The 144,179-nt window shown below is 45.9% G+C and overlaps 2 protein-coding genes across 2 annotated transcripts; one reads left to right on the forward strand and one right to left on the reverse strand.

Annotated features, from left to right (window-relative positions):
* Positions 1–12,348: 12,348 nt before the first annotated feature.
* On the forward strand, positions 12,349–13,278 carry LOC122926189 (olfactory receptor 6N1-like). The gene has a single exon (XM_044277570.1). The coding sequence runs from the start codon at positions 12,349–12,351 to the stop codon at positions 13,276–13,278; it is 930 nt and encodes a 309-aa protein (XP_044133505.1).
* A 32,646-nt stretch (positions 13,279–45,924) lies between these two features.
* On the reverse strand, positions 45,925–109,287 carry ZBTB40 (zinc finger and BTB domain containing 40). The gene is given in 19 exon segments (XM_044281945.1): positions 45,925–48,026; positions 48,029–48,230; positions 49,739–49,965; positions 55,646–55,732; positions 56,889–57,051; positions 57,136–57,350; positions 59,541–59,705; positions 60,951–61,157; positions 64,122–64,565; positions 70,258–70,426; positions 74,094–74,227; positions 74,881–75,079; positions 75,413–75,549; positions 76,481–76,673; positions 76,758–76,900; positions 97,290–97,497; positions 97,812–97,945; positions 103,124–104,141; positions 109,172–109,287. Coding segments are annotated over 18 exon segments (4,056 nt in total). The 5' UTR covers positions 104,088–104,141; positions 109,172–109,287; the 3' UTR covers positions 45,925–47,961.
* Positions 109,288–144,179: the final 34,892 nt, after the last annotated feature.

The raw sequence follows: 144,179 nt of genomic DNA on the forward strand, positions 1-144,179 counted from the left end.
TTTTACTCCAAATTATATAACCTCCACAACTCCCCAGAGACATTTCAACCTAACCCAGACACTGTCTCTAGATTCCTCAACGAAATCTCTCTCCCCTCCTTGACACCCAATCAAAGGTCAGCGATAATTGAAAAAATATCTGAACCTGAAGTTGTCAAAGCCATCAATGCATTAAAGCTCAATAAATCACCAGGTCCGGATGGACTATCAAATGAATATTATAAAACGTTCTCCAAAATATTATCTCCTTATCTTGTACGCTCCTTCAATTTAATAGCTTCCCTTGAAACAGTCCCGAGAGATATGCTATCATTATAACGATACCAAAAACCAGGTAAAAACAGCAGACACTCCAGCCAACTTTCGCCCCATATCCCTACTTAATTCGGACATCAAAATTTATGCAAAAATATTAGCTGATAGACTCTCTAAATTACTCCCCTCCCTTATCAACAGTGACCAAATTAGCTTTGTTTCCAATAGGCAATCATCAGACGGAACTAGAAAATTCATAGATTTAATTGATGTAGCCTGGGAGTCTCGTACGCCTTCTCTGCTCCTCTCCCTGGATGTGGAGAAAGCGTTTGATAGAATACATTGGGGTTACGTGCGGGAGACATTAATAAAATTCGGCTTCAACGTTTTTTTTTTTAAAGTGCTGTAATGGCTTTATATTCAAACCCCAGTGCATCAGTATACAAATCTAATTTCCTGTCTAGGCCGTTTGCTATTAAAAATGGCACTAGACAGGGATGTCCTATGTCCCCGCTTATTTTTGCCCTGACTATGGAACCCTTTGCCGAACATATAAGAACCTCTCCTGATATTAAAGGTCTGAGGGCAGGTGGACAAGAGCATCAGATAGGACTTTTTGCCGATGATGTTCTAATTATCACCTCTAATCCGTCTTCTTCCCTACCTTCTATAAACAATATTATTCATAAATTCGGACAAGCTTCATACTACAAAGTAAATGCTAATAAATCACAAATGTTGGGCTTGGGCTTATCACACCATGCAAAAACAGAGATTTCTATCTCTCAAGAATTTACATGGGCACAAGGTTCTCTTAAGTATCTAGGAATACAACTTACCTTTTCCACTAGTAATCTATTTAAACATAACTACCTACCGTTACTAGATAAAATTAAAACAAGCCTAGACAACCTCCGTCTTCATTCTCTATCTTGGATGGGGAAAGTAGCAGCCATTAAAATGATGATCCTACCCAAAATCCTATACATATTCCGAAATGTGCCGATTTTAGTCCCAGAATACTTCCTAAAAAAATTACAATCATTAATCCTCCATTATTCCTGGGGCAAACGTAAACCCAGGGTTAAATCATCTATATTATACAAACCCCTTGATCAAGGAGGTCTCAACTTCCCCTCGATTTCACATTACTATAAAGCAAACATCTTATCCCAACTCAGGTCATTGATAAAGCCTGATGAGTCTAAAAAATGGGTAATAATTAAAACCAGTTTTCTCAACTCAACGAACATATATCTACATTTATTGACACAAAGTATTTTTGGAACACCACTTAAGACACCATTGCTATCCATATCAACTATTTCCAAAATATGGAAACAAATAACGAGGGTTGAAAGACGTCTACCCATATCAATGATGGAGGTCCCCCTCAGAATTTGTGAACTTGCTATCCGTGATCTTTCGTTGAAAGGATGGGAACAAGCAGGTTTAACAAACATTTCACAATTTTGGCAAAGAGGAGTATTGGTAGATTTCGCCCATTTACATGGGTCGTATAGCATTTCCAACAAAGAATTTTACAAATTCCTGCAACTAAGACATCTATTGATCTCCCCTTATGTTTTTACTCATGCACCCACAGACAAGAGATTGCACACCTGGTTATTTTCAACAAACGCAGCAGACACAGGGATTACTTTTGGGTACCAACTCCTAAAATGTCAGAATGTAGACCCTTTGTCAAAACTGCTAGATTCATGGAAAGCAGATCTAAATATAATTATATCTACTATCGACTGGAAAGAAGCTTTCTCTATTATCTCAAAATATACCAGATGTACTGATCATTTGGAAGGAGCTAGGAAAATTCTTTATCGATGGTATAGAACCCCTGCTTCTCTTAACGCAATATTCCCTAACTTCTCACCGCTATGTTGGAGATGTCACAAGGATACAGGCACTTACCTTCATATGTGGTGGGAATGCTCGCAAGTAAAAAAGTTACGGATTAAGGTCTTTGCTCTAATCTCGGATATTGTGGGCGTTCAGATATCTCCATCTCCAGAACTAGCCCTGCTATCCATAGGTCTGAATTCACTGCCTAAAAATACAAGATGCGTAGTCATTCATTCCATTATTGCTACTAGGAATAAAATTGCTGCATGTTGGAGATCAGACTCCATCCCTAATATTAATAGAATCTCCAGAATGATAGATAATAATTGTGTATATGAGGGGATCTGGGCTTCCTCTAAAAGTAAAAAGTCTCACTTTAAGGAAGTTTGGAAGTTGTGGCTGAATAGTCAATCGTGCCAGACTGATAGAAATTCATTTATTAGAACTTAGAAGATACACATGTATAAGTATCCGAGTAATAATATATTGCTACTGATAGGATTAATCTTCATTTAAGCTCAGTTTTGTTTTTCTTTTTGGTAACCTAACATCCTATCACTAAAATCTTCCTTTATTTTATTACTCTTAATGTGCAACTACATTATTATTTAAACTGTACTTTTATTTATCTCTCCTTTATCATAATTTGTTATTATAATCTACATTTGTCATATATCACTATATGTATGCTTTTATACATTGACTACTATACTTGAATTTTGAATAAAAATTATTGTTCACAAAAAAAACAAGTAACTCCTCTACCAAACTTTATGGACTGCATGTATTATTTTTAGGAATTTAGGGACTGACTACATTGTGATTGAATTTACTATCTGATTGTTTATATAATCTGTTATTATATCTCCTTGCATTGTCTATAGCAATTTTCTTTATGTTGTACCTACAACTACATTGTACCTGATATGTAGTACCAGATATTGAGTGCCCACTATACACTTTGTCTCTTGCGATTTTCCAATTGTGGTTAGGGTGAACCACACATTAGTGAGAGCACCTGTCTGTGGTGACAAGAATGGTGAGCCACTATTTACACACCTTTTTCCACGATACTACATGTGTCTGTGAATACAGCAATATAGTGTGTGAATGAATAGGATGTGCACCTCAGGTTCACATGCTAGTTAGGACATTACTGCTGAAATACTGACAGGACATCAGTAAGTTTTAACTTAGTAGTGCTCCCATTTATTTCACTCAGGAATCTTAGTAGACTTAATACAAGTTAAGTTTTATTATCTGGGATAAGAGAGGTCATTAGCCCTAACAGGCTTGAATTGTTTGTTTATAGTAAACCCTTCCCAGATAGGGTCTTGTTATTGTTTAGTTGATACTGTGTGGAGGGCACATTAGGGGGCATTATACTGTTGTAAAAAATTCCTTACTGGTGTCAGTTGTCAGTAGTAACTTAGAGTATAGCTTCATTTACACGTCAGTGTTTCCATCAGTGATTGTGATCCAAAACCAGGATTTGAGCCTCCACAGACATAAGGTATAAGGGAAAGATCTGCTCCTGTTCTGTGTTTAGAGTCACACCTGATGGAAACCACTAACTAAAGCAGGATGTTCATGGTAGAAATGTGTGCGCAGTAGAAACACTGCCCCCTGCGGGTCGATAGTATAATTTAGAAACTGAGAACCTTGCAGTGCTTACTCAGGGAAGCCATTGAAGGGGACGTCAAAACTTGTCCTGGGATAGAGAAGATAAGATAAGATAAGATAAGATGCCTTTATTGTCACTGTACAATACAATGTAATACAATGTACAATACAATGAAATGTTGTTTGGAGCAATCCTAGATGCCATGGACAGAGGAACAAGAACTGACATTTAAACTAAAGCATTACACAAAAAAAAAAAAAAAACATTGCACTAGAAGGCATTACTATTCACAGTTCACAGCATATATATAGCAAGAGCAAAGTAGGAAGTGCTTATGAGTATATATATACACACTGATTCAGACACCACTGCAGACAAGAGATCATCATGGGCTCATGAATGCAGCAGTCACTTTCAGTCTGTGGTAGTTTCTATCCTAGGAAGGGGCAATAATCTCCAAGCATTTAGGAGACTGATTGCTTTGGGGTAAAAGCTGTTCTTCAGCCTAGTGGTGCGGGCATGTAGGGCTCTAAGACACCTACCAGAGGGTAGGGGAGTGAAAAGGCTGTGGCCGGGGTGAGTTGGATTCCCGCAGATAATTTTTGCCATGTTGCTGCAGCGAGCAGTGAAGATGTCATCCAGTGATGGTAACTGAGTACCAGTGATTCTGCCAGCCTTTCTGATGATGCGCTTGAGGGTCTTCTTGTCCTCAGAAGAGCAGCCGGAGTACCACACTGTGATGCAGTATGTGATAACAGATTCTATGGTGAATGTGATTGCACCACAAGTAACCAGTGAAGGACCATTGCCGAGAAACTTATTGTTAAATTCCACAGGATAGTGAGCTGAAGCCTGGATTTGAACCGGCGGGCCCACGTGAAACAATCCACCGACGCGGCAAACGAATATCCTGGAAGACAAAGGGAAAGTATCCCATTAAAGTCCACAGGACGGCAGAGGTCTTCAGAAACTGGTAAGACTGTTCTGACAGTAGAGTGATCACTAACTTCACTAGTCACCTCTAGTGGGACGCCGCTAGGTTCAGTGACAGCGGGACGCCGCTGTGTTCTAAATATTGTTGCTTTAGATGCACCTGCGGTTTTGGCACTGACCTACCGTACAGGTTATAATATTCCACGATTGAAACAACGGAGATTGTTTGTTGAACTTTGCGCATTACTCTGATTATCGGAATGGATATATACCCATGAAATAACTTGTGACTATTTGCGGCTGTCAGCCGCCTTGACACATTTGGTCACATTTGATTTTCTTTGCTGCAACAAGTTGATCATTATTGGAGACACTAGATTTACACTGCTATATAGAACTTTGGTCTCAGACTAATGCTGCTATATTTATTGTATTTTACTGATTGATGTTTTAAGCCTATCGTATTTATCCACAGGAGGTCAGTTGATTTATTCAGTATATTATATCCTGCATATTGTGTACCACCGACCCTTGTGGTATATACCGTATCTTGGTTTTTCCTACAGCTTATTATATATCATTTTATTGGAGCACTGATTAAGTGTATTATCTTTCTAGTTATCTGCCTATAGCCTTGTATGTTAACTAATAAATGTAGTGACCAAATTTCCTCAGGTGTGCCCAGTCTTTATATATATATATTTTGTCTTTCCTGAGTAGTGGGGTGATACTACTTGACTATGAGCACCCTGTTTGGTGACTAGTAACCCTGTGCGTCCTACTACCTTATATTTTCAATAGATTCTATGGTGCACCTGTAAAAAATGACTAGCAGCTATTTTGGGAGTTGTGCTTTCTTCAGACTCCTCATCTGTGGGTGCAGATATAGTGTGTGTCCTAGCCACTGATGTTACAGCGATGTAAACCAGGCTGATTGCGGTAACAATAAAGATGTACTTATGGAGAATGAGGTGGTGCATGTTGTGATGGGTGCCCTAACATATGAGCCTGTAGGACAGGCATGCTCAACCTGCGGCCCTCCAGCTGTTACAAAACTACAACTCCCATCATTCCCTGACAGCCTACAGCTATCATCCTACAGAAGGGCATTGTGGGAGTTGTAGTTTTACAACAGCTGGAGGGCCGCAGGTTGAGCATGCCTGCTGTAGGGGATGACCCTCAGGTATCAGAGATCAGGGGGAGTCGTGCAGAGTGTAAACAGCCAAGTGAGGATAGAGGCTCAGCACTATCAGCAGGGAAAGAGTTAATTTTTGAATTATTATTTTTTTTGTTGCAATTGCTGAAGTGGCATTTCCACGATCCAAGTGTGGTGATGAGCTGTGTGATAATGATGGAGAGAAAACATATGACAGACCTTCCAGAGAGAAAGGTCAACAACCTCATGTACAGGGGATGCTCATAGAAGGTAACATGCCTGGAACTGGGGAAGAGCCCTATTGTTCTGATCTGCACAGTAGCCTGCAGGTTATAGCATGCCCCCAGGATGAGGATGAATTGAGGGTAATGTGCCGGGAGCATGTAAAAGAGAAAGATGAGACAAATATAGAGACGGTAGTGACACACGTGCAGTGGTCTGTCCTGGGCATGGTCCGGCCAGCTGATGTCATGGAGACATCTGAGGAAATTGATGTGCCAATGAGACACTGTTAAGTGGTCCGGGTACAGGTCCTGAAAAACTAATTTTCAACCATTCTGTATGTAATGGTCCAATCAAGATAACAAATCCCAGTGGGATGACAGAAGACTCTGTACAGAACTTTGTTACATCATCAACATGGATGGGTATTTGTGTTGGTGTTGAAACAAATTCTCAGTGTGACTTGTAACGTGTGTATAACAGGAAAAATCTATTTACATGTATGAGGGGTAAGCAAATGGAAGAGCTGTTTAAAGGGATTCTGTCACCTGTCATAACACAAATTCAGATTTTAAACCAGTCATGCTCCACAGATTACCTTGAATCGGCTTTGTGGTTCTATACTGTAATCCGTCCAGTAGTTTTGCTGAAAAACGACTTTTATAATTATGCTAATTAATCCTGAAGGTGCCCAGAGGGGCGTTATGTTCCACTTTGTGTGCCCAGTAATGCCCCCCTGCAGTGCCCAAAACGCCTTCCTCCTTGCTGATCTGTGCGTGCGGTGAACTGCCTCTCCCCCACTGCCTGATGTTTTTGTGGATTACAATAAAGCTGCAATATTTGACCACACTGGTGAGTGCCGCTATTTTTTCATCTTTCTATATTACCTTCAGCTTGAGTCTTGCTTTCATAGCTGAGCACCGCCGCCTGTGTGTGTCCTCTACAGCCGTATCCAGCATTGGATTCTGACACGCTTGCACGCCGAGCCGCCGTGAGTGGTGCCGCCCCTATCTCGTTTTTGCTACAGCCTTCCTCCTCAATCCCTAACCGCCCACAGCGTCTCATCCCTCTCCTCCCCCTCCCTGACGGCCGAGCGAAGTCTTGCGCAGACTCAGTACCCACTGAGGGCTGCGCCAGTGCAATCTGCAGGAGACTAAGGGAAGAGCGAGCATCGGATGTCACTGGGCTTGGCGCATGCCCAGTGACAACGATGAAGCTCCTGCCCTCAGTCTCCAGCAAATCGCACTGGCGCAGCCCTCAGTGGGTACTGCGTCTGCGCGAGACTTCGCTCGGCCGTCAGGGAGGGGAAGGAGAGGGATGAGACGCTGTGGGCGGTTAGGGATATAGGAGGAAGGCGTTTTGGGCACTGCAGAGGGGCATTACTGGGCACACAAAGTGGAACATAACGCCCCTCTGGGCACCTTCAGGATTAATTAGCATAATTATAAAAGTCGTTTTTCAGCAAAACTACTGGACGGATTACAGTATAGAACCGCAAAGCCGATTCAAGGTAATCTGTGGAGCATGACTGGTTTAAAATCTGAATTTGTGTTATGACAGGTGACAGAATCCCTTTAATGAAGAAACAAGGGAGAAGTAAGTCCATGTCTGAACAGGAGTGTTATACACATACAGAGGGTGATATACATGGTATTGTAACACCCCAGAGTTGTGTTACTACATGCCTCTACCCTGCTACTATCTTCTAAGAGCTTTTACATTGTCATCTGATGTAATTCACATTATGTCTTCACAAATGTGCATGTAAAACATAGAAACATAGAATGTGTCGGCAGATAAGAACCATTTGGCCCATCTAGTCTGCCCAATATACTGAATACTATGGATAGCCCCTGGCCCTATCTTATATGAAGGATGGCCTTAAGCCTATCCCATGCATGCTTAAACTCCTCCACTGTATTTGCAGCTACCACTTCTGCAGGAAGGCTATTCCATGCATCCACTACTCTCTCAGTAAAGTAATACTTCCTGATATTACTTTTAAACCTTTGCCCCTCTAATTTAAAACTATGTCCTCTTGTAGCAGTTTTTCTTCTTTTAAATATTCTCTCCTCTTTTACCTTGTTGATTCCCTTTATAAGTTTCTATCATATCCCCTCTGTCTCGTCTTTCTTCCAAGCTATACATGTTAAAGAGGACCTTTCACTAGTATACAAACTAAAAACTAACTCCATCAGTGGGCAGAGCAGCGCCCAGGGGTCCCCCTGCACTTACTAGTATGCCTGGGCGCCACTCCGTTCACCCGGTATAGGCTCCGGTGTCTCAGCTCCGTCTGTTGTACTGGACTGATTTTTTGTAGGAGGCGTGTCCCTTGCTGCAGTGCTGGCCAATCGCAGCGCACAGCTCATAGACTGGCTATGAGCTGTGCGCTGCGATTGGCCAGTGCTGCAGCAAGGGACACGCCTCCTACAAAAAATCAGTCCAGTACAACAGACGGAGCTGAGACACCGGAGCCTATACCGGGCGAACGGAGCGGCGCCCAGGCATACTAGTAAGTGCAGGGGGACCCCTGGGCGCCGCTCTGCCCACAGATAGAGTTAGTTTTTAGTTTGTATACTAGTGAAAGGTCCTCTTTAAGGTCCTTTAATCTTTCCTGGTAAGTTTTATCCTGCAATCCATGTACTAGTTTAGTAGCTCTTCTCTGAACTCTCTCCAAAGTATCAATATCCTTCTGGAGATATGGTCTCCAGTACTGAGCACAATACTCCAAATTAGGTCTCACTAGTGCTCTGTAGAGCGGCACGAGCACCTCCCTCTTTCTACTGGTAATGCCTCTCCCTATACACCCAAGCATTCTGCTAGCATTTCCTGCTGCTCTATGACATTGTCTGCCTACCTTTAAGTCTTCTGAAATAATGACCCCTAAATCCCTTTCCTCAGATACTGAGGTTAGGACTGTATCACTGATTTTATATTCTGCTCTTGGGTTTTTACGTCCTAGGTGCATTATCTTGCACTTATCAACATTAAATTTTAGTTGCCAGATTCTTGACCATTCCTCTAGTTTTCCTAAATCCTTTTCCATTTGGTGTATCCCTCCAGGAACATCAACCCTGTTACAAATCTTTGTGTCATCAGCAAAAAGACACACCTTACCATCGAGGCCTTCTGCAATTTCAATGATAAAGATATTAAACAATATGGGTCCCAGAACAGATCCCGGAGGTACCCCACTGGTAACAAGACCATGGTCTGAATATACTCCATTGACTACAACCCTCTGTTGTCTGTCCCTCAGCCACTGCCTAATCCATTCATCAATATGGTAGTCCAAGCACAAAGACTGTAATTTATTGATGGGACAGTATCAAAAGCCTTACTAAAGTCAAGATAAGCGATGTCTACTGCACGTCCGCCATCTATTATTTTAGTCACCCAATCAAAAAAATCAATAAGATTAGTTTGATATGATCCCCCTGAAGTAAACCCATGCTGTTTTTCATCTTTCAATCCATGGGATTTTAGATGTTCCACAATCCTCTCAAGTATGGTTTCCATTAATTTCCCCACTATTGATGTCAGGCTTACTGGCCTATAGTTGCCCGATTCCTCCCTACTACCTTTCTTGTGAATGGGCACAACATTTGCTAATTTCCAATCTTCTGGGATGACTCCTGTTGCCAGTGATTAGTTAAATAAATATATTAATGGTTTTGCTAGTTCGCCGCTGAGCTCTTTTAATAGCTTTGGCTGTATTCCCATCAGGCCCCATGTTAAACAGAATTATTCTTGTAATTTTCCAGGTTGACCAGCAGGTGGCAGCAATGCATTGGTAAGGAACTAGTTCTAGTTTAGTATATCTAGGCTGGAATGGATTATTCCAGCTTAGCGCTCCCTCTGTTGAGGTGTGGACTGTTCCCACATCCTGCAGCATGGGTGGAGAAGGAAGTTCACTGTTGGGGAAGGCTGTGTGATAGCCTTCAGGGGTCCCCCTGCATAGGGAAGAAAGCAAGGATATTGTCTCGGCTGAGACATTGATCACCTCCCCAGTCTGAGAATCTTCAGCCTCAGCTGGATGCAGAAAGCAGAGACTCTCCAGAGTTCCAGGAAGAAAGCATTCCCTGAGAAACCATCTGAGTGTAAGTGGAGAGACCTAGGAGAAGCCATATCCTCCTCAGCTAGTCTGTCCCCACAAAGCAGAGATATAGAGAAGTGCAGAAGATTAATCCCTGCCACAGTTACAGAGCTACCAAGCAGACGTCCTATCCTGCAAGCTCCCCAAGTTTAGAGCAGAGGCATTTATTCCTGCCAATGATTGCCAAAACCTGCTGGGACCCAAGACCAAAGCTGTATAGTGCTCGGATACAAGTTACCTTCAGTAAAGAAACATTTGAACTTTACCTAAAGGTCTGGACATAATTTCTGCTGCAAAATTCCTCTATTACTCCTACTATCGCTACACTCAAATTTATTGCAAGTGAGCCAGGAGTCCAGCCGTACCCAGGTAGAAGACACCATTGACGCAATTATCACCACCCTAGAGAGAGATTATAGGCCATTACACCACTCTGGCATTCCTAATCTGGGACGTGAGTTACAACACCTTGGAAGGGCCCTGTGATAGTACCCTGCGCATGCTGCAATTGGCATCACAAACATATATAGAACTTTAAATACCCGTATCCTGACCCACTGCATAAGTGGCGTCAGTGTACCCCGTTCCTGGTCACTGCAGTATGCCTATTGCAGAAGTGACCCCTAGACGTTTTTTTATGTAGAAGCTTTGACCTTGGAGGGGGTTATGTAATGTGAAAAGTCCTACAGCCTTTATCAAGGAGAAGGATATTGGGGTCAGTAGAATGGTGTATTTCACCCAGAAAAAGCTGGACGAGAGCAAGAAAATCTGGGAAAATAGGTTCTTTCCTCTCTGCACATCAGCTAGGTTGCTAGTGAGGCATAATTAGCAGCCAGCTGAGGAACTCAATTACATTTGGGCTGAACCCTTTCAGCAGGGTTCCCAGTCTGGGGAAGAAGCTGGCAGTGCCAAGGCCTGTGAGTGCCAGGACCCTGCGATCACATGTGTGGTATGCACTGTAAACAATGTTTTGGGTGGTAGACCCAAGTCCTGCTAGTGAGGAAAACTACTGTATAGTTAGTGGCCAGACGGCCGAGAATTTTGTTTGTTATCCTGTGTTTGAAAGTACACTGACTGCTGCAAAAGTGATAATAAAGCTGGTTGTAGCCAGTTTGCACCTAAATTTATGACGTTAGAGTGGCTTCTTGAAGTGTGCCAACCATCTAAGCTGAGAAGATGGCAATCCCAGAATGCTAAGTGACCTGGAGTTGTTACAAGACTTATTATACTGTGTGGGGGCACATAAAGGGTATTATACTGTGTGAAGGGAACATAAGGGGACATTATAGTGTGTATAAGGCACATAAGATGGCATAATATTGTGTGGTGGCACATAAGAGGGCACTATACTATGTGGTCACACATAAGGGGACATTATACTGCGTGGAGGACACATAAGGTTCATTTTATTGTGTTGCGGCACATAAGGTGGCGTTCTACTGTATTGGTGCACATAAGAGGGCACTATACTATATGGGGACACATAAGGGGGCATCATACTGTGTGGTGGCACATAAGAGGGCACTATACTATGTGGGGGGAAAAATGGGGCATTATACTGTGTGGAGGACACATAAGGCGGAATTATACTGTGTTGGGGCACATAAGGTGGCATTATACTGTGTGGGGGCACATAAGGGGGAATTATACTGTGGGAGGGCATTATACTGTGTTGGGACACATAAGAGGGCATCGCTAATGCCATCACTTGTCTCCATACTGAATTATTGTTTGCCGGCAGCAAATCGTGATTACACGGCACGGCCACATCTTCTTTTTACCATGTAAACTTGGTCAGTATTTTTAGCTGGTAAGGTTGGCAACCCTTAGTACAATCGCAGGTATCAGCTGGAGACTCCCCTGCACAACGGAAACAGGGCGGTTCCGTTATGCAGCCCATAGACTTCTATTATGACGGAATGAATAACGGAATGCCTCTAAAGGCATTCTGCTATGCATTCCGTCATGAAATTGCGTCATGGTCCGTGGTAACGGAATCCATAATGGAATTCAGTAAATACCACAACACAAAGCAAAAACGAATTTCTAAATTTGAAATTCGCTCATCTCTAATAATGAGTAAACCGCATGTATTCAATATACTGTATAAAGTTTTTTCAATTGGTGTTACCATCAGTTTACTGTAAATTCATTGAACCACCTCATATATTTCTAATTTACAGGGAATTTGCACAGTATAGAATGTACAAAAATGCCAGCCAAATTCAAGAAATAATTTTATCTGGATTTCAAGACCAACAACATCTCCAAAGCTTATCCTTCATGGTGTTACTTCTCATCTACTTATTTATAGTTTTTGGTAATATGCTGATATTACTCTTGATCTTACTGGAGCCCAGTCTCCAATTACCTATGTACTTCTTCATAGGGACTTTATCCTGTATAGAAATCTGTTATACAGCCGTTACTATCCCTAAAATGTTGGCCCATCTTTTGGCCCAGAAGAAAAGGACATCTTTCACTGATTGCCTCTTACAAGCTTATTTCCTGCATGTGCTGGGAGTTGCTGAATGTTACGTGCTCACACTAATGGCCTATGACCGCTATCTGGCCATCTGCAAGCCATTACGATACTCTACCATTATGACCTTTGGCTTCTTTATAAAATTAGTTATTGTATGTCTTCTGTGGTCATTATATTCTCCAGTTGTGGAGACAATTTTAATCTCACATCTTACTTTCTGTGGTCCAAATCAAATAGAGAATGTTTTCTGTGATTTTCCTCCTATCATTGATTTAGCATGTTCAGACACCAGATTACTTAAAATGGTGGAGTCTGCCCTCAGCTCTTTGATCATGCTAAATTTTTTGTGTGTTCTCCTTTCTTATGTGAAGATTGTATTCAATATCCTGAAGATTAAGTCTAAGGGTGGTCGCCAGAAGGCCTTCTCTACATGTGGAGCTCATCTTACTTTTGTTGTGTTATTTTTTGGCAGCATTGGTTTCATGTATATACGTATAGCTAAGTCCTATTCCCCAGCCTACAACCGGTCTGTAGGTGTCACCTTTGCTATCATTGTACCTTTAGCTAACCCTGTCATATATGGCTTGAGAAACCAGGAAATAAAAAAAGCTTTTAAAAAACTTTTGATTTGCTTGAAATACAGTTGAGGTCTAAGTTTGACCAGAATAAAAATCCTACCTGGTAATTCACCCAGTGTTGCATTTAATATGTGTATAAACTTTTTGCTATTATCACAAGGTCTCCTGTGATGGTTTCCAAGAGGAAACATTTGGGCAATATTATGGTCCTGGTTAGTGATGGATGAACATCTGCTGGGACAGTTCGCGAACGGGATTGCGCGAACCGCAAGTTCGCGGCGGGTCCCATTCATTTTAATTGCAGGCGGACCTGAAAAACCTTCAGCCCATATTTGCAGCCAAGAAATAATTACTAGAGGTGCACAAATAGTCCCACAACATGGACAGTGACATACCAGATGTATTATTCGAATTTGCGATCACCATGTCCATAATTTTTTTTAATGCGAAATATCGGCAATGTAATTTTCACGTATGCGTATGCGCAAATGCACTATAAAGTACCCAAATGCATTATAAAGAAAGTATATTGGTATATAACACCCCGCTTCAATCAGTTTTTTGGGGGGCGACTGGTATATCACACCAGTAGAAATTATTTGTTCCAATAACACTTGTCCCTCTATATACCTGCAGTATCGCAGCAGAACCGCACACAACTGCCGCACAATGCAAATGCACTATAATATACTTACATAGAAAGTATATTATAACATTGTACAAGGAAGGCAATCCATTAGAATATACATAAAGAAAAAACGTAACCTTTAATAATGTTACTATGAAGGTCCATTCACACGTCGGTAAGTGTTTTGCGGATCCGCAAAACACGGACACCGGCAATGCGCATTCCGCAATTTGCGGACCGCACATCGCCGACACTATAATAGAAAATGCCTAATCTTGTCTGCAATTGTGGATGCGGACAGCACATTCCGGCCCCATTGAAAATGAATGGGTCTGCAACCGTTCCGAAAAAATGCAGAACGGATGCGGACCCATTTTGCGGACATGTGAATGGAAAAGATATCCCTCAAAATGAAAATAAATAAAATTATTAAAGTTAAGCAAAAAGCATAGATGTGGTAGGCAGTAACAAGTGCTCGGCGGCTCTAAATCAGGTGTTCGGAGGTACCAAATCAGAAAGCATATGTCCTACCACAATCCAGGGGGTTCCAGTGCACATCGATGAATCCTGGAGGGAAAGCAAAACACATCTATCCCTGGGCTAGATGATGATGTGGTATTGAAGGACAGGGTGGGCAAAGAACTGTCCCTGATATTGCCCTACAGGGGGGTGCTATTCTGGCCCTGATAGCCTAACTACAGACCACCCGCCCTGATAAGAGCTACCCCATCCGTAACCTTACCCTATATAAAAATGGCCCTAGTAAGCCCCTAGCCCCCTGACTTCCAGGTGATCACTATATAGATCTATGTGTTTTTGATTCATTATAAAAGTACTGTATATTATAAGTATATCGCACCCCTCTGTGTATCACACATATTGATAGCACACCTATACCAGTCCTTAAAAGGACTTTTGTGGCCCTATTAGCTAGCGTTTGGTGTCCCTAACAGCCTGTCCCTGCTCCACACAGCAACCTCTCCCTACACTGGCAAAACACTGAATGTAAAATGGCGGCCAGATCGGGTTTATTTATAAGGTAGGGGGTATGTCCATGTGCTGAAACGTCTCAATTGGCTGTCCTGTACCACCTGATGGATGTGTCATGGGTCAAAGGTCTTGACAATGTAAAAGAATATGGCGGGAAACGACCGCCGGGCGAACCGCAAGGCCATCTCTAGTCCTGGTACAACTGCAATTTTATTAAGTGTCACAAATCATGCAGGTTTTATTAGAGGAGGCAATAACCCCTTAAAGAAACCACCAGCAAATAAGTGCCCATGAGCTGTTATGCAGTTTTTCTCTAAACCCAGATGATTTGTCCTGTCTTTGGTTTCTGACACTGGAAGTAGTTGTCATCCATCCATAGTCAATTAAAAGAAGCCTTGGAGAGACTTTACACTGAGTTATAGACTCCAATGTAGTTTTTTTTTTCATAAAGGAAAACAAGGAATGGAAAGTAAAAGTAAATGAGAACACAATACTTATGGTCTAATTTCTAAGTGTTAACTATAGGCAAAAACTATCAAACTAAACGAATGATACACAAACAGCTGTACTGTTCATGTCTTTAACTGAAAGCAAACACCCACAGGGCAAGAAGAAAAAGTAAGTGAACCATTGAATTTAATAACCTGAAAATCTCCCAATCACCTCTACTAAATGTCTCTTACAGCTGTAAATAAGATTTTCACAGTGCTAAGGAGGAATTTTGGACCATTCCTCCATCTAATTGTGTTTCTGTTTGTCAGTTTTTCTGGGGTGTGTGTGTGTGTGTGTGTGTGTGTGTAAGGTTAGTGTTTCCGATGTTAATGAAGAGATGAGGAAGTTAATGGAGGAGGTGGAAATTTTTATTTCCACCAAAATAATTCACAAAAGATTTTTAATAACCAAATATTTCAAAAGAGATTTTAGCGCATATAAGTGCAGCGCTTAACGCTGAATACAAGATATTTTCTGAAGTGAATGGGACGTAGAGGAGGAAGTAGGTCCGCGCTGGAAGAGCGAGAAGTGGACCTCATGCGGTTTCTGTGCTGCAGAAAAGTGCCCGTAGTGTCCAGTAAGCAATATCGTAGATAGATGCGGGCTGGTGTGAATTATTTAGCATTTTTGTGCAGGGTTAGTGCATAGTGTATTCACCTGTATTGGTGTGTCGCTCTTATGGACGTCGTAATGTTAGTGTGCAGTATGTGAAACGTAAATCCTAAATTTTAACACAACGTAATTCAGTCCATACCGCAAAAAGGACTTTCCCACATATAACTGCAGCACGGAACGCTGAATATATCTTGATTTTTGTACAGAAATACGCCACTAAAGGCTTTACCTCATATAACTGCAACAGTGAAAGCTGAATATATTTTTATTTTTCTACTGATATACGTCAATAAATGTTTTTTAAAATATAAGTGCATCAGCGAATGGCGAATGTGTATTTCTTTATCTACTGCTATACGCCAGTAAAGGCTTTACCAGATATAACTGCAACAGTGAACTGAGAATATATTTTTCTTGTAGTACTGAAATACGCCCCTATACGCTTTCACCAGAAATAACTGCAGAAGTGATCTGAGAATATATAGTGGATATAAAAAGTCTCACACACCCCCCTGTTAAAATGATACAAAGATAATTTTCCACCTTTAATGTGACCTATAAACTGTACCACTCAATTGAAAAACAAACTGAAATCTTTAAAGGTAGAGGAAAGAAATAATATTAAAATAAAATAATATGGTTGCATAAGTGTGCACACCCTTAAACTAATACTTTGTTGAAGCACCTTTTGATTTTATTACAGCACTCAGTCTTTTTGGGTATGAGTCTATCAGCATGGCACATTTTGACTTGGCAAGATTTGCCCACTCTTCTTTGCAAAAACACTCCAAATCTGTCAGATTGACGAGAGCATCTCCTGTGCATAGCCCTCTTCAGATCACCCCACAGATTTTCAATAAGATTGAGGTCTGGGCTCTGGCTGGGCATTACAAAACTTTAATCTTCTTCTGGTCAAGCCATTCCTTTGTTGATTTGGATGTATGCTTTGGGTCGTTGTCATGCTGAAAGATGAAGTTCCTCTTCATGTTCAGCTTTCTAGCAGAAGCCTGAAGGTTTTTTGCCAATATTGACTGGTATTTGAAACTGTTCATAATTCCCTCTAGCTTAACTCAGGTTCCAGCTGAAGAAAAACAACCCCTTGGCATGATGCTGCCACCACCATGCTTCACTGTGGGTATGGTGTTCTTTTCGGGATGAGCAGTGTTGTTTTTACGCCAAACATAGCTTTTGGAATTATGGCCAAAAAGTTCAACCTTGGTTTCATCAGACCAAAACACCTTTTCCCACATGCTTTTGGGAGACTTCAGATGTGTTTTTGAAAAATGTAGCTTGGCTTGAATGTTTTTTTTCGTAAGAAAAGGCTTTCGTCTTGCCACTCTACCCCATAGCCCAGACATATGAAGAATACGGGAGATTGTTGTCACATGTACCACACAGCCAGTACTTGCCAGATATTCCTGCAGCTCCTTTAATGTTGCTGTAGGCCTCTTGGTAGCCTCCAAGACCAGTTTTCTTCTTGTCTTTTCATCAATTTTGGAGGGACGTTGTCACAACCAGACAGCTGAGAAGCTCTGACAGAAGCCTTTCAGAACCTCCTCCTTGAGTTTTCTTTATTGTGCTGTTCAGTTCCTCATCTCGTTAACCTCTCTCAGCTGTCATGTAGTTGGACTGATTGCTTCCCTTTAAATTCCTCCCCATAATGCATTACTGGGCGGCTTATACTACTTCCTGGAGTGTGTGTGCATGCTTATCCTGTTTTCCAGTCTGCTACAAAGTTAAGTGCTGAACATTTATCTGTTATTTTCTGTTTGCTGGATCCCAGGTGACCCTGACTCCCTCCGTGTCTGGTGTAGGGAGCCGGTGGTCGTGTCCCCTCACTATTGTAGGGTGTTCAGGGGTTATATAGTCGAGGTACGTGGATATGCAACCATCCACCCCTGGGATCTTTGCATAGGCTGAGCAGCCAGGGAAAGTCTCAGGTCTTGTGCAGGGGTGTCCCTTTTGGTTCCTTAGCTTTGGATCCAGTGAGTCATATATGCATGTTGCTTTGTCTTGTTTCCTGTACACCGTCCGTGACAGACGTCCAGTACTTGTTAATGTCACTGTTGTGCCATATTTCTCTCCTTGATGATGACTGTCTTCACTGTGTTCCATGGTATATCTAATGCCTTGGAAATTCTTTTGTACCCTTCTCCTGACTGATACCTTTTAGCAATGAGATCCCTCTGATGCTCTGGAAGCTCTCTATGGACCATGGCTTTTGCTGTGGGATGCGACTATGAAAATTTCAGGAAAGACCAACTAGAGCAGCTGAACTTTATCTGGGGTTAATCAGAGGCACTTTAAATGATGGCAGGTGTATGCTGACTCCTATTTAACATGATTTTAAATGTAATTGCTTAATTCTGAACACAGCTACATCCAATAGCATTTGTCACTCTGTGTAGATGCTGTAATGCAGCAGAATCGCAAACTACTGCTGCACTACCCAAATGCACTATATAGAAAGTATATTACTGGTATATCACACCCCTGCCTCAATCAGTTTTTTTGGAGGGCAACTGGTAAATCACACCTATCACAATTATTTGTTTCAATAGCGTAGGTCCCTCTGTGTGGCTGCAGTATCGCAGCAGAACCGCACACAACTGCTGCACAATACAATGGCACTATAATATACTTTCCATGCTAGAAAGTATATTATAAGTAGATTACACCCCTCGGTAAGTCACACCTATCAATAGCACACCTATACCAGTCCTTAAAAGGACTTTTTTGGCCCTATTAACTAGCGTTTAGTGTCCCTAAAAGTCTGCCCTGCTCCACACAGCAACCTCTACCTACACTGGCAAAAGACTAAATGTAAAATGGCAGCCGGTTCAGGTTTATTTATAAGGTAGGGGGTATGTCCATGTGCTGAAACGTCTCAATTGGCTGTCCTGTACCACCTGATGGATGTGTCATGGGTCAAAGTTCTTCACAATGTAAAAGAATATGGCGGGCGCGAATGTCAGGCGAACCGCAATGCCATCTCTAGTTGTAAACTTTATTTTTAAGGTTACATAACTACTGTATTTAAGGCCTATTTCGCAGGACAAGTCGTATATACTTTTAGGAATCAGTTTTGGTTAATGATAGATTTTAATTTATATAAAAATTTTAGTATGGGGGCATTCAAAAGCATTTCTGCTTTGTCTTTTTCATTTTTTATGCTGTTCACTGTTAAAATAGAGGATATTATTACTGTATATTGTAATAGTAAAGACAAATGAGTTATATAATAAGTATATATTTTTGTCACTTTAAATAAAATTGATTTATATTTATTTTTTAAATGTTTTTATATTAGTTTACATTGCAGCATGCATTTTTAATTATTTATACTTTTGAAACTTTTTAGTCCTTTTGACTATTTTTTTATGTACTGTCCTATGTCTATACAGTATGTAAGCACATTACTGCATCTAAAATGCTCAGGCTTTGGTTAGGGCACAATTAGAGGTTGTCTTACTCCAGCAAATGGCATTTATTATGTAGAATATAATTTAGAAATATGTCGCACACGAGAGACGAGGAATCACTTAGAGGTGCTCCTACTGACAGATAACACCCAATCTGACAGAGAGTAAAATGTATAAAAATAAAATATAGTGGGGCACTCTCTGTAGTACTGCAACCAGTAGAATTTAATAATAATACATAAAATAAATAGATAAAATCCAAGTGGTAGCTTATACAATATTATGATGACTACAATAATAATATACACTCACCTAAAGAATTATTAGGAACACCATACCAATAAAGTGTTGGACCCCCTTTTGCCTTCAGAACTGCCTTAATTCTACGTGGCATTGATTCAACAAGGTGCTGATAGCATTCTTTAGAAATGTTGGCCCATATTGATAGGATAGCATCTTCCAGTTGATGGAGATTTGAGGGATGCACATCCAGGGCATGATGCTCCCGTTCCACCACATCCCAAAGATGCCCTATTGGGTTGAGATCTGGTGACTGTGGGGGCCATTTTAGTACAGTGAACTCATTGTCATGTTCAAGAAACCAATTTGAAATGATTCGAGCTTTGTGACATGGTGCAGTATCCTGCTGGAAGTAGCCATCAGAGGATGGGTACATGGTGGTCATGAAGGGATGGACATGGTCAGAAACAATGCTCAGGTAGCCCGTGGCATTTAAACGATGGCCAATTGGCACTAAGGGGCCTGAAGTGTGCCCAGAAAACATCCCCCACACCATTACACCACCACCACCAGCCTGCACAGTGGTAACAAGGCATGATGAATGCATGTTCTCATTCTGTTTACGCCAAATTCGGACTCTACCATTTGAATGTCTCAACAGAAATCGAGACTCATCAGACCAGGCAACATTTTTCCAGTCTTCAACAGTCCAATTTTGGTGAGCTCGTGCAAATTGTAGCCTCTTTTTCCTATTTGTAGTGGAGATGAGTGGTACCCGGTGGGGTCTTCTGCTGTTGTAGCCCACCTTTCTTTCCCATTCTGACATTCAGTTTGGAGTTCAGGAGATTGTCTTGACCAGGACCACAACCCTACATGCATTGAGGCAACTGCCATGTGATTGGTTGACTAGATAATCGCATTAATGAGAAATAGAACAGGTGTTCCTAATAATTCTTTAGGTGAGTGTATTTTGGTTATTGTAAATCTCATACATAGTCCATCAAAAGAATCCAAAGAAAACTAGGTGGGATGATGGTCAACCAAACCTGCAGTGATCTAAATGTTCACAATAAAAATCGTATCAGATCCGATAGATAATCGCCAATTGTCCTGTAAAATCCGAATCCCTATACCAGGCAGTCTCCAATCTTAAGCGCAATCAAGCGCTGACACTGAACAGAGCAGCGTCCCGCTCACTTGTATACAACAGCGGCGTCCCGTTGTATCTCCCAAGTAATTCGATCGCTTATTTAGATAAACTGTGACAGTCTTACCGGGAGGACTTGCGTGGATTCTTTTCACCCTCGAAATGGTATACCTATAATTGTAGGTTCCGGTCTCAAGGGCTACCAGTCGTCAGGAAATCTTGCGCCAACGCTGCTTGTACACGTGGCCCCACAATGGATGAGGATTTCCTATATATGGCAAGTGTTACATGCACGACTTGATGTTTCCTTGAATAATGGATTCCACTCCTCCTCAGGTGATCGATCTGTGCTTTATCTTGATTCCATTGTTAGGGGACAGAACCAAACACGTTTCGGGGTTTAACAAATGATGAAGGGGTTACCCATAAATCACTGGATTTATAGTAGAGCTGTCGCTTCTCCTGAAATGTCTGTTGTAGTAAATAATTATATTCCACAAAAAGTCTACGTGTAACCTCTTCCTAAATGACAACTGGGTGTTACCATTCCCCTTGTTAAGCTCTACTGTGAGGAGGTTTTGTATGGTAGGTACATGCACCATGAGAAAGTCACATCTGATAGGATGTGAAATAATGCTGCGACCGAACAATATGGGGATTTTTTTTAAAGGTATATAATGTAGAATAATTTTACCCACCCTCGACAGAGGTGCAGGGGAATTCGGACCCACATATGTGATAATGATGACCTATGTTAAAGTTGCTTTAATTAAAGCATTTAAGATACACTCTGGTGCTCCAAATCAAGGTACCCTCAAGGGGTTAATATCCACGTGTAGAGACACACGCTGACACAAAGCTGGTCAAGGCAATCTCTCTTTTTATTACAATGAGTAAAGCAGTTTTACATCTTCAGAGGGGAGCGTCCCCCTCTGAGGCTCATGCCTTCTTATTTCATTGGCTAAGAAGGAAAAAGAGATAAGAAGAAAGGAGATAACACTTGGAGTCTGCGCAGTTGGTATGTGAACTAATGTAAACACCTGTGGGTGAGTGCCATCTTATAATGGTATCTTACTAAAATCAATACTACATACGTCATATGTGACACTTCATAGAGGTGCTTTTCTATAGGCAGTGACTATGTGTATGTATCTAGCTAAATAATAACATGAAAGAAAGGTATTCACACATCTCTATCACCTATCCATTAGTGCAGTGATTCTCATACTTTTTCTACTCATTAGCCAAACAATGGTAAACCGTGAACAACTACAGCTTTTACACAAAGTATTTGCTTTTTTTTTTTACGTGTAAGGAGAATAATACATTTCCTCCTATATGAAGGCACTAACTGCGGACTAATTTACATTTGAAATTTATGCCATACTTTAGAAATTAAGAGGTGATTCCTTAAGTTGGTTCCTTATCTTGGATGGCAGAAGAAAGGCCAAGAATTAGAGGAGCCGCAACTGAAAAGAAGGGCACCATGTGAGCATTCTGCTCATTCCTCAGTTCATCTGTATTTTCTTGAACCAGGTTAATTTAAAGCAGGCATGCTCAACCTGCGGCCCTCCAGCTTTTGCAAAACTACAACTCTCATCATTCCCTGACAGCCTACAACTATCATCCTACAGAAGGGCATTGTGGGAGTTGTAGTTTTACAACAGCTGGAGTGGCGTAGGTTAAGCATCCCTGCTTTAAAGCATACTACTAGTTACAGTTGTTTTCAAAATAATAGCAGTCAGACATCACTAACCTGATCAATCACTATTTTTGGTAGAAATGATATTTCTACATGGCAAATAATTTATTAGCAGGTGTAGTAGAGTAATAAAAATCCAACAGACCCAACAGTCATGACATGCATGCTGCTGATTCTGTGTAATTGAATCACTAATTGAAAGGGGCATGTTCAAAATAATAGCAGTGTGGAGTTCAATGAGTGAGGTCATTCATTCTTTGAAAAACAGGTGGCAATTATTGCCCTTATTTAAGGAAGGCAGCAAATGTTGTACATGCTGGTTACAGTGCATTTCTCTCTGAAGTTCTGAGGAAAATGGGTAGTTCCAGACATTGTTCAGAATAACAGCGTACCTTGATTAAAAAGTTGATTGGAGAGGGGAAAACATATAAAGAAGTGCAGAAAATGATAGTCTGCTCAGCTAAAATGATCGCAAATGCTTTAAAATGGCAACCAAAACCTGAAAGATGTGGAAGAAAGCGAAAAAATACCATTCTAATGGATAGAAGAATCGCCAAAATGGCAAGAACTCAGACAACAATCAGCTCCAGGAAGATCAAAGAAGGTCTAAAGCTACCTGTGAGTACTGTTACAATTAGAAGACGCCTATGTGAAGCCAAGCTATCTGCAAGAAGCCCCCGCAAAGTCCCACTGTTGAAAAAAGGCATGTGCTGAAGAGGTTACAATTTGCCAAAGAGCACATTGACGGCCTAAAGAGACATTTTGTGGACTGATGAAAGTAAGATTGTTCTTTTTTAGGTCTAGTGGCTGGAAACAGTTTGTCAGACGACCCCCAAACACTGAATTCAAGCCACAGTGCACTGTGAAGACAGTGAAGCATGGTGGCGCAAGCATCATGATATGGGGATGTTTCTCATACTACGGTATTGGGCCTATTTACCGCATACCAGGGATCATGGATCAGTTTGAATACATCAGAATACTTGAAGAGGTCATGCTGCCTTATGCTGAAGAGGAAATGCCCTTGAAATGGGTGTTCCAACAAGACAACGACCCCAAACACACCAGTAAACGTGCAACATCTTGGATCCAGACCAACAAGATTGACGTTATGGAGTGGCCAGCCCCGGATCTTAATCCAATAGAAAACTTGTGGGGTGACATAAAAAATGCAGTTTGAGGCAAAACCAAGAAATAGAGAAGAACTGTGGACTGTAGTCCAATCATCCTGGGCTGGAATACCTGTTCACAGGGGTCAGAAGTCGGTTGACTCCATGCAACACAGGTGTACAGCAGTTCTCAGAAACAGCAGTTATACAACTAAATATTAGTTAAGTGATTCAAAGGAAAGCAAAATCCTCAAAAAATTTTCAGTTTATATAGTGAATGTTTGAGTTTGTAAAAGAAGAATACAAACACTGCAATTATTTTTTTAACAATATTCACTTTTTTAACAACACAAATTTTATATATTTTTCTTCATGTTCTGATTTGGAATAGAATGTGTAGTGTTCCCAATGCATTTGTGTGTATGGAAATAAAAGCTATTAGAAGGATTTTGAGCTTTATTCACTTTTTTAAACACACTGCCATTATTTTGAACACAAAACTGTATATGAATGCTGTGTATAGGAAACTAGATATACCTTGAAACATCTCTCGCAAACCTACTGTTTGAGAACTCCATCCTAAATCTTATAGCCCCCCCCCCCCCCCCCCCCCCCTTCCCTTGCCTGTTCAGAAACTTCTTTCCAATCCTCAAGAAACCAGTTCATAGTAACAGTACAGGGATCAGCTATCTCTGGCACGCCGGTTGTTTTAGAACTATGACTCCTAGCATGCCACTCTTAGAACTTCCACAGAAGTTAATGGGGTATACCGGAAGTAGTTTTACAACAGCTGGAGTGCTGGAGGTGGTTGCTCCTGGAAGTAATGGTATGCAGATGCAGTTTCTGTCTCTCTCTTTGGGTGACTGTAGACTTTGAGAAGGGAGGAAGAGGAGACATTTGATCAATTCAAAATGCTTTGATTGGACCTGCAGATAGAATGTGTATGCAGCTGAAAACTACACCAAGGTAAGAGCAGATGAGGAAGCGCAAAGAGTGGCACTTTTTCCTGAATTTCAGACTTCTAGATCATACTGATCACAGCCAACACCCTGCCATTTTTCACCTTAAGGACCAGGCCATTTTTTGCAAATCAGACATGTGTCGCTTTGACTTATCCATACCATTCTGCGATTGTTTTCTCATCACATATTGCACTTCATGACAGTGGTAAATGAGTCAAAATATTTCATTTTTATTTATAAAAAAATAAATAAAAATTTACAAAAAAAATAAAAAAAATTGAAAAATTCTTAATTTTCAAAATTTCAATTTCTCTGCTTTTAAAACAGATAGTGTTACCTCCTAAAATAGTTATTACTTCACATTTTCCTTATGTTTACTTCATGTTTGGATTATTTTGCAAATGACATTTTCTTTTTTGGGATGTTACAAGGCTTAGAAGTTTAGAAGCAAATCTTGAAATGTTTCAGAAGATTTCCAAAACCAACTTTTTAAAAAGGACCAGTTCAGGTCTGAAGTCACTTTGTGAGGCTTACATAATAGAAACCATCCATAAATGGCCCCATTTTAGAAACAACACCCCTTAACCGCCTCCGGACCACCTAACGCAGATGTGCGGTCCGGAGGCGGCAGCGCTGCGCACAACGACGCATATACGCGTCATCTCGCGAGACGCGAGATGACGCGCTATGCTGCCCGCACATGCGCAGTTCGGGCCGGCATTTCGAAGAAGACCATTTCGTCATCAGCTTGCCAGCCAATGATCGCGGCTGGCAAGCTGATGATTTTCAAAAAAACCAATCACAGCGCCAGATAACAGATCATATTTGTAAATATGATCTGTTATATGGCTGCCTGCTCCTCTGCTGGTTCTTTTCGTCGGTTGGATCCAGCAGAGGAGCAGGCTTCACAGTGAGTACACCAAACACTACACTTTAGCCCCAGATCACCCCCTGAACCCCAATTAACCCTTTGATCACCCCTTTGTCAATCACTAGTGAAAGGAAAAAAGTGATCAGTGTAAACTGTCACTTTATTTTTTCACTGCTATTGACCGTTAGGTTTTAGGTATAGTTTAGGTCCCTTGGTTAGGTAGTTAGCGATCAGTTAGCGCCCAGCCAACCGCACCGCAGTCCGTTATTAGCGTATCGCTAATACCGCACCGCAGTCCGTTATTAGCGTATCGCTAATCAGCATTTGTACTTTTATAGTATCTGGAAGTGATCAAAACTGATCACGGTCAGATCTATAATAGTATTAGTGTCACTTTAGTTCGCCCTCCACCCAAAACGCAGTGTTTGCCCGATCAGGCCTGATCGGTCGCCCACACCCGCCTCACCACAGTGACAAAAAAAAATTTTTTTTTGATCACTGCACAATCACTTTACACGCACTGCGGCGATAAAAAAATCAGTTTTGATATTTTTTTATCAACCGCAGCGGCCTCTGGTACTTCGCTAGCCTCCCCTTTGTAAGACAGGCTTGCATTTTTTTTCTTGGGTAGTCTCAGGGAATACCCCTAAATTTAGTTGCCCAAAATGTCAAACAGGGGGTATTCCTCTGAAGAGGCCTACAGGCTTCTGACCCAGTCGGATGAGGAGTGGGAACCCTCATCTGATGAATCCAGCGGGTCAGAATACGAACCTGTAGAAAGCAGTGGCTCTCTGACCCAAAGTTCGGACGAGGAGGCTGAGGTCCCTGATACCACCAGGCGTACCCGGCCCCGTGTCGCTAGACCACAGGTTGCGCAGGATCCGCTTCAAGAGCAGCAGAGTGGGGCTGGTGCTGTCGGATTACGTGGTGAGGCATACACCAGCAGCCCAGCCCTCCCTGGACCTAGTACCAGCACTGCCGTACAACCTGGTGAAGTAGCGAGCACCAGAAGGGCAGTTGAAGCTGGTACGGTGGCACGTGCAGTAGTGACCCCGTCGCAGCCACCGCAAAGACGTGCCCGTAGAGCAGGGGAGGACTGGCAGCCTTAGTCCTGGGGGGCAAATCTAGTCAAGTGGCCCATTTTTAGCCCCGCCCATCATTAAAAGCCCCTCCTACATATAATAGGCCACGCCCAACACACACTGTACAGCTGACATTTTATAGTTGCGGCCTGTCTCTACACATCATACGGAGAGGGGAGGCCGTCCTGGCTGCACTGCCTGCTTATATAACAAGCTACAGCCAGGAAGCTCCTCCGCTCTCCTCCCTCCCCAGATCCTGCTCAAGGCCTGTGGTTCCCCCCACCATCTGCCACCCGCCCGTGGCCTGCTGCCCCCTTTAGTCATCCTCACCCAGTTCTGAATCCTCCTTCTGCAAATGGCAGGAGGAGGAGCCGGAGCATCTTCTCTCCTACATAGCGCCACATACCTCTTACATTTAGTGATGTCACCTTTGTTGTAGACGTTCTCTTTCCTCATCTTCTCCATTCAGACCAGACCGCCATGATGATTTTTCTGCCATCTCCCTTCACTGCAGAGATTGAGAAACAGACATTAGTTTCCTGCCACCCCCAATACTATACTGCAGAAACAGTCCCCCTGGAAATACTACTACCACACAGATGGTGCCCCCTTAAACAATTATTGGCACACAGCGCTCTAAAAAAATAACTGCGCCCAGACACTAATAGTATAAAGATAATGTCCCCCAAAAATAATTGTGCTAAGCGGATACTATGCCAGGGTGCCCCCAAAGTAACAATGCTCCCCAAAATCCCACCAATAGAAATAATTCTCTGCCAGAGCACACTTAGTAGTAATAATGCCCCTATAGTGCCCTAGTAATCATGTTCTTCATAGCCCCTAGTAGTAGTAAAGCTCCCCATAATACCCCCTAGTAGTACTAATTTTCCCTATAATATGACAGTACATGAAATACCCCCGCTTAGTGCCCGCAGTTGAGCTAATGTCCCCATAATGTATGCCAGTATAAAATACCCCTATATAGTGCCCCAGTAAATGCCCTCATACTGCTCCTCTCCCCCTTCCCCATAGTGTCCCCATAATATGCCAGTAAAAAAATGCCCCTTAGTGCCCCCAGCAGATGCCCCTATAGTGCTCCTCCCCCCCACAATGTACCAGTAAAAAAATGCCCCTTCTTAGTGCCACCATATGCCCCAATAGTGCTCCACTCCCCCATAGTGCCTTCCATAATGTGCCAGTAAAAAATGCCCCCTTAGTGCCACCAAATGCCATAGTGCCCCCCATAATGTTCCAATACAAAAAGCCCCTTTAGAGCCCCCACTTCCCCATAGTGCCCCCAAATAATGCCCCTATAGTAGCACCAGATGCCCCATAGTGCTGCTCTCCCCTATAGTGCCCCCCAGAATGTGCCAATAATTAAAAAAAAAAGCCCCTTTAGAGCCCCCAGTTACCCCCATAGTGCTCCTCTCCCCCATGGTGCCCCCCATAATGTGCCAGTAAGAAATGCCCCCATAGTGCCAGCTCCTCCAATAGTGCCAGCTCCCCCAATAGTGCCAGCCCTCCCCCCATAGTGCCAGCTCCCCTTATAGTGCCCCCCCATAGTGCCAGCTCCCCCTATAATCCCCCCCCCATAGTGCCAGCTCCCCCTATAGTCCCCCCCATAGTGCCAGCTCCCCCTATAGTCCCCCCCATAGTGCCAGCTCCCCCTATAGTACCCCCCAGAGTGCCAGCTCCCCCTATAGTACCCCCCCAGAGTGCCAGCTCCCCCTATAGGCCCCCCCATAGTGCCAGCTCCCCCTATAGTGCCCCCCATAGTGCCAGCTCCCCCTATAGTGCGCCCCATAGTGCCAGCTCCCCTTATAGTGCCCCCCATAGTGCCAGCTCCCCCTATAGTGCCCCCCATAGTGCCAGCTCCCCCTATAGTGCGCTCCATAGTGCCAGCTCCCCCTATAGTGCCCCCCATAGTGCCAGCTCCCCCTATAATGCCCCCCATAGTGCCAGCTCCCCTTAGTGCCCCCCATAGTGCCAGCTCCCCCTATAGTGCCAGATCTCCCCCATAGTGCACCCCATAGTGCCAGATCTCCCCCCCCCCCCATAGTGCCAGATCTCCCCCCCCCCCATAGTGCCAGATCTCCCCCCCCCCATAGTGCCAGATCTCCCCCCCCCCATAGTGACAGATCCCCCCCCCCCCATAGTGCCAGATCTCCGCAAAGAATAAAAAAAGAATAAAAAATACTTACCTCCATCAGCAGCGTGTGCTGCCGGCTCAGGCGTCGCGATGATAATGACGTCATCGCGCTTCCTGAGCCGGCCTCTGATAGGCTGCAGGCATTAGTGCCTGCGGACTATCAGAAGAACAGGGGAGGGACACGCCTCTCCCTCCCCTGCCCCACAGCACGGCCGCGCCGCCTGTGGTGATCGGCGGTGCGGCCCAGCGGCCGTTTATTTAGGGCGGCCTGGGGGGCAATTGCCTCCCTGCCCCCCGGCCCAGTCCGCACCCTGCCGTAGAGCCCCTAGAATCCCAGAGGTGCTGGCAAACCCTGATTGGCAGTCCCCAACTTCAGCCGCACCTGTAGTTTTCCCTTTCACTGCCCAGTCTGGAGTTCGGGTTGAGACAGCTCAGATCGGTTCGGCCCTGGGATTTTTTGAGCTGTTCTTGACTGCGGAGCTTTTAGACATAGTTGTGGCCGAAACAAACAGGTATGCCACACAATTTATCACCGCTAACCCGGGAAGCTTTTATGCCCAGCCTTTCCGGTGGAAACCAGTCCAAGTTTCCGAAATTAAAACTTTTCTGGGCCTCCTCCTCAACATGGGCCTGACAAAAAAGCATGCATTGCGGTCATATTGGTCCACGAACCCGATTCATCACATGCCCATGTTCTCTGCTGCTATGTCCAGGGCACGTTTTGAGGCCATCCTGCGTTTCCTGCACTTTAGTGACAACACCGCCTCCTGTCCCAGGGGCCACCCTGCTTTTGACCGGCTCCACAAAATTCGGCCCCTCATAGACCATTTCAACCAGAAATTTGCAGATTTGTATACCCCAGAGCAAAACATCTGCGTAGACGAGTCCCTGATACATTTTACCGGGCACCTTGGCTTCAAACAATACATCCCAAGCAAGCGCGCCCGGTATGGGGTCAAATTGTATAAGCTCTGTGAAAGGGCCACAGGCTATACCCACAAATTTCAGATCTATGAGGGAAAAGATCAGACCCTGGAGCCGGTCGGTTGCCCTGACTACCTGGGGAGCAGTGGGAAGACAGTTTGGGACTTGGTGTCACCCTTATTCGGCAAGGGGTACCATCTTTATGTGGACAATTTTTACACAAGTGTGGCCCTCTTTAGGCATTTGTTTCTAGAACGGATTGGCGCCTGTGGTACCGCGCGAACTAGTCGCGCGGGCTTCCCCCAACGGCTCGTTACCACCCGTCTTGCAAGGGGGCAGAGGGCCGCACTGTGTAACGAAGAACTGCTCGCGGTGAAATGGAGAGACAAGCGTGACGTTTACATGCTCTCCTCCATTCACGCAGACACGACAATACAAATTGAGCGAGCAACCCGTGTCATTGAAAAGCCCCTCTCAGTCCACGACTATAACCTTCACATGGGAGGGGTGGACTTCAATGACCAGATGTTGTCTCCGTATTTAGTTTCCCGCAGAACCATACGCTGGTATAAGAAGGTGTCTGTATATTTAATTCAATTGGCTCTGTACAATAGTTTTGTTCTCTACAGTAAGGCTGGTAGAACTGGATCCTTCCTCAAATTTCAGGAAGAGATCATCGAGAACCTCCTGTACCCAGGAGGTTCCGTGGCCCCATCCACCAGTGTAGTTAGCCGTCTACACGAGCGACATTTCCCCAATGTCGTTCCTGGTACCTCAACCCAACTGTCACCCCGAAAAAGATGTCGTGTCTGTAGCAGGAGTGGAATAAGGCGTGACACCCGCTATTTCTGTCCTGACTGTCCTGACCACCCTGCCCTATGCTTTGGAGAGTGTTTCCGGAAGTACCACACACAGGTACACTATTAGCATAGGGATCATCTCACCAGGACAGGCACACAGGGCTATTAGGGCCCATTCACTCACTGCTGCTGCAAACGTCTCCTTTCACATGGGACAAAGTGCATAACGCACTTCGCCATATCTTTGGGCGATTTGCGCTTTGCACATTGACCCATGGGGGAAGGAGAGGTTTGTTCTATAAAGGTAAAAAAAAAAAAAAAAAAAAAAAAAAAACACCAGTAAGCAAAAAGGTTAATGTTCAGTTAAAAAAGTTAAAGTTTACATGTTCTGTTCCAAAGTTAATAAAATTATTGCGTTGTGGCCTGGTTTTTTCTTTTCTGTTTTTTTTACCTTCCAGGTGGACCAACCGATCGACCAGCTGCAGCACCGATGTGCATTCTGACAGAAGCATTGCGCTGCTGTCAGATTACACGCAAGTCGTGTATGCGGCGCTGCAAGACGGGATTTTCTCCTCTGCAGTAACAGATATGTTTGCCGAGGCATACGAGCTGAGGAGGAGGCGGCGTTCCTATGCTTTGGCAAACACTTTGTGTATATATATATATATATATATATATATATATATATATATATATATATATATATATATATATATATATATATATATATAAAAATCCCGGCAATGATTTATTCATCCACATCGATTGATGTGAATGGAGAAATCTGGTTTGCCAGGGCATACGAGCTAAGGCTACTTTCACACTAGCGCTTGATCGGATCCGTTCTGAACGGATCCGATCATATTAATGCAGACGGAGGCTCCGTTCAGTACGGATCCGTCTGCATTAATAACTAAGTGCGCAAGATGCCTGAGTGGATCCGTCCAGACTTTCAATGTAAAGTCAATGGGGGACGGATCCGCTTGAAGATTGAGCCATATGGTGACCTCTTCAAGCGGATCCGTTCCCATTGACTTACATTGTAAGTCTGGACGGATCCGCACGCCTCCGCACGGCCAGGCGGACAGCTGAACGCTGCAAGCAGCGTTCAGCTGTCCGCCTGTCCGTGCGGAGGCGAGCGGAGCGGAGGCTGAACGCCGCCAGACTGATGCAGTCTGAGCGGATCCGCTCCATTCAGACTGCATTCCTAAATTCTAGGAACTCGCAGTGCCCCTCACGGAATACCTTGGGGTGTCTTCTTTCCAAAATGGGGTCACTTGTGGCGTAGTTATACTTCCCTGGCAATTTAGGGGCCCAAATGTGTGAGAAGTACCTTGCAATCAAAATGTGTAAAAAATGGCCTGCAAAATCCGAAAGGTGCACTTTGGAATATGTGCCCCTTTGCCCACCTTGGCAGCAAAAAAGTGTGACACATCTGGTATCGCCGTACTCAGGAGAAGTTGGGGAATGTGTTTTGGGGTGTCATTTTACATATACCCATGCTGGGTGAGAGAAATATCTTGGTCAAATGCCAACTTTGTATAAAAAAAAAAATGGGAAAAGTTGTCTTTTGCCAAGATATTTCTCTCACCCAGCATGGGTATATGTAAAATGACACCCCAAAACACATTCCCCAACTTCTCCTGAGTACGGCGATACCAGATGTGTGACACTTTTTTGCTGCCAAGGTGGGCAAAGGGGCACATATTCCAAAGTGCACCTTTCGGATTTCACCGGTCATTTTTTACACATTTTGATTGCAAAGTTCTTCTCACACATTTGGGCCCCTAAATTGCCAGGGCAGTATAACTACCCCACAAGTGACCCCATTTTGGAAAGAAGACACCCCAAGGTATTCTGTGAGGGGCATGGTGAGTTCCTAGAATTTTTTAATCGCAAGTTAGTGGAATATGAGACTTTGTAAGAAAAAATAAAAATAAAAAAAATCATCATCATTTTCCGCTAACTTGTGACAAAAAATAAAAAGTTCTATGAACTCACTATGCCCATCAGCGAATACCTTAGGGTGTCTACTTTCCGAAATGGGGTCATTTGTGGGGTTTTTCTACTGTTTGGGCATTGTAGAACCTCAGGAATCATGACAGGTGCTCAGAAAATCAGAGCCGTTTCAAAAAGCGGAAATTTTTGTACCATAGTTTGTAAACGCTATAACTTTTACCCAAACCATTTTTTTTTTTTGCCCAAACATTTTTTTTTTTATCAAAGACATGTAGAACAATAAATTTGGCGAAAAATTTATATATGGATGTCGTTTTTTTCACAAAATTTTACAGCTGAAAGTGAAAAATGTCATTTTTTTTGCAAAAAAATCGTTACATTTTGATTAATAACAAAAAAAGTAAAACTGTCAGCAGCAATAAAATACCACCAAATGAAAGCTCCATTAGTGAGAAGAAAAGGAGGTAAAATTCATTTGGGTGGTAAGTTGCATGACCGAGCGATAAACGGTGAAAGGAGTGTAGTGCCGAAGTGTAAAAAGTGCTCTGGTCATGAAGGGGGTTTCAGCTAGCGGGGCTGAAGTGGTTAAGGTATTTAAGACAAAATGTAGATGAAATTTCAGAATTTCACTTTTTTGGCAGATTTTCCATTTCAATAAAAAAAAAATTCCAGTAACAAAGCAAGGGTTAACAGCCAAACAAAACTTTATATTTATTGCCCTGATTCTGTAGTTTACAGAGACACCCCATATGTGGTCGTAAACTGCTGTAGGGGCACACAGCAGAGCGCAGAAGGAAAGGAACCCCATATGGTTTTTGGAAGGTAGATTGCACTGGGATCATTTTAAGTTGCCATGTCACATGTGAAGACCCCCTAATGCACCCCTAGAGTAGAAACTCCAAACAAATGACCCCATTTTGGAAACTGCGGGATAAGGTGGCAGTTTGTTGGTACTATTTTAGGGTACATATGATTTTTGGTTGCTCTATATTTTACTTTTTGTGAGGCAAGGTAACAAAAAATATAGTATTTTTCGCCCTATAAGACGCACCGGCCCATAAGACGCACCTAGGTTTTTGGGGAGGAAAATAAGAAAAAAATTTTTTTTAACCAAAAGGTGTACTTTTGGTGGGTTTGGAACTAATGGTGGTCTGTGGGTGGCACTATTACTGGGGATCTGTGAAGGACACTTATGGGGGGATCTGTGGATGGCAGACACTGTTATGGGGGGGGGGATCTGTGGATGACGGACACTGTTATGGGGGGATCTGTGGATGACGGACACTTATGGGGGGGGATCTGTGGATGACGGACACTTATGGGGGGGATCTGTGGATGACGGACACTTATGGGGGGGATCTGTGGATGACGGACACTTATGGGGGGGATCTGTGGATGACGGACACTTATGGGGGGGATCTGTGGATGACTGACACTGTTATGGGGGGATCTGTGGATGACTGACACTGTTATGGGGGGATCTGTGGATGACTGACACTGTTATGGGGGGATCTGTGGATGACGGACACTGTTATGGGGGGGGATCTGTGGATGACGGACACTGTTATGGGGGGGGATCTGTGGATGACGGACACTTATGGGGGGGGATCTGTGGATGACGGACACTGTTATGGGGGGGATCTGTGGATGACGGACACTTATGGGGGGGATCTGTGGATGACGGACACTTATGGGGGGGATCTGTGGATGACTGACACTGTTATGGGGGGATCTGTGGATGACTGACACTGTTATGGGGGGATCTGTGGATGACTGACACTGTTATGGGGGGGATCTGTGGATGACGGACACTGTTATGGGGGGGATCTGTGGATGACGGACACTGTTATGGGGGGGGATCTGTGGATGACGGACACTGTTATGGGGGGGGATCTGTGGATGACGGACACTGTTATGGGGGGGGATCTGTGGATGACGGACACTGTTATGGGGGGGGATCTGTGGATGACGGACACTGTTATGGGGGGGATCTGTGGATGACGGACACTGTTATGGGGGGGATCTGTGGATGACGGACACTGTTATGGGGGGGATCTGTGGATGACGGACACTGTTATGGGGGGGGATCTGTGGATGACGGACACTGTTATGGGGGGGATCTGTGGATGACGGACACTGTTATGGGGGGGGATCTGTGGATGACTGACACACTGTTACAGGGGGGGATCTGTGGATGGCACTGTTATGGGGGGGGGGGGGATCTGTGGATGGCACTGTTACAGGGGGGATCTGTGGGTGGCACTGTTATATACGTGCCATCCACAGACCCCCCACCCCATAACAGTGCCATCCACAGCCCCACAGCCCATAACAGTGGCATCCACAGCCCCCCAGCCCATAACAGTGGCATCCACAGACCCCCCCCCCCCCCCCCCTTAACTGTGCCATCCACGGATCAGCTCGCCCGCCCACCCCCGCCCCCCCCACCTTCAGTATACTAATATTAAATGTCTTATTCAATTAAAATGTATTAGATATGCCCCCTCACTCCTAAATTCCTAATAGTACCTTACATCCTATTCCTAGGTTCTGTAATGCAGGCCGGGCGGCCGGCGCGTCACTCACTGACGTCACTTGCCTGCGCCGCCTGTTTCATTCATAAAGTAGGCGGCGCAGGCACGTGACATCAAGGAGTTACGCTGCCGCCCGCCCTGCATTACAGAACCTAGGAATAGGATGTAAGGTACGATTAGCAATTTAGGAGTGAGGGGGCATATCTAATACATTTTAATTGAATAAGACATTTAATATTAGTATACCGGAGCGGCGGGGCTATAGTACATTGATTGCACCGCCCCGCCGCTATTCCCGGCCCCCAGCTCCTCCTCCCAGTCCCTCCCCCGGCCCCCGCTCACTCTACATCGCATCCAGCGATGTTAAATTGTCAGCATTCGCCCCATAAGACGCAGGGGCATTTCCCCCTGATTTTTTTGGGGGGAAAAGTGCGTCTTATTGGGCGAAAAATACGGTAGCTGTTTTGGCACAGTTTATTTTTTGTCATTTACAATGTTCATCTGACAGGTTAGATCATGTGGTATTTTTACAGAGCAGGTTGTTACGGACACAATAGCAAATATTGACTTTTTTGGGTTGTTTGTTTCAGTTTTACATAATAAAGCATTTAAAAAAAAAATATTTTGGGGGCGACTGTCTTATGTAGGGGCTCCTTTTTTTTCCAGTAAGAGATGATGGTTTGATTGGTATGATTATGTGGTATGACTTTTTGATCGCTTGGTATTTTCTAATGTAGGGTGAAAAAAAAAAAAAAAATGTCAGTTAAAAAAAAATTGCATAATGGCTGTGCTTCTTTGTACAATCATAACTGTGAAGGAACAGGTATTTTATTGAGCTTCCCTGGTCTTTTTCAGCCATACTCTCCTGTTTCAGCTGCACAGCTAGATGCATTTCACTCAGAAGCAGGGGCATATCTCTTTTGTGAAGTCTGCCAGCACAGAACATACACTACTCTCCAAAAATTAGGGATATTTGGCTTTCATGGCAAATTTACGAAAAATTTAAAAAGTTCACGCTACAGTGATATATAATCAAAAGTAGGGCATTTAAGTAGCATAATGCAATGGTGATTTCCTAATCTCAAACTATTTATTGAAACAAAATCCAAGAACATTAGTGGGTATACCCCACAAAAAATTTCAATGTCTCAAAAAACTTGTCATGTGGCCTTGAGCATCAATTACAGCTCAACAATGACATCTCATGCTGTTCACAAGTCAGCTTATTGTTTGCTGAGGCATGACATCCCACTGTTCTTGAAGGACGGCCCTCAGGTCATTGAGGTTGTGTGGAACAGAGTTAAGAGCCTCTACACTGCAACTCAGCTGATCCCATAGGTTTTCAATGGGATTCAGGTCTGGAGAAAGTACAAGCCACTCCATTTGAGGTACCCCACTCTCCAGCAGCCGTTCCCTAATGATGCAAACTCTATGAGCTGGTCGTCCATGAAGATGAAATTAGGCTTGTGTCGTTTATGCAAAGGCACAATGACTGGATTAATTATGTTATTCAAATAGTATGGGCTTGTCACTGTGTAGAGCTGTTTTGTAGTGACTAGACATACCTGACCACACTAACACCACCACCAAAGGCTCGTCTGGTGACAACAGTGGCCGATGCATAGAGCTCTCCTTGACGTCTCCAACATCGTTGGCGGCCATCATTACCAATCAGCGCAAAACGGCTTTCAACAGTGAACAGCGCTGACGGCCACTAGTCCCTCGTCCAGTGTAGCTGCTCCCTGACCATGCAAGACGATGGTGTCTGTCGTCAGGTACCCTTGCAACACATCTAGCACGCAGACCACACTGATGTAAATGGTTTCGAATGGTCTGCCGTGACACTTGCGTGCCTCTCACCTTTCTTAAATGTGATGTTGTGTGGCATTCATCATCGGGTTCCGCAGGTTATTGTTCACAACAAAGCGGTCATCAGTGTGGAATGTGGCCAAAGGACGGCTACTTCTATGCCTTTTTTTCTGCAACTCTTCCAGTCTCTCTATTGCAGCCTGCTGATGACACTGTGACACTCTAAGCTCAGTGGCCACTTCAGTCTGCGAACATCCTGCTTGAAGCTGTTGATCAATTGTTAGGTGTCGTCTTGGTGATGATGCCATGATGTCAAAACGTGAACAGCATGATGAGGAGGACTGTTTAAATACCAATTCTAATTAAACCAGGAAATGTATTGGGTGATACATGGATCGAACACTTGTAAATTTTGCTGTTAAGCTCCTTGTTAGAGAATAGCAAGTTGTGCAAAGAGTACTGAAACACTGAACAATTGGACATGTGCGTTCAAACGTTTAGAGAAGGTCACATTAAGTTCACCTCTAAAGGTTAGAGTGCACTTTTGGTTCATCCAGAAATATCCCAAACTTTTTGTGAGTAGCATATAAAGGAGAGGGAAATTACACACCTATAATCATCAAAAGCTGTGTAGAAACCGTTCTTTTATCAGGTCCACTATCTCATCTTGCTTTGACTCACCCGCATTTCCTGTGAGCTGTATTTTGAGTCTGTTAGACTACTTTCACATTAGCGTTTTTTGCAGATCAGTCATAGATCTGCAAAAATGCTTCCTTCACAATACAACTGCATGCATCCGTCATGAACGGATCCGGTTGTATTATATCTTCTATAGCCATGACTGATCCAGCTTGAACACCATTGAAAGTCAATGGGGACATATCAGTTTTCTATTGCGTCAGAGAAAACTGATCCGTCCCCATTGACTTGCATTGTGTGCCAGGATAGATCCTTCTTTCTTTGCACCACATGGCGGACAGAAAAACGCTGCAAGCAGCATTTTGGTGTCTGCCTCCAGAACGGAATGGTGACTGAACGGAGGCAAACGGATGCATTCTGAGCGGATCCTTTTCCATTCAGAATGCATTAGGGCAAAACTGATCTCTTTTGAGAGCCCATTACAGATCCCAGAAACGGAAAGTCAAAACGCTAGTGTGAAAGTAGCCTTAGGCTAGTTTCACACTAGCGGCAAGGAACTGTTGCCGCGGGTGAGCAGCCTGTCGGATCTGTGCTGCTACTAGTGCATGCATGCCCCCAAAACTCTGTCCCACCCCCATTATAGTCAATGGGGCCAGAGCGGTAGTCCGGGGGCACGCCTGCACTAGCGGCAACATGGATCCAACAGGCTGCTCACCGGCACAGCCTGCTGGGGGGTTCTTTGCCGCTAGTGTGAAAGTAGCCTAAGGCTGAGCAACACTTCAGTTATTTGATAAGTTATTTTCATCAGTCATTGTGAGCCAAAACCTGCAGTGAAGTCTACACAGAGATAAGGTATAATAGAAATATTTGCAACAGTTCTTTGTTTTTGACCAGCACTTGGTTTTGGCTCACAGTAACTGATGAAAATAACTGATTAAATAACTGATGTGTGAACATAGCCTAATAAGGATCTTGCCTGACAACAGGCAGTCAACTGCAAATAAGAGGGAAATGAGACCACTAAAGGCCACGACATTGCAGCCTTTTTTCAAGTGGATGCAGGCAGTTTTTTTTTAAATGAAGTGATTGAGAAATGTATTATTTACACCATTCTGTATAAAATTAAATTCTGTGAAAGTACAGTGACTCGTTAAATTAAAAAGTTTATTTATAAAGCTTATTAGGTATAGTTCAATTTTTGATATTCTAATAATATAAACAGCACACAATGTCATTAACCTCTAAACTGGAAAATACATGTGATTGATTTATTAGATTTAAACAGACGTCCCTTTTCTTAAAGAAACAAGCAACTTAAATATCTTTACTCAGCCAGTGACGTGAACTATACACAATGGCGTGAACTTAATATGGATATATTTTCTGGATGACTGATGCCATTATTGAGCTCAATGTAAAATCTGCTTCTGAACATTAAAAAGACCTGAATCTGTAGCTAGAATTTTTTTTTTTTGCAGTGTTCTTCCACAGGAAGAAACAATGGAGATTTATATCTATAGAAAAGTTAACAATTCATCCATAATAAATACTAGATTCTGCTACATTACCTGCATTTCCTACAGCTTCCCACCTTTAGTAAAAAGCTGCTAGGTACAGCCGAGGGCGTATGTACATGCATAGAAAGCCATTAGCCCCCAAGAGTTTATAGGATTTCTTTTTCATGGTGCTTTTTGAGCTACTTCATTTTATTAGTAAATTAAGTCGAATGGGTTTTACCAGGTAGAAATCAAATGTGGCCGCACATTGTTCAAGTCTACGGGAGCTACTGAAAAGGCAGAATAAGCGTCGGGGAACCTCCGGCCTTCCAACTGCCTCCTATGCATAGGTCATAAATGTCTAAGGTGGGAAATCATCTTGTAAGAATTTTAAACTAAATCAAATAAAGCAAAAATATGACTTGGGCCATGTCTGGTTTGTCATGTCTGTTTAGCATGTCCTTGGAAAAGCTCAATGTACACACTAATCCTGTCCATAGGGTTACTTTAGCTATATGGCAGGAACAGTATACATCAGTATATTATAAGACGTAACCACTATGGAACAGTAGATGGGTGATGGGGTGCACTGGACAGCATCCTTTCAACATACATGTGCAAATGGGTTACTATGGACAGACTAAGGGCTCATGCACACAACTGTATATATTATACGGTCCGCAAAATATACAGAAGATGCATTCTGTATTTTGCGGAACGGGACAGCTGGCCCCCAATAGAACAGCCCGATCCTTGTCCGTAATACGGACAATAATAGGACATGTTCAGTTTTTTGGCAGAACGGACATACAGAAACGGAATACACATGGAGTAACTTCTGTTATATTTTTTTTTTTTACAGACCCACTGAAATAAATGGTTCTGCATACGGTTTGCAAAAAAAAAAAAAGGAACGTACACAGAATGAAAATACGTGTGTGTGCATGAGCCCTAAGCAAGCTGTAGCTAGTGACTACTGTCTCTATATCAGGGGTGCACAACCTTTTCTGGTTGGGGGGACACGTTGTCAGACTGAAGGAATCCTAAGGGCCGAAAATAAAAGTTAAAGGGCTATCACCAACTGAAATACTGTATTTATGGCGTATTGTACACACAGTACATACTATAAATGTCAGGTTGCACCTCCTGAAAAATGCATGCGAGCAGCCACAAGACTTAGCTGCACAGAATGATATCAAGGGCCGCAGGTTGTGCACCCCTGGTCTACATGTCTTCATACACTGATATTGTAGGTTGTGGCTTTAACCTACAGGTGAAACTCGAAAAAATTGGATTTTTTGTACTCACCGTAAAATCCTTTTCTCGTAGTAGGCATTGGGGGACACAGCACCATGGGGTATATGTCCAACTACCACTAGGAGGCACTAGACACAAAAAGTGTTGGCTCCTCCCAGGTGGGCTATACCCTCTCCACAGGCACGAGGCTATTCAGTTTGTACCAAAAGCAGTAGGAGAGAGAAGAAAAGCAAGGAACCAACAACTCCCGTACCGGGAAAGATCAAGAGACCAGCCCGGAGAAGCGGAAGAAAAAACATAGGGAGGGATCTGTGTCCCCCAATGCCTACTACGAGAAAAGGATTTTACGGTGAGTACAAAAAATCCAATTTTCTCGTGCATGGCATTGGGGGACACAGCACCATGGGACGTCCCAAAGCAGTCCCTGAGGGAGGGAAAAGAAGAGACGCGCCACCGGTTGGGCATACAGGTGCAGGAGAACCATGTGACCCAACGGGAAAAAACACGAGATGGGCAAGAGGTTCCATAACAAGGAAGAAACCTCAGAAGAAGCAGGGAAGACTGCCAGCACCCCAGGACAAATGACTGGAAGAAAATCCCAAATGCAAGAAGGTGGCAAAAGGAAACAGAGCGCAGCCAAGGGCTGGAGAAAAAATTAGGACAGCACCGCGTGGTGAAACTACCCAACGCTCTACATTGTTCCAGACCCAAAAAAACCTGTGGCCATCCCCTGAAAGGCCAGGGGAGAAAAGAAACAGGGAAGCACTGAAAACCAAACGAGTGGGGGAGCCATAGCAAGGCTCACATGTGAAGGGAGGGGACTCCCCTCACCGCAAGGCCAGGAAAGAAGCTAAGCGCCCCATGTAAAGGTGAAAACCCAAGGCTGCTAGAGGAAACCGCCAACCCTGGAGAAGGAGGGGGTTGTAGGTAAAAAACCAGGAAAAGAACGATAGCTCCTGCGTCCCCAAAAACAGGAGACGAGGCGCAAGCCTCCGAAAACAAGATATCACCGTGAAGCGTAAGACCAGAGGAAACACTGGGCATGTGAAGTAGCATGGAAAAAAGAAGCCAGATACAGGCCAGGCAACCTCGGCAGGACACACTGGACTGAGAGACATGGGAGTAGAAGGAGAGCACTCCAAAAAACCTAAAGAGGAAAGGTCCTACAACAGGAGGAGGTCCCTCCCGAAGGAGACCATACGGTGGAACTGCAAACCGCAGCACTAAACCACTCAATACCAGGTACTTGACGTGGGAGGCTGGAAAAAGAGACACAAATCCCAAGAGGACCTCAAATGAACAGGGACAGGGACTCCAGAAAGGAGTACCCAGTATGGGCTCACAAGGAACCAGAAGCTGAACCACCAGAAGACAACGCAAGCCAGAATATCCAGGAAAGGCGAAAAGAAACCACCATAGGGGAAGGGGCATAGGCCATGGACAACTAGCCGTACCAAGAATATTGACCAGCAAACCTTAAACATTGTCCCAGAGAGGGCAAGTACAGCAGCTCGGGATGTACCACAAAACGACAGACATCCATATGCATAAGGAATGCAGAAGTCGCCATGAAAAAACCGGGGTAGCCTACATAGAAATGTAGAAACCAGCTGCGACCGGCATACAGAAAACTTCCAGGGGGGAGAAAGCACCAGACAGGTGCAGACGACGGCAAGGTCCAAGAGGACTGCCCCTCCGCCATGTAGCACAACTAAGCAGAAAATACAAGGGAATACCGAAAACACCTGGACCCAAAAGGAACTACGGGGCCCTGTCCGATACCAGAGCAAGCAGCTGAAAATTCAGACAGGTGTGTGTGGCGCTCAGAGGTCCTGTCCTTGACCCATCAGGGAGGACGTCCAGCAATGATAAAAGCCGTGGACCCAGAAGGATTCCGTGTGGCGGACATCCAGCGATGACAGAAAACCGCAGCCGCGGCCGATGCCACCAGCTACGTGTCCAAACAAGGTAGAAGATCCAGTGGAGATCCTTGTACTTCACCAGGAATGGGCCGCTCAGCAATTAGGAAACAACGCGAGTACTCCCCTATAACATGGGGTAACGCGGAGCACAGCATACCGTAGTACCGTAAAGAGAAGGCAAGAGCAACTACAGCACGAAGGCCAACAACCACCTGGCCACGGAGTAGGGAGCGTGGTTGAATGAGGACCACCCGCCGGATCAGACAGATCAGTCATATACTGGAGCTACCAGAAGTAGCAGTAGACCGACAAGGTGGGGGTTGGGCTGGCCCACACCTGCCAGACATGGAAACCATGCACACGCTGAACGAAGGGGGCCTGGTGCAGACAGTGCCTTGAGAGGTACAAGGAGACCAATGAGCGCGACAGTAAAGGAGTGGCAGATGTATGGAAGAACCAAATGGATGGAACCAACATCCGCAGCACAGATTAGAACCCGTGGGCAGAAAACACCCAGTGATACAGAAACTGTCTGAGCTACAGACCGCACCACAGGGCCCAGCGCTTGGGGTACTACAAACACACGCCTAAAATATGGGCAAAGTGGCTGCATGTTGCCAACTAAGGAGAGTGGAAACATAGCCACAGCATCTGGGAATGAGACAGCATACGGAGGGTACAGGTACACAACCTGTAAAGTAGAAATATGGCTGTGTTAGAGGAACTACATTTAAGATCGAAGCAATGTGGCCGCATGGTGCACCCTAGACCCAGAGAGGTGCAACAGCAACCGCGTTAACAATGGAACCCAGTAGGGCCGCACGGTACCACAAAGAACAAGACAGGTGCACACCACAATCAGGTAGGTGCAATGGCAACAGAAACAGGGCCGCATAGCACACCCTAGAAGCCAGACAGGTTGAACGGCTGCAGCATCGGAGACGGTTCAGGGACTCTACCCATGAAGGGAGTAAGATGGCCGTTTGGTGCACACTATGATGAGGTAGGTGCAATGGCCACGGCAATAGGAGGAGGCCTCAATATCTCGTCCTGTAAGGAGAGAAAATGCCACATGGAACACCATAAAGCCGGACAGGAGGAACGGCTACCGCATCCGGAGATGGCTCAGGTACTCCACCTGTTAAGGGATCAAGGCGGCAGGGAACAGACAGGTAACTGAACCGGACAGGGGCAATTCTACGGCAATTGAAAGTGGCCTCTATATTCCGCCCGTAGGGAGAAATGTTGCCGCATGGAACACAACAGAGCCCGCCAGAGGTATCGGCTACAGCACCGGTGATGGCGTAGGTACTCTACCTGTGAAGGAAGCAAATTGGCTGGGAACAGACAGGCGCAATTGCAGCGGCAATTAAAGGCAGCCTGTATATCTCGCCAGGAAGGGAGAAATAGTGTCGCATGGAACACCATAGCGCCAAGCCAGGGGAATCGGCTACAGCATCAGGAGATGGTGTAGGTACTCCACCTATGACAGGAGCAAAGTGGCTGGGAACAGACAGGTGCAATTGCAACGGCAATTGAAGCGACCTGTATATCTCACCCGGAAGGGAGAAATAGTGCTGTATGGAACACCATAGAGCCAGCCAGGAGTAATGGCTCCTGTAGGTACACTACCTAAGAAAAGGGGCAAGGCGGCTGTACAATTGCTCTGAACTCACCAACCTACAGGAGGCGATAGCCGAGCTAACCGCTTGCCCAGAACAGGAACTCCCTGTAATGAGGTAGAGTGGCGAACACCAACACCAGGATGGGAACCCCACGGAAACACTCTCAAATGTGTAGAGGATAACCCCTGGTATAGGGGAACCAGGAAGGCTTGTCAGGGACAGCCTATGGCAGTGGTGCAGGAACCCCCCTGTTAAGGAGAAGGCGTACGTATCAGACACCGGGTAGGTGACTCAGTATGCTAAACACGGGGACGGCTGCCTTACCTGTGCGGTTGAATACCTGTGCGGTCAGGGGAGCACCATCCGGAAATCCACTAGAGGGGATACCAACCCTGTTTAGGTAGGAGAGGTTCCTCCGTGCACGTAGTCTTGACCTCCCAGAGGGCTTCTATATGGAGGAAGACCGCCTGATGCTCTGTTCCGAGGGAATCGGTGCAGAGGTGTCCCCAGAGGCAACGGATGGGGTGACAGGAAGGATTCGTCACCAGCCTCAGGCCTGTCCTGGGGGGGATCCGAGGATGCCGAGGAGGGGTGGGACCCCGTTGAGACCACCCGAGGGTGTACTGTGAGCTACCCCTCGCCGAACCCGGGTGCAGGTACCCCTAACTGAGCATGCCCCATCTGCAGGGAGGACCCTGGGAGGGCAGAGGTGGCCGCAATTTGGGTTGGTAGCGTTCCAGCGACACTGCCAGGGAGAGTCGGCCAAGGTTCCCATGGCATTGACACGGAGGGACCCATTCATGGGGAACCTACACAAAAAGATTGTTCAGGGAAAACAATGGGATCTGGGAAGAGGTACTGCACACCAGCAGGGACAGGATGACCACATGGCAGCCATTGTAGACAGCGGACGCACGTGAAAACACGTGGCGACCGAGGAGCTGTTGGGAGAAGAGATGCTCAAAAAGCAGCCAGCAGAGGCTGTCTATCCTGACCCGGACGCAGTGTTCCCCCAAAGAGGTGCAGCAGCAGCTGTTCCCCAAAAAAGAGGTGGTCAGTAGGGCTGCAGGGGACATGAAGCAATCGAGGGGTTAACCACCCCCTCCAACAGAAAAAACATGTTAGCCCAGGAAAGGGTGAGGAGATAGCTCCTCCCGAGGGCCGGGCGGGGCTCAGAAAAGCCCGGGAAGCAAGGGGGAGGGGCCGGGAAGATTGCGGCCTAGCAGGCCCAAAAGCCGGGGCCTCGATTTATGAGGTGGCCGGGAATGGAGCAAGGGGGGCGGGGCGAACCGCGGCCGACAGAGGGCCCACCGAACCATAAAAATAGGTGAGTAGGGTAGGGGGGGAGAAGCGACACCTGGGGATAGGCAGATCAGGGCAAACAGAGCACCTGGGAGCCGGGGACAGGCCATAGAAGATGAGGCCTAGTCCCGGCAGAAGCCGGGGACTAAAGTAGCGGGGAAGCCAGGGAGAGACTGTGGCCAGGGAGGAGAGAAAAGACCAACCGAGGGGGAAAAGAAGGGAGGAAAAAAATGAATATAACCCCCCCAGGAGGGGGAGGGGGTTGGCTAGGAGGAACGAAGAGGCTCCCCAGGACCCCCAGCTAAGGTGGATCCCATCCCCCTGGCCACAGAAGGGAACCTAACCCTGGGGCAGGGACACAGGGACAGGGGAGTATACTCACCATCCGATATACTCACCATCCGATGTCTTCGGGCGCAGCACGGTCACCCCCTTCGGCAGACTCAACACGGGAACCGTGGGAATGCCGGCAAGCCACTGCGGATGCAGTCCGTGGGGACTGGGTGACCGGCGATGGTACCGAAGTACGCGCCCGCAGGGGGGGCAACTAAAGTGGAACACGATGGAGCCCCAGCCTGCAGCAGGTATAACGGTGGAAAAAAACCGACCTGCGGAAGAGAGAAAAAAAGAATAAAAATAAACAGCAGAACCTGCAAAAAAGCAGGACAGGTCTGCCTCCTACGGACACTAGACTAAAACTGGATAGCCTCGTGCCTGTGGAGAGGGTATAGCCCACCTGGGAGGAGCCAACACTTTTTGTGTCTAGTGCCTCCTAGTGGTAGTTGGACATATACCCCATGGTGCTGTGTCCCCCAATGCCATGCACGAGAAATTTGAATATCGTGCAAAGTTCATTTATTTCAGTAATGCAACTTAAAATGTGAAACTAACATATGAGACTCATTACATGCAAAGTGAGATATTTCAAGCCTTTATTTGTTATAATTTGGATGATTATGGCTTATCGCTTATGAAACCCCAAAGTCACAATCTCAGGTCCCCTTTGCTCATGGGGTATGGATTAATTAGCTGACTAGAGTGTGACACTTTGAGCCTAGAATATTGAACTTTTCACAACTCCTTTTAATTTGCATTACTGAAATAAATGAACTTTTGCACGATATTCTAATTTTTCGAGTTTCACCTGTAGAATGTTCAGATTGTCCGGGCTGCATGACATTTATCGGAGCTGCTAGCTACCCATACCACAAGGCTAAATAGGGTTGTCAGACTACAAGTCCATAGCAACCACTTTGGTGTCAGACAAAAAAAAAAAAAAAAAAAAAAAATTCCTCCAACTACTCTTCCCCTCCAGACCAGGATAACATACAGATTACTGTAAATTATGTTCCTCTCACCTAAGAGGAAGGGTTACTACAGGGAGTTTCAATCTCTGCTAAATGCTCCTGCATCTGAAGACCGTGTTTCGATAGTAACAGTACATATAAACCAATTTCTAGACTATAAAGGAAGTGCCTATATAGCCGCTTTTATCATTTCATTGCAAGGGGTTATCATTGTTTTTGGTAGCCTCCACTTTGTCCACGATGACACCACGATGACAAAAAAAACGTCTCTCTGACCCCCTTATTATAGCAGTACCAATTAATGCTATAATAAGGGGGTCAGAGAGACGATTTTTTTTTCCATACACAGCTCCAAATCCTCCTCTTTCCTTTTCGTAGAATTAGACTACATGAACACGGCCATATACACATTTTGTGGTCCACAAACCACGGATCTGCAAAATATGTACTAGCCGTGTGCATGCCGCATTTTCCTAATAGAATTGCCTATTCTTGTCCGCAAACGGACTAGAATAGCGTGTGTTCTATAATTTTTTGAACGGCCACACAGAGGACATCCGTGAGATGTCTGAATTTTTATATGCACCCAGTGAAATGAATGGGGCCATGGTGATCCATAAAGCATGGGGATTGGATGTGGACCCAAACAATGGTTGTGTGAATGAAGTCTTCAGGGATACATGGCCCTTACCTAACTTACTTGCTATTTGCAAAGGTTCCCAATGTTACAAAAAATAAACTTACCTTTAAAATTTAATACCATTTTCATGTTGCTAGTCAATGGGGCTCCACGGCACTTTTTATGGTCACTGCAATCCAAGGGCCTTTTCTTACAGATCAGAAACTCCCAATAAAAGATACCATTCTGTGTTTTTGCAGCCTCTACTGCACTGCTCCCCCAAGTGGTTGCTGGAGGCAGCTAACATTTTACTCTATGGATTCGTGAAGGAAAACACAGCATTTTGAACTCTGTATCAGTAAAAAACAGAGACTTAACACCTAAAGATATAGATCAAAATAATCAGCACAAAATATTGGACCAAAAAAAATGAAATCGAGTTAAAGGTTTCCCATCTGGACGCCTGCTCGGCTATCAGCCGTAATCACTGTGTACACACAATGTGGCACTACATGGTTTCCATGTAAAGGAATGTGTGATAGGTAGTCATCCAGTCTTTGCAGCAGTTCACCCCTCAGGCATATAAACTGGAATCCAAGGAAAGGACTTGCTCTATGACATCCATATGCCCTAATTAGGACAACCCGAATGAGGAGTGTATCAAGCATCACCTATGCACCCCAGGAAGATTGAAATTTACCTAAATCTCTGCCTCAAATTCACGTAAAATTGCTAATATTGTAAACAAAAGAAGCTTTGAAAGTGGAGCTGCATTTTAAAAGAAAATTATAAATGCTTGGAATTTTAAAGGGAATCTGTCAGCAGTTTTGACCATGCTAAACTGCTGACAGCACTTAGGTAGGGGCTGAAGAGAGCAGGTAAAACAGATTCAATTGAAGCACTGGCTGCGGTCAGATAAAAGGAGCAGAAGTCTCAATCACAGTTCCTTCAGCTTTCCCTGTATTATCATAAGACTGTATACAACTTCTGTAATGATTTTGGGCTGGCTGTACTTCGACGTTGTGCCCAGACTCTGGTCAGTCAATATTAATCAGCAAGAGGTGCACAGAGGAGGAGAAATAAATAAGAACGGAGTGTAAAAACAGAAATAAAAATCATGACATGAACCTTCCAAGTGGTGAAAAGAAATTCATCTATAGATAACCAAAATAAGGTCCTGGTGAAGGCAAGTCATTAGCTTTGAGTTCTGTGTGTCACTCCTGGCACAGCATCTTCACATATAAGTGTGACAGTGCCATCAAATAAATCCTCCATGCTGACGGCCACTAGTTCTGTGCCAGCCGCTTGGCTGGTTTGGGAGTCCGGTAATGCCACAATGACTTGAGAACCTGCCAGTTGGGACTCGTCTAAGGTTATTACTTGCTCTCCTGCTGCTACTTGATCCTGGGTCTGGATAACCTAGAGAGGACAGAAGGCAGACGGTGAGAGCTTACGTTTCAGTACAAACACTCTGGTCTAGGTTATTAAATGTAGATTTTAAAAAAATCCTTGTAAGTCTTCTGTTAATATCCTTTTTCCCGCTGATCTTAAATTCCTTTCTCAGTATCCTCCCTCCACTCTGATCTTACTCTGTCTACTTTCACACTTGTGGTGTTGTTTTCTGGTATTGACATCCGGCAGAGGATCTCAATACTGGAAAAAACTTTTCCATTTAGACTGGAAAGAGATCCGTTCAGGATGCATCAGGATTTATTCGGTTTCGGCAGCATTCTGTTTAGTGAACGGAGACAAAACCGCTGGAAGCTGCGGTTTTGTGCCCGGTCATCAAAAAGGCAAAAAATTGATCTGTCACTGAAAACAATGTAAGTCAATAGTGACCCTTCATTTTTTTTTTTTTTTTTTTAGGAGCCAAAAAAAAAATGATACGGAATTAACAACCCAAGTGTGAAAGTAGCCTTACATTAAAAGCCAAAGTATTACCCAGGAGATCAGTCATTTTCCCCCTCATTCTACAAAACTTCAGATCTGCTGGCTGCAGCAGTAGCTCTCTCCCATAATGGTGTCTGTAACAGACGACCAGCACACCTAACCCTTGCCCCCTGTAAGCCACCGTCCAGACAAAAATGAAAGTTATCGGGAACAAATCACCCAAGTTCTCTGTAAGGTTTCTATAAAAATTACTTGTCATTTTTTTTTATGGAAGTTCCATATTTAAAGGGGTTACTCCATAAAAGCCTGAGACCCACAATGATTACTAGAACAGGGGTCACGAGCCCACCGTTAGGCTCCATTCACCCATCCGTGTGTGTTTTGCGAACCGCACATCGCCGGCACTTAATAGAAAATGCCTAATCTTGTTCGCAATTGCGGACAAGAATAGGACATGTTCTATTATTTTTTTCCGGGAAAACTTAATTGCGGACCCGCAAAATGCAGAACAGAATTGCGGACGTGTGAATGGCGCCTTAGTCTTTGCTGTATTGTAGCAGCAAGGAGAAATTTGATTGTAAGGATGATCAGGCACGCGAACAGTCTTATGAAGATAGCGAAGTGTTGTACTTAACTATCTCCATCAGTCCCACGGATCTTGAGTGGAGCTGCAGTGTGCACGTATATTCAAACTCCTCAGGAACAGAGGCTTGTGTCCTCTAGTCTGGTGATCATGGGTGTCTCAGCAGTTGGGCCCCCCGCGATCATACATTTATCACCTAACCTGTGTATAAGGGATACATTCTTCTGGAACAATTCAGCACAACAAACAGCAGATTTGTGAATGCAGCCCTATCAGAATGAGCCAAAACACTTACATTTTTGGTAAAAGGGACCGGGTGCCAGTCCTAACATGTCCATTTCTGTCAACTGGAACATTCACCATAAAATACCCCTTTAACTGTAGTAGACTCAGGTCACTGAGGGTTGGGAAAATGGATCCCCATGACATATACTACACAAAAGGAACAAATTACCTGCACAACTTGAGTATTTTCTGCCTGTGCTTCTGCCAGTACTATGTCAGGATGATCCATTTCATAGTGTTTCTCGAGCTGTGCCTGTGACGTGAAGAGCTCCCCACATAGTTCACAACCAAATGTGTTATCGGTTTCGTTAAAATGGTCCGTGGATACGTGGTGCTGCAGAGCGCCCGGGAACTGGAAACACTCGCTGCAGTAAAGACACTGGAATGCCTGGGTCCCTAATAATGAAAGGTTAAAAACATATACATCACAGAATACAGATTGGCAGTGTATTCTTAAAGGGGTATTATTACAGCACTTTGCAATTTCAATGGCAATGCTTTATTGGAAGTGCCTTCTTTACAAGTTCTGGCTCCCTGTCCTCCCTCTACATGTAAATATATACCAGCCATCACTCTGTAGCCTATAGTGTTTCAACAGGACAGCTCCAGGGCATGCGCAGTAGCCCTGGAGCTGTTCTATGCAGTTATAATAAGCCAGAGTGGCTAAACCCAGCACTGGGAACATGCACAGGTAAGTGGCTTAAAGGGATTCTGTCACCTCCCCTAAGCCAAAAAACGATTTTAAAGCAGCCATGAAGCACAGCTTACCTGGATTAGGCTGTGCTCTTTTATCTTGAAATCCGTCCAGCAGTTACTGCAAAAAACGACTTTGATTGATATGTAAATGTGTCCTGAAGGTGCCCAGAGGGGCGTTTTTTTCTTCTTAGAGAGCCCAGTACCGCCCCTCTTACAGTGCCCAGCCCGCCTTCCTTGCACTGTCTAACCGCCGCCCCCAGCCTGCCACAGCCTCTCCTCCCCCTCCCTCACGCCGAACGAACTCTCGCACAGGCGCAGTACCCACTGAGGGCTGCGCCTGTGCGATCAGCAGGAGACTGAGGGAAGAGCGAGCATCGGACGTCACTGGGCTCGGCGCATGCCCAGTGACGAAGATGAAGCTGCTGCCCTCAGTCTTCTGCTGATCGCACAGGCGCAGCCCTCAGTGGGTACTGCGCCTGTGCGAGAGTTCGTTCGGCGTGAGGGAGGGGGAGGAGAGGCTGTGGCAGGCTGGGGGCGGTTAGACAGTACAAGGAAGGCGGGCTGGGCACTGAAAGAGGGGCGGTACTGGGCTCTCTAAGAAGAAAAAAAACGCCCCTCTGGGCACCTTCAGGACACATTTACATATCAATCAAAGTCGTTTTTTGCAGTAACTGCTGGACGGATTTCAAGATAAAAGAGCACAGCCTAATCCAGGTAAGCTGTGCTTCATGGCTGCTTTACAATCGTTTTTTGGCTTAGGGGAGGTGACAGAATCCCTTTAAAGAGGACCTTTCATCAAAAAGTGTGTGCAATTCTTATACTACCTTATCGGGCTGCTGCCACTGATGTCCGGAAAACCGTTCGTTTCGTCGCCTTATATGCAAATGAGGTTACTTTGTTATAGTAGGTGTTGACATTTTAGTTCTGCTGGGCGAGGTTATTTTTTCCCTGGCAGCGAGCGCATCCAATCGCAGCGCCTCTCTTAGCCAGGGAGAAGGAGCTCAAGTTCTCACGAGAACTTGAGCTTGTAGACATCCGGACCGAGCGCGAGAACTTGAGCTCCTCCTCCCTGGCTAAGAGAGGGGCGCTGCGATTGGATGCGCTAGCTGCCAGGGAGAAGATAACCGCGCCCAGCAGAACTAAAATGTCAATGCCTACTATAACCAAGTTGCCTCATTTGCATATAAGGAGACAAAACAAACAGGGAGCACAGCGGGCGAACGGGGGGTCCTTTATAAAAAAATAAAAATAAAAAAATGTGTCCGGACATCAGTGGCAGCAGCCCGATAAGGTAGTATAAGAATTGCACACACTTTTTTCTGATGAAAGGTCCTCTTTAACGATGTCATTACAGCTACACTTGCCTGTGCTTTCAATGCTGAGCTCCAGAGCTGCTGTGGAGGTGAAAAAGGAAGACAGGACAACAGTTTCAAATAGGATTTCTTAGAATGCTAATATTGTGGCCCAGAACAGTAGGCTGTATAATAAAGCAAAACCCCTTACCTTTTATACGGCCCGCCGTTTCAGCGCCGTGCTCTGGTCCCCGCAGCAATGACTCTGTTGGATCAGCAGGGAATGGAGCATGGCACCGGACCGGTGAGAAGTACAAAAGGTACAGTGTTTTCCTTTAGTGTATGCAGCCTCTGCCCAGTGCCAAGTTTTTAAAACTCTTGGAAAATGCCTTTAAAATATTTTTTTTTATTGTTTGGTCTGTTTGTAATGAACATCTGGTAAGCATACTTGCAGTTAATTTACTAACCAGTGGTTTTCTTCTTGAAATATCAGCCCCATTCTGTTCTTTTGGTCAGCCCACGTGACTCGTACTCTCCAATTAATACATACTCCACAGCGCAGACCGAAAGTCGGTCTCTCTCAAAGCCTATGAAATGAACACTGATAATATAATAGGCTTACATAGAGAGACTGATTTTAGATGCTGTATAATTTTGGAGAGAGAGTGCAGATCCCGTGGTTATGAACAAAAGGGAGCTGATAATTCGTAATGAAAGCCACTGGTAAGAAAATGAACTACAAATAATAGAGTAATGTTTGTCTGCTTTATAAAGTCAGATTTCTGACACAGTACTACTGAAATACAGTGATAGTGATAGGAGAAATAAGGAGATTTTTATGGACTCACCTGTAAAATCTCTTTCTCGCTGAGTTCAGTGGCGGACACAGGACCGTGGGTATAGCTGCTGCTGCCACTAGGAGGCGACACTAGGCTGAAAAGCGTTATGCTCTCTCCAGGCTGGAGGGGGTATAGCCGGCAGAGGAGGAGCTATCAGTATGTGTCCAAGCAGTAGGAGTAGCAGAAAAGAACTGACAACACAGTCAGAACGCCGCCTACGTCAGTAGGTACGAACAAAAACTGAACCCCAACCGATAACCAACCACCACCATGTGCAGTAACAATGGAAAAAAAACAATGGGTGGGCGCTGTATCCCCCAATGAACTCAGTGAGAAAGAGATTTTACAGGCGAGTCCACACAAAAAAAATCTCCTTTTCTCGCTCGTATCATTGGGGGACACCGGACCGTTGGATGTCCCAAAGCAGTCCACGGGGAGGGAAAAAACGATACTCGCCCATGGAAAAACCCTGGGAACGATATGCCTCAGTGATTGCGAAGCGAACACACCTGGCAATCGTCACCTTAGAAGCGGCGCATCCCTTACGAGGACTGCCAGGAAGCATGAATAACGCATCCGTGCAGCGGAAAAAGAGCTAGAGACTGACAGATTCGCAGAGCTTGAACCACGTCAAGCTTTTGAAGAGAATGCTCCCTAGGATGCGAAGGAGCTGGGCAAAAGGAAGGGGGGGGCGGGACAATGTACTCGTTAACATGGAAGGCCGAAACTACCTTCGGTTGAAAGGCAGGAATGGGACGGAGTACCGCCTTATCCTGATGAAGGATTAAAAAAGGTCCCCTACAGGAAAGCGCTGCCAACAGACACGCCTGATGGACGCGATAGCCACCAGGGCGCTGAGGCAAAACGGACAGCGCCGACAATCGACTCTAAGTAGCTAAGAGCCAGTCCCAATTCTAAGCCAGATTGCAGAAAAGAGAGAATAGTGGAAAGAGAGAATCGTAGTGGAGGGAGATTACGTTTCTCACAGAAGCCCAAATAGGACCTCCAAGTCCTGTAGTAAATTTTGGATGAGGCTGGTTTCCTGGCTCCGATCATGGTGTGGATAACCCCCATCAGGTAAAACCTCGCTGTTTTAAAATGGCGGTTTCAACAGCCACGCCGTCCAACGTAGCGACTCTAAATGCTGATGGAAGGCAGGTCCTTGAGAGAGCAGATCGGCCCTGAGTGGAAGGGGCCACAGTGCGTCCACTAGGAGGAGGACGACGGAGGAGTACCACACCCGACTGGGCCAGTCCAGGGCGATGAGGATCGCCTGGACGCCCTTAGTCTTGATCCTGCGTACAACACGCGGTAGGAGAGGCAGGAACACATACACTGCAGAGAACCCGTCCCATGGCGCTACCAAGCGTCTGTGGCATATGCCTTGGGATCTCTTGTGCGAAAGAAGGTGGGAAACTTGTGGTTGAACCTGGAAGCCATCAAGTCCACCTCCGGACGACCCCACTGGAGACAGAGCTGTTCGAACACCTCCAAGTGCAGGGACCATTCCCCCGGGTCCAGAGTCATCCGGCTGAGGAAATCCGCCGCCCAGTTCTCCACTCCCGGAATGAACACTGCTGAAAGAGCAGGGACATGTAACCCCGCCCACCTCAGGATTTTTGCTGACTCCCTCATCAACGCCGGGCTGCGGGTACCCCCCTGGTGGTTGATATAAGCCACAGCCGTGGCATTGCCGGATTGAATACATATTGGCTGGCCCTTCAGAAGAGTGGCCCAATGGATAAGGGAGAGATGAATGGCCCGGAGTTCCAAGATGTTGATTGGCAGTTTGGACTCTGATTGAGACCATAAGCCCTGGACCGTCCGGGGAGGGAAGACTCCTCCGCATCCTTGAAGACTGGAATCGGTGGTAATGATTGTCCATGAGACCGGGAGAAAAGACTTCACCCGACTGCAAAGTCGGGGTCCGGAGCCATCACCTGAGAGCTAGACGCACCTGTGTGGGCAGAACAATGTGACGGTCTGGGGACTCTGGCGATTTGTCCCAACGAGTCAGGATCGCCAGTTGGAGCGGACAGGAATGAAATTGTGCAAATGTAATTGCCTCGAAGGAAGCGACCATAACCCCAAAGACTTGCATACAGCAATGGATAGATGGGCATTTGCGATGGAAAAACAGACGAACTGACCGCTGGAGTGCCAGCTGCTTGTCCACAGGGAGGCGGATTAACGCCTCCTCCGTGTCCAGGGTCATCCCCAGGAACGGGAGTCATCTGGCAGGGGCCAAGGAGGACTTTTGGAAATTCACCAGCCAACCGAACTGAGTGAGGGTATCCAAGGTGATACGAAGACTGGCCTTGTTCTGAGCCAAGGTTGCCGCCTTGACCAGGATGTCATATAGGTAAGGAATCAATGTGATGCCCCTGGAATGAAGCAGGGCCAGCGCAAAGGGGAGGACGATGATGGGGCCCTAGAGCGAAACTGAGAAAGTGGTAGCCCCCCGGGGAGTATTGATAAAGAGTACCGCGCCAGAGAGTGTACCCTGGTCCTAGCAGGGCAGGGGGTGGAGGAGGCGGAAGGTATACTCAGCCATACGATGCTGTCCATGTCCTCTTCCATCCGGCAGAACCAGCAGGGTCACCCTTTCAGCCACTGGCACCTAGGTGGCAGAAAGCTGGAACAGAGGGCTTGGAGACATGGGTGACCCTTAGGCTGGGGAGGGGGAAGCAGGGGAGCAAGGCTGCCCTGGTCCACATTGGCTTCTTAGGGGGAGGATAGTCAGTGAGGGAATCAGACACCAGCTATACACCCTGGGAAAACAGAGGCGCAAGGCGACTGTTTCCCATCCTAAGGAGAAAGAAAAAGGGAAAATTAAATAAAAAGCCGCCCTGCAATATGCAGGGAGGTCTGCCTCCTATGACACTAAGCTCAAAACGGATATGCTCTCTCCTGGTTGGGGAGAGTGTAGCCGGCAGGGGAAGAGTTATCACTTTTCAGCCTAGTGTCACCACCTAGTGGCAGCAAGCAGCTATACCCACGGTCCTGTGTCCCCCAATGATACGAGCGAGAAATTACTGCTTATTATTAGAGAGGCCGCTAGGTACACAATGTTACCTTCTGGCTCTTCTAAAATAATGTTGAAATGACATCATAGTTAGATCATCACTTCTTAACACTGAAGTATTACTTGGACAAGGTGCCACTATTATAATAGTGCCTGATGATCACTATTCACTGTTTGGACCTGAAGCCAGTGTTAAACGGTTAATGTTCTGTAACCACACTTACCTGAGTGCTTGCACTTTATATGCACTTGTAATGCTGCCGGTGATTGGTAAGTCTGCTTACATTTCTCACATTCATAAATCTTATTGTCTGAAATGGACAAACAGAGACCTTACATTTACGCCTTTACACGTGCTGACCAAACTGACAATTATCAGGAAGGAACCATTGCTTCCTGATAACTGCCTGCTCATCAGTGGAGATGGGAGCTGCATTCATGCAGCAATCACCTACACTGTAAAGGGAAGAGTCATCGCTAGTCCTCATTAATGCTTTCTGGGCAGCAGATCGCGGTTTACACAGCACAGCACATAAAAGACGATTTAATGTGCTGCATAAAAGATGAAATCACCCAATGAATGAGCCTTTATCAAATTGGCTTGTCAGGAACAGTGACAGATCTTTTCTACTACACCACACAGGACTGCGGATAGATCCTTAACCCTAGTGATTCTCAACTTGCAGTATGTTGAAGGGGTATCCGAGACTGCATGGTTGTCCTCAAAGACAGTTAAATGTTGTGGTGTGGCATGAGAGGAATCCCAAAGAAACAGCGAGGTGGCGCTGCAGGGAGAAGCGCATGTCATACTTGGCACACCTCAGCATGACATGCGCTTCTCCCCGCAGCACTACCTCGCTGTTCCACGGGGATTCCTTCATCTATCCAGCCTCCTCCTCCTGCGACCAAGGTCAGAATAATAAGCCACATGTTCCTAGAGCCAATGTTCTCTTGACATTACAATAGATCATATGGAGGATTTGCAAAAAATATATATTTTACTCGCATCAAACCAAAGAGTGTGCAGTGCTATTTCAATAGTATTTGAACTGTGGAGCATATCCATTTGACGTTGCACCTCACATCTTGGGACATCGAGTGCAACCCAATAATTTCTCACATGTACTCCAACACCCCCAGTGCTACAACCCCCCAACCCTACATGCAAACAAGCAGACAAGGTTAGTACCAACTGCTTTCTTTAGGACAATGTTCTACGAAGGGTTTGTACTTGAATTGTTACTTATGTATTACATACATCACAGTAAACAATACAAGCACTAATGGCAAATGCTAAGGCTGTAGCTACATACTTTGTCATGTAACACTATAAAGCATAACCAAACGTTTTCATTACGGTGGGCAATGAACGGGGTGCAGACCGAGGTTGTCTCAGTTAGGCTCGGGTCACATTGCTGCCGGTCAGGTTACAATCTATAAACATTTTCTTACAATTTACGCACTCACCAGGATGTTCTAACTTTGTGTGCTTCTGAAGAGTAGATGAGCTGGAAAAGACCTGTTCGCAGGAACTGCACTGAGCAGAAGAGAACTTGGAAGAACGATGATTCTGAGCAGCAAACAGGTCTGGATGATGAGTGCGGTTGTGATACCATAGGCCAGACAATTGCTGTGGAAAATTAGACAACCACATCACACAAAAGCACCTGGTTACCAGTCACAGGTATTTGGTAAAAGTCTTGAGGTTACTGACCTGGTATGCTTTGTCACAGATCTCACAGTTGTAAGGCTTTCCTCCCACATGAGTTACTATGTGGCGCTCTAGTAGAGAAGGGGCGCTAAAAATCTTCTCGCAGGAAGGACAGGGATGGTATTCCTTGGAATGTACTACTTGAATGTGCTGTCTGTGCTCTTCTAATGTCGGAAAACTCATTCTGCACTTCTGACAGTCATATGGATCTTCAATGTCTGAAAATAAAAAGAAATGTCAATATATGTGGCAGGGGATGACCAGTCTATATATATTACTACGCTTGGAGAAAAGTTTTATAAAACATGAGATGAAGACCATTTAAGTAAGATTTTAGCAATGATTAAAACATTACTCAACCATATAAAGTAGGGGAGCAAAATGGGGGGGGGGGGGGGGGGGGAAGAAAGAGTATGGGGTTAAACAGGTATTTCAGCTGTAGCACGTTATCCCCTATAGGGCTGAAACGATTATTCGAATAACGCGATTAAATCGAGTCAAAAAATTCATCGATGCAGTTTCCCTGCATCGAGGAATCGTTCAGATCACGTGATCACGGAGCGGGAGTGAAATTAAGCGTCTCACTCACCGCTTCCGTGTCCTCCGGAGCCAGAGAGGCAGGACTGAGCGGCCGGCACAGCTGAGGGAGGAGGAGGAGGGAGTCTCTCCCTCCCCACTGTGCGCGGCTGCCGCTGAAGACAAAGTAGGAGGAGGAGGGGAGGGGAGGGGAGGGACTGTGGCCACTGCACCACCAATGAATGTGCCGGCCATATCCCACAGGGTCCCCCTCCTCCCCCCCATCATTGGTGGCAGTGTCAGTTCCGATCGGAGCCCCAGCAGTGTAATGCTGGGGCTCCGATCGGTTACCATGGCAGCCAGGACGCTGCTTAAGTCCTGGCTGCCATGGTATGTTAGTGAGCAGAGAGCAGCGCATTATACTCACGTGCGCTGTGGCCGGCGGTCGCTCCTTCTCATAGGTCTGTGCGGCGCATTGCTAATGCTGTAAGCATTAGCAATCCGCCGCACAGACAGAAGAAGGAGCGACCGGCGGCCACAGCGCACGTGAGTATAATGCGCTGCTCTCTGCTCACTACTAACATACCATGGCAGCCAGGGCTTCAGTAGCGTGACTCCTGGCTGCCATGGTAACCAATCGGAGCCCCAGCATTACACTGCTGGGGCTCCGATCGGAACTGACACTGCCACCAATGATGGGGGGGAGGAGGGGGACCCTGTGGCCACTGCCACCAATGATTAATACTGGGGAGGGGGGGTTGCGTTACCAGAGGGGGCATATCAGAGGCTGGGGCAGGCAGATCAGAGGCTGGGGGGAGGGGGGGGGGAGGGGCAGATCAGAGGCTGGGGGGAGGGGGGGGGGGGGAGAGGCAGATCAGAGGCTGGGGGGAGGGGGAGCCAGATCAGAGGCGGGGGCAAGCAGATCAGAGGCTGGGGGGGCGGGGGCAAGCAGATCAGAGGCGGGGGCAAGCAGATCAGAGGCGGGGGCAAGCAGATCAGAGGCGGGGGCAAGCAGATCAGAGGCGGGGGCAAGCAGATCAGAGGCGGGGGCAAGCAGATCAGAGGCTGGGGGGAGGCAGATGGAGAGAGAGTGGTTAATGGAGGCTGCAAGCACCACCTTGGCATGTATAAAGTTATTGGTTTAGAGAGGGGTTAATGAAGGCACCTCCAAGGTGCTTTCATTAACCTCTTCAGACCAATAACTTTATACATGCCTAATGCCAAGGTGCTTCCATTAACCCCTCCAAACCCAATGGGCATGTATAAAGTTATTGGTTTGGAGGGGTTAATGGAAGCACCTTGGCATTAGGCATGTATAAAGTTATTAACCCCTTCAAACCAATAACTTTATACATACCTAATTACGTACGTTATTTTAAGTAGCTTTTTCTTATTAGATTACTCGATGAATCGAGAAATATAATCGATAGAATACTCGATTACAAAAATATTCGTTTACTGCAGCCCTAATCCCCTATTCCAGGGATTTGCAACCTCCAGCTGTTCTGAAACTACAACTCCCAGAATCCTCCTTTCACTTTTCACCATTAGAACCAAGAAAGTTTGCATGCTGGGAGTTGTAGTTTCACAGCAGCTGGAGTACCATAGGTTGCTGATCCCTGCCCTATTCACAGGAAAGGGGATAACTATTAGATCGGTGGGGATTATACTGCTGGGACTATCCCCAATAATGAGAATGGAGAGCACATACCCCTCAGAGCTGCCCAAATTGAACAGAGCGGAAAGATGGGCATGCACTATGCTGCTCCATTCATCTCTACGGTAGTTCCTGTGGATAGGGGATAACTTGTAACAACTGGAATAAACCCTTTATTATGTAATATATAGTAAACAGAGTTCACAAACGAATGAGCAAAGTGAATGCAACATACTATGGAAGGTCCGCAGGTGTATACTAAGTCCATTGGCTTGGCTGAAGCCTTTCCCACATTCTCGACATACATACGGCTTGTCTCCAGTGTGAGTCCTAACGTGTCTAGTCAGCTCGATAGATTGTGCAAATACGGCATCACAATACTGGCACACATACATTTTACCTGAAATGGAAATGACAGAGCAGACAATGTAATACCGGAAAATACTGATGTGCACCTGGAAAGGGGTTGTGCCATAAACTAGTTTTCACTCTAAAGTTTATTTTCATCAATTACTATAGCTCCCATTCCTTCCTGGATAGTTTTTGTGTTTCAGATTGACCCAATTTACAATTTTCTCTTATCCCCCATGCTTGAATCCTACTTCCTGGTTTGTCATGTGTCTGCTATCCCATCATGCCTTAAAGGGGTTGTCTCACTTCAGTAAGTGGCATTTATCATGTAGAGAAAGTTAATCCAAGCCACTTACTAATGTACTGTTATTATCCATATTGCTTCCTTTGCTGGCTGGATTCATTTTTCCATCATATTATACACTGCTCGTTTCCATGGTTACGACCACCAGAGGGGCTGACGTTTTTCTTCCTATAGTGTGCAAGCACGACCTCCACTGATGGATTGCAGGGTGGTCTTTAACCAGTTAAACGAGCAGTGTATAATGTAAGAGAAAAATGAATGACGCCAGCAAAGGAAGCAATATGGACAATCACAATACATTAGCAAGTGGCTCGTAATAATTTCCTTTACATGATAAATGCCACTTGCTGAAGTGAGACCACCCCTTTAAAGCAGTGAGATGTGTTCTGACATCCGCAGATCATGTGACCCTAACCACACCCCTTGTTCTCACCATTACAAGGCTCCATTGTGGGACATACCCTACAGCAACTGAATATCAGAACAGATTTGCCACAGGGTGCAATAGTAGGCTAATAACTTTAGAATAAGGCAGTTTTTATAAATGGTGGGATGTGGGAAAAGTGACATAACAGCGATATCTGTTGGGTGGGATACATTTATATTAGTGGCACAACCCCTTTAACCCTTTCTACCCCAGAACAGTTTCCACCATCCTGCCCAAGCAATTTTTTTGCAAATCTGACAGGCGCCGGCATCTGTGTTTTCACCGATGCCAGCGCATACAGCAGGGGTCCGGCTAACGGGAACAGCCGGTCCCTTGCAGCTGATCGGGCGGACGCAGCTCCTGCACCCGTCCGGTCAGCGCGCCTTAATACTACGGCGCTGGTCAGGAAGTCACTTCCCGCAGCAACGTACTATTACTGTGCTGGTCGGGGAGGAGTTAATCATAAGCACGGGCACCACCTTGTGGCACATCAGGGTAACTGCAGGGAACAGTGCAGTGGTCACACAGAACATTTCCATGTGTATCTACTAACAGTACCATACCTTCAGAATGCTTCTTTTTAGTGTGGTAGGAGAGCGCGGCAGCCTGCGTGAAAGTCATGTGGCAGTGTTTGCAGACAAAGGGGCGCTCTCCTGTGTGCAGGCGCTGATGATTCTTCAAAGTGGAGTTTGCTGCAAACTTGGCACCGCACTCCTCACAGGAGAATGGCTTCTCGTCAAAATGCTCTGTCCGTTTGTGGTACTGCAGACCTGAAAAACAGAAAGTTACCATGTACTTCACATAATACCAACTCGACATTTAGGGTATAAAACTGTGAAACAGTAAATCTATGTCCTTGCATTATCCCCTGTTAGACACTCTATACAGCCGTTTCCACCCAGCTTTCCCAGACTAAGACAGCAGATCAGATTGATTAAACAGTAATACACTAGCAAGTCCTGTTGCATAGCTTGGCAAATGTGCTACTCACAATGTCCGCCGTTCTCCATCTCCCATTTATTCCGTACCTTCCCCATTATATTTTGAACCCATAACTGGGAACAGCCCCAATCGCCTATAAATATTTCAGATCAAACTGAGCCTTTAATATTCCCATAAAAAAAAAGCTTTGTTTTGTAATTTTTAAAAACATACATATAGGCAGGAAGGCTAAATGCACACGATCAGGATTGTGAGCGGATTTTTAGCAGGGATTAGCGTGTGGAAAATCCACTCTGTAGGTCATGCACACTGCATTCTATGAGAATTTTAAATTCTCATGTACACAATGCTTATTTTTTCTGTGCAGAATTTGACCTGCATTGCGGATTTTTTAAATTTGCAGAATGTCATTTTATTTTTCTTAACCGGATTTTCTCCATCCATTTCAACGGGCAGTGGAAAATCCTCATCAATTGATGCGGATTATCCGCATGGATTTCCCTGCGACCACCTGAAGATTTCAGCGCGGATTCTCTGCACATAAATCCTGACCGTGTGCATTTACTTACCCTCAAGACTCTGATATGGTAAAGGCCACACTGACATCACATAAGCAAAGTATACCATTAACTATTCATAGTTCAAAATAACCACGCCGCAATCAATAGTTTGCACTTATCCCCAGACGCCTATTAATCACATCCAATAAGACTGCAAGACCTTGTGTCAGGATAGGACACTAATACAGGAGAAAAATTTGAATATCGTGCAAAATTCCATTTATTTCAGTAATGTTATTTAAAAGGAATGGCAGTAATGCAGCTTAAAATTAGAATTTTGTGAAAAGGTTCAGTATTCTAGGCTCAAAAGTGTCGCACTCTAGTCAGATAATTAATCCATATCCCCTGAGCAAAGGGGACCTGAGATTGAGACTTTGGGGTTTCATAAGCTGTAAACCATAATCATCCAAATTATAACAAAGGCTTGAAATATCCCGCTTTGTATGTAATGAGTCTCATATATTAGTTTCACCTTTTAAGTTGCATTATTGAAATAAATTAACTTTGCACGATATTCAAATTTTTCAAGTTTCAACTGTATAAATCAATATCCCCACCTAAACAGTCACGTATCAAACATAACTAAACCCTAACCATGACCTATCAGTCTAATGCGCCTACAGGGGACTCTAACCATCTGATTTCCATAACTTACCTAAGCTTAGGATATAACGGCCAACCCGACGTGTTTTGCCTGCTGCTTCTTCAGGAGTGATATAGGCCTGATCTAACCAGTGCGAGTAATAAACTACCCTGGGCCAATAGGGAAGAAAAGTGGCAGATCAGGCTACTTTCACACTCGCGTTTTGGGCGGATCCATCATGGATCTGCAAAAACGGATCTGTTACAATAATACAACCGCATGCATCCGTCATCAACTGATCCGGTTGTATTATCTGTAACATAGCCAAGACGGATCCGTCATGAACTCCATCGAAAGTCAATGGGAGACTGGTCAATTTTCTATTGTGCCAGAGAAAACGGAGACGTCCCCATTGACTTACATTGTGTGCCAGGACTGATCCGTTTGGCTCAGTTTCATCAAGTGGACAGCAAAACGCTGCAGGCAGCGATTTGGTGTCCGCCTCTAAAGCGGAATGGAGACTGAACTGATGCAAACTGATGTATTCTAAGCGGATCCTTTTCCATTCAGAATGCATTAGGGCAAAACTGATCAGTTTTGGACCGATTGTGAGAGCCCTGAACGGATCTCACGAACAGAAAGCCAAAACACCAGTGTGAAAGTAGCCTCACATGTTAAACATGCACCATGAGGTCTCATACGGCACATGATTAGTCATCTGGGTCCCCCAAGGAAACTTCAGCCCATTGCAACATGCAGAAAATGCCTCCAAATGCCCTCTTAGCTAATCACTGGTAGGGGATCAGTGGGGGTGTATATCTTTTATATTTTAAGCCCCTCTGACACTGCTTGACAACTGGTTTTGTTTAGCTGGAACATCCCTTAAATATTGGTTACAACAGAGACTTTTGAGCAACACATTTCCAACATTTCGCTATAACGAACAGAATAGTGCCGAATATTGTTGGAAATGCTTTCCTTTTCATGTACTACTACAAAGTGACACAGGACTCACCTCTTCAGACCTAGAGCTGTAGGCCCCTTTCACATGAGCGAGTTTTCCGCGCGGGTGCGATGCGTGAAGTGAACACACAGCACCCACACCGAATCCTGACCAATTCATTTCAATGGGTCTGTGTACATGTGCAGGTTTTTTCACGCATCAGTGCTGCGTTGCGCGAGAACTGCAGCATGTTCTATATTCAGCTTTTTTTATGCAGCCCTGGCTCCAAAAAACTGAATAGGGCTTCAGTGAAAAACGCACTGCATCCGGATGATGGTTGCTAGGAGATGTTGTTTGTAAACCTTCAGGTTTTTTTTTTCACGCATGTGAAAAACTGAAACACTGAACGCAAATGCAGACAAAACTGACTGAACTTGCTTGTGAAATGGTGCGAGTTTCACTGAACGCCTCCTGAGCCAATCCGTATAGTGCGTGTGAAAAAGGCCAACCTCTACTGGATTCCTCTTACTGGCTACCAGTGCATTTCTCTAGGTCCGAGGTAACCTTTAGATATGAATAAAATGACTAAAAAATAAATAAAAAAAATCAGCCTCAAAACAGTAAAGAATTTGCATAACTGCTGAATTTTGTAAGTAGATTTATACGTCAGACGCTTATTATTGCAAATGATCAAGACAATCATTACCAGACGGATGAGCAAATTCTTTGCCACAGATGTCACATGTCACCAGCATTTTCTTTTTCCCTTTGGCATTACGAGAGATCAGATAGCCGTGCACTTCCTCTCGATGCTGGTCGAGCTCCTTCTTAGAGGCCTGCACCACGTTGCAGTCTTTGCATTGCAAGGGATTTCTTTTTGCCATTCGGCAGCGTTTCATGTGCACCTCCAGTCGGCAGCGGAACAGGAAAATCTTGTCACAGGATTTGCAGATAAAATTCTTTTTTGAGCCCTTTTCTTGGGCAAGTTCTGCCCTCTCTTTTTCAGAATCTACTTCTTCATTTTCATCATCTTTCGCTTCTTCATCTTCCTCGTTTCTGTCGCCAACCTCTTCAATAGCATCAAGCTGGCAGTCGCTTACTCGCCACTTTATGCTGCTTTGGAAATTGTATTTGCTGTCCACCAGCAAACCTTGAAATAAAGAAATTATTTTAAAAAGTGCAATTGACAAAATGTTCAATGAAAATAAAACAATATTAGAAGGAGCAGATTAACTTTTTCCCAACTTTACCATGCATGTATGGCAGAAATCAGGTCTTTGAAGATGGCATCCACTGAGAAGCTAAGCGAATGCCATACCTAGTTTCTGCTGTTTTATACAGAAAACACCCAGAGGCATTGTCTGTGATCGGCAATAATGCTGATCACGGACATTTAACTCATCAGATGCCGTGGTTTATTGTGAGCAGAGCATCTGAGCGGTGAAACCATGGGAGCCCAGCCATGAATGGCTTCCCTGTGTCGAGGGAGCCATTTGGTTGCTATGGTCTTTCCATTGAAATATAGTGAATCTTCCGTAGGCTGCAATGTTAAATCATTGCAGTCTATGTATAAAGTGATTAGCGAATGCATGTTTAAGTCCCCTCTTCCGTTCATTGGGGGACAGTCTTGACCTTGGATATAGCTATTGCCACTAAGAGGCGACCCTAAGCAAAAAAAAGTGATTGCTCCTCCCCTCTGCTATACCCCTCCTGCAGACACTGAGTTAAAGAGGACCTTTCACCGATCCTGACATTATAAACTAAGTATACAGACATGTAGAGCAGCACCCGGGGATCTCACTGCACTTACTATTATCCCTGGGCGCCGCTCCGTTCTCCCGCTATGCCCTCCAGTATCTTCGGTCACTAAGTTATGGTAGGCGCCGGCGGAGCCTGCCCTTGTTCTGCTGTAGCGCTGGCCAATCGCAGCGCAGAGCTCACAGCCTGGGAGTTTTTTTTCTCCCAGGCTGTGAGCTCTGCGCTGCGATTGGCCAGCACTACAGCAGAACAAGGGCAGACTCCGCCTACCATAACTTAGTGACCGAAATCTCCGCCTACCATAACTTAGTGTCCGGAGATACCGGAGGGCATAGCGGGAGAACGGAGCGGCGCCCAGGGATAATTATAAGTGCAGTGAGATCCCCGGACGCCGCTCTCCAGGTCTGTATACTTAGTTCACAATGTCAGGATCGGTGAAAGGTCCTCTTTAATCAGTTTGTACAAAAGCAGTAGGAGCAGCAGGAGAAGCCTGTAATAGCAAATAATAAAAAGGAAGAAAACCGGAGATGGGTTACCTTGAAGAACCAGAAGGAACCATCTAGAAGAACCAGTAAAGTACATACAGGGTGGGAGCGGTGTTCCCCAATGAATGGAAGAGTAGCAGATTTTACAGCAAGTACGAAAATCTAGTTCTCTCATCCGTATCATTGGGGGACACAGTCTTGACCTTGGGACGTTCCAGAGCAGTCCCTGGGGTTGGTCATAAACAAAGAAGCCATCCTGCCAATCCGAGGACCGCCTTCTGCAAAACTCTACGCCCCAGAGAAGTGTCAGAAAATGCAAAGGTGTGCACTCTGTAAAACTTGAAAAAGTGTGCCCAGGCAGCCACCCTGCACCCCTGAAGGGCCGCTACCCCATGATGTACTGCCCAACCATTGCCCGAGCAAAATGAGCAGTAACCCGGAAGGGTGGAGCCTGTCTACTGATGCGGTACGCTTCCACAATAGCCAAACAAATCCATTGGGAAATGGAAACTTTGGAAACAGTCAGCCCTCGTCTCGGTCCCTATGGAATGACGAATAATGCGATGCGAATCCAAACCAGACGCTGATGATGAAGGGCAACCGACAGGCAAGAGCTGCTAGATCCGACACCCTACGGATGGAAAAGACTGCCACCAAAAAGGCCACCTTGCAGGACAGGAAGCGAAGGGACACCTGCTGCAAAGGCTCAAACTGAGAGGCCTGGAGAGCGCCAAGCACCAGATAAAGGTCTCAAGGATTCAACAGAAGCCGGTAAGGGGGGCGCAGCGTGCAGAAAGGTCCGAACGGCAGAAAGGGAAGCCAAATTCTGCTGAAAAAGAATGATTTCTAGATATCAAGGGCCAAAGAACTGCAGATGTGACAAAACTTGCCCCCCATGGGGGAGGAATTAGGGATGCCTGAAGTCAGAGGCCCCACACAACATAACGGACTGCCAGAAGAAAAGAACACTCCAGCGGGACCATGATGAACAAGTCATTGCTAGAGAACCTGGACCAACACCACCTGTGCAGGCATCTAACAGCAGAAAGTGGGCATACGAGCCCATAATGGCTATGAACACTAGCCGAGCAGGCAGTAACAGTATGTGGAGAAAGTGCAACTACTCGCCCTGCGAAAGGAGAAATTTGGGGAAGGCTGATGCGGCTCAGTAGGGAACCAGCATCTAGGGGTGACAGCAAGGACAGTACGACCACTCTACCCGGGGAGGGGAGCCATGAAAACAATAGACATATGCAAACTGAATAAGTGCATACCCAAAACCACACAGAGGCAACGCTGATGCTGTCACTGTGGTAAAGGGTAGAGGCAATGCTTGAAGCACAAGCCTTAGAAATCGGCAGGTTATAAACATGCACCGAAAGCCGTACTAATACCCACGAGAAGTGAGAAAACCCATACATATAAGACCTAGAGGATCTATTGCACCTGGTGATGGCAGAACATGAGCACAGTGCCACCTGTGATAAGGAAATAGAGCACAATCACAGCTACGACTAGTGAGAAGGTTTCACTCCTAGAAGGGGGACGATGAACAGAAATACTCCCCCTGGGACGGAGTCCCACTGTAGGGGCACGGAACAAGAGTAGCCATAAAATCTATGGCCAAACAGCAGTAAACACCCAGGATATGGTGCTAGCGCCATCCTCCACTTGATAAGCAAGGAAACTAACGAGCAGCCCATCTCTTCCACCTACGGACAGAGAATGGATGTCGATCGTGTTGAGTCCACAGCCTGTCAGCTACCGTCCCACCTAAGAAAGACGGAAAATGCGATAGAGCATCACTCCGCTGACTGAAGAGGGAAACCCGACACAATGTATCGGGTCCACGGATAGTGTAAGCACTACTGGTTGTTCAAATACTCCACCAATAGAAGGAGGGTAATGCTACCAGATCTACAGTATGCAATTGTGGTGCAACTAATCCCCCTATAGAAGGGGGAAAAACTAAAAAGGATAGATGACAACCAGTACTAGTGCAATTACTCCGCCTGCGGAGGTGGTAATGCAACTTGACGTATGGTATCCAGCGGAAGTGCAGTTACCCGCCCAATCAAGGAGGGTAATGCAATAACCTGTATAGGAACCAGTGGTAGAGCAACTACTCTATACAAAGAGGGTAATACCCCAAAATGTACAGTATATGGAGTAAGTGCAAATACTCCTATTACGGAAAGAGAGGAATGCTAGCGGAAGCATGGATACAGTGATAGTGCAACTACTCCGCCATGGAAGGCGGGTAGTGCTACAGGACTTCTAGTATACCGTGGTGGTGCAAATAGTCCGCCTAAGGAAGGAGAACAATGCTACCTAAAGTACAGGAGCACACGGAAGGTGCCAATACTCTGCCTAAGAAATGTGCAAACACAGAACGGCACCCACTGGAATTGCAACTACTCCACCCATGGGAGGAGGGTAAAGCTACCGGCTGTACCGTGTTTAGAGTTAGTGGCACTACTCCGCCTATGGAAAGGGAATAATGGAACGGACTGTACGGTACCCCGTGGAAGTGCTATTACCCTGACTATGGAAGAAGGGTAATGGTACAGGCTATACAGTACCCAATGGAAGTGCAAGTACTCTGGCTAAGAAGGAAGTGTAACGCTACAGACTGTACGGTATCCAGTGCAAATGCAATTACTCCACCTATGAAAGGAGTGTAATGCAACAGGCAGTAAAGCATCAAATGTAAGTGTAATTACTCAGCCTTATGGAAGGAGTTAATGCTAAAGATAGTACAGCATCGAGTGTAAGTGCAATTACTCCATCTCTGCAAAAAAAGTTATGCTATAAGCTGCTCAGTATCCAGTGCAAGTGAAGTTACTCTGACTTTTATGGAAGGAGGTAATGCTACAGGCAGTATCGCATCCAGTGTAAGTGCAGTTACTCCGCCTTTTATGGAAGGAGGGTAAAGCTACAAAATGTACAGTATCCGTTGGAAGTATAATTACTCCACCTATGGAAGGAGGGTAAAGCTACAGGCTGTCCAGTATCCAGAGCACGTGCGATTACTCCGCCTATGGAAGAAGGGCTTATGGAAGGAGGGTATACTACCATGTAACTACTCCGCCTTTAGAAAGAGGGCAAGCTACAGGGAGTGCAGTATCCGGCGGTAGCGCCAGGATCCGGCTCAAGCTATAGGATGTATGTATGCCTACAGAATGACAGACCAAATAGACTCTCATCAACAACACATCCTGCTTAGCTTCCAAATGCACATGCAGGTTAAATCACCAGATTAGGGTACTTTCACACTTGCAGCAGAGGATCCCAGAACTGCCCGCCAGATCCGTCAAATAGTATGCAAACTGATGGCATTTGTCAGACGGATCAGGATCCTGATGCGTATTACAAATGCATTGAAATCCCGGATCCGTCTCTTCGGTGTCATCCGGCAAAACAGATCCAGCAGTTATTTTTTTTCACATTTTTTGCGGTTTGAGCATGCACAGACCACAATGCTGGATCCGTTTTGCCGGAACACTCGGGGCCGTATCCGGCATAAATGCATTTCAATGGGAATAAATGCCGGATCCGACATGTGTTCCGTAATTTTGGACGGAGATAAAACCGCAGCATGCTGTGGTATTATCTCCCTCCTGAAAAGTCAAAAAGACTGAACTGAAGACCTCCTGATGCATCCTGAACGGATTACTCTCTATTCAGAATGCATGGGGATAAAACTGATCAGTTCTTTTCCGGTATTGAGCCCCTAGGACGGAACTTAATGCCGGTAAAGAATAACGCTAGTGTGAAAGTACACATTGAGCTGTTAGAGAAAGTCTGGAAATAAGCAGAAACCTGCAGAAACTGAGGCATCAGGTGGAGGTAAGTAGGCCTCCAAGGGGGACATTCACATGAAAAAACCTGAGGAGGGGGGAGCAATGGGGGCCTTGGGGGACTGAGAGAATACTCACCCGTCTGGCATTTTCTGTCCCCCTGGCTCCAATCGCGTCACCAGCTTCGGTGTGTTACCCCTTGCTGAGGGTAGCTACACCGGTAACAGAGGGGACTTTGGTGGAGACCGGACCTGGTGACCCGAATGCTGGTGGGAGTCAGAGGTTTTTACAGGAACCTCTGGTCCTCCTTGCCTTCTGGAGATCGGGAACGTGCAGCGGGCTTGGGAACCCCCTGGACACTCCAGTCTCCTGGGTGGGAACGCAGGCAGCTTGGAGACTGCCCTCAGCCCAGCTAAAAAAGGTAAGAAAGAGAGAAAAATATTAAAGAATGAAAAGAAAAAATTCAGCAGACCTAAAACTGATTAGCTCAGGGTCTGCAGGAGGGATATAGCTGACTCTGCCAACACTTTTTTTTTCCTTCTTAGTGTCGCCTCCTAGTGGCAATAGCTATATCCAACGTCAAGACTGTGTCCCCCAATGATACAGATGAGAAAGATTATACAGCAGCCCACCAAACATTGAGAGCTAGGAGTGTGTTGTATTTTGTAAATGCTCCTAATTGCCAAATGGCACCATTTTCTGTTCCCACAATATGCCGCCCTTTCGTATCCTTACACATCCTAAAATAAAAAAAAATCACTACTTGTAGGTTATAGCAGTAAAGTTCCAAAACGCTCACCGAGTTCTTCTAACTCTTTCATCAGAGGCTGTAAGTCAGGGGCAGAGTCTTGGAGGCTACACAGCAGCTGGCAGAACTTCAGGACAGGCACAGTGTGTCGCAGCGCAGAACCCAGGAGCAGCTTTGCAGGCAAATCCCCATTTTCAGTCTGCTGTGGGATGTTTAACATCTAGAAAAAAGAAAGCCAGACATTTGCATGAATATCGCCATAGAACACAATACATTGTGCAAGTATTAGTATTTCCACAACATAGATGAAATGCTGATCTCTTGTAGTGCTGAACAAAGAAAGGACTCAACTCTGTTTAATAACTGAACTATGAGAAGTCCAGAAACATTGTCAACATCTTGACAGTATCTCTATTGTAAGTGAATGAGAACATCAAGAGGCTGAAAGACCTTCTTTAACCCCTTAAGGACCAAGCCATTTTTTGCAAATCTGACCAGTGTCACTTTATGTGCTGTTGTACTTTGTGATGCAAGGTGACAAAAAAATGGTTTATTTAGCACAGTTTCTTTTTTTTATGGTGTTTATGTAAGGGGTTAGGTCATGTGATATGTTTATAGAGCTGGTCGATACGGACGCAACGATACCAAATATGTCTATATGTCTTTTCCCCAGTTTTTTTTATTACTAAATTTTGTGAAACTGACGCATTTCTATTTTTTAACTTAACTTATTTTATTTATTTTTTAAAAACTTTCATTTTATTAACTTTTTTTTTCACTTTATTTTTTGTCCCACTATGGGACTTCAACATTACAGGGTCTGATCCTTGTTTCAATACAGCACAATACATCTGTATTGTGCTGTATTGAACTGTTAGTGTCTTGCACTGTAAGACGCTAACAGTTGCCTAGGAGAGACAGCCTGGGGGCTGGGCCTTTTAGGCTTCCGTAGTTAACAGGCCCCAAGCCTCGGAATGGCTTGGGGCTACCATGGCAACGATCGAGTCCCCACCAGAGCACAGCAGGGACCTGATCCATCAGGTGAGGGAGCGCAAACCTCCAATATGCCGCGGTCAGCGCTGACTGCGGCATATGAGGGGTTATTCCACCGACATTGGCATTATCGCCGATGCTGGTGGATGCAGCAGGGATCCGGCGGTCCGTAACAGCCGGATCTCTGCTGCTGACCGGGAAGACTGCACGCGGGGGGGTGGCGGGGGGGGGTGGCGACGACTCCAGGACGAGCCATCTCGTCCTGGGGCGTTAAGCAGTTGCAGTTTGCTAACAAGTAATGTGTAGGCCAGGGTTTCCTAATCTGTTCACACTGGGGTCTCATTGTTTGGGGCATCAGGAAAAAGGCTTGTCCGGAGAAGAAAAGGTGAGCGCTACCATCAGTCCTGTGTCATGCCAACAGTAAAGCATCCTGAGACCATTCATGTGTGGGGTTGCTTTTCATCCAAGGGAGTGGGCTCACAATTTTTCCCCAAAACACAGCCATGAATAAAGAATGGTACCAAAACACCCTCCAACAGCAACTTCTTCCAACAATCCAACAACAGTTTGGTGAAGAACAATGCATTTTCCAGCACGATGGAGCACCGTGCCATAAGGCAAAAGTGATAACTAAGTGGCTCGGGGACAAAACGTTGACATTTTGGGTCCATGGCCTGGAAACTCCCCAGATCTTAATCCCATTGAGAATTTATGGTCAATCCTCAAGAGGCGGGTGGACAAACAAAAACCCACTAATTCTGACAAACTCCAAGAAGTGATTATGAAAGAATGGGTTGCTATCAGTCAGGAATTGGCCCAGAAGTTGATTGAGAGCATGCCCAGTCGAATTGCAGAGGTCCTGAAAAAGAAGGGCCAACACTGCAAATACTGACTCTTTGCATAAATGTCATGTAATTGTTGATAAAAGCCTTTGAAACGTATGAAGTGCGTGTAATTATATTTCACTACATCACAGAAACAACTGAAAAAGATCTAAAAGCAGTTTAGCAGCAAACTTTGTAAAAACTTATATTTGTGTCATTCTCAAAACTTTTGGCCACGACTGTACACTGCAAACATAGTATGGAAGGATCCAATTGAGTCTTTCATTCACTGAATCCAATATACAGGTGAAACTCGAAAAATTTGAATATCGTGCAAAAGTCCATTTATTTCAGTTATACAAATTAAAAGGAATTGCAATAATGCAGCTCAAAATTTGGAATTTTGTGAAAAGGTTCAGTATTCTAGGCTCAAAGTGTCACACTCTAGTGAGCTAATTAATCCATACCCCCTGAGCAAAGGGGACCTCAAAATAGTGACTTTGGGCTTTCATAAGCTGTAAGCCATAATCATCCAAATTATAACAAATAAAGGCTTGAAATTAGGGTTGGGCGATATATGCGATATGCACGATATGAATCTTTGCAACGATACAGATTTTGTCCATATCGCCGGACTGCGATATGACCACGGAGCGGTAGTGAATTGAAGAAGCTTCTCACCGCTCCGTGGCTCCGGCTCCCGACCGCGCTGTACTGGAGTGGCCAGGGCCTGGCATGCACACAGCGTCAGCCTGCTGGCTGACGCGGTGTATGACGTCAGGTCTCGCCCAATGCATGCTGGGAAGACGACGCGACACCTGCGGACTGCCGAGCACCCTGCAGGAAAGGTAAGTATAGCGATTCTTCTGGGGGGCTGGATCTATTTGCAAAGGATGGCAAATGCCACATGGGGCTGATGGCACTGGGGGACATATGGCAGATGCTGGCAAATGCCACATGGGGCTGATGGCACTGGGGGACATAAGGCAGATGATGGCAAATGCCACATGGGGCTGATGGCACTGGGGGACATATGGCAGATGCTGGCAAATGCCACATGGGGCTGATGGCACTGGGGGACATATGGCAGATGATGGCAAATGCCACATGGGGCTTGGGGTTGATGGCACTGGCTCTGGGGGGAGTGGGACATATGGCAGATGATGGCAAATGCCACATGGGGCTTGGGGCTTATAGCACTGGCTCTGGGGGGAGTGGGACATATGGCAGATGATGGCAAATGCCACATGGGGCTTGGGGCTGATGGCACTGGCTCTGGGGGAGTGGGACATATGGCAGATGATGGCAAATGCCATGGGGCTTGGGGCTTTTTTGTATACATACAGAAGAAAATAATATATCGCACATGTTTCAAATTATATCGCAATATAGATTTTAGGCCATATCGCCCACCCCTACTTGAAATATCTCACTTTGCATGTAATGAGTCTATCTCGTATATTAGTTTCACCTTTTAAGTTGCATTACTGAAATAAATGAACTTTGCACAATATTCTAATGTTTCGAGTTTCCATGGTAGTATTATTAAAAAAGGCAAAAGAAAAAGAAGGTTAAGCTGCTAAATAAGGGACTAAGACTGCAGCATAAAACCACTCTGGTCATATCGGTCACACAAGCTTTGCCACACGAACTAATGGGGGGAGGGGGTGCTGCGAGATCCACCTAACAGTTGGATAGTCACTGGTGTAGGCAAATACTGGTGTGAGCTAAATGTAGCGGCAGAAGGTTGTCGTAACTTCCAGTCATGACTGAATAGTTTTACAATGGATCCTTGCAAATTAATCAGGTCACTTTACTGGTATTTTTGACAGCAAGAACTGCACTGCAGGCTATGCGAGCCCTGACGGAAAGGCAAAAATCCAAATAAGAAGAGAGACTAAAATTTTCCAGTCTGGATAGTTTTTACCTAAACAGATACATGAAAAAACAGCAGTATGAGATCTGGAATTTCCCTTTGGTTCCATATTCGTCACGACTATGTGATCACATATTTTAGATCATTACAGACTGGAACCTGATAAAAACGTCCACTGTCGGACAAGCGTTTACCTGTTTTACCAAGCTGTTCTGAGCGTCGTCTTCTGGTGGCACCAGGCTGAGGACATCGCAGTGTCTGAAAGCTTCTGCAATTGACTCGCTGTGGCGCACTAAAACCTCAGCTACCTCATTGTCTCTGTTTGTCACTGTTAAGGTAACAAAAATACAATTGAAGTGTTAAAGAGGTTCTCCGGGATTTTAAAAAAAGATTGCCTATTCTCAAGGCAGGTCATCAATAACCGATAGGAATTGGTCCGACTCCTGTCACCCTGCCAATCAGCTGTATGAAGAGGTAGCGGCACTCTGGGAGCACTTAGGCCTCTTCCTAAGCCATGTGATGTAATGTTCATCAGTCACGTTGCCTAGGTGCCGCTTAGCCGTATTGAAGTGAATAGAGCTGAGCTGCGATACCAAGCACAGGCGCTGTACAATGGAAAGCACTGTGCTTGGCAAAACGTGAAGAGGCCATGGTGCTCAAAAGGGCTCCAGTGAGCGCCAAGACTTCATCAAACAGCTGACTGGCATGGGTGTCTGTTGTCGGACTCCCACCGAGCTCATATCGATGACCTATCCTGAGGATAGGCCATCAATATGAAAACCTCATAGAACCCCTTTAAACCTAATCAGGATCACATAAAAAAAATCCTGAAAACTTCCAAAAGCTTTCATAAAAGAAAAAATATTGGAATTACCCCATAGTGACCAATCAGATTACAGTGGCAAGTGAAAGCCAGATTGAGACCAGATTGGCTACTACGAGCATTTAGTTTTGCTATGTGTTGTATTGAAATCTTCATACCGCTTTCGAAGAAGACATCAGCTCCTGGTTCTTTACGGATCTCATCCATCAGAGACCTCACGCCTGGGCTTAACTCTTGCATTGCCAGCAGCAGCTGCCAGATGACCACAATAGCTAATGTTTGCTCTTCAAATACACAAGACACCAGTATCCCAAGGATCCGAGAGCTGCAGTTTTTTCTCACAATATTCTTCACTGTCTGAAACAGAAGAAGCGATCAGTAATGTTCTACGCTGCAATTAAAATGAAGCTACCATTTTGGAGACTTGAGGCGACTATTTTGTAGAGAGGATGAAGGAGACAGAGAGGATGAAGGAGACAGTGTTTTTAAAACCCTAATACCAGGATTTTCATGTTTTTTTTTTTTATAAGAATTTTTGGTAGATATTTTTGTAACATTTAAAACAAGCATTTTTTCCTGGCATTTTTCAAATCCAATAGCTAGCTATGTTTTTATAAGCCAGGACATTTCTGAGACTGCATAGGTGCAACAATGCTTTGGAGAAAGTGGCAATGGGCAGTGAGGACGTACCTCTTTTTCATGATTTGTTAGGTTAGTGACAGATGAGAGACCACCAAGAACCAAGTCGGCATCATTTACAACTTCACATAGATTTTCCCGATATTGCTTCAGCAACTCTGCCCCGTAATCTGCCATGCTCATCTTGCCTAAAATAAACATAAAACAAATATAATATATAATCAAGGTCTCTGGGGTATTTGAACTAGCACCTATAGTACATAGGCAGTGCCTGACAAATTACTAGATTTGGATCCAAAAACACTAGCGTTAGTCACTTAAACCAGGATACAAAATGTTAGGTTATGACAATGTAGAAGAAAATAACTTTGGAAAAAAAAAAAAAAAAAAAAATCATTAGGGGGGGTTGTCTTTCTTCAGCTAATGTCATTTATTATGTAGAGAAAGTTAATACAAGGCACTTACTAATGTATTGCGATTGTCCATATTGTCTCCTTTGCTGGCTGGATTCATTTTTCTATCACATTATACACTGCTCATATCCAGGGGTTATGGCCAGATACAAGGAGGATGGGACGGGAGCTGCTGCGCATGCGTGCCTATGTGCACTCCCAGATTCCCAGCCAAAAGAGAGGCCAGCACTTTTTCCTATAGTGTGCAAGCACAACCACTGCTGCTGGATTTCTGGGTGGTTGTAAGCCCTGGATATGAGCCGTGTATAACAATCGCAATACATTAGTAAGTGCCTTGTATTAACTTTCTCTACTTGATAAATGCCATTTGCTGAAGTGAGACAACCCCTTTAACAGTGCATTCCAGTCATGAACATCCAAGTAATAGGAGATAATCGTTATATCGGTGGGGGGATCCAACTGCTGGGACACCAGCCCTCAGACTCTCTCCACAGGTACCTCCGCAGTGGGGAGATGATGGCCGAGTATGCATACTGCTGCTCCATACCATTCCGCGGGACAGACAGAATCAGCCTTGTGTCCACCTATATGGAGCATGGACATTTCATGGAGGCCTATGATTTTCTGTGCTAGTAATCAGTGGATATCCAGCTACTAGGCCAATGACAGATGTTCATGTCTGGTATACTCCTTTAAGGTTATATACCTTTAAAGGTGGATTTTTTACTGTGCGGCTCTAGAATATCAAGCAAAGTGTGCAGATCAGGGAAGGCTTCTCTCACGGCTTGTAGAAGCTTGATCAGGCTATCAGGGCTTAAAGTTTTGGTTTCTGCTGCTTTCCTCAAGATTTTATCCATGGCTTCCGTGTGTGATCCTCCCTCACAGCAGTCTATGATCACCTGCCATTACAAGAATTATGTATCATCAGGACTGGTAACACTTCAATAACTCAAGCCATAAGAAATCTAAACCATGTGCAATACCTTTTTCTCAATGTTGGTTAGAAAGCCCTCCTCTGCTGTATCCAGACACTCAATAATGGGGCTGAGCTCAGTAATACACTGAATCAGCTCTTCTCTCCGCTCCATCAGAAGATCAAACAAGGTTTTCTCTTTATCCACCAGTGCTGTAAATATGTAGACAAAAATCCCATCAAAACAGTGTTCACACCACCAGTCTTCCTGCTATTGTATATACAGTGGATAGAAAAAGTCTACACACCCCTGTTAAAATGTCAGGTTTCTGTGATGTAAAAAAAATATGACACAAAGATAAATCATTTCAGAACTTTTTCCACCTTTAATGTGACCTATAAACTGTACCACTCAATTGAACAACAAACTGAAATGTTTTAGGTAGAAGGAAGAACAAATATAAAAATAAAATAATATGGTTGCATAAGTGTGCACACCCTTAAACTAATACTTTGTTGAAGCACCTTTTGATTTTATTACAGCACTCAGTCTTTTTGGGTATGAGTCTATCAGCACGACACATTTTGACTTGGCAAGATTTGCCCACTCTTCTTTGCAAAAACGCTCCAAATCTGTCAGATTGCGAAGGCATCTCCTGTGCACAGCCCTCTTCAGATCACCCCACAGATTTTCAATCGGATTCAGGTCTGGGCCATTCCAAAACTTTAATCTTCTTCTGGTGAAGCCATTCCTTTGTTGATTTGGATGTATGCTTTGGGTCGTTGTCATGCTGAAAGATGAAGTTCCTCTTCATGTTTAGCTTTCTAGCAGAAGCCTGAAGGTTTTGTGCCAATATTGACTGGTATTTGGAACTGTTCATAATTCCCTCTAGCTTAACTAAGGCCCCAGTTCCAGCTGAAGAAAAACAGCCCCTTGGCATGATGCTGCCACCACCATGCTTCACTGTGGGTATGGTGTTCTTTTGGTGATGTGCAGTGTTGTTTTTGCGCCAAACATATCTTTTGGAATTATGGCCAAAATCTTCAACCTTGGTTTCATCAGACCATAACACCTTTTCCCACATGCTTTTGGGAGACTTCAGATGTGTTTTTGCAAAATGTAGCCTGGCTTGGATGTTTTTCTTGGAAAGAAAAGGCTTTCGTCTTGCCACTCTACCCCATAGCCCAGACATATGAAGAATACGGGAGATTGTCGTCACATGTACCACACAGCCTGTACTTGCCAGATATTCCTGCAGCTCCTTTAATGTTGCTGTAGGCCTCTTGGTAGCCTCCCAGATCAGTTTTCTTCTCGTATTTTCATCAGTTTTGGAGGGACGCCCAGTTCTTGGTAATGTCACTGTTGTTCCATATTTTCTCCACTTTATGATAACGGTCTTCACTGTGTTCCAAGGTATATCTAATGCCTCGGAAATTCTTTTGTACCCTTTTCCTGACTGATACCTTTTAACAATGAGATCTCTTTGGAAGCTCTCTGTGGACCATGGCTTTTGCTGTGGGATGCGACTAAGAAAATTTTAGGAAAGTCCAACTAGAGCAGCTTAACTTTATTTGGGGTTTATCAGAGGCACTTTAAATGATGGGTGGTGGATGCTGACTCCTATTTAACATGATTTTGAATGCGATTGCTTAATTCTGAAAACAGCTATATCCCCAGTTATAAGAGGGTGTCCACACTTATGCAACCACATTATTATTTTTTTTGTTTTCTTACCTCCACCTAAAAGATTTCAGCTTGTTTTTCAATTGAGTTGTTTTTCAAGAAAAAAAAAAAAAAAGTTGGATTTTTGTACTTACCATAAAATCCCTTTCTTGTTGGATGCATTGCGGGACATGGCACCATAGGTATATGCCTAGATACCAGGTGGGCTATACCCTCTCCACAGACACTGGGCTAATCAGTAGTAGGAGCGAAGAAAACCCACTAAGGAAAAGCCAATATGTCCCGGAAGAAAACCAAACAGAACCAAAAGCCTGTGAATAGCAGGAAAACAGAAGGAACAAAACGAGGGTGGGATGTGTGTCCTCAAATTAGGGGTGGGCGATATAAATGATATACGATATCATCATAAATTCGGGAAATGATATAGATTTTAGTTATATCGTGATAGATGACCACCGAGCGGTAGTGAATCGGAAAAAAAAATAAAAAATTCTCCTCACTCACCGCTCCGTGGCCTCCCCACTCTGCACCGCACTGCAGGGCCTTGTGTTTACACATAGTCAGCGCGCTGGCTGACGCTGTGTGTGACGTCAGGACCCTGACGTCACACACGTGCTTGCTGGGAAGAAGACGCGATCCGTCTCCTGCGGACTCCCATCAGCCAGCCGCGCACACTGCAGGAAAGGTAAGTATATTAGCCGAAGCTGGAATCTACCGGGGGGGGTGGATGGCTATGGCATTAGGCTGATGGTGCTGGCAATGGCATGGGGCTGATGGCCATCTAATTAGTATACATACAGAAGAAATTGCCTCAAATTATATCGAGATATAGATTTTAGGCCATATCGCCCATTCGCCCAGCTCTTCCTCCAATGCATCCAACGAGAAAGGCAAGTACAAAAATCCAAAGTTTTTGTGAATGGCGTTGGGGGACAGAGCAATATAGGACATCTCAAAACAGTCCCTGAGGATGGAAGTAGAGAGCCACTGTCACTTTAAGAACCTTTGCGACCCAAAACTAGTATAAGCAGATGCCAAGGAATGAATTGATAAAATCTGGAAAAAGGTATGGACAGAGGCTTGATGCTGAACCACCCAGGAAGCTCTGACCTCCAACCGAATCCAAGGGGGGATGAACGCCTTGGATGCTGGTAGGCCTTCAGGAATGGCAAAGGAGGCGTCTGAACAACGAAAGTATTATGTAAACGCCAGAGAGTCTGATCGCATGGACAACAGCGAGAAGGTAAAGAGACAGCTCTCTGGGAAAAGAAGGTTTAGGACAAAAAGGGAAGCACTGTATCTTCATTAATGTGAAGCGGTCCGTTGTGCCGCTATCTGCGACTTTGGCCCACTCACGCCAGGTATAAAATTGTGGGCATGGAGGCCAGTTTCAATTATAATTTTCTACGTTTGTTTTAGCCATAGACAATGGTCTAAATGTAAGAGAGCAAGAAAGCGGTCTTACATTTAGAACTAGCGCAGGATGCTCCGAAGTTATGGAAAGGCCTGCTACTCTTCATAACTTCGGCGGAACCACCGCCAGCTATGGGCCTTTATTAAGACCGGCGTCTAAAACTGGAGGACAGTGCACTTCAACTTCTACTCACAGCTATTCAGCAGCTCCATATATACTGCCCCTGTGAAAGCTCGAGACCAGGAGAGCCTAAAAATAGTAGAAACTCACCAAGGATAATAAAATCGTTCCTCTTCCGTTCATTGGGGAACACAGGCTTGACCATGGGTATAGGAAAACCGAACAATGTACAAACCCAGAACCACGTAGGCCATGAGAGGCCCTGCAAAATGAGAGAATGGGTGGGAGCTGTGTCCCCCAATAAAGAGAAACAGATTTTACGGCAAGTACAAAAAACGAGATTTTTGTATAACTTACCAGTAAAATCTCTTTCTCGCTCTTTCCTTGGGGGACACAGAAGACCTTGGGTATAGCTCATCTCCATAGGAGGCGTGACACTAAGTGAAAACTGTTAAGCCCCTCCTCCACAGCTATACCCTCAGCCTGGAGAGAGAGACTGCCAGTTGCGTGTCCAAGCAGTGAGAAAAGGCAAAGTCCAACAAGGAACCAACAAGCCAACTACCCAACGGGTAACAAAAACTCGGAAAACGCACAGAGAAAAAACAATTAATGGGTGGGTGCTGTGTCCCCCAAGGAAAGAGCGAGAAAGAGATTTTACTGGTAAGTTATACAAAAATCTCGTTTTCTCGCCCAGTTTCCTTGGGGGACACAGAAGACCTTGGGACGTTCAAAAGCAGTCCAAAAGGGGGAGGGACCACAACACCAAGGCGAAGCACCCGAAAGGCATCAATGAACCGCCGCCTGTAAACCCAGGCGGGGTAAGGTAGCATCTGCCAAAGTCAGAGTATGCACCCTGTAGAACTCAGAAAGGCGTGCAAGGCAGACCTGTGGCCACCGTGCCCAAATGCACGGCCGAAGCCCAATGCCTCCGGCCCAGGAGGCACCGACCGCTCTGGTGAAAGGAACGGGGACACCAAAGACAGATCCTGTCCTAGGTGCGGTAACCTCAGCAATAGCCAATCTGATCAAGCGGAGGAAAACCACCCTGGAGTCTGCCAACCCTATGCACAGACCTCCTGGAAACCCAAGAGGCCGAACGACTGCAAGAGTCGGAGATCTCCAAGTAAACAACGGCCAGGCCCAAACAACGTCCAAATAGGTGAGGTGTTGAAGCGAAGGCAACACCACCTTCAGAAGGAAGGAAGGAAGGAAGGAAGAAACGAGATGCAGAACAGCCCTGTCCTGGAAAAGACAGAAAACTCATAACAAAAAAAGGGGGCCATGCCGGCACCCGTCAGAGACACGACTGATACGGAACACAACCGTACAGGACAGAAGGATAGAGTGAACTCCTGTAACGGCTCCAAGGGCAAGATTGGAGCGCCGAGAGCTCTGGATATAGTCCCCAGGGCGGTACCGAAGGACAGCACAGAGGAACCAAAGAGCCACTCCGAGGAAGAAGGTCTTGGCAGGCCCAGAGGGTCGGGAACGCTGGAAGAGGAAGAACAGCGCCGACACTTGACACCTCAACCAAAAGACAGAACCATGGGGAAAGAACTTCAGAGTGGGGAATGCACAGCTTTCCACAGAACCCCAGACAAAAAACCCTAAATCTTACGACAGAACCTGGACGAGACACAGCCAGGAGTGGACAGCAGTGAACCCGCTGGAGTCGCCTGGCAAGCAGGCGAAAACCCAATGAGAACAGGCGCAGACCAGTAACACGGGCAGAAGGGTCGACAAAACTAGCCCCGTCGGCCCCGAACAACGTTGACCCGCATCCACCCGAATGGGGAGCAGAAGGACAGATGGAAAGACCCAAAAGGATCCGCCAGACGCCAGGAGAAGGCAGGCTAAAGACCATGCTGATGTAACCACGTTGTACAGCCCCTGTGTGGGATCAAAGGACAATCTGAACCGAAAAGGTAGTCCCCCCAAGTTACCGAGAAGGTAAGTCTACATCAGGACCATCGTCTTAGAACGGGCCACGCAATCCGCACCCAGCGGGAGGACAGAACGCGGTAGACTCGGTAAATAAGCACACAGCTAATACAGCCAGCGCGAACAAGGGAGACAGTACGAGGCCAAAAGGAACACCGGAACCATCCACAGGAACAACCAGGCTCACCCCAGAGGGGAGGACAGTGAAAACACAGCCTCCGAAGTCTGGCGGGAAGCCACATCGGAGTGATCTGTATAGAGCGGGAGCCAAACAAAGCCGGCGAAAAGAGGCAGTCGAGACAGAGGCCGACATAACACCCTCCAACCGAAAGGAGGAGGAGTGGGCAACAGGGAAGCCATAAGACAGCTCAAAAACAGAACCCGCTACACTGTGAGACGCCCGGTCCACCGCCTCGCAGAAGGCGAATACCTTGAAGAACCCAAGGCGGAGGTCCTCCGGACCTGGGTAATCCAGCACCCAAGAGAAGTTGGGTGACCGTCCCGAGAAGAGCAGCCCGAACCCGGCAGCAGATCAGACAGAAGCGTAGAGGCGCCAAGAGGAAGGACTCATACCACACTGCATCCGAAGAGGAGGAAATTGCGGCAGGCAAGGGAACCGCAGTCCTGACAGCGCCAATGAAGAATTCGAGAGGCCCCGCAGACAACAGCACTCTCGACCATGGGACCACTAGCGCAGGGAAGCAATGCTGCAGAAGGACGCAAAGGGCATGCATCTAGGACCCACGAACACTCCCTGGAATGAAAGGCCAACTAAATGAATGAGCACCACCCAGCTCGGTGCAGCAGAGAGAAATAGAGCCTGTCCGGTCAAGAGGACAGAAGGAACTCCCTAGGGACGAGTGCAAGGCTGGCGGCAAGCATCGGCTCCCAAGAAACAAAGGTATGCCGCAGGAAGCAGGTGAGGCATACGAACGAGCAGCCCCGCAAGCAGCGAGAAGGCCAACCCACCTAGAAAAAAGGGGGGCTCGTCCCAGAGCGCCACAGCATGTACGGAATCGCAAAGTGCAACCTGAAAGGGAGTTATGCACAAAACCAGTATAGCATGCGACGGAACGCAATCAGTCCACCCCGAAAGGGGGGAAATTGTACCTGGCCAACTACAGTTGGCAAGAGTGCAAAGACCGGTCCCAAAAGGGAGTGATGCCTAAGGCCGAACCTACTTCAGAGAAACAGGACATACCCTATAAACCAGCAGGAATGCAGGAGGTCCATCTAGTGAAAGGGGAACATGCACAGGGTATCCTAGCATTAAATGAGTGTGCAATAATACACCCAACACTGAACTCAGCGAGAGAGTAACTACTCTGCCAATGAATGGGGACATGTACAAGTCCAGCCCAGCCACATAAGGACAGCCGTGAATCCCAGGAGCGTGCCAAATTCTGCCCTTGAAGTGAGAAGTGGTCACGCACAATGGCCAGCACCGTATCCAATGGAAGTGCAAGCGTTCCACCCATGATAGAGGGCCATTCTCATGGCCAGCAATGTATCCGGTGAGTGTAGCACACCGCCCAGAAAAAGAGGGTAAAGCACATGGCCAGCATCTCCTCCAGGGAGAGTGCGAGCACACCGCCATGCATGGGAGTCATACACATGGCCAGCAACGTACTGGCGAGAGACAACCACAGTCACTAAGAACGCGTGCATGTCGCCTGAGGAAGGAAGGCATGCCCCTGGCTGGCAGCGAATCCAGCAAGAGTGCGTACACTGCCTACGGAAGAGGAGTCATGCCCATGGCCGACAGCGGATCCAGCGAGAGTGCAAGCACCCTGCCATGTATGGGGTACATGCACGTGGCCAGCAACGTACCTGCGAGGAAACACCCAAAGACAGAGGGATGTATGTATGCTGTCTGAGGGAAGGAGGCATACCTAAGGCCGGCAGGGAATCCAATGAGAGTGCAGCATACCGCCTAAGAAAAGGCCGGCAGCGCAACCAGTGAGAGTGCAGCACAATAACATAGTACATAAGTACATCATAGCACATCAGCGAGAGTGCAGCATAATAACATAGTACATAAGTACATCATAGCACATCAGCGAGAGTGCAGCATTCCGCCTGGAAGGGGGTCGTGCACACAGCCAGTACCGTATCCGGTGAAAGTGCAGTATCCCGCCTAAAAAAGGGGGGATGCACATGATCGGCAACAGATCCAGTGAGAGTGCTGCGTTCCGCCCAGGAAGGGGGTCACGCACATGGCCGGCAGCGAATCCAGTGAGTGCAGCGTTCCGCCCACGGAAGGGGGTCACGCACATGGCCGGCAGCAAATCCAGAGAGTGCAGCGTTCCACCTATGGAAGGGGGTCGTGCAGAAGGCCAGCACCGTATCCGGTGAAGGTGCAGCATTCCGCCTAAGAAGGGGGTCATGCACATGGCCAGCCAGGGAGAGTGCAGTAGCCCGCCTAGGAGGGGGGGGGGAATGCACATGGCAGGCACCATAACTGGAGAGACGATGAATGCTGCCTACAGAGGGCCGAATGCACTTGGCCAGCGCCGTATCCTGGAAGAGGCAAGAAAACCGCCTAAAAGGGGAAATGCCCTAGCAGCGACGCAGGCTGGGAGCGCAACACCATGCCGCCTGTGGAAGGAGGTCATGCAGACATGCAGCATTACTGATGAGGCTGCAGCGTCAAGCGCAGCCCAATAGAAATCAGGATCTATTATTTTTATTTCATTTATTTATTTATTTATTTATTTTTTTTTATTATTATTATTTCAACTCAGCCTCTGAGGCTAAAGGGGAGCCACCATATAGGGGCCCTGAGAAAAAAAGGGGGGCCAACTATACAGACCCAATTTTGGGAGCCGGCCTGCACCCAAAGGGTTAACAGGGATCCGGCCTGGAGGGCGGCGTGCGATCCCCTGGGGGCGGAGGAACCTCCAGGCGGGAAAATTCGCGCCTGGAGAAGTTCCCGCCCCCTCCACCAGAGACCGGAAGATTGCGGCCTAGTAGGCCGCGAAGCCGGGGGCTAAATTGCGGCCCCCGGCCCGTCATACCGCCGGGACCTGCGGCGGAACGGCGCTTCAAACCGGCCGCGGGAGCCCACCCCGCGGGCCGGTCGGGATTGCGGCACAGCAGGCCGAAGCCTGGGACCAAGTAGCGGAGCCCCGCCGACCGCCACCTGCTGGGCATAGCCCAATGCCGGCCGCGGGAGCCCACCCCGCCGGCCAGAAGAGATAGGGGCCCGGAATGGCGGTTCGCCGGCGCGGGAGCCCACCCGGCCGGCCGGAAGAGACAGGACTGGAATGGTGGCTCGCTGGCCGCGGGAGCCCACCCCGCCTGCCGGAAGTAAGGAGGCCTGGAATGGCGGACCGCCGCGGGAGCCGCGGAACCTAAAATCTTTTGCGGCGCCCGGCCGCACCGGAATATTAGTGCTGACCGGACCGGTGCCCGTGATGGATCAGGGGCAGCAAGGTGCGGGCCCTGTGGCCCTGAAGCAGTGGCCGGTAAGAGGGAGGGGGACCCTGAGACCGGGTCTGTGAGGGTGGGAATCCTGCCTAACCCCTACGTCAGGGGCAGCTAGGTGCGAACCTCTGCAGCTCCCCAGGCATTCTTCTTGCAGGAAGAAGGGTGCCATGTCCTATGGGAGCAAAATGTCGCCCTGTGGCAGCCAGGGGCCAGCCTAGGGCTAGCAGGGACAAAAGGGTCCAGAGGCCCTGTCAGTATGGGAGTCAGGCACGCAGGAGACCGGGGTGGGGTGAGGGGTGAGGGGTGAGGGGGGGGGACGTAGGGCTGGAGAAGCCAATCTCTCACCATAGCCGTCTTCACCCTCGGTCCGTTCCAGCAGGGTCGCCCCTTCAGCTACTGGCACCGTAGTGGCAGGACGCTGGAAGAGGGACTTGGCGTGCGGGCGACCCTTGTGCTGGCGGGATGTAGGGGAGCTGGGCTGCCCTGATCCACCTTGCCTTCTGTGGGGGAGGCAGCAGTGCGGATGACCGGCACTGGCGCAGCTCGACCCCGGGAGAAACAGAGAGGTCTAGTGCGTCTCTGTTGTCCCTGATGATCTGGAACAAAAAGAAAAGAAAAAGGTAAAAATCAAAATTTAAAACAAGGAGAAAACAGCCCTGCAGTAGCAGGGAGTGTCTTGCCTCCTTGGACACTAAGCAAAAACTGGCAGTCTCTCTCTCCAGGCTGAGGGTATAGCTGTGGAGGAGGGGCTTAACAGTTTTCACTTAGTGTCACGCCTCCTATGGAGATGAGCTATACCCAAGGTCTTCTGTGTCCCCCAAGGAAACTGGGCGAGAAATCTAGTTTTCTCATCCATATCATTGGGGGATACAGGCTTGACCATGAGACGTTACAGAGCAGTCCCAAGGGTGGGCCAAAAACAAAGAAACCCTCCTGGTCAATCAGTGAACCGCCGTCTGCAAAACTCTACGGCCCAGAGAAGTGTCAGAAGACGCAAAGGTGTGCACTCTGTAAAATTTTGAAAACGTGTGAAAAGACGACCAAGTAGCCGCCTTGCATACCTGAAGGGCCAAAGCCCCATGATGCACTACCCAAGAGGCCCCCACTGCCCGAGCAGAATGAGCAGTAACCCGGAAGAGTGGGGTCTGATCACTGATGCAGTACGCTTCCACAATGGCTAAACGAATCCATTGGGAAATGGAAGCTTTGGACGCAGCCAACCCTCGTCTCGGCCCCTCTGGAATGACAAACAGCAAATCAGTCCATCGGAAAGATGACGTCCGAGACTGATAGATGCGAACGGCTTGTACCAAATCCAGAGTGTGAAGTGACTGCTCGCGAGGATGAGACGGGGCAGGACAAAAGAAAGGTAGAATGATCTCTTCATTGAGATGGAATGCCAACACAAGATAAAGGGCGAAGGACTACTTTGTCTTGATGGAGGATCAGGAAGGGCGAGCGACAGGAAAGATCCGCGAATTCCGACACCCTATGGATGGAAGTGATTGCCACTCAAAAGGCCACCTTGAAGGACAGGAAGCGAAGGGACACCTACTGCAAAGGCTGAAACGGTGAGGGACCGGAGAGCTCGGAGCACCAAATTAAGATCCCAAGGATTCAACGGAGGGGGTAATGGGGGCGCACCGTGCGCAACACCCTGCAGAAAGGTCCGAACCGCAGATAGCGAAGTCAAGTTCCGCTTAAATAGAATGGAAAGAGCTGAAACTTGCCTCTTGAGGGAACTGAGAGCCAGCCCCAAGTCCATGCCCGACTGCGGGAAGGAAAAGAGTTGCGGCAGCGAGAAACAACTGGAGGACAGTTGGTGGCGTTCACACCAACTAAAGTAGGACTTTCGGATCCAGTGATAGATCCGGGAGGATGACAGTTTTCTGGCACGAATCATGGTCTGGACAACAGCATCCGAGAAACCCCGAGCCCTTAGTTCCTAGGCTTCAACAGTCATGCCGTTAAATGTAGAAACCTTAAATTTGGGTGTAGGATCGATCCCTGCTACAAGAGGTCCCCCTGGAGGGGAAGACGCCAGGGTTCGCTGGCGAGGAGGGAGACTAGGGATGCGTGCCACACTCGGCGTGGCCAATCCGGGGCCACGAGAATGACGATCAGATCTTTGGATGAGATTTTCCGGAGAAGACGCGGAATGAGGGGGAAGAGGAGGGAACATGTAATGAATAGTGATGAGCGGCAGGTGCCATATTCGATTTCAACGAAATTCGTGAATATTCGATAGAATATTCGTTTTATATTCGTCGAAATCGAATATTCGTCATTATTCTTGTTATCGCGATTAATATGCGATTTAAATTATCGAATTTCGATTTTAACTTAAAGGCTACTCTCCTATTGAAATAGCAATGCGATTAATTCAAGTTATAATAATCGAATTTCGATTTTAACTTAGCACTGCTATATTCCATATTCGTTAATTCTAGCCCAATATGGAATATAGCAGTGCTAAGTTAAAATCGAAATTCGATTATTATAACTTGAATTAATCGCATTGCTATTTCAATAGGAGAGTAGCCTTTAAGTTAAAATCGAAATTCGATTATTATAACTTGAAAAAAATCGAATTGCGATTTCAACTTGGACCTGGTTTACTATGGTTGGCTTGGTAGAATTAGCGAATATGACGAATATATTCGTTATATTCCACAAAACGAAGATAACAAAGTATTCTGCATCTTCGTTTTAGCTACCTATTCGTCAACTTCACTAATTCTAGCAATCATATAGGAAAGTTTACTATAGAGACAGCCAAGTTTAATTCGCTATGCGATTATATGACTGCTTTTTTAAAAATAAATAAATAGAATAATTATAATACCTGATAATTATTATAATTATTCTAGTTATAAAAAAAAAGCAAAGTTTAATTCGCTATGCGATTATATTACTTAGCTGTCTCTATAGTAAACGTTCCTATATGATTGCTAGAATTAGCAAAGTTGATGAATAGGTAGCTAAAACGAAGATGCAGAATACTTCGTTATATTCGTTTTGTGGAATATGACGAATACATTCGTCATATTCGCTAATTCTACCAAGCCAAACATAGTAAACCAGGTCCAAGTTGAAATCGCAATTCGATTAATTCAAGTTATAATAATCGAATTTCGATTTAAACTTAGCACTGCTATATTCCATATTAGGCTAGAATTAACGAATATAGAATATAGCAGTGCTAAGTTAAAATCGAAATTCGATTATTATAACTTGAATTAAATCGCATTGCTATTTCAATAGGAGAGTAGCCTTTAAGTTAAAATCGAAATTCGATAATTTAAATCGCATATTAATCGCGATAACAAGAATAATGACGAATATTGCGATTTCAACGTAATTCTCAAATTCTCAAATCCGACAGTACATTCTAGTATATAGAGACGTTCCCATGGTGATGGTGACGCTCCATGAGCACGGAAGTCGGCAGAAGCGGCAACGGGCACTGACTGGAGCAGCCAGGAAGCCAGGAATCCAAAGGACAGGTAAGAACAACTTTAGGGAAGTGGGAAAGAAAAAAAATATAACAAAAAAGGAGATTTTTGTATAACTTACCAGTTAAATCTCTTTCTCGCTCTTCCTTGGGGGACACAGACCTTGGGTATAGCTCAGCTCCCTAGGAGGCGTGACACTAAGTAAAACTGTTAAGCCCCTCCTCCATCAGCTATACCCTCAGCCTGGAGATAGAGGCTACCAGTTGCGTGTCCAAGTAGTGAAAGGATAACAACCAACAACGTAAACAACAGCCAGCAACCCAACGGGGCGCCAGACCATAACCCTATAACCAAAACACAGAAGGGTGGGTGCTGTGTCCCCCAAGTAAGAGCGAGAAAGAGATTTAACTGGTAAGTTATACAAAAATCTCCTTTTCTCGCCCATTTTCCTTGGGGGACACAGACCTTGGGACGTTCAAGAGCAGTCCAAGAAGGGAGGGACCACAACCCAAGGCGGAACACCACCTGAGCATCAGGAAACCGCAGCCTGCAAGACCAGGCGGCCCAAAGCAGCATCCGCTGATGCACGCGTATGCACTCTATAGAACCTGGTGAAAGTGTGCAGAGAAGACCAAGTGGCTGCTTTGCACAACTGCTCAGCCGAGGCCCGATGCCTCTGCGCCCAGGAAGCTCTGACTGCTCTGGTGGAATGAGCAGTGACGCCGAAAGGCGGAGCCCTGCCCTTGGCTCGATAAGCCTCAGACACCGCCAGTTTAATGAAACGGGCAATGGCCACCTTGGAGACCGCCAAACCCTTGCGCGAACCCTCCGGAACCACAAACAGGGAATCCGTGCGCCGAAAAGATCCGGTGACCTCCAAGTAAATCCTCAACGCCCTGACCACATCCAGACGGTGCAGTTCCCGTTCTCTGGGGTGGGAAGGAGAGGTACAGAGCGACGGAAGGACGATGTCCTCATTGATGTGAAAGGCGGAGACCACCTTTGGCAGGAAGGACGGGACAGGCCGAAGCACAACCTTATCCTGGTGGAAGACCAGGAAAGGTTCGGAGCAAGAAAGAGCCGCCAACTCCGACACCCGTCAGAGAGACGTGATGGCCACAAGAAAGATGACCTTACAGGACAGAAGGCGAAGGGAGACCTCCCGCAAAGGCTCGAAGGGGGCAGATTGGAGCGCCGAGAGCACCACATTCAGGTCCCAGGAAGGAACCGGAGGGCGGTACGGCGGAACAGAGTGAGCCACCCCTTGCAAAAAAGTCTTAATCGGCCCCAGAGAGGCCAAGGGACGCTGGAGAAGAATAGACAGCGCCGAAATCTGTCCCTTCAGAGAACTGAGGCCCAGCCCCAGGTCCAGACCCGACTGGAGGAAGGACAGGATCGTGGGAAGAGAAAACCGGAGAGGTGGGATGCTCCGGGACTCACAAAAACCCAGATAGGATCTCCAAACCCGATAGTAGATTTTAGAGGACACGGGCTTACGAGCACGGATCATGGTGCGGACTACGTCCGCGGAGAAACCTCGTCGCGTTAAGACGGCGGTCTCAACAGCCACGCCGTCAAACGTAGCGAGCCTAAATGCTCGTGGAAGATCGGACCCTGAGAGAGAAGGTCTTCCCTGGAGGGCAGTGGCCACGGTGCGTCTGCCACCAGCAACATTAGGTCGGCGTACCAGGATCAACGGGGCCAATCCGGGGCGATTAGAATCGCGGGAACGCCCTCTGCCGCGATCCTCCGAAGAACCCGTGGCAGGAGGGGGAGAGGAGGAAAGACGTACAGAAGGGAGAATTCGCGCCACGGAAGGACGAGCGCGTCGGCGCCGTATGCCTGCGGGTCCCGTGCCCTGGCCAGGTATAGGGGAACCTTGTGGTTGAATTTGGAGGCCATGAGGTCTACGTCGGGGCAACCCCAGCGAAGACAAAGGGCCTCGAACACCTCTGGGTGCAGTGACCATTCTCCCGGGTCGATGGTGGACCGGCTGAGGAAATCCGCCGCCCAGTTGTCCACCCCCGGGATGTAAATTGCAGACTAGGCTGGCACGTGCGTCTCCGCCCAGAGGAGAATGAGGGACACCTCTTGCATCGCCGCAGCGCTGCGGGTGCCTCCCTGATGGTTTATGTACGCCACAGCCGTGGCATTGTCCGATTGGATCCGAACAGGGTGGCCCTTCAGTAGATGGGTCCAGTGTCTGAGGGACAAAAGAACTGCCCTCAGTTCCAGAATGTTGATCGGAAGTCTGGACTCCGACAGAGACCAAACGCCCTGGACGGATCGGGGAGGGAAAACCCCCCCCACCCCCGTAAGCTGGCATCGGTGGTAATCACCAGCCAGTTCAGTGGAAGGAAGGACCTCCCCCTCAGAGGGATATGCAACCACCAGCTGAGGGAAGCCCGAGCCAGGGGAGGCAGAAGGAAGGTCCTGTCCAGACTCCTCGGTGATTTGTCCCAGGCCGACAGAATCGCCCTCTGAAAGGTGCGGGATCGGAACTGTGCGAATGGCACCGCTTCGAAACAGGCAACCATCTTTCCCAGCAACCGCATGCTGGATCTGAGGGAAGGACGGTGATGACGGAGAAGACTGCGAACCGACCCGCGAAGGGCCAGGCGCTTGTCCGACGGAAGGCGGACCTCCGCCAGTTCCGTATCCAGGAGCATCCCCAGGAAGATCAGCCGTCTGGAGGGAGTAAGGGAAGACTTGGGGTGGTTGATAATCCAACCAAAACGCGTCAGGGTCTCCAGAGTGAGATCCACGCTGCCGGATGCCTGAGAAAAGGAGGGTGCCTTGACCAAGATGTCGTCCAAGTACGGAAGAAGAAAAACACTTCTTGAACGTAGAAGAGCCAAGACAGGGGCCAGGACCTTGGTGAACACCCGAGGAGCCGTTGCCAGACCAAAGGGAAGGGCGACGAATTGGAAGTGATCGTCCCCCACCGCGAAGCGCAGGAAGCGGTGATGACATGGAGCGACCGGCACGTGGAGGTATGCATCCTGAACGTCGATTGAAGCCATGAAATCCCCCTTTTCCAGGGAGGCCACTGCGGACCGGAGAGACTCCATCCGGAATCTCTGCAGACGGAGAAACCGGTTCAGGCGCTTTAGGTCCAAGATCGGCCGCACCGAGCCTTCCTTCTTGGGGACCACAAAGAGGTTCGAATAGAACCCCCTGAACCTTTCCGTCGGAGGCACAGGGGCGACGACACCCTTGTCTATTAGCGAGCGAATGGCCGCGAGAAAGGCGGCCGCCCGTACGGGATCCCGCAGAGGACGTGAACGGAAGAAACGGTCTGGCGGAATGGACGCAAATTCGATCTTGTACCCGCAAGATACAATCTCGAGCGCCCATGCGTCTGAGATGTGGGCCCGCCAAACGTTCCTGAACAGAAGGCGGCCCCCCACCCGGGTGGGTGGGGGCGCACCTTCAGGCAGAGGGCTGCTGGCCTGTGGAAGCCCGCGCAGGCTGGGCCTTGCGCCAGGTAGGTTGCGCCCGAAAAAACGGCTTCTTGCGTCTATCCTGGGCTGGGCCAGAGGAAGAAGAACCGGCCGCTGGTCTAGACCCGGTGGGTTTACGAAAGGACCGAAACCGGGACGAACCAGCGCGACCACGGGGGGCGCCCTTTGGCCTGGACTGGGGGAGGTGAGTACTCTTCCCACCCGTGGCCTCTGATATAAGTTCGTCCAGACGGGTCCCAAACAAGCGGGAACCCGTGAATGGTAGGCCGGCCAAAGAGCGTTTGGAAGCGGCGTCCGCCGCCCAAACCTTCAGCCAGAGTTCCCTCCTGACAGAAACTGCCAGGGCCGAGGAACGGGCAATGAGGGCACCCGCATCAAGGGAGGCCTCACAGATAAATTTTCCGGCCTGGATAATTAGCTGGGCTAAGGAGCGGAGGTCCTGAACAGGGACGTCCGACCCTAACTCCTGCTCCAGTTGCAAACCCCATTCAGAGACCGCTTTACCAACCCAGGCGGAGGCAAAGACCGGTCTAAGGGCCGAACCAGAGGCAGTGAATATGGCCTTAGAGAGGGATTCCGTACGACGGTCCTCAGCAGACTGGAGGGAAGATCCGTCCTGTACAGGAATAGCAGTGCTCTTGGACAGGCGAGCCACGGGAGGATCAACCTTGGGCGGGGATGTCCACGTGGTCACAGAATCCGCTGGAAAGGGATAGCAAATGTCCAGCTTTTTAGGCGTAATAAAGCGGACGTTAGGCCGAGTCCAAGCCTTGGATACCACAGAAGAAAAATCGGCATGTATGGGAAAAACCTTGGAGGCCTGTCTGGGCCGGAGAAAAGACACGCCGGCCTGCTCAGAGCTGGGGGGGTCATCATGTATCTGAAAGGTATCGCGGATGCTAGTGATAAGATGCCCCACCGCGGATGACAATTTTGACGGAAGCTCTGAGTCCATGTCCACGTCCGAATCCGCCAGTTCTCCCTCAGAAGGCGTATCCCTTTGAGAGGATAGGCTTGACTGAGCTCGCACGCGTGGCGGAGAGAGCGAAACATCAGGAGAAGATGTGCGCTCAATCCTTGGACGTTTCTGAGTATGCCGGGCCCTGGAAGATTCACTGGGAGGCAGGGAATCAGTGGGGGCGACAGAAACGGAATTCCCAGCGGGCGCGACAGGGATTTCGGCAGCCTGCGGGAGAGGCGGTCTATCCACGAGACGGCCCACTATGTGCGTAAGGCTCTCCACCGCCTGAGACAGAGACTTAGCCCAGTCAGGGGGTTCAGAGGCAACGGGGGGCGCAGCGGGAAGCGGGCCCTGCACCGGGGCCTGACATGCAAGGCAATGCGGCTCAGATTGCCCACTCGGAAAAAGTTCCTTGCAGGCGGTACAGGCATGGTACCAGGGTTTGGGGGCACCCGTGGGATCTGACATGTTGAAAAGTGGTCGTACCCTGATACAGAGACCACAAGGGGTTGCAGCAGCTATGACCAGGAGGGTTAGGAGAGGGTTAACTGTCCTACCAGTGCCTCAGAAGAACGTCAGGAGTGAAGACCAGATCAACAGCTGCAGAAGGCAACAATAGCAGAGCGTGCGTCCAGAAACGCGATCCATGCACCAGGAGTCTCCCACGTGGCTCAGCTTCCAGACCGGAGTGAGGAAACACGGCAAAAACCTCAGCAGAGGCGCGGGAAGAAGCTCCGCCCCCTACACGCTCGACTGTCTCCTGTGAAGGAGAACGTAAACTCCGCCCCCAATGACGCGCGCGCGTGCGCGAAAAAAACACGCCCCCTGCTGCCGAGACTCTCAGGCCTATGCAGGAGCGTGACGGAACAGAGAGCCAGAGAACGAACTGCCGTAGAATAAAGGCCCGCAGGCCCAAATGCGCGGCGATATCAGGTGGGTGACCTCACCGAGCCTCCACTGTCACCATGTCCCCCGCCGAGCCCGAACCATCGATGTCGGCCTAAGCCCCGCCCCCCGATCACGGCACAGAGCGGCGGCGGCGGGGAGGGAGAAGGATGTCAGAGAGTAATGCGGACCCTAAGACAGTGTGGGGGGACATCTAACTATTGGGGAGCGGAAGCAGCCGCAGATGGGGAGATCTTCAGAGAGAGGGACAGAGCGACGTGCTCAATGCAACCACGGGTGCCCCCCCAAACCCAGTGCAAATAGGGACAGGGTATGGGCTGGAAAAGCCATCTTACCCGTCTTCGCCCTCAGTTCCTTCCAGCAGGGTCGCCCCTTCAGCCACTGGCACCGCAGTGGCAGGAAGCTGGAAGAGGGGCTTGGCGTGCGGGCGACCCCCTAGCTGGCGGGATGTAGGGGAGCCAGTGCTGCCCAGATCCTCCTATTGCTTCTGTGGGGGAGGCAGCAGTGCAAATAAGTTGGCACTGGCGCAGCTCAACCCCGGGAGAGCAGAGAGGTCCAATGCGTCTCTGGTATCCCTAGGAAAAAAATAAAATAAAATAACAAAATTAGAGAAAAAAGGAAAAAAATTAAAACAAGGAGAAAACAGCCCTGCAGTAGCAGGGGGTGTCTTGCCTCCTTGGACACTAAGCTAAAACTGGTAGCCTCTATCTCCAGGCTGAGGGTATAGCTGATGGAGGAGGGGCTTAACAGTTTTACTTAGTGTCACGCCTCCTAGGGAGCTGAGCTATACCCAAGGTCTGTGTCCCCCAAGGAAAATGGGAGAGAAAAAAAAAAAAAAAAAAAAAAAAAAAGAAAAAGAATATTCAAAAATATCGAATTTATATCACTATATTTGAAATATTCGCGAATTTGCGAAGTGTCGACATTCGCGAAAAAAATTCGCTATTCGAATATTCGCGCTCAACACTAGTAATGAAATGTGAAACTGACCCCACAGAATCACAAGAGGGTCATAGGCCAGGGCCAGGGGATCCTTGGACCACGCAACGAAGTTCTCGACCTTGTGGTTGAAGCAGATGGCCATGAGATCCACGTCCGGCTGACCCCACCGCTTGCAGAAAACCTGTGGGTGAAGAGCCCATTCGCCGGGATTGAGACGCTCCCGGCTGAGAGTCAGGGATCCAGTTGTCGACGCCAGGGAGGTGAACTGCTGACAGCGCCGGAACATGGTTCTCCGCCATGGCTGCTGGGCTCCACCCTGGTGGTTGAGGTAGACCACCACCGTGGAATTGTGGGACGTCCCTGGAGGTAATCGGTCCAATGAAGCAGAGAGATGAATCGCCCTCAATTCCAGATTATTGATGGGAAGAGAGCATCCCTCACGAGTCCACTGAGGGCCCGGCGGGTCGGAGCAGGGAGGAGTACAAGCCGATCCAAGGAGGCTGGGGATCGGTCCTAATGGGTAAGAATGTCTCGCTGGTATGGAACAGAGCATAGGACACTGCCAGAGACCATGTGACCCAGAACCGTCATGCAGAGACGAATGGGGAAAGGATGGGGCCGCAACAAGGGAAGAATCTGAAGCCGGAGAGTGGATAGCTGCTCCGGGGACAAGAATACCTCGGCCTGAAAGGTGTCAAATAACATGCCCAGAAAAGTCAGCCGCCGAGATGGATGGAGACATGACTTTGGCCGGGTCAGAACCCATCCAAAGCCTTCCAGCGTGTCCAGGACAATGAGCAGGCTGTCCGCCATTGCCCGGAATGACAGACCCTTTATCAGGATATCGTCCATATATGGAATCACTACTATTCCCCTGGCATAGAGCAGAGCCATGAGCAAATGGGGACATGGAGATAAGCACCCTTGATGTCTATCGAGGCCAGGTACTCCCCCCGGTTCCATGGACGCGATGACCGATCTCAAGGACTCAATCTGGAAGCGGCAGAGCCGAAGAAAGCGATTGAGGGCTTTGAGGTCCAGGATGGGACGGAATGTACCTTCCTTTTTGGGAACCACAAAGAGATTGGAGTAAAACCTGCGTACCTGGACGATCACCTCTGGTCCTTCTTGTCTTCTCGAGACAGGGATTGAGCAGCGGGCTTGGGGACCCCTTGGACTCCCCTCTCCTGGATGGGAACACAGTGGAGGCAGCCCAGTTAAAAGAAAAAAAAAGAAAAGATCAGCATACCTGCAAATCAAGGAGGTCTGCCTCCTACAGACACTAAGCTAAGACTGATTAGCTTAGTCCCTGTGGAAAGGGTATAGCTGAAGGTAGGAGCTGAAACTTTTGTGCTTAGTGTCCGCCTCCTAGTGGCAGCAGCTATACCCATGGTCAAGGGACCTGGCAACAAAAACAGAGAGCTTTTGGTACAGATGGGAGGCAAACAGATCCAAGTCTGGGAGACCCCAACGAAAGGTACAGCTGGAGGGGAAGGAGAAAAAAAAAAAAAAAAGTCATGTCTGCCTTGTACAAATACTAGACAAACTGATTAGCCCAGTGTCTGTGTAGAGGGCACGGTGTACCTGGGTGGAGCTAACACTTCTTTTATCTAAGGTCAGCCTCCTGGTGGCAGCTGGGCATATACCCATGGTGCTGTGTCCTTCAATGCCATTCACCAGAGGAGGGGGGGGGGGGGGGGGTGACTACTCCTGCGCCTCAGGCCATCAATATCTGATCATGGGGGTCTGAAATCCTGCAATCTGCAGTGGCGAGCAACTAAGTCTTTTCACCATAGAAATGAACACAGCTATCTAGTTGTTGCACAAACTTCCGGATCTACTGCGGAACAGCTGATGTGTCTGTGTGTAGGACCCCTGCCGATCAGATATTGATGACCTATACAGAGGAAAGCTCATCAATGTAAAAGCTGACAACCCCTTTATGTTGTTCCCATTCAGTGACAGCAGAGATATTAGAGAGATGAAAAAGTATGGAAGAAAGCTGCATCCTTTTGACACTGTCTCTTAATAGTCCAATAAACTGACCTATAGGAACCTTTTAACTGAAAGATACCTAGAGTGTTCTTTTGGCCTCAGTTTGGTGCCATGGGCACCTATGGAAGATGGATGCCACTCAGTAGCACCTATGGACTCCATTGGCACCTAAGGAGAACAGATGCCACCCAGCAGCATCTGTCTTGGGTGGGTCTGTTTAATGCATTTTTAAAAGGAATTGGAGAAGACCCTTACAAATAGACAATCCTTATTCCACAAAGTTCTTCTTACCTGTGTCCACTGACTGTTCCTCTGCCGAGTCTTCCACTTGGGGCTCTTTCTCACATAACACTTCATTTACGCTTGGATTGGTGTCTCTGCACAACTTCAGTAAAGCCAGGACAGTCTCAACCACAATGCTCTGCCCGTCTTTAACCTTCTCCAGGAGTTTTGCAAATGTTGAGCTCCCCTCTTCAGCTTGACAGCACTCCGCCACCACCTTTAGTACAAAACGCATGAGTAAAAGCAAAACTTCAGGAGCTGCTGAGATTTCACCCACACTGTACAAGCCCTGGGGAGTGACGTTTTCTACCACAGCACAAACAGCTGAACTGTGTAACAATGGGTATGGATGTGGTAGGGGTGCACACGTATGTATGCAAAAATTCCAGCAAGAAGTTTCCACTGGCAACGCAAGAAAATACTACAACTATAAACTCTGTAAAAAATAAAAAAATACACATAACCTTTCACTATCACGCACAGGAGCACAATGTCATCTCTCTGCGGCACACGGACTGAGGGAGCTCTCACCTGCTTCTCCGCCTCGTTGATTTCTTCACACTTGTTAAGGTTTTCCAGGACGCTTTGCGGGTCAGACAGAGCCTCACTGAAGATACTTTCATAACGGATAAGAAAATCCAACTCACCCGACGTTTTCTCAGCTTCTAAATATGAAACACAAACACATCCATAAAATGATTACCGCCATTTCTTACAAAAGATGCAAAAATGCATTCTAAACTCCCAAAATAGACACTCCTTAGGCCTCTTTCACATGAGCGTGACGGATTAGGTCCGGATGCGTTCCAGTGAAACTCGCACCATTTTGCAAACAAATTCAGTCAGTTTTGTCTGCGATTGCGTTAAATTTTTCCACGCGGGTGCAATGTGTTTTTCACGTGCGTGATAAAAAAAACTGAAGGTTTACAAACATCTTCTAGCAACCATCAGTGAAAAACGTATCGCATCCGCCCTTGCTTCCGGATCCAATGCATTTTTCACTGAAACCCCATTCACTTCTATGGGGCCAGTGCGTGACAAAACGCAGAATATGGAACATGCTGCGATTTTCACGCAACGCAGAACCGATATGTGAAAAATACGCTCATGTACACAGACCCATTGAAATGAATGGGTCAGGAGTCAGCGAGGGTGCTATGCGTTCACGTCACACATTGCACCTGCACGGAAAACTCGCTCTTGTGAAAGGGGATTTAGTGAATGGGGCTTCAGTGAAAAATACAAGCAAGTGCGGGTGCGATGCGTTTTTCACTGATGGTTGCCAAGAGATGTTGTTTGTAAACCTTCAGTTTTTTTATCACGTGCGTAAAAAACACATTGAACCCGCACGGAAAAAACTGAACTGAACAAATTCGCAGACAAAATTGTGTTTGTGAGATCCGTTCAGGGCTCTCACAAGCGGTCCAAAACGGATCAGTTTTCCCCTAATGCATTCTGAATGGAAAAGGATCCGCTCAGGATGCATCAGTTTGCCCCCGATCAGTCTCCACTCCGCTCGGGAGGCTGCTTGCAACGCTTTGCTGTTCACTTGACAAAACTGAAACAAATGGATCCGTCCGGGCACACAATGTAAGTCAATGAGGACGGATCCATTTTCTCTGGCACAATAGAAAACAGATACGCCACGCCACGCCCCCCCCCCCGTTGACTTTCAATGGTGTTCAAGACGGATCAGTCTTGGCTATGTAATAGATAATACAAATGGATCTGTTCATGACGGATGTATGCGGTTGTATTATTGCAACAGTTCCATTTTTACAGATCCACGATGGATCCGCCCAAAACACAAGTGTGAAAGTAGCCTATGCAGTATATGGTGAACTCCAATAATGCTAGGGAGGCTGGTCCCCCTCATCTCCTGCCATTGGCTGCTCTCCCCCAACACCGATGTTTTCATCCGGGCACGGGGAGAAGCAGCAGCGGCCGTGCAGGGACCAGGAGCGGGACAGGGAGCCAGGTAAGTAGAATCAGTGTAAAGGAACCTGGGCGTATGGGGGTCCATTTCCAGCCTCCAATAACCCCTTTAATGACACCATTTTGGGTGTCTATAAAATGTATCAACTAACTTTTAATGATTTTGTTATGAGTGAATAGCAGTTAATGTTGATCTCAGACCACATAGCCTAAAACTACTCAATAAATGAAGACCTGTCAATATAAGTTATAAGAGTATCATAGAGCGGGGAACCATGTTTAGGACTCCTTCGATTAACCACTGCACAGGGCACCTAACGAATATTACATGGACAATCATTAATTTGATTGGCCGACATGCAATACTATAGCACAGCCATCTATAACTTCACCCAGTGTGGGGGGTTCAGGGGACGTCCCGATGAAACAATCCCTTTAAAAAAACTGCCCTTTCCCTGCCCACATTTGGAAAGATTTCCCCCTGAACTGATGGTCAGTTAGTCTTGGATGATAAAAAAAAATTCCCCTTGCACCATGACTGCCCCATGTGAATAGAAAACAAGCCAGACCCAAAGAAGAGTCACAAGAATCACCCTATGTATGCACATCCAACAATAGCCATAGATTAAAAAAAATATATATAAAGTTTATTAGACACACCAACAAACAAACACATAAAAAATTGTATACAATATAAACAACGTGTCGGTGTAAAAATATAGTATCACCGACACATACAGAATACAGGAAATAAAACATAATCCAATTCACCTGTGAGATGGAGGTATGGGAGCGCAGCAGCATGTCAGTTGAGCACGCAGGCAGAACACAAACCGGAAATGGAACAATCACATGACCGGAAGTAGGAAGCAATGGAGGAACACAAAACGCGTTCCACCAGCACCAATAGCCGCCATGGAATGTAACCTGCGTGTATGAATAATGGAGGCATCTAGAGGGCCAATGTAAGGCACAAATCGCATGCGCCGACTGCCTAGAAAATACAAGAAATGTATACACGCCCATACAGGAATCGCAGATCGGAAGTACATGGGAACATGTGACCGGAAGTAGGGGGGCCGCAATGGAACGCAGGATGTGTTCCACAACCGAAACAAACCGCGCTAATGATGAACAGAGGTATCTCGGGGACCAGTATACAGCATGAAACATAGTATACAAATACATAAAAGATATATATGTGTGTATGTGCACAACACAGACAGGGCTTGATCAAAATTGGTGAGAGCAATTTATATAGACAAAAATAATAAATGATAAATAATAATAAATAAGTGAAACCCATGTTGAATGTGAAAGTGTGAAAATTCAGATGAAAAAACTGACAATGCAGGGAGTGATGGGGAAGGGAATGTGAGTGCACTAAGTGAAACAACTGGTAAGCAAAACCTTTTAAAGATTAAATACATGATTATAAAGAATTGATAATAGATAATAAAAAATAACCGACTGATAATAAATGATGTGCACCAATAGGCACATCAATGCAGTGTGTACATAATCCATACCCTAATGTTCTGCCATAGTGCAGAAAAGTGTAAACAACTGCACTAATGACACCCTGTGTCAATAAAGCCCTAGTAAGCTAGAACGCCCATGAGTGCAAATTAGAATAAGAAATATTATTCTTGTTATTATTGCCATCATTATACAATTTATAACTAACATGATTATATGACAAATAAATAATAGTAATAAGCCCCTAATCAATAAATATATGCAATGTATACAAGACACTTCACGGAACTCTATATAATTATAAATGTAAAATTACAGAATTGTGTGGGTATCAGCACTGGTAACGCAAAAGGACTATGTGCGAAGTAAATGTAAGTGCTTCATTTAGTCCATGGGGAGCACCGTATCCAAAGTAAAAATCCATTTGGATTCTAAACGTAGTAACGGAGAGGTGGCCGAACCTCCCCTCAGAGTTTTGCGTACCTGATCAAGACCAACGATCCCGAGTCCAGACATTATGCATTGGTGGCAATCTAGGAAGTGCGCGGCTACTGAGGTTAGAGCCAGGAAACCTTTAACCTCAGTACCGCGCACTTCCTAGATCTGGTACGCAAAACTGAGGGGAGGTTCGGCCACCTCAGCTACTACGTTTAGAATCCCAATGGATTTTTACTTTGGATACGGTGGCTCCCCATGGACTAAATGAAGAACTTACATTTACTGGTTTTTACAGTTCATGTACTTAGCACATAGTCCTTTTGCGTTACCAGTGCTGATACCCACACAATTCTGTAATTTTACATTTATAATTATATAGAGTTCCGTGAAGTGTCATGTATACATTGATTAGGGGTTTATTATTAGGGGCTTATTACTATTATTATTTATTTGACATATAATCATGTTAGTTATATATTGTATAATGATAATACCAAGAATAATATTTCTTATTCTATTTTGCACTCATGGGCGTTCTAGCTTACTAGTGCTTTAATTACACAGGATGTCAGTGCAGTTTACACTTTTCTGCACTATGGCAGAACATTAGGGTATGGGTTATGTACACACTGCATTGATGTGCCTATTGGTGCACATAATATTAAATAACCGACTGATAATAAATTATCTATTATCAATTTTTTATAATCATGTATTTAATCTTTAAAAGGTTTTGCTTACCAGTTGTTTCACTTAGTGCACTCACATTCCCTTCCCCATCACTCTCTGCAGTGTCAGTTTTTTTTCATGTGAATTTTCACACTTTCACATTCAACATAGGTTTCACTTATTTATTATTATTCATTATTTATCATTTATTATTTTTGTCTATATAAATTGCTCTCACCAATTTTGATCAAGCCCTGTCTGTGTTGTGCACATACACACATATATATCTTTTATGTATTTGTATACTATGTTTCATGCTGTATACTGGTCCCCGAGATACCTCTGTTCCTCATTAGCGCAGTTTGTGTTCCACGGCGGTTTGTTTCGCTTGTGGAACGCATCCTGCGTTCCATTGCGGCCCCCCTACTTCCGGTCACATGTTCCCCTGTACTTCCGGTCCGCGATTCCTGTATGGGCGTGTATATATTTCTTGTATTCTGGGGTATTTTCTGGGCAGTCAGCACATGCGATTTGTGCCCTACATTGGCCCTCTAGATGCCTCCATTATTCATACATGCAGGTTACATTCCATGGCAGCTATTGGTGCTGGTGGAACACATTTTGCGTTCCACCATTGCTTCCTACTTCCAGTCATGTAATTGTTCCATTTCCGGTTTGTGTTCCGCTGACATGCTGCTGCGCTCCCATACCTCCATCTCACAGGTGAATTGGATTAGGCTTTATTGATCTTATTTCCTGTATATATGTGACACACGGACATTGGGCTCATTACCCTTGAGGAAGCCGGAGTACGCCGGCGATACACGTTGGGTGTCTCATCTACTCAGATCCACTGCACCAGCTGCTTATACAGGTTTTGGCTCTTGTTATTTGACCTCATTGTGGTCTGCTTTTATTTATTAGTGGCCTCATCTCATTCGACATTATCCTTATGTTACTTATAGGTGCATATTTTGTTTAGCTGGGTTATATGTCCTCATCAAGCGGACGTTCAGTGGATTCTGTATGTGTTGGTGATACTATATTTTTTCACCGACACGTTGTTTATATTGTATACAATTTTGAATGTGTGTGTTTGTTGGTGTGTCTAATAAACTTTATATACATTTTAAATCTATGGCTATTGTTGGATGTGCATACATAGGGTGGTTCTTGTGACTCTTCCTTGGGTCTGGCTTGTTTTGTACCACTTTCTTAACCACCCTCTTGCACTCTTTAGATTACTTGCATTTATTGGTGTGCCCCCCCTTGTGAATAGACCATAAATATGTAATAAAGCGATAAACGAGACCTAAAATTACCTGCATCATCAAGTCTTCTTTTCTTGGCAGCAGGCGCGGCAGTCTCTTCTGCTACAGCTGCATTACCATCTTGTTCTGGGGTGCAGGATGCGGCTTCAGTAATTGCTGCTACGGAGTCCAAATCCATTTCTTTATCAGCATCCCCTTGTTCTGATGACAGCTGCTGCTGACAGATCTCATCTACTGGGAGTACACATGTCGTGGTGGTAGTTTCTGGAGGACTTGAACCGTTATCAGATTCCTCCAACACTGGTGCAGGATCTGGCAGTGCTGGGGATAAAGCGCTATCTGCACTAGCAGATCCGGTCCCATTTTCCTCAATCCTTTCAACTCCCTTGCATTCTGTAGACCCATCAGGCAAAGTCAGGTTTGCCATCTGGAGATTGCCATTAGTGTCCAACTTCTTGGCCAGTAAAGTGGGGCTTAGAGTTTTGCTCACTTGTAGTTGCTCAGGAACAGGGAGGACAGAGGAACCTTCCGTACTCATGGGAGACAGCATCTTCTCAATAGCGAAGGTTTCGCTCACAACATTATTCCTGGGGACAATGGGCTTCACGATGGTTAATGGCTGGAGGATGGAGACTTCTTTTTTCTGGCTCTGGGTGGAGTGATTCATCAGTTCGGTGAGGAGGTTCTTACAGCTGACAGCCACATCAAACATCTGAAGGCTGTCGGCCACAGAGATAATTTTGGTCAAGTTGTGCTTCCCTGGTGGTAACTTTCCTGAATACATAATCTCTAGGAGCAGCGAGAACTCATCGGTAGAGACGACAGAAGCATCTATGGAGATGGTTTCTGTAGTTTCTAGTAGGGACTTAAAGAGCAAACTGGCAGCAGAAAGAACAAGCTTGTGAGCTCGGAAGTGTAGGGAGCCAACAAATATCGTGCAATCGCAAAACTGCTGCTCTTTGCACAAGGTGTAAACCTGTTGTAGGAGCTGTCTGCTGTAATTCGGGAGCTCCATTGTTTAAAAGAATATCCCACACCAAGGTATGATGTATCGTCCACACAGGAGAACCTGCAAAAAAAAAAAAGAAAATATATATATTATATAGATTATAAGAAATATTTATTGCAATCTTATAAGGCAGTTGTGAATAATCTTACTCCGGCTCTGCTCATGTTTATAATGGAAGTCACAATGCTGTGATGGAGCTGACAGCACCTGACAGACTCCATGGACTTCTAAGGTGGTGTGTTAGCTTCTGTCATTTTACTGGACCTCAGCCTTAGGCCTCTTTCACACTACAGTTTTTTGCGTTCCGTATACGGTCCGTTTTTTGCGTTCCGTATACGGTCCGTATACGGAACCATTCATTTCAATGGTTCCGCAAAAAAACGGAATGTGTTCCGTATGCATTCCGTTTCCGTATTTCCGTTTTTCCGTTCCGTTGAAAAGATAGAACATGTCCTATATTTGGCTGCAAATCACAGTCCGTGGCTCCATTCAAGTCAATGGGTCCGCAAAAAAAACGGAACACATACGGAAATGCATCCGTATGTCTTCCGTTTCCGTTCCGTTTTTTGCGGAACCATCTATTGAAAATGTTATGCCCAGCCCAATTTTTTATATGAAATTACTGTATACTGTATTTGCCATACGGAAAAACGGAACGGAACAACGGAACGGAAACGGAACCACAACGGAAGCAAAAAACGGAACAACGGATCCGTGAAAAACGGAACGCAAAACACTGAATTCAACATACTGTAGTGTGAAAGAGGCCTTAAAGAGTTTCTGTCATGAGAAATAACGTTATGTAGCTGACTGACATTAGCGATGTGATGTCAGCAGTACATAACAGTATGCTTTATAACTCCCTGCCTGCCGCCGTTCTCTTAAAATAAAGACTTTAAAAATATGCTAATGAGCCTCTAGGTGCTATTAGGGCGTTGCTTCAGCACCTAGAGGCTCGGTCTACGCACCCTTTGGCACACCCAGGTCCAGTTGATTGACTTTCGAGTTCTCAGTGTTCCGTAAATCCTGCGCCTGGGCCGTCGTTTAGTATTCGGCGCAGGCACAGAGAGTGAAGGACGTGCTGCTGCCTTCCTTCGGTGCAGGCGCAGTGAGGAAGGCGGAAGCAGGAGCGCGTCCTTTACTCACTGCGCCTGCGCCAAATACTAAACGACGGCACAGGCGCAGGATTTACGGGACACTGAGAACTCGAAAGTCAATCAACTGGACCTGGGCGTGCCAAAAGGTGCGTAGACCGAGCCTCTAGGTGCTGAAGCAACGCCCTAATAGCACCTAGAGGCTCATTAGCATATTTTTAAAGTCTTTATTTTAAGAGAACGGCGGCCGGCAGGGAGTTATAAAGCATACTGTTATGTACTGCTGACATCACATCGCTAATGTCAGTCAGCTACATAATGTTATTTCTCATGACAGAAACCCATTAAAGGGAGTTGCCTCCTTAAAGGGAACCTCTCATCCACTTTATGCTGACATACTAACAGCAGAATAAAGTAGAGACAGGAGAGTTTATTTCAGCGGTCTGTCATTTATAAGTTAAATGGAAGTGGTTGCCGAGAACCAACATCACAATGATTGCAGACTAGGCCTGGAAGAGTCCCGGCCACCTGAGAAGAGTCCTGGTTATTCACGAATCTCTGCTCTCCTGCCACCTGCTGATGTCTGACCGTCTAATACCTAGTTTTCTCCCTTTCTCTCTAGGAGAGAACTGCCAGTCATCAGCAGATGGGTGAGAGAGCAGGAGATTATGTATAACCAGGACTCTTCTCAGGTAGATTTGACTCTTCTCAAGGCCTGGGCTGCAATGATTATGATGCTGGTTCTCGGCCACCACTTACTTGTAGCTCATGAGTGACACACCGCTGACATCAGCATTTCTGTCACTATTTTATGCTGCTCTCAGTGAGGTAGCAGAAAGTTGATGACAGGTTCCCTTTAAGATGGGCCTGAAAAGGGCATATTGATATTATTGAGGGGAGGGGGGACGCCCCTGCTCTGCTGGACACTGCCAGTTCATTTGAACGGCTGCCATGTAATAGTCCAGTTCCCTGCAGAAGCATCTCATGGTTGATGGTGTTGGAGTTTCAGACTCCAGAGCCGCAGAGATCGAGTGATTGCATGATTGGCTTTTTTTTTTTTTTCATGGTGGGACAAGTCCGTTAATTTGAAATATCACAACTTGGGCTTCTGCGATTGGGAAAGAAAAAAAAGTAATCAGATTTCATGTCCATGGCAACAAATCAGATTCCACCTTGTAAAGAAATTACAGGACAAACGTGACTGGCTGCTCTGGGCACCCGCTCCATATCGCGTCTGCCCAATTCTTTAATTCAGTTTTTTTCCTTGCTGCTGGACAGTAGTCATCAAAAAAGCAACGTACACAAAGAAACGTCCTTCTCTGCTCCAACTGGAGACAAGTAAAACAGGACACAACCTCTAATGATCTGATGTGACAACTACCTAACGTATGATCAGAACCTCCCCACACAATACACAGACCACCCTGCTGCCCGTTCGTCTGTGCACAGGCACAATTGGATCTAGTCTTGGTGGTCCACCCTGGGCAAAACAGCCTAGACCAGGGGTAGGCAACCGCCAGCACTCCAGCTGTTGTGAAACTGAAACTCCCATGGAGCATGCTGGGAGTTGTAGTTTCACAACAGCTGGAGTGCCGAAGGTTGCCGATCCCTGGCCTAGACTCCAGAGCCCAGGCACCGTTCCCACCTTTCTGTGATAGCCCTTGTTCTGCTTGTGTGAATAAATGGTTGGTGTCATCCCTCATCTTCTGTCCACCTAAAGGTTCAGTTTACACTATCCACAAGCCGTGGTCTCTACTCTTATGTTACCTACAGAAAATTAAGACCCCCCAGCCGACACCCCCTACCCGGGTGGTCAAAAGCCCAGGAGAACCTCAGCATAATGGGGTTCACATCTATATCTCCATTAGACACGATTATGGTAGTACCCATGTTCATGATAGTTCAGATTTACAAATCACTGCTATACTACTACTATAAAAGGAGGGCAGAGTGAAGCCCCCCCTCACACCTCCACCCCATGCCTCCTCCCTGTGTGGAAATTTCCCTACGCACATCAACGGGGTTGTGGACACTCAATTCACATGCTTGAGATGTGGGTTGCATACAGAATACACACTGAAAACTGCAAGAAATTCTGCCGTGTGAACACAGCCAAAGGGTACGTCCATGCATACCAGGAAAAAAAAATATTTGAACACTACTTTTGCCGCAAATTCTATATGTATTGCATGCAGATGTTCGTTGTAGATATTTTTGTGAATTTCACCGCACTACAAAAAAACAAAACAAAAAATAAAGAAAGAAAGAAAAACACAAAGAAAGGACATGCTGTGGATTTAAAATCCACGAGGAAGGTCAGGTTAAAGGGGTTCTACAGTTTGTTTTAACTGATGATCTATCCTCTGGATAGGTCATCAGCAGCTGATCAGCAGGGGTCAGACACCCGGGATCCCCGCCAATCAGCTGTTTGATAAGGCAGCGGCCTTCTCACTGCTTACCGCTGGCCCAGTGACGTCACGACTAGTATCAATGGCCTGGGCGGGGCTAAGTTCCATTCAAGTGAACAGAGCTTAGCCGCGCCCATGCCAGTGATACTAGTCGTGACGTCACTGGGCCTGCGGTAAACAGCAAGAAGGCCGCGGCGCTGCCTTCTCAACTAGCTGATCAGGTGGGTCCCTGGGGTCGGACCCCCGACGGTTAGATGCTGATGATCTATCCAGAGGATAGATCATCAGTTAAAACAAACTGCAGAACCCCTTTAAACACACATTACACCCCCCCCCCCCCCCCCCACAGCGTGTGGATGAGATCTGTTAAAATCTAACAAAATTTGCTACTACTGTAATATGGAGGTAAATCCAGATGAAAAATATTATCTGCTACGTGTGAACACACCCTTAAAAGGGGCTGTCCGCTTTTCTAAGGCTATCACACTGGCGTTTTGGTTTCTGTTTGCGAGATCCGTTCAGGGCTCTCACAAGCGGTCCAAAACGGATCAGTTTTGCCCTAATGCATTCCGAATGGACAAGGGTCCGCTCAGAATGCATCAGTTCTGTCTCCATTCCACTTTGGAGGCGGACACCAAAATGCTGCTTGCAGCGTTTTTGTGTCCGTCTGACGAAACTGAGCCAAACTGATCGGTCCTGGCACACAATGCAAGTCAATGGGGACGGATCCATTTTCTCTGACAGATTAGAAAATGGATCCGTCTCACATTGACTTTCAATGGTGTTCAAGACGGAGCCGTCTTGGCTATGTTACAGGCAATACAAACGGATCCTTTCTGAACGGATGCAGACGTTTGTATTATCACAACGGATCCGTCTGTACAGATCCATGACGGATGCGCACCAAACGTGAGTGTGAAAGTAGCCTAATACTGATTATCAATATCAGAAGGCAGTGTGCGTTTTACCATAGCCTTCACTACAACAAAAAAAAAACACAAGTGTGGCAGCACAATTCCGGAACGATGACCACAGCAGCCAGTCGGTGTCTGCAGTGAAGATGCGCTGTCCACACGGATGTCACTGGCTGCCATGGTCATATATGACATGCACGGCAGTACACTGAGTGCGGGAGTAAACAGTACGTGGCAGGGGGCACGGCACCCACTGGGTCATGTGCAGGGCATGACTTCCTCCAGACTTCCTGTCTCCCCTGGCTAACAGGGAACCACAGCCTGGACCCAACTGTCCAGCAGGTGCAGTGAGGACAGACCTTAGATCTGGACTGTCTGAGGGGTGTGTGGGAGACCTGCACCAGTCAGGTCATGCAACAGGAGGAAGCTGGGCCATACAGACAGCAGCACATCCACAGCCCAGGAGGCTGCAGGGCAAAGACTACAGACGCACAAACGCCAATCAGAGCAGTTCTTACATCTCCCAACCTGCCCCCAGAAACATGAAAGCAGAGATCTGATTGGTCTCTATAAACAACTCCATATTTCATCTGCGTTATATTCCATCCAGTACATGAGCGGTCCGGTCCTTACATCGCCCTGTGTCTGACTCACCACCTCAGCCGGACACTCACCCGCGGCCTGATCCTTATCGCATCGCGCTCTCTGTAATCTACCTATTTTGACATCTCCTTCATGTTGAACGAAAGGCCCAGCTACTGCTCCTTTTCCCTTCGACCCCGTCAAGACGTACGTACGGCGTCACTTACGTACAGCGCGCATGCCCATGACACACAAACTCTCAGAGTGTTTGTTCGCGGCGCTGCAAATAAAGTTGTTTGAAGAAAAAAAAATGCTGAATTTAGTAGGGATTTTTATTAGCAAATTCCTGGATTAGAAAGTCCCATAAAGTCCTGTAATAGGGTTCCTGAGGAAGACTAGGTATATATGTATGACTTAAATAGGGAGAGAGAGATGCCCACTCACAGTAGTTATGCCCAGATATGTGCCCCCTCATGGTAGTTATGCCTACATATGTGCCCCCTGACTGTAATATGCCCAGTAAAATGTATTTGTCAAGAATCTCAAATGCACTAAACAAGCGTAGCATTAGAATACATTTTTGTACTTTATTTGGTTTGCAGAGGGCTGTTGCATTGTCTTTTTTTCTTTGTGTTTCTCGCCATGACAGCGCGCCCCTGCGCATTGGGACGTGCTGACTGACCCCCTTTTCTTTGCAGTTTGTACCGGAGTTGTGGCTGACACCTCAGTCGTGATCTCCTGACCAGCCTGTCTGCCCCATAGGCTGATTTTAATTAGTGTAAATATAAGGCCTCATGCACACGACCGTTGTTGTGTTCCGTTCCGCAAAATAGGGTTCCGTTATTCCGTCATCCGTTTCCGATTTTGTTTCCGTGTGTCTTCATTTATTTTTGGAGGATCACCAGACATAAAGGAAAGTTAAAAAAAATCTAAGACAGGTTTGCCATGCAAATGATAGGAAAAAAAGGACGCGGATGCGGATGACAATCTTGTGTGCCTCCGTGTTTTTTTAGCAGTCCCATTGACTTGAATGGGTCCGCAAACCGTTTTCCGCAAAAATAATAGGACAGGTTATATTTTTTTGACGGACTGGAACCACGGATCACGGACGCGGATGACAAACGGTGCATTAGCCGAGTTTTCAACGGACCCTTTGAAAGTCAATGGGTCCGCAGAAAATCACGAAAAATGAAACAACGGACACGGAATAAAACAATGGTCGTGTGCATGAGGCCTAAAGCTTAGGCTACTTTCACACTTTCGTTTTGGCTTCTGTTTGTGAGATCCGTTCAGGGCTCTCACAAGCGGTCCAAAACGGATCAGTTTTGCCCTAATGCATTCGGAGGCTGAAAGGATCCGCACAGAATGAATCAGTTTGCATCCGATCAGTCTCCATTCAGCGTTTTGGTGTCCGTCTGATGAAACCGAGCCAAATGGATCCGTCCTGACACACAATGTAAGTCATTGGGGACATTTTCTATGACACAATCTGGCACAATAGAAAACGAATCCGTCCTCCATTGACTTTTAATGATGTTCAAGACGGATCCGTCTTGGCTATGTTAAAGATAATACAAATGGATCCGTTGTGAATGGATGCAGACAGTTGTATTATCTGAACGGATCCGTCTGTGCAGATCCATGACGGATCCGCACCAAACGCGAGTGTGAAAGTAGCCGTATCCTGTTCTCCCTCACTCACTGGAAGCCTTTTGGCACCAGGAGAGGTATAGGGTGGACTCCCATTGCATTCGTTGGGGGCTTTCTGGCACCAGAAGACGTATGGGGTGGGCTCGGCATGCATGTTGGTACCTGCATTTCCTGGATTTAATGGAGGCCATTTTGGCACCAAAAATTTTCAAAAATTAAGGTATGCATGTGGAACCTACACTCCATATATTGTATGGTAGCCGTCATGGCACATAACCGGTACAATTTAGTGTTAAGTTCCTGTCTTACAGAGATCGCCTTGGTGTGTGGCAGACGGGCCCAAATAATTTTTTACAAAATTTATTTGCCAAGAATCTCAAATTTGCTTTATAAGCATAGCATTAGCACCAGAATACTTTTCTGTACTTTATTTAGTTTGCAGAGTGTTGTTGCATTGTATTTTATTCCAGTAAAGTGCTCCCTGATAGTAATATGCCCAGTAAAGTGCCCCCTAATAGTAAAATGCCCAGTAAAGTGCCCCCTGATAGAAAAATGCCCAGTAAAGTGCCCCCTGATAGTAATATGCCCAGTAAAGTGCCCCCTAATAGTAAAATGCCCAGTAAAGTGCCCCCTGATAGAAAAATGCCCAGTAAAGTGCCCCCTGATAGTGCTATGCCCAGTAAAGTGCCCCTGATAGTAAAATGCCGAGTACAGCGGGACAGCCACTGAAATTCGGGACTGTCCTGCAGGATCCGGAATGGTTGGGAGGTATGTATCTGATCAGCAGGGTTGCCAACCGTCCAGAAATTTCTGGACAGTCCATAAAAAAAGACAACTTTATTCCTGTGTCCTTGAAAAAAAAAATAGATGTGTCCGTGATTTTTTTGAGGCTGGTGGTGCTTGCCTAGAATATTTCGGTGGTAATAATCATTTTACAGCTCACAGTAAATGCTGGTAATGAGTTCTTATCAGTATATTGAACTTTAGACATTTGTTACTTATAATTTTGAACACTCATGTTTACCTTCACTGTTTACCTTCTAGCCGTTGCATCTGCAGTGGTGAGCAGGTGTAATTACACCCAAGCCTTCCTATTGAAATGAATGGAAGGCTTGGGTGTAATTACACCTGCTCACCACTGCAGATGCAACGGCTAGAAGGTAAACAGTGAAGAGGAGGCAGCGCTGACACCGCGCGCGCCTTCTCTTCAAACAGCTGATCGGAGGGGGTGCCGCGTGTCGGACCCCCGCCGATCTGATATTGATGACCTATCCTGAGGATAGGTCATCAATAAATATAACTTGGACGACCCCTTTAAAGAAAATGGAAGAGCAGGAACACAAGCAAGGTCCACACACCAACTCCTCCAAATACAATCAGAAAATATCAACCACAACCGCATGGTATGAAGTGTGAAACCAAACTAAATAGGGAAGCAGTAATGACAGCCAGCTGCACCTGACAAGAGGTGTGGTCATTACCAAACAACAACAATGAGAATTAAGAGACTGTCGGTTAACCTCACGTGCAGTCAGTCTCTCCGATCTTCTAACTTCTGTCACAGAAGTTACTGTTTTAATTTTTTACAGTTGTAATCCCCATTTAGTATGTGTTGCACAATTGACAACGTCTAGTGCATATCTTGCATGATGTATGCAGTCCTGGAACAGCCGTTCGAGGGTGTATATCTTTGTTCAAGATGTGAGCAAATGACCCGTTTGGAATCGCAAATCGAGTCTCTAAACGGGCAAGTTGCAACACTGAGAGGCATTAACAATTTGCAAAAGAGTTTGCTTCTCACCGAGCAAGCTCTCGTTGGGGTAGATGAGGGGGAGGGTGACAGAGAGGAGGCTGAGGAAAGTTAGGTAGCTAGCTGGGTAACAGTTAGAAAGCAGGGTAGGGGGAAGAGTGCCAGGGAGGCTAGCCCTGATCTGACACACCCCAACAAGTTTGCACGTTTGGCAGATGAGGGGGATGTCAGTCCAGGGACGGCACTGCTACAGCCGGACACTTCCTCTGCCAGTCAGGGGAATGTCAGCTCCGGTAAGCAGGGGACCAGGAGAGCAGGGCAGGCCAGACAGGTGCTGGTAGTGGGAGACTCAATTATTAGGGGAACAGATAGGGAAATCTGTCACAAAGACCGTGATCGCCGAGTCACATCGCGGATCAGGTTGACAGATTACTGGGAGGGGCTGGAGAAGATCCAGCAGTCATGGTCCATATCGGAACCAATGACAAAGTTAGAGGTAGGTGGAGAGTCCTTAAAAATGATTTCAGGTATTTAGGTCAAAATCTTAGGGCAAGGACCTCAAAGGTAGTATTTTCCGAAATACTGCCTATACCACAAGCCACAAGCCAAGAAAGGCAGCGAGAGATTAGGGAGGTTAACAAGTGGCTCAAGAACTGGTGTAGGAAGGAGGGGTTTGGGTTCCTGGAGAACTGGGCCGACTTCTCTATCGGCTACAGGCTCTATTGTAGGGATGGGCTGCACCTCAATGGGGAAGGGGCAGCTGTGTTGGGGAGAAAGACAGCTAAAAGTTCGGAGGAGTGTTTAAACTAGGGACTGGGGGGGAGGGAAATTACATTATAGGAGTGGAAGATAGTGCAGATAGTGAACGGGGGCAAGGTAGTGAGACTGGGGGAGGAATGGAAGGAGGGACTAGAACAGTTCAGAAGGAAAGGTGTAGGGTAAAAAATATACATATACCTCTCAAATGTATGTATACTAATGCCAGAAGCCTGACTAATAAAACCTGGGAGCCAGAATTAATGATGTGTGAGGAGGACTATGACATAGTGGGAATAACTGAGACATGGCTGGATGATAGCTATGACTGGGCAGTTAATGTACAAGGTTACAGTCTGTTTAGAAAGGATTGCCAAAACCGGAGAGGGGGAGAGGTCTGTCTTTATGTAAAGTCCTGTCTAAAGCCCACACTCCGTGAAGATATAAGTAAGGGGCAGGAACATGTGGAGTCACTGTGGGTAGAGATACATGAAGCTAAAAACAATAATAAATTACTAATAGTAGTTTACTATAAACCACCTAATATACCAGAGTCCACAGAAAATCTACTACTAAACGAGATAGACGAGGCAGCAAATCATAATGAGGTGGTTATTATGGGGGACTTCAACTACCCAGATATAGACTGGGAAACTGAAACTTGTATATCTCATAAAGGAAACAGGTTCTTGGCAATAACCAAAGACAATTACCTCTCCCAACTGGTTCAGGACCCGACTAGAGGGATGGCCATACTGGACTTAGTATTAACCAATAGGCCATAAAGTAATAACCTTCCAATTATCATTCAAAAGAGCTTTTCTACAGAGAGGAACAAAAATATCAAACTTCAAAAAAACTAAATTTAGCCAACTAAGAGAGGCCATAGGCCTAACTAACTGGGACAAAGTTCTCAAAAATAAAAATACAGCCACAAAATGGGATATTTTTAAAAGCATCCTAAAATCTCATTGTGAGACGTATATACCGTATGGGAATAAAAGGTTAAGGAACAAAAATAAACCAATGTGGATAAATAGAACTGTAAAGAAACCAATAATTAACAAAAAGGAAGCATATAAATCACTAAAACAAGAGGGTAGCAAGGAAGCACTGAAAGACTATAAGGAAAAAAATAGAACATGTAAAAAACAAATAAAAGCGGCCAAACTAGAGACCGAGAGATTAATTGCCAAAGAGAGTAAAACTAACCCTAAAATGTTCGTCAATTATATAAATGTTAAAAAGTATAAATCTGAAGGTGTCGGCCCTTTAAAGCAAAAGGTGGCTACTTTGAAGAACCTAGAATATGACATATTTTCAGTTGTTTCACACTTTTTTGTTATATACTGTTATGTATATAATTCCACATGTGTTAATTCATAGTTTTGATGCCTTCAGTGTGAATATGCAATTTTCATAGTCATGAAAATAAAGAAAACTCTTTGAATGAGAAGGTGTGTCCAAACTTTTGGTCTGTACTGTACATCAGCGACTTAATAAGATTAAAATAGACAAATCGCCAGGACCATACACCCCCGTATCCTAATGGAATTAAGTAATGTCATAGCCAGACCCTTATTTCTGATATTTGCGGACTCTATACTGACAGGGAATGTCCCACAGAATTGGCGCATGGCAAATGTGGTGCTAATATTCAAAAAGGGTCCAAAAACAGAGCCTGGAAACTATAGGCCGGTAAGTTTAACATCTGTTGTGGGTAAACTGAAGGTTTTCTAAGAGATGCTATCTTAAAGCATCTCAACGGAAATAAGAAAATAACACCGTATCAGCATGGCTTCATGAGGGATCGGTCATGCCAATCTAATTTAATCAGTTTCTATGAGGAGGTAAGTTCTAGACTTGGCAGTGGCGAATCAATAGATATCGTATATCTGGACTTCTCCAAAGCATTTGACACTGTGCCACATAAAAGGTTAGTATATAAAATGAGAATGCTCGGACTGGGAGAAAACGTCTGTAAGTGGGTAAGTAACTGGCTCAATGATAGAAAACAGAGGGTGGTTATTAACGGTACACACTCAGATTGGGTCACTGTCACTAGTGGGGTACCTCAGGGGTCTGTATTGGGGCCTATTCTCTTCAATATATTTATTAATGATCTTGTAGAAGGCTTGCATAGTAAAATATAAGTTTTCACAGATGACACTAAACTGTGTAAAGTAATTAACACAGAAGAGGACAGTATACTACTACAGAGCGATCTGGATAGATTGGAGGCTTGGGCAGATAAGTGGCAGGTGAGGTTTAACACTGACAAATGTAAAGTTATGCACATGGGAAGGAATAATGCAAGTCACCCGTACATACTAAATGGTAAAACACTCGGTAACACTGACATGGAAAAGCATCTAAGAATTTTAATAAACAGCAAACTAAGCTGCAAAAACAGTGTCAGGCAGCTGCTGCCAAGGCCAATAATATGATAATGGATTGCATCAAAAGAGGCACAGATGCCCGTGACGAGAACATAGTCCTACCACTTTACAAATCATTAGTCAGACCACACATGTAGTACTGTGTACAGTTCTGGGCTCCTGTAAACAAGGCAGACATAGCAGAGCTGGAGAAGGTCCAGAGGAGGGCAACTAAAGTAATAACTGGAATGGGGCAACTACAGTACCCTGAAAGATTATCAAAATTAGGGTTATTCACTTTAGAAAAAAGACAACTGAGGAGAGATCTAATTAATATGTATAAATATATCAGGGGTCAGTACAGAGATCTCTCCCATCATCTATTTATCCCCAGGACTGTGACTGTGACGAGGGGACATCCTCTGCGTCTGGAGGAAAGAAGGTTTGTACACAAACATAGAAGAGGATTCTTTACGGTAAGTGCAGTGAGACTATGGAACTCTCTGCTTGTGGAGGTGTTCACTAAAAAAGTTCAAGAGGGGTCTGGATTTATTTCTGGAGTGTAATAATATTACAGGTTATAGCTACTAGAGAGGGAGTTAGTCCGATTGCCTGATTGGAGTCGGGAAGGAATTTTTTATTCCCCTAAAGTGGTGAAAATTGGCTTCTACCTCACAGGTTTTTTTTTTTGCCTTCCTCTGGATCAACTTGCAGGATGACAGGCCGAACTGGATGGACAAATGTATTTTTTCGGCCTTATGTACTATGTTACTATGTTATGTACTATGTTAGAAGGTACCGTGAAAGTCTTACTATAAGGGTGTAAAAGTTCTTCCCTCAGTGCCCTATAAAAAGTCTCCCAGAGGCTACTTTTGGGTAGTGTACCTCTTGGTGCGAGATCTCGACTGATAGACATGCCTCTACGATGTACATGAAGACAATATGCCCAGTTGACAGACTTTGATAGGGGGCATATCTATCACGATCGGCGTGACTATCACATACGTGACACAGAGGGAGGGAAAGAGGAAGGCCCTGCCCAAGTGAGAGGGAAGGTGGTGACCCCTGACTCACCTTGCGGCTGGCACCTGGCTGCCCTGACGTCCCTAGACGGCTCCCTCACCCGTACGCCGATCATGTGCCTAAAACCCTGGCTTTCCCTAGGATGAGCCCTAGCACCACTAGCTCTAAAGGAAAACACCAAGGGGAGGACAGACAATACAGACTAAACATATAATCCCAGGTGGGCGACAACAGGAGACAACAAAAAGCCCAACAGGGATCCGGAGGGTAGCCCTCTGGAACAACAACCAGGATTCACAGCTCCAGTGGGTCAGTATAGAAGTCCAGGCAGGAAGCTCTATAACTGGCAACTAGAGAAGTGTGAGAGGAGAATATAAGGAGGTTGGGAGTGGCAGACAAGAAACAGCTGAGGAGGAGAAGCTACGGATCCCTGAGTGAGACAAAAAGGATTGCAAGGCAAACACAGAAAACAATCACTAAGAAACAACGTGATCTTTAGACATAGAGCGCGCAGCCACCCGCTGCGACTTCCTGACCCCGGGTATAACGGAGTCAGACGTGGCTCTTGACACCCTCGTGACAATATCACTGGAATAAAAGAAGCAGGATTGTCGTTTCGAAGAATTGCCCACCATCTAGGCTGTTCTTACTTGCCGAGCAGAGGTTTAATCTTGTCTGTGTTGTGAATCGACACATTGTCCCATGTGCTGGTGTGATAATCTGGGAATCCATCACATACGACAGTCACCTAGTAGTGATACGAGGGACACTATCTGCTCAGCAATATGTCCATAACTTGGCACAACCCTTTTAAAGGGAGTCTGTCACCTCCACATGGCCATATACAGCGCTTACATTGTCCTATAGCACACCTATACAGGATTGTAACGGTACCTTTGTTCTTTTCTTTAGACTTGCACCAGCAGGAAAAACGAAGTTTAATTCATATGCAAATGAGCACTCGCAAGTGCCCAGGGGCGGCGTTCAGTGTGTAGGTGCCCAGGCTGCTCTGCCTTCTTTTCACTTTACTCCTCCCCAGTCTCTTCCTTTGCTCGCCCTCCAAGCCGGACCTATCGATGAGGCAAAAGGGAGGGCAGGCAAAGGAAGAGGCTGGAGAGGAGTAAAGTGAAAAGAAGGCAGAGCAGCCTGGGCACCTATATACTGAACTCCTCCCTGGGCACTTACACACTGAACGCCGCCCTGGGCACTTGCGAGTGCTCATTTGCATATGAATTAAACTTCGTTTTTCCTGCTGGTGCAAGTCTAAAGACAAAGGTACCGCTACAATCCTGTATAGGTGTGCTACAGAGCCATGTAAGCATTGTATATGGGCATATGGAGGTGACATACTCCCTTTAACTCAATTGCAAAAATTGCAGCAGGGTGTTGGCTGGCCGCATGTTATAGCTCACTCCCACAGTGGATAAAGCAGCGGTCACAATTGTGACTGAGCTCCTAAGCCAGGGGGTCCGACAGGCTTCCCTTTGCCAGTGGGGCACCGCCAATAATATATCGCCAGGACGGCAATACAGTTAGGTGCTGCAGGGGACATATAATTGTACTGGCACACATTATGAGGGGGCACTATGGGGACATTGGCTGTACTGGGAGCACTAATAGGGGCAATTTTTTGTACTGGCAAGCATTATAAGGGGGCTCTTGCAGCGATCCTATTTGTTTCTATGGGATCACTGCAACTCTGCCATCCTGGCTGTGACAGCTGTCACGTGACTAGTGTAGCACTAGCCTAATAGTAGGGCTGGAGGGAAGGGGTTAGGTTGAGAATTTGGTATGGGGGAGTGCCGTTTCAATTTTTGCCTCAGGCAGCAGAAAGGCTAGGAGCACACCTGCCCCTTGCCACAAAGCAGGGATGGGGGGCCCAACTCAGCTACTGAGCACAAGTCATAAGAATGTGGCACGGTACAAGAACTACTCATCTATTCCCAGATTCTTATGATCCCTGGTGTGTAAACTTCCAGACAGGCTAATTTCCGCCACTGTAGCCATTCACTGGCCTCAGTGGTGATGTGCAAACCAAGTGTCACGGACCCAGTACCGGGAAATTTCCCTGTAGAGTCTATGGCCAATCCGCCCCTGCAGGCGCCCTTCCGGGTCACAAAACCGCTCCCTAGTCATGAGCCAGATGGAGAGAGTATTTAAAACTCATTTTGAGCCCCAAGTGCCTCAGATATCGTGGTGGGAGTGGGGATATACATGAAAATGTATAGAAAGGACATGCATTGTACCATTCTTCTCTGGCACTAGATGGCACTGTTCACATATTAACTTATCAAAACATTCAGTGTCATTTATTTTACTTTTAGACCTCCATGTTTTGATTAATAGGACGCCTCTAGTTTTTCTCTCTGAAATAGTTATGTTCATGTGTGCATACTCAATTATGATAGTCTCTGCAACCAGATTTTATGCATTCCTGAAGCAAGATGTATGTTGGTCTAAGGTAAAATGACGGTTATAGGGGGAAATGTTTTATAGTGCATTTATTCAGTCACATTTATTTAACCCGTTCATTCCATTTACAGTTTTACACTGTTGTTGGAGGCGGTGTTGAATGATGTCAATTTCTACAAACCTAAATGTCAGGAATGGGGACTTGATCAGGACTTTTATTGAAGAGCTCTAAATCAGTAAAATAATGACCACCACCAGGAATATCGTGAATAACCCTCTATCTTCCCAAAAAGGATGTTCATATTAACCTACTGACTGCCCTAGGCCATCACCAGAGATGCTGACATTTGCCCTTTCACTGCCCTAGATCATCAAGGATGCTGACATTAACCCCTTCACTGCCCTAGGCCATCCTGTTTTTTTACAAGAGAGAGAGGCAAAAAGCTGCTGATCTTCACAGTGCACTACTACCCCTTCATCCTAGACGTCAATGGGGGTTGCAGTGATAGGTAAAGATTTAATGTTTTTCCTAAAAAATACTTTTGGATATTTCTTGAGTTATCCTGTTTGTCCCTTCCTTAGTTAAAGGGGTTGTCCGGGTTCAGATATGGTGACTAGAGACTGCTAGGCTGAAGCCAAGCAGTGAGAGCAGTGACATCACCGGCACTAAAGCTCCCCCATCAGAGCCTGTAACGTTAGCGGGAACACTGCTGGGTAGAAGCCTCCGCCTAGCAGTGTGCTATTGTAAACCAAAAAGCCCTTGGGCAAGGGAGAGCATCAGGACATGAAATGCTCCAATACTCATGTCGGTGGTGGGTGGTTGGGTGAAGATAGGGATATGTCCGGGTTCAGCTCTGAACCCGGACAACACCTTTAAATCTGTTTCCTGGGAAAGCTGGGTGGCAATCACACCGGTGTCAACCAAACTTTATTATAATTATTATTATTATTATTATTCAGGGACTTATAGGTACTGGTGACTTACTTTAAAGGTGTTGTCCCACAAAAAAATATTTTGCAGTTTTCACACCAGCACCTAGATCTGAATACTTTTGTAATTGCATGTAATAAAAAATGTAGTGCATCAGTATAGCGCCACCTGCTGTTTGTTCTTTATCTTATTTGACTTACATGCTCAGTTCCATCCTTTAGCTGCTTCCTGAGCTGTGATAAGGAGAGAGCTACAGCAGAAAGGACACCCCTCCTGAGCTGCAGCATTAGGAGCATTAGGCCTCATGCACACGGCCGTCGCTCAGCTGGTCCATGCATTGGGGACCGCAATTAGGGACCCAATGCACGGGCAATATATGTGCGGCTGCCGCAGACAGATCCAGACCCAGTCAACTTGAATGCACCCCTTATCCGTCCGTATGGCACAAAAAAAAATAAAACAAGTGAATGGGCTGCAATATGGACACGGCTGAACAACGGCCATATGCATGAGGCCTAAAGGACATGCCCCCAGCTTGACATAGATTTAGCAGAGCAATTGGAACAGTTAATAAGGAGATTTCTGGATTTATGTGAGGTACAGGGCTGGTTCTAGGTTTGTTAGGAAGAGATTGTCACTTACTATATGATGTCTTTTTTCACATTAATCATAGGATAACGGGATAATGCTGACTGCAGACATTTAACCCCTCAGACACTGTGGTCAAATGTGACAATGGTTTCTGAGAATGCTAAAACAGCCCAGGACGACTACCTCTGACAAGGATCGGGGAAGGCTTCCCAGCCTGGAATGCCTTCATCTGGTTGAGATCAGTGATAGTGTTCCATAGTAGTAATAGTCCTGAGCTTGTACAAGGTTTCCAGGCCAATTACTGACAGCACTGCATTGGAATATACTGAATCCTATATTCTGTAATGGATAGAAATCCATTACAGAATACAAGTGGCAATCTAATGATTGCATGTTTTAGTCACCTAGGGTGACCTAAAAAATATCACCTCCCTTTCCCCAAAATAAAAATAAATAAACAATATGAAAAAAACTGCATAGGCATTGCCATGTCTGAAAATGCCTGTACTGTTAAAATATAAAAGTATTTATCCCATAAGTCAAATGGCGTTATGTAAAAAAAATCTAAATGGACGTTTCACTTTTTTCTTGCCACTTCACCTCCCCAAAAATATTTAATAAAAAGTGATCAAAAAGCCATAAACATCCCAGAATCATATCATTGAAAAGTACAAATTATCCTACAAAAATGAGCCCTCTCACAGCTGCATAGACTTAAAAATAAAAGTTTTGGGGGTTAGAATATGGCGATGCAAAGAAAAAAATACTTTTTCCACAAAGTTTTTAGATTTTTGTTAGGTATTAAAACACAAGAAAAACTATTCAACTGTGGTATCGCTATAATCGTACTGACCTGGAGAATAAAGGGAACAGTTTTACTGCACAGAGAACACTGTAAAAAGAAAACCCATACAATTGTATAAGAGTTGGATTTTTTTCCAAATCCAATTCCATTAGAATTTTTTTCCACCTTCCCACTACATTGTATGCAATAAGTAAATGGTGTCATTATAAATTACAACTTGTCCTGCAAAAAACAATCCCTGATATGTGATCAGAAAAAGTTTATGGCACTGGGAAGGCCGGGAGTAAAAAAACAAAAACGTAGAAACGAAAAATCCTCAGAGGTTGAAGGGGTTAAAGGGTTGTTTTGCCAAAAGCATTTGTTGAACATATTTTTCCATCCATATTACAGGCAGGCACAGGGGCAGCTATAGCAGTTCGACAGTGTGAGCATTCAACCAGACAAAACTTATATCTCAGCTTCCTAGATCCTGTGAGTGTGACATGAGGATGAATGCGGTCACATTTAAACGTATTGATTTGTAAAAATAAAAATACTCAAATGTAATGTCATTCCCAGCATGTGAAGGTGCTGGATGGAGAAGATTGACGTGGTAGTCTGGACAGAGGTGGTGGATCCTGCTCTGGCTCTCCCCTAGGGAGGGGCACACCCTTACTTCCCCTTGAGGCATACCCTAGTTCGTAGTCTTCTTTGAGTCCCTGTCCAGGTAACCTGTGCAGTATTCGCAATTTGTCCAAGAGGTGCAATTTCTCTCACTCTCTTTATATCCTCTTGTTCAGTCTGTATTTCTACAATGCCCACCAGCTGTGGTGTGTAGTCCTTTAATAAATAGCCAATCTGTCTCTTTTGTATGGTAGTGAGATGGAAACTTCTAACCCCAACCAACTGCAGTGAAGTCCAAATATGCACACATTACCTCCACTGGCTTGTATTTTTCCAGCACTCTTCCTTGTAATGGCCACTAAACCTTCGGCCCAATACTTCTCTTCCTCAGAGGCTGGCACTTGTTACAGTCATTTTTCTGGCTGCTGTTGGCTCACAGGGCTTGTGTATCTTTTTCTGCTCAATAATGTGATTGTGGTGTGCCGATGGGTTACCAGGGTAACAGTGGAGCTTACCGAAGGTAAGGAAATAATACAAATATGTATGAGATCAAATGATTGCAGCTTCATGACCCCTAACAAAGTGAAATAGTTTAATAAGATTTAGTAAAAAAAAAAAAAAAATCTCCCTTAAATCCTAAATAAACTTATTTTCCTTTTTTTTTTTTTTAATAGTCAACAATAAAAAAACACATATAGAGCACCACTGCAGTTGTACTGACTTGTAAAATAATTTTAACTTATTACTGCATGAACTATGGTATGAAAAAAACTAAAAATTGATGTAGGATTTGCCTTTTCCATCAAAGATAAAAGAATTAATTATATGTACCTTAAAATGGTATCAATAAAGGCTGCAACTCATCCCACAAAAAAAAAGCCTTCATATGGGTTTGTGGATGGAAAATGAAAAAGGTTTTCCAAGACTTAAATACTGATTACCTATCCTATGGGGCTTTAATGGGGCTGAGCTGCGCCTAGGCCACGTGATGTAGTCGTGACATCACTGGCCTGCGGAAAGAAGCCAGAAGCGCCTCTCAAGCAGCTGATCGTGGGATCCCAGGTTTTGGACCCTAACGATCAATTGCTGATGATCTATCTGTCACCGCCAGCTCTCTGAGAAGGTCTGGCAGACCTTCTTCTGTACCTCTTGCATGATGTTCTTTGTTTTGGTTTCACTTTGTCATCTCCTTTCCTTCTCCCACCTGTCACCTATTCACACTAATTGCCTCCCTTTATATTCCCTCCCATACTGCCTGACTGCGGTTTATACTAATTCCTGGATTGAAGTGATCACTGCTGGAGACTTCTGTTACTGCTTGTTCAGATAAGTCCTTTCTTGTATTGTGTTTCTTTGCTGGCTTGATTCTAGGTGACCCTGACTCCCTCCGTATTAAGTGCAGGGAGACGGTGGTCGTGTCCCTTCACTATTATAGGGTTTTCAGGTGTCACACAGTCTAGGTACGAGGGCATGCAATTGTCCACCTCTGAGACCCTTGTATGTGCTTAGCAGTCAGGGTGAGCTCTTAGGGTTTTACAGGGGTCACCTTTATGCTCCTTAGTTTGGGATCAAGCCAGTCGGATGTTTATCCATAACTTCCAGCTATCTGCAACATCATCCATGACACTATCCAAAAGATAGATCATCAGTAAGAAAAAAATAAGAACCCCTTTAAGATGCTATTTATACTTTCAAGAAGCAATTCTTGAAAAAAGTTAATCAAATAATTATACGTACCTCAAGATGTAGAAAGTACAACTCATCCTGCAAAAAACAAGCCATCATGCAGCCACATAGATGGGAAAATAAAAAAGTAATGTCTGTGTAGCACCACCTGCTGTTTGTTCTTTTCCTTATTTCTCTGTCTACCTTGTTGAGGTGGTCGCATCAGCTGTTAGAAGCTGTGACAGTAAGTGTATGACCACATGTCACAGTCATGTTACGATAGTGACTCTGTCACGCTGCAGCCGAGTACCGTGTGGCTCTTGTTAAATAATAAATGGCCACACTTTTTAGTCGGTCTGCATTGTTAATGGCCATGGGGTATTGAAGGTGAAGTGCGGCCATTAACAACTCATTAGTTTAACAACAGCCAGCTCCGACCCATACAGCCGTACAGTACTCAACTGCAGTGTGGTGCCGTCACAACTGTGCTGTGTGGTCATATCTATACAGGAAGAGAGCTCCATCAGAAAGGACACATCCCCGAAAAAGAACACACCCCTTGAGCTGCCAGCCTGAAGAAAATCTAGCTGAGCAATGAACGGGAAATTCTCTAAATCCATGCAAGCTACAAGGCTGGTTCTAGCTTTGTTAGTAGGAGATTATCATATCCTGTGTGATGTCTGATTTTCATTTTTTACATTAATCATGGCCTAACCCCTTTAAATCATGTACAGCATGCGATTACTGCAGGGCATAAGCAGAAACAGAGACCACTGGAGCGGCAGGGGACTGAAGAGTTGAGTATAGTTTTTCATCTCATTCCCTGCTCTTGGCTAAATGTTTCCAAATCTCAAAAAAAACAAAACAACATTAGGAGTTAACTTAATCTAACCGGAATACCCCTTTAATTAATTAACTGACAGCATGCAGAGAATTGACTTATATAAAATAGCCGGAAAACTCCTTTAAAAATAGTATAAACTATAAAACTATTATAAGGACTTAGTAATCCTTTTCAGTAATAAAATATTCTTCCACTTTTTTCACTGTCGAGTTTTATTTAAGCCATGAAAAGCTCATGTCTGAAAACCGTCTGTCTCCCTATCACACAACAGAGGAAAAATGAAAAGCATGTTTAAAAGCTGTGAAGTTATTTCAAGTATGTTGTCTGCGAAGCACCACTCATTCTCAAACTGTATGTAACTCGTAAATTCTTCCTGGGAACATGTCGGTTTATAAATACTTGGGGAGAGGCCGGGTGAGGTAATGCAATTATTTCTAAGTCGGGAGGATGAAGTTATGTAAATCTACGTTCTACATCTGAATGCATGGGCCTGATTGGACCACATTCAATTTAATCAGCGTAAAAAATGTATCATTTCTTCTTGTGATTTATATGGAATGTCCAGGTGTGATCCGGAATAGGGATTAGGCTACTTTCACACTTGCGTTGTTAATTCCGTTCTAAATCCTGGAATTAAACTGATCCGTTTTGATTTTGCACATCAGGATGCATCTGTTCCATTAGGATGCGGTTGTGTGAAATAAAAACGGGAAAAAACTGATCACTAAATACATTGAAAGTCAATGGGTGACGGATCAGTTTTTTTAGGCTCCTAAAAAAGTGACCCCTTACCATTGACTTCCATTTTTTTCAGTGCATGATCCGTCTTCTTCCGTTTTTATGACAGGACACAAAACCGCAGCTTCCAGCGGGGGTCTCACTTTCACCTAAGTTGAAATCCACTGAAGATCCATCCTTCGTAATGGAGACACAGAAGATGGCTTACAGGAAGTGGGGACGTGTCAGAGCTAGCAGAGATCCTGGGCCTGATAAAAGAACTGCTTCTACACAGCTTCTGAATTCACAGGAGCATCCTTGCCTTTCTGTAAGTCTGACCTCCCGCTCCTTATCTGTTTTGTAAGCTCCAGAGATGAAAACAAACATAGTGGGAAGAAAGGGAAAGGATGTAACAGCAGTACAGTGCTGGCCGATTCCACAGAAGGGAGATACCTCCTGTTTCTGAGAGAAACAATAAAGTACAAAATCAACGTTCATGTAGATAAAACTGGAAAATTAAAGGTCTTGCCAAATATTTTTGTCTAATAAGAGGCAGTCCCAATCAAGGCACACCTCTCTTTATCATCCATGTAGTCTAAGGATTATTCTATTATGACAACCCACACTTATCAACTATCTCGAAGTGTCCGGAAGGCTCCCAGAAAAGGGCAGATCTCCCAGACTCCTGGAAGAGTTGGAAGATCTCTCAGGTGCCTCAGAAGTCTCTAGCCACTTCCCAGAGGGCAGCTCTAACTTTCTGGGTGGTGGAGCGGTGTCTCATAATGAGACAGAGCCCCTGCGTCCAACACACATTGAGGGGTTGGCACTGCCGCATGTAAATTGGGGGCACTTTGCAAAAGGGTTGTGTCTATGCCCTCAAAAATTTCCTCCAGAAATGCTACTTCACATTCTTGATTCTAGTATGGGCCATCCCCTTTAAGTGGGGTTGATATTGATTGACTGTTCTCATACCTCACACCCGATTATTGGACTGGAGTATTTCAAAAAGTACACCAATCATGCTACAGTATGTACCTAAACAGCCACCTTTTCATATAAGGCCTAGTATCCTGAATGATGTACTTGGCCCATGATACACAAACATAGCCAAGGCTGACTGATTCTGCATGAACCATCAAGCTCTTCTGCCAAGGCTGACATCTGATTGCTCTCTAGGAGATGCAGACTGACATCAGTTGTCTAATTAGGCCCATATGTACGCCAATGGGTGGCAATTAGGTAAAAATAAAATAGCATCTAAAGGCAGAGGTTGTAGGGCCACTGTAATTACTCCTCCTGATTATTATAATGAAACATTCCTGCAAAGCTCTGAGGTCAGTTAGAATCTTGATTCCGAGCTATGAGTGATACTACAGTCTAAGGATTTGAAGAGGCAGAAGCCCTGAAAAGACAAACGGAGCAAATGTAAGACAAAAAAAAAAAAAATTGCTCTAATGGGGTCAACCTTAAGGTGAAGACCCCAATGTGAAATCTCCAACAGCCCCCCTGACTTCACAATTTTTTTAAAAGTAATACTCTGATGTAGCAAAGGAATTATTGGACCAAGTCTGGCACAAGTGTCCAAGTGCAGTCACAATAAGGCCTCATGCACACGACAGTATTTTTTTGAGGTCTGCAAAAAGGGGGTTCCGTTGTTCCGTGATCCGTGTCCGTTTTTGTTTCCGTGTGTCTTCCCTTATTTTTGGAGGATCTCCAGACATGAAGGAAAGTAAAAAAAAAATCTAAATCAAGTTTGCCATGCAAATGATAGGAAAAAAACGGACGCGCAGACGCGGATGACAATCTTGTGTGCCTCCGTGTTTTGACAAACGGTGCATTAGCCGAGTTTTCCACGGACCCATTGAAAGTCAATAGGTCGGCAGAAAATCACGGAACGCAGAACAACGGACACGGGACACAACAACGGTCGTGTGCATGAGGCCTAAAGGGATAATCAGTGATATCTGTGAACAGGAATAATAAAGATAGTGATGACACAACACAAGGTACCGTAGTCACCAAAGTGATGTAATCGCTTAGAAGTAAGAATCACAGTGATGTCACGCTGCAGGGGCGATGCACACAGTAATCATGGTCAACATGTATCACAATTGAGGGATAATATACAAAGTGATATCACAAAACAGAAATAAACACAGTGAAGTCATAGGAAAGGGCCATTGCGCTTAATGACAACACAGAACAGGAATAATAAACTTAATGATGTCACAGATAATGGCTAAGGAGCAAAGTGGTATCACAGGAATAATAAACATAGGATAATACAGTACAAGGGTTATGTACACAGTGATGTCACCGAACGAGGATAATAAACATGGCATGATAATACAGTACAAGTATAATGCAATGCACACAGTGATGTCATTATATAAGGATAATAAACATAGTATGATAATACAGTACAAGGATACTGCTAACAGTGATGTCACAGAACAAGTATAATAAACATGGCATGATAATATAGTACAAGTATAATGCAATGCACACAGTGATGTCATTATATAAGGATAATAAACATAGTATGATAATACAGTACAAGGATACTGCTAACAGTGATGTCACAGAACAAGTATAATAAACATGGCATGATAATATAGTACAAGTATAATGCAATGCACACAGTGATGTCACAGGACAGGGATAATAAACATAGCACGATCATACAGTACAAGGGTTATGCACACAGTGATGCCATCATACAGGGATAATAAACACAGCATCATAATACGTGATAATGTGATGTCACGGTACATGAATAACAGTATAAACACGTTTCAGAATACACAGTGTTGTCACATTACAAATTCCAAAGTGAAAACAACGATCACATATCTGATATTGATGACCTATCCTACAGCTTTGTAGTCCCTCAAAACACATTTAAAGGGGTATTCCGGTTTTACAAAGTTAAACATCGATCTGCCAAAAAATAAAAATGTGACGTCCGTAATGCATCTTTTTTTTTTTTTTGGAGTCATTTCCGTTTTGTTTCAAGTCCCATTGGAGTGAATGGTTCTGCATATGGAATGGAAACGGAAAATAATACGTTTGTGTGCATGAGCGCTAAGGCTCTGCTCACATCATGCTGGTATACGCTGGTATGAACTGTATAGTCTAAACCAGGGGTCAGCAACCTCAGACACTCCAGCTGTTGTGAGACTACAACTCCCAGTGTGCTCCATTCACTTGTGTGGGAGTTCCAAGAATACCTGAGGAAGTGTGCATGCTGGGAGTTGTAGTTTCACAACATCTGGAATGCCAGAGGTTACTGGTCCCAGGTCTAATGTCTACATCTGACCTATTCCCCTGCATAGCCTAAAAGTGCCATACATCAGCCAAAATATATATATTTTTGTGGCGGTTCAGTGTATAGGAAATTGCGGTCTTTTGTACTTTCCTATACGGTAAAAAGAAAAGTATGGCGTCACATGCCAGCCTGATGGGGGCCAAAAGTACACTCATTTGGCCTCTGTTGGGTCAATTGGGGACTTTACCCCAAACATGCTTATATAGAGTGAGTGAACACAGCCTCGGGTATGCATCATGGGATATTTTTCAGGCAGAATGGGAAATTCATTACATGCCAGAACACCTCCAAAGAGTAATTCCGAAAATAACATTATTAGAGGGAATTGTTATATGAGCAATTCTCTACTGTCCTTTAAAGCAGCCACAAAGGTAAACCCTAAATTAAGAAATATAATTCTGACTGTTGTGTGGGAATTGTGCAGAATATTATCAAACGGGGATCAACATTCATTAATAACTACCATTCGAGATACCAAGTTCCCACCTTGTGCTGTCCATCTAGGGAGCACGCCTCTGTCCTGCCAGTACTGGTGCGTGCATACAGAGCTGTGTGCAGCCTTCACATTTTTGTGGCGTCTGCAGCAGATTTAGACTAGAAAAAAGAAACAATAAAATGTTACCCTTTGCAGGCGCCAGTGCGGACGATGAAATCGCTAATGAGAAAAATGTTTTTTCAGAATGCCTTGCCATATAATTCAAACCAGATAGACAACAGTCATCATCTTCTTTCGAGAAGCAGAATGTGTTTCTTATCTGCTGGGGCGAAGAGTTAAAGCCTCTAAGTAGGGGCAGCATAGATGCAGTTACAGAAAACAATGCAATAAACCTGATGGAAATGTCTAATAAACATTTCAGCAAGTTTTTTTTTTCATTTTGTTATCTGGAGGGCAATAGTTCACTGGCAAAGCTAAATTAAAGGGGTTTTCTGGTATTTTATATTGTTGGCCTATCCTCAGGATAGGCTATCAATATCTGATTGCCGTGGGTCCAACTCCTTGCACTCTGCAGAAGTCGGGTCGTGTGTCTTGGACCAAGCTGGTTACTGCTGCACTGCGTCTACTAAAGGGAAAAGGAGCAGTGCCATTCTGCAACAATGAAGGTGGATGTATCAGCAGTTATTACCCTGGCGTTACCCCCTCCATGAGTATTACACAATCTGTATAGTCTCCAACAGTCGCTCCCATTTCAATATCCCAATCCCGACAACCACTATGCACAATTTCATCTGATGCAGTATGTCCTTCCTTGTGATGCATAGTATTGCCCACTGTCTCTGACACAGGGTTGCTTACAGGCAGAACGCTGGCTGGTCTTAGCTACAGGTCTGACTATTATAAAGCCCTCGGCTGCTATCAGGATTCTCAGGCTAGGCAGGTTCTGTCTACCCTTTAACTCATGCTTCAGCTAGTTTCCGAAGCTCAGCTGAATCTTTGCCCTGTCTATGCCCTGGGATGGTGCAACTTAATGGCTACTAAAAATGCAATGAGCCGGACCGTGGTACGGTTATACGGACGCCAAATTATGCATTGGGTCCGGATATGGGTATATAAGTCTATAGCTTTTGTTTGTGACGCCAATTGCAGCGTGCGCAGGGTACAGTCTCAGGGCCCTTTAAGGTGTTGCAACTCACGTACCAGGTTAGGAATGCCAGAGTGGGGCAATGTCTCTGTGTAGCAGTAGTAATAGTGTCAACGGTGTTTCCTACCTGGGTACGGCTGGACTCCTGGATCCTGGCTCACTTGCAATAAATAAGTGTTGCTAGTAGAAGTAATTGAGAAATTCGGTAGTAATGAATGAGATCCAGAATTGAAATATAATTCAACTTGTCTTTACTGGAGGCAGCATTAATCCATACGAGATACAGCAATAGTCTTGGGTCCCCGCAGGTATTGGCAATGTATGGCAGGGATCAATATCTCTTCTGCTTCTATCATGTGCCTGGAGCTCTCTTGCAGGTTTAGTCGTCTGCTTATGGCTCTGTAATATGTGGCAGGAATCTATATCTTCTGCTCTGTCTATCTTCTGCTGTGTATGGGACTGACCAGCTGAGGAGGAATTTGGCTTCTCCTGGTCTCTGGATAGTACTCACAGTTAGCTCACAGGGAATGGCTCTTCCTGGAGTTCTGTAGGTGCTGCTTGCTTGTCACCAGCCGAGGCTGAAGGCTTAGACTGGGAAAGAAGATCTGTGGTCTCAACCGAGACAAGATCCTGGGTTGGGATCCCTAGAACTGGGAGCTCCTACCAGCACAGCCTTCCCCTAGCCGGGGTGGCTGGCACACTAACTCTACTTCTTTCTCCTCCCCATGAGGCAGGATGTGGGAACATTCCACACCTCCTCAAATTGGAATGTACTATTCCAGTTTAGAAACACTAAACTGTCTAAGGTCCTGCTAAACATTGCTGCCACCTGCTGGTGTACATAGAAAACTACAGCAAATTGATGAAACAGGCCTAGAAAGTGCACATAATGAAGGATGCAATGTTAAAGTACACAAGATGACAATATACATACACTTAACAGGCTGTAGCGGGGCAAAAGAGTGTAGTAACATAACTCTGGGATGTTACACTACTCACCACCACTGCTAGCTAGCTGCACCCAGGATTCTGCAGGGCCTTCCAGCTCACACTCAGTCTCAGGCACTCTTTCTTCTGATCATGCGGCTTTCCTGCATTCCTCGGTGGGCTCCCAGTGTCCTGCGCCAGATATAAGATGGAGGATTAATTATTTCTCCTTTCTCAGGAGAGATAATTATTGTAACCACTAGGTTGCAGTATTGCACAGTGATGCAGTCTCCTACTGGTGTACATTGTACAGGAGGTCCCGCAGTATCTTCTAGACTTCTGGGGCTGCTGGCTGTGAAGGAGGAGAGAACATGTCTGCCTCCTCCTGCTCTCCCTGCTGTCAGGAAACTGTGGCTGCTGGAGAGAAGGACTCCTCTGCATTGCTGGGATGATTTCTCAGGTGTGTGACAGTAGTGATCTGTAGGAGACTGTAAGGGGGAAATAGGGGATTTGTTTATAGCAGACACAGATCTATGAATGCGTGCTGCTCTCTGCAGAGAGTGGAATTTGGGGACTCTGTCCTAGGTCCCCCCAATGCCTCTGCTTTAGGTGCACTCCCATAAGTGCCCCAGCTCCAGATGCCCCCACTTACCACTAACATTGCCTCATCTCCAGTTACCCCTGCTCCAGGATCTCCACTATTACCCTGCCTCAGGTGACACTAATGTCTCTGGTTCAGTTCTGACCCTCCGTTTGTGCCCTTTGCTCACGTTGTTCCTCTAGGACAGCAGTTCTCAACCTAGGGGTCGCGACCCCTTTGGGGGTCGATTGGCCCTTTTCCGGGGGGTCGCCTGAGGCTTCCTATTGTGGGTCGCCCGCACAACGGCAGCGGCCCCTTATCCTCGCGCACAGGAAGTGATGTCCTATCACTGCCTGTGCTTGAAGGAGCCTGACGTCTGGACGGGTAAGTCGGGCCGTCTGTCTGCTGAGGTCCGAGTTTTTTCGTTAATGACACCGCCGCTGAGCACCACTGCCACCAATGATTTAATTGAGCCTGGCTAATTTTATTTTAATTATTTGGCTGAGCAAGGCTTAATTTATTTGGGGGGACATGAAGCACCGCTGATTTATTTATTTGGGGGACCCTGAGCACTTCTGATTTATTTATTTGGGGGTACCCTGAGCACCGCTGATTTATTTATTTGGGGGAGACCTGAAGCCCCGCTGATTTATTTATTTGGGGGACGCTGAGCACTTCTGATTTATTTATTTGGGGGGGACTTGAAGCCCCACTGAGTTATTTATTTGAGGGGTACTGTGCGCACCACTGATTTATTTTTTAGGGGGTATTTGTTGTTTATTATTTATTTTAAAGTTATTTATTTGGTTTACAAATATTTTGTATTTATGCTAATAGTAGCAAAATGAGTTATGACGTAGCACGGAAAAATTTTTAATGGTTGGGGGTCACCACAACATGAGGAACTTCTTGGGCTTTGTTAAAGGTTGTGACCTGCAAAGGGGGTTGGACTTATGACTGAAAAATTCTGCACAGTGCGTCACGTTCTCCAGTATTGACATGTATGGTTTACATGGCGGTAGTGATGATATTCCATATTTACAGGCATCACTGCTGCCATGTAAAGAGATATTGGTGGTGGAGTGGTGGAGGATTTAATGGTGTTGTGCAGGTTATATCCTCTCCACACCATAGGGCATAACTATATAAATAGTGGGGTCCGATTCTGCGACCCCCCCACTGATCCCAGGAACGGGTCCTGTTTCCCCTTTTTATGGTGTGACAGGCCACACATATGCCTGCTGCTCTATTCATTCTCTTTGGGACCACTGGAAATAGCCAGCGCTGTACTCTGCAGCGACCCTATAGAGAATGGATGGAGATGCAGGGCATATGCTTGACCTGCCACTCAATAAAGAAGGGGGATCAGTGGGGGCTCCAGCGCTCAGACCCTGACGGATCACTTAGTTATCCCCGATCCTGTGGATAGAGGATAACTAGAAAAGTGGACACAGTCCTTTAACAGGCGAGCATTTCTATTTTAGTTTGGCACATATTTTGGGCCAGATTTTTAATTGTTATTTAAATTTTATTTATTTTTTACACCCAAAGAAAACCTTTAAGGATAGGGAATGTGAAAAGGTCCAACAGCTATGACACGACAGGTGGCTGGATGGATTCATTTTCCCATCACATTATACACTGCTCGTTTCCATGGTTACGACCACCCTGCAATCCATCAGTGGTGGTCGTGCTTGCACACTATAGGATAAAGTACTAGCCTATGTGTGCTCCCATGGTCCCAGCCACCAGAGCGGCCTATAGTGTGCAAGCATGACCACATGCAAAGGAAGCAATATGGATAATAACAGTATATTAGTAAGTTGCTCATATTAACTTTCTCTACATGATAAATGCCACTTACTGAAGTGAGACAACCCCTTTAAGACTCTTGTGTACGTAGATAGTCAGTAATGTAATTGAATGTCTCAGGACTAGAGTTGAGCGAACACCTGGATGTTCGGGTTCGAGAAGTTCGGCCGAACATCCCGGAAATGTTCGGGTTCGGGATCCGAACCCGATCCGAACTTCGTCCCGAACCCGAACCCCATTGAAGTCAATGGGGACCCGAACTTTTCGGCACTAAAACGGCTGTAAAACAGCCCAGGAAAGGGCTAGAGGGCTGCAAAAGGCAGCAACATGTAGGTAAATCCCCTGCAAACAAATGTGGATAGGGAAATTAATTAAAATAAAAATTAAATAAATAAAAATTAACCAAAATCAATTGGAGAGAGGTTCCATAGCAGAGAATCTGGCTTCCCGTCACCCACCACTGGAACAGTCCATTCTCAGATATTTAGGCCCCGGCACCCAGGCAGAGGAGAGAGGTCCCGTAACAGAGAATCTGGCTTCATGTCAGCAGAGAATCAGTCTTCATGTCATAGCAGAGAATCAGGCTTCACGTCACCCACCACTGTAAGAGTCCATTTTCATAAATTTAGGCCCAGCACCCAGGCAGAGGAGAGAGGTCCCGTAACAGACAATCTGGCTTCATGTCAGCAGAGAATCAGTCTTCATATCATAGCAGAGAATCTGGCTTCCCGTTACCCACCACTGGAACAGTCCATTCTCAGATATTTAGGCCCCGGCACCCAGGCAGAGGAGAGAGGTCCCGTAACAGACAATCTGGCTTCATGTCAGCAGAGAATCAGTCTTCATATCATAGCAGAGAATCAGGCTTCACGTCAGCCACCACTGCAACAGTCCATTGTCATAAATTCAGGCCCAGCACCCAGGCAGAGGAGAGAGGTCCCGTAACAGACAATCTGGCTTCATGTCAGCAGAGAATCAGTCTGCATGTCATAGCAGAGAATGAGGCTTCACGTCACCCACCACTGCAACAGTCCATTTTCATAAATTTAGGCCCAGCACCCAGGCAGAGGAGAGAGGTCCCGTAACAGAGGATCTGGCTTCATGTCACCAGAGAATCAGTCTGCATGTCATAGCAGAGAATCAGGCTTCACGTCACCCACCACTGCAACAGTCCATTTTCATAAATTTAGGCCCAGCACCCAGGCAGAGGAGAGAGGTCCCGTAACAGAGGATCTGGCTTCATGTCACCAGAGAATCAGTCTGCATGTCATAGCAGAGAATCAGGCTTCACGTCAGCCACCACTGCAACAATCCATTGGCATATATTTAGGCCTAGCACACAGGCAGAGGAGAGAGGTCCCGTAACAGACAATCTGGCTTCATGTCAGCAGAGAATCAGTCTTCATATCATAGCAGAGAATCTGGCTTCCTGTTACCCACCACTGGAACAGTCCATTCTCAGATATTTAGGCCCCGGCACCCAGGCAGAGGAGAGAGGTCCCGTAACAGACAATCTGGCTTCATGTCAGCAGAGAATCAGTCTTCATATCATAGCAGAGAATCAGGCTTCACGTCAGCCACCACTGCAACAGTCCATTGTCATAAATTCAGGCCCAGCACCCAGGCAGAGGAGAGAGGTCCCGTAACAGACAATCTGGCTTCATGTCAGCAGAGAATCAGTCTGCATGTCATAGCAGAGAATGAGGCTTCACGTCACCCACCACTGCAACAGTCCATTTTCATAAATTTAGGCCCAGCACCCAGGCAGAGGAGAGAGGTCCCGTAACAGAGGATCTGGCTTCATGTCACCAGAGAATCAGTCTGCATGTCATAGCAGAGAATCAGGCTTCACGTCACCCACCACTGCAACAGTCCATTTTCATAAATTTAGGCCCAGCACCCAGGCAGAGGAGAGAGGTCCCGTAACAGAGGATCTGGCTTCATGTCACCAGAGAATCAGTCTGCATGTCATAGCAGAGAATCAGGCTTCACGTCAGCCACCACTGCAACAATCCATTGGCATATATTTAGGCCTAGCACACAGGCAGAGGAGAGAGGTCCCGTAACAGACAATCTGGCTTCATGTCAGCAGAGAATCAGTCTTCATATCATAGCAGAGAATCAGGCTTCACGTCAGCCACCAATGCAACAGTCCATTGTCAGATATTTAGGCCCAGCACCCAGGCAGAGGAGAGAGGTCCCGTAACAGAGGATCTGGCTTCATGTCAGCAGAGAATCAGTCTTCATGTCATAGCAGAGAATCAGGCTTCACGTCACCCACCACTGTAAGAGTCCATTTTCATAAATTTAGGCCCAGCACCCAGGCAGAGGAGAGAGGTCCCGTAACAGACGATCTGGCTTCATGTCAGCAGAGAATCAGTCTGCATGTCATAGCAGAGAATGAGGCTTCACGTCACCCACCACTGCAACAGTCCATTTTCATAAATTTAGGCCCAGCACCCAGGCAGAGGAGAGAGGTCCCGTAACAGAGGATCTGGCTTCATGTCAGCAGAGAATCAGTCTGCATGTCATAGCAGAGAATCAGGCTTCACGTCAGCCACCACTGCAACAGTCCATTGTCATAAATTCAGGCCCAGCACCCAGGCAGAGGAGAGAGGTCCCGTAACAGACAATCTGGCTTCATGTCACCAGAGAATCAGTCTGCATGTCATAGCAGAGAATGAGGCTTCACGTCAGCCACCACTGCAACAATCCATTGGCATATATTTAGGCCTAGCACACAGGCAGAGGAGAGGTTCATTCAACTTTGGGTAGCCTTGCAATATAATGGTAAAATGAAAATAAAAATAGGATTGAATGAGGAAGTGCCCTGGAGTCCAATAATATATGGTTATGGGGAGGTAGTTAATGTCTAATCTGGACAAGGGACGGACAGGTCCTGTGGGATCCATGCCTGGTTCATTTTTATGAACGTCAGCTTGTCCACATTGGCTGTAGACAGGCGGCTGCGTTTGTCTGTAATGACGCCCCCTGCCGTGCTGAATACACGTTCAGACAAAACGCTGGCTGCCGGGCAGGCCAGCACCTCCAAGGCATAAAAGGCTAGCTCTGGCCACGTGGACAATTTAGAGACCCAGAAGTTGAATGGGGCCGAACCATCAGTCAGTACGTGGAGGGGTGTGCACACGTACTGTTCCACCATGTTAGTGAAATGTTGCCTCCTGCTAACACGTTGCGTATCAGGTGGTGGTGCAGTTAGCTGTGGCGTGTTGACAAAAGTTTTCCACATCTCTGCCATGCTAACCCTGCCCTCAGAGGAGCTGGCCGTGACACAGCTGCCTTGGCGACCTCTTGCTCCTCCTCTGCCTTGGCCTTGGGCTTCCACTTGTTCCCCTGTGACATTTGGGAATGCTCTCAGTAGCGCGTCTACCAACGTGCGCTTGTACTCGCGCATCTTCCTATCACGCTCCAGTGCAGGAAGTAAGGTGGGCACATTGTCTTTGTAGCGTGGATCCAGCAGGGTGGCAACCCAGTAGTCCGCACAGGTTAAAATGTGGGCAACTCTGCTGTCGTTGCGCAGGCACTGCAGCATGTAGTCGCTCATGTGTGCCAGGCTGCCCAGGGGTAAGGACAAGCTGTCCTCTGTGGGAGGCGTATCGTCATCGTCCTGCCTTTCCCCCCAGCCACGCACCAGTGATGGACCCGAGCTGCGTTGGGTGCCACCCCGCTGTGACCATGCTTCATCCTCATCCTCCTCCACCTCCTCCTCATCCTCGTCCTCCTCGTCCTCCAGTAGTGGGCCCTGGCTGGCCACATTTGTACCTGGCCTCTGCTGTTGCCAAAAACCTCCCTCTGAGTCACTTCGAAGAGACTGGCCTGAAAGTGCTAAAAATGACCCCTCTTCCTCCTCCTCCTCCTCCTCCTCCTGGGCCACCTCCTCTTCCATCATCGCCCTAAGTGTTTTCTCAAGGAGACATAGAAGTGGTATTGTAACGCTGATAACGGTGTCATCGCCACTGGCCATGTTGGTGGAGTACTCGAAACAGCGCAACAGGGCACACAGGTCTCGCATGGAGGCCCAGTCATTGGTGGTGAAGTGGTGCTGTTCTGTAGTGCGACTGACCCGTGCGTGCTGCAGCTGAAACTCCACTATGGCCTGCTGCTGCTCGCACAGTCTGTCCAGCATGTGCAAGGTGGAGTTCCACCTGGTGGGCACGTCGCATATGAGGCGGTGAGCGGGAAGGCCGAAGTTACGCTGTAGCGCAGACAGGCGAGCAGCGGCAGGATGTGAACGCCGGAAGCGCGAACAGACGGCCCGCACTTTATGCAGCAGCTCTGACATGTCGGGGTAGTTGTGAATGAACTTCTGCACCACCAAATTCAGCACATGCGCCAAGCAAGGGATGTGCGTCAAATTGGCTAGTCCCAGAGCTGCAACGAGATTTCGCCCATTATCACACACCACCAGGCCGGGCTTGAGGCTCACCGGCAGCAACCACTCGTCGGTCTGTTGTTCAATACCCCGCCACAACTCCTGTGCGGTGTGGGGCCTGTCCCCCAAACATATGAGTTTCAGAATGGCCTGCTGACGTTTACCCCGGGCTGTGCTGAAGTTGGTGGTGAAGGTGTGTGGCTGACTGGATGAGCAGGTGGAAGAAGAGGAGGAGGAAGCCGAGAAGGAGGAGGTGGCAACAGGAGGCAAAGAATGTTGCCCTGCGATCCTTGGCGGCGGAAGGACGTGCGCCAAACAGCTCTCCGCCTGGGGCCCAGCTGCCACTACATTTACCCAGTGTGCAGTTAGGGAGATATAGCGTCCCTGGCCGTGCTTACTGGTCCACGTATCTGTGGTTAGGTGGACCTTGCTACAGATGGCGTTGCGCAGTGCACACTTGATTTTATGGGATACTTGGTTGTGCAGGGAAGGCACGGCTCTCTTGGAGAAGTAGTGCCGGCTGGGAACAACATACTGTGGGACAGCAAGCGACATGAGCTGTTTGAAGCTGTCTGTGTCCACCAGCCTAAATGACAGCATTTCATAGGCCAGTAGTTTAGAAATGCTGGCATTCAGGGCCAGGGATCGAGGGTGGCTAGGTGGGAATTTACGCTTTCTATCAAATGTTTGTGAGATGGAGAGCTGAACGCTGGCGTGTGACATGGTTGAGACGCTTGGTGACGGAGGTGGTGGTGGTGGTGTTGGTGGTACATCCCCTGTTTGCTGGGCGGCAGGTGCCAACGTTCCTCCAGAGGCGGAGGAAGAGGCCGAGGCGGCAGCAGCAGAATAGGCCGAGGCGGCAGCAGCAGAAGAGGTAGCAGGGGGAGCCTGAGTGACTTCCTTGGTTTTAAGGTGTTTACTCCACTGCAGTTCATGCTTTGCATGCAGGTGCCTGGTCATGCAGGTTGTGCTCAGGTTCAGAACGTTAATGCCTCGCTTCAGGCTCTGATGGCACAGCGTGCAAACCACTCGGGTCTTGTCGTCAGCACATTGTTTGAAGAAGTGCCATGCCAGGGAACTCCTTGAAGCTGCCTTTGGGGTGCTCGGTCCCAGATGGCGGCGGTCAGTAGCAGGCGGAGTCTCTTGGCGGCGGGTGTTCTGCTTTTGCCCACTGCTCCCTCTTTTGCTACGCTGTTGGCTCGGTCTCACCACTGCCTCTTCCTCCGAACTGTGAAAGTCAGTGGCACGACCTTCATTCCATGTGGGGTCTAGGACCTCATCGTCCCCTGCATCGTCTTCCACCCAGTCTTGATCCCTGACCTCCTGTTCAGTCTGCACACTGCAGAAAGACGCAGCAGTTGGCACCTGTGTTTCGTCATCATCAGAGACATGCTGAGGTGGTATTCCCATGTCCTCATCATCAGGAAACATAAGTGGTTGTGCGTCAGTGCATTCTATGTCTTTCACCGCTGGGGAAGGGCTAGGTGGATGCCCTTGGGAAACCCTGCCAGCGGAGTCTTCAAACAGCATAAGAGACTGCTGCATAACTTGAGGCTGAGACAGTTTCCCTGGTATGCATGGGGGTGATGTGACAGACTGATGGGGTTGGTTTTCAGGCGCCATCTGTGCGCTTTCTGCAGAAGACTGGGTGGGAGATAATGTGAACGTGCTGGATCCACTGTCGGCCACCCAATTGACTAATGCCTGTACCTGCTCAGGCCTTACCATCCTTAGAACGGCATTGGGCCCCACCATATATCGCTGTAAATTCTGGCGGCTACTGGGACCTGAGGTAGTTGGTACACTAGGACGTGTGGATGTGGCAGAACGGCCACGTCCTCTCCCAGCACCAGAGGGTCCACTAACACCACCACGACCATGTCCACGTCCGCGTCCCTTACTAGATGTTTTTCTCATTGTTATGGTTCACCACAACAACAAATATATTATTTGGCCCAATGTATTGTATTCAAATTCAGCGGGATATAAATTTGAGGCCTAGTATTTAGGCGCTGGGTGACCGGTATGGATTTAGTGACAGAATTAGACTTGGAAATGCACAGAAGCGTGTGTGTGAAGTTATTCTGAATGACCCTATGTGCACCTTGAATATTATATACCCTTTTTGGGATAGATTTCAAATAGCTCTGATATAGCAGGAACCACTAAATTATGAAATTGCTAAATTGGGAATTGTATTTCAACCCAGAACAAAAAATGTGCTTTGACGGACACTAAATATCTTGCCCAGCAACAACAGTACAGCGGTAACGAGAGATTTAGCAGGATATAAATTTGAGGCCTAGTATTTAGGCGCTGGGTGACAGGTATGGGTTTAGTGACAGAATTAGACTTGGAAATACACAGTAGCGGGTGTGTGTGAAGTTATTCTGAATGACCCAATGTGCACCTTGAATATTATATACCCTTTTAGGGATAGATTTCAAATAGCTCTGATATAGCAGAAACCACTAAATTATGAAATTGCTAAATTGGGAATTGTATTTCAACCCAGAACAAGAAATGTGCTTGAACGGACACTAAATATCTTGCCCAGCAACAACAGTACAGCGGTAACGAGAGATTTAGCAGGATATAAATTTGAGGCCTAGTATTTAGGCGCTGGGTGACAGGTATGGGTTTAGTGACAGAATTAGACTTGGAAATACACAGTAGCGGGTGTGTGTGAAGTTATTCTGAATGACCCAATGTGCACCTTGAATATTATATACCCTTTTAGGGATAGATTTCAAATAGCTCTGATATAGCAGAAACCACTAAATTATGAAATTGCTAAATTGGGAATTGTATTTCAACCCAGAACAAGAAATGTGCTTGAACGGACACTAAATATCTTGCCCAGCAACAACAGTACAGCGGTAACGAGAGATTTAGCAGGATATAAATTTGAGGCCTAGTATTTAGGCGCTGGGTGACAGGTATGGGTTTAGTGACAGAATTAGACTTGGAAATACACAGTAGCGGGTGTGTGTGAAGTTATTCTGAATGACCCAATGTGCACCTTGAATATTATATACCCTTTTAGGGATAGATTTCAAATAGCTCTGATATAGCAGAAACCACTAAATTATGAAATTGCTAAATTGGGAATTGTATTTCAACCCAGAACAAAAAATGTGCTTTGACGGACACTAAATATCTTGCCCAGCAACAACAGTACAGCGGTAACGAGAGATTTAGCAGGATATAAATTTGAGGCCTAGTATTTAGGCGCTGGGTGACAGGTATGGGTTTAGTGACAGAATTAGACTTGGAAATACACAGTAGCGGGTGTGTGTGAAGTTATTCTGAATGACCCAATGTGCACCTTGAATATTATATACCCTTTTAGGGATAGATTTCAAATAGCTCTGATATAGCAGAAACCACTAAATTATGAAATTGCTAAATTGGGAATTGTACTTCAACCCAGAACAAAAAATGTGCTTTGACGGACACTAAATAACTTTCCCAGCTACAACAGGACAGCGGTAACGAGAGATTTAGCGGGATATAAATTTGAGGCCTAGTATTTAGGCGCTGGGTGACAGGTATGGGTTTAGTGACAGAATTAGACTTGGAAATACACAGTAGCGGGTGTGTGTGAAGTTATTCTGAATGACCCTATGTGCACCTTCAATATGATCTACCCTTTTAGGGATAGATTTCAAATAGCTCTGATATAGCAGAAACCACTAAATTATGAAATTGCTAAATTGGGAATTGTACTTCAACCCAGAACAAAAAATGTGCTTTGACGGACACTAAATATCTTTCCAAGCAACAACAGTACAGCGGTAACGAGAGATTTAGCAGGATATAAATTTGAGGCCTAGTATTTAGGCGCTGGGTGACAGGTATGGGTTTAGTGACAGAATTAGACTTGGAAATACACAGTAGCGGGTGTGTGTGAAGTTATTCTGAATGACCCAATGTGCACCTTGAATATTATATACCCTTTTAGGGATAGATTTCAAATAGCTCTGATATAGCAGAAACCACTAAATTATGAAATTGCTAAATTGGGAATTGTACTTCAACCCAGAACAAAAAATGTGCTTTGACGGACACTAAATAACTTTCCCAGCTACAACAGGACAGCGGTAACGAGAGATTTAGCGGGATATAAATTTGAGGCCTAGTATTTAGGCGCTGGGTGACAGGTATGGGTTTAGTGACAGAATTAGACTTGGAAATACACAGTAGCGGGTGTGTGTGAAGTTATTCTGAATGACCCTATGTGCACCTTCAATATGATCTACCCTTTTAGGGATAGATTTCAAATAGCTCTGATATAGCAGAAACCACTAAATTATGAAATTGCTAAATTGGGAATTGTACTTCAACCCAGAACAAAAAATGTGCTTTGACGGACACTAAATAACTTTCCCAGCTACAACAGGACAGCGGTAACGAGAGATTTAGCGGGATATAAATTTGAGGCCTAGTATTTAGGCGCTGGGTGACAGGTATGGGTTTAGTGACAGAATTAGACTTGGAAATACACAGTAGCGGGTGTGTGTGAAGTTATTCTGAATGACCCTATGTGCACCTTCAATATGATCTACCCTTTTAGGGATAGATTTTAAATAGCTCTGATATAGCAGAAACCACTAAATTATGAAATTGCTAAATTGGGAATTGTATTTCAACCCAGAACAAAAAATGTGCTTTGACGGACACTAAATAACTTTCCCAGCTACAACAGGACAGCGGTAACGAGAGATTTAGCGGGATATAAATTTGAGGCCTAGTATTTAGGCGCTGGGTGACAGGTATGGGTTTAGTGACAGAATTAGACTTGGAAATACACAGTAGCGGGTGTGTGTGAAGTTATTCTGAATGACCCTATGTGCACCTTCAATATGATCTACCCTTTTAGGGATAGATTTCAAATAGCTCTGATATAGCAGAAACCACTAAATTATGAAATTGCTAAATTGGGAATTGTACTTCAACCCAGAACAAAAAATGTGCTTTGACGGACACTAAATAACTTTCCCAGCTACAACAGGACAGCGGTAACGAGAGATTTAGCGGGATATAAATTTGAGGCCTAGTATTTAGGCGCTGGGTGACAGGTATGGGTTTAGTGACAGAATTAGACTTGGAAATACACAGTAGCGGGTGTGTGTGAAGTTATTCTGAATGACCCTATGTGCACCTTCAATATGATCTACCCTTTTAGGGATAGATTTTAAATAGCTCTGATATAGCAGAAACCACTAAATTATGAAATTGCTAAATTGGGAATTGTATTTCAACCCAGAACAAAAAATGTGCTTTGACGGACACTAAATAACTTTCCCAGCTACAACAGGACAGCGGTAACGAGAGATTTAGCAGGATATAAATTTGAGGCCTAGTATTTAGGCGCTGGGTGACAGGTATGGGTTTAGTGACAGAATTAGACTTGGAAATACACAGTAGCGGGTGTGTGTGAAGTTATTCTGAATGACCCTATGTGCACCTTCAATATGATCTACCCTTTTAGGGATAGATTTTAAATAGCTCTGATATAGCAGAAACCACTAAATTATGAAATTGCTAAATTGGGAATTGTATTTCAACCCAGAACAAAAAATGTGCTTTGACGGACACTAAATAACTTTCCCAGCTACAACAGGACAGCGGTAACGAGAGATTTAGCAGGATATAAATTTGAGGCCTAGTATTTAGGCGCTGGGTGACAGGTATGGGTTTAGTGACAGAATTAGACTTGAAAATACACAGTAGCGGGTGTGTGTGAAGTTATTCTGAATGACCCAATGTGCACCTTGAATATTATATACCCTTTTAGGGATAGATTTCAAATAGCTCTGATATAGCAGAAACCACTAAATTATGAAATTGCTAAATTGGGAATTGTACTTCAACCCAGAACAAAAAATGTGCTTTGACGGACACTAAATAACTTTCCCAGCTACAACAGGACAGCGGTAACGAGAGATTTAGCAGGATATAAATTTGAGGCCTAGTATTTAGGCGCTGGGTGACAGGTATGGGTTTAGTGACAGAATTAGACTTGAAAATACACAGTAGCGGGTGTGTGTGAAGTTATTCTGAATGACCCAATGTGCACCTTGAATATTATATACCCTTTTAGGGATAGATTTCAAATAGCTCTGATATAGCAGAAACCACTAAATTATGAAATTGCTAAATTGGGAATTGTACTTCAACCCAGAACAAAAAATGTGCTTTGACGGACACTAAATAACTTTCCCAGCTACAACAGGACAGCGGTAACGAGAGATTTAGCGGGATATAAATTTGAGGCCTAGTATTTAGGCGCTGGGTGACCGGTATGGATTTAGTGACAGAATTAGACTGGGATATGGCCAAAAAATAACCA

The sequence above is a fragment of the Bufo gargarizans genome, chromosome 2, assembly GCF_014858855.1.
Source record: "Bufo gargarizans isolate SCDJY-AF-19 chromosome 2, ASM1485885v1, whole genome shotgun sequence".
NCBI classification, from domain to species: Eukaryota; Metazoa; Chordata; class Amphibia; order Anura; family Bufonidae; genus Bufo; species Bufo gargarizans.

Bases quoted from the DNA above. Each gene is read 5' to 3' on its own strand.
- LOC122926189 (XM_044277570.1), top strand. From the start codon at position 12,349: ATGTACAAAAATGCCAGCCAAATTCAAGAAATAATTTTATCTGGATTT.